The 121,896-nt window shown below is 41.1% G+C and overlaps 7 protein-coding genes and 1 long non-coding RNA gene across 13 annotated transcripts; 2 read left to right on the top strand and 6 right to left on the bottom strand.

The window, feature by feature from the left end:
• Positions 1-5,360: 5,360 nt before the first annotated feature.
• Positions 5,361-21,617, bottom strand: eefsec (eukaryotic elongation factor, selenocysteine-tRNA-specific). Its single transcript, XM_061688655.1, has 8 exons — positions 21,546-21,617; positions 20,935-21,300; positions 19,098-19,305; positions 17,414-17,510; positions 16,311-16,475; positions 13,507-14,121; positions 10,961-11,117; positions 5,361-6,018 (listed from the first exon to the last, which is right to left on the bottom strand). The coding sequence occupies exons 2-8, from the start codon at positions 21,230-21,232 to the stop codon at positions 5,831-5,833; spliced, it is 1,728 nt and encodes a 575-aa protein (XP_061544639.1). The 5' UTR covers positions 21,233-21,300; positions 21,546-21,617; the 3' UTR covers positions 5,361-5,830.
• LOC133409091 (uncharacterized) lies at positions 8,245-13,845 on the top strand. Its single transcript, XR_009769365.1, has 2 exons — positions 8,245-8,338; positions 13,544-13,845. It is a non-coding gene; the product is annotated as an uncharacterized LOC133409091 (long non-coding RNA).
• Positions 21,618-21,752: 135 nt separating the features above from the next.
• Positions 21,753-30,671, top strand: ruvbl1 (RuvB-like AAA ATPase 1). Its single transcript, XM_061687983.1, has 11 exons — positions 21,753-22,035; positions 22,511-22,597; positions 22,694-22,826; positions 24,649-24,800; positions 27,741-27,830; positions 28,266-28,415; positions 28,691-28,754; positions 28,847-29,045; positions 29,413-29,515; positions 29,606-29,697; positions 30,173-30,671. Exons 1-11 carry the CDS (start codon positions 21,895-21,897, stop codon positions 30,330-30,332), a joined length of 1,371 nt encoding a protein of 456 aa, XP_061543967.1. The 5' UTR covers positions 21,753-21,894; the 3' UTR covers positions 30,333-30,671.
• Positions 30,672-34,094: 3,423 nt separating this feature from the next.
• Positions 34,095-41,127, bottom strand: rft1 (RFT1 homolog). 2 transcript variants are annotated; one of them, XM_061687981.1, is made up of 10 exons: positions 40,911-41,127; positions 40,755-40,840; positions 40,228-40,350; positions 39,849-40,140; positions 39,638-39,772; positions 38,411-38,671; positions 38,194-38,338; positions 37,197-37,302; positions 35,681-35,930; positions 34,095-35,595 (listed from the first exon to the last, which is right to left on the bottom strand). In XM_061687981.1, exons 1-10 carry the CDS (start codon positions 40,971-40,973, stop codon positions 35,431-35,433), a joined length of 1,626 nt encoding a protein of 541 aa, XP_061543965.1. In that variant the 5' UTR covers positions 40,974-41,127; the 3' UTR covers positions 34,095-35,430. The 2 variants fall into 2 exon arrangements, with proteins under 2 accessions (XP_061543965.1, XP_061543966.1); XM_061687982.1 differs by lacking the exon at positions 40,755-40,840 and having other exon boundaries at positions 40,228-40,324; positions 40,911-40,950.
• Positions 41,128-41,401: 274 nt separating this feature from the next.
• On the bottom strand, positions 41,402-64,016 carry prkcda (protein kinase C, delta a). The gene is made up of 18 exons (XM_061687710.1): positions 63,892-64,016; positions 54,903-55,023; positions 54,585-54,784; positions 54,443-54,509; positions 52,687-52,846; positions 52,353-52,384; positions 51,638-51,723; positions 51,051-51,180; positions 50,871-50,971; positions 48,911-49,010; positions 48,658-48,788; positions 48,299-48,472; positions 48,119-48,210; positions 45,116-45,178; positions 44,699-44,837; positions 42,775-42,963; positions 42,474-42,602; positions 41,402-42,346 (listed from the first exon to the last, which is right to left on the bottom strand). Exons 2-18 carry the CDS (start codon positions 55,009-55,011, stop codon positions 42,188-42,190), a joined length of 2,061 nt encoding a protein of 686 aa, XP_061543694.1. The 5' UTR covers positions 55,012-55,023; positions 63,892-64,016; the 3' UTR covers positions 41,402-42,187.
• A 5,873-nt stretch (positions 64,017-69,889) lies between these two features.
• On the bottom strand, positions 69,890-97,595 carry LOC133408614 (FYVE, RhoGEF and PH domain-containing protein 5-like). Of its 5 annotated transcripts, none has more exons than XM_061687694.1 (21): positions 97,532-97,595; positions 89,782-91,984; positions 84,834-84,987; positions 82,984-83,042; positions 82,883-82,913; positions 82,358-82,509; positions 82,052-82,208; positions 79,792-79,882; positions 79,666-79,716; positions 78,864-78,922; positions 77,602-77,673; positions 77,350-77,418; positions 75,126-75,209; positions 74,184-74,263; positions 73,984-74,080; positions 73,763-73,900; positions 73,514-73,616; positions 71,428-71,564; positions 71,200-71,325; positions 70,941-71,098; positions 69,890-70,594 (listed from the first exon to the last, which is right to left on the bottom strand). In XM_061687694.1, the coding sequence occupies exons 2-21, from the start codon at positions 91,917-91,919 to the stop codon at positions 70,558-70,560; spliced, it is 3,993 nt and encodes a 1,330-aa protein (XP_061543678.1). In that variant the 5' UTR covers positions 91,920-91,984; positions 97,532-97,595; the 3' UTR covers positions 69,890-70,557. The 5 variants fall into 5 exon arrangements, with proteins under 5 accessions (XP_061543678.1, XP_061543675.1, XP_061543677.1 ...); XM_061687691.1 differs by lacking the exon at positions 97,532-97,595 and adding an exon at positions 92,626-92,728; XM_061687693.1 differs by lacking the exon at positions 97,532-97,595 and adding an exon at positions 92,626-92,728 and having other exon boundaries at positions 71,227-71,325.
• A 10,283-nt stretch (positions 97,596-107,878) lies between these two features.
• Positions 107,879-111,965, bottom strand: ccdc174 (coiled-coil domain containing 174). Its single transcript, XM_061687989.1, has 11 exons — positions 111,855-111,965; positions 111,580-111,687; positions 111,401-111,501; positions 111,273-111,331; positions 111,041-111,194; positions 110,844-110,939; positions 110,644-110,774; positions 110,471-110,565; positions 109,826-109,970; positions 109,600-109,740; positions 107,879-108,767 (listed from the first exon to the last, which is right to left on the bottom strand). Exons 1-11 carry the CDS (start codon positions 111,891-111,893, stop codon positions 108,142-108,144), a joined length of 1,695 nt encoding a protein of 564 aa, XP_061543973.1. The 5' UTR covers positions 111,894-111,965; the 3' UTR covers positions 107,879-108,141.
• Positions 111,966-113,191: 1,226 nt separating this feature from the next.
• On the bottom strand, positions 113,192-121,867 carry tatdn2 (TatD DNase domain containing 2). The gene is given in 7 exon segments (XM_061687467.1): positions 113,192-113,685; positions 116,241-116,424; positions 118,151-118,278; positions 118,348-119,298; positions 121,025-121,121; positions 121,124-121,430; positions 121,582-121,867. Coding segments are annotated over 7 exon segments (2,094 nt in total). The 3' UTR covers positions 113,192-113,544.
• Positions 121,868-121,896: the final 29 nt, after the last annotated feature.

Raw genomic sequence — 121,896 nt, 5'->3', positions numbered from 1 at the left:
GCTACATGCTGCGTCTGTCATTGATTAAGCAGCTGGAGGTCACAATAGCAATATTGTATCATAAGGTGCAGTTGCGCCATTAAAAATAAAAGATTCACGCAGCTGCTGAATTATACTGCAGTACCTATAGCCTATATAGACATTGTAGACATTGAATTAGCACATTCATAACTTTAGTCATTTTTTAATGAATTCATCCCGTTATATTTATTACAATTTTAGTACAATATGAATTTGTATATTCCTATATTTGAGTACATTATTTAATGCTACACAAATTGTTGCGTCGGCTTAAGTCAGTCACTTCAAGAATACGGTAGCTTCAGCGCACCCCCCCCCCATGTAATGTGTTGTGATGTCAGTCATTGCTAATAGTTATTCTACGAGAGGATAAGTATATCCGGAAACGGTAACAGTCGGGGCTGCTCCGTTTCGGTCAATTGAAGGCTTGTAATAACTAACAACGTGTGCATTAAAATAGCAGACTATCATTGTTTCTTTTTTCTCAGTTTTACTGTAAACCTCAACTGTGAATGACAAATATAAACAAGCCTGTGTTGCCTTTTTTTAGAGAGGTGTTCGCTATAATTTTTAATATTCTTCTTCTTTTGTGTGTGTGTGTGGGGGGGGGGGGGGGGGGGGGAGCGTGACCCCCTTTTCTTCTGGAAAACACTATATCCCTGCTTATTCAAGATTTTTGGGGGGTTAAAAAAAAAACAATCAATGCAATTATGATGGGTATCAATTATTGACAGATTTTCGCTATTCGCAATCGGGCCAAGTTCCTATCCCCCGCAAATAGCGGAAGTCTACTGTCCAGCCTGTTTTATTAAATGAACATGATTGTGAATGGATGTTGAATTTTACATTTTACTTTTGCTCCTGAAAGTGGACTTGTCAACTTTTCATTGCTCTTTATATTAAGAAGACTTTGGAGAAAATCGCGTAGCATTGGTTCAGCAATTCCTTTCTCCCTCTGATTATTGACAAAGTAGTTAAACCCCAGATTCATGTGAATAAAGTTTTATTGTTTTGAAGTGGCAACTAAAACCTTAAAAGAATGTAATTCAGGGCGAGACTTTAATACAAGGAGAACATGTTTGGAGGCTCCCCAGTGGTTAAATAGCTAATTAATGTTGCAGCCATTTATCAGTCAAATGGCGGCTAATTAGTCTTTTCAATCTCCTCTGCCTTGAGACACATTTGAAACTGGTTCTGTCGTCCTCCTCAGCCTTGTCAATTGCCCCCTCCTCTGTGCTCCTTTGTCTTGGGAGAAGCATGCCTGTTATCTGTGCACATCGACGCTCATTTCCCATCTGTAAACATTGGGCTGCTCAGAGGTTGACCCGCAGCTACTGTCGTGACCTCGAGGTTACCCGGTTACACGCGTACGGAGGGAAAATCATCACGTCTGTGTGTTATCACGAAAGGGAGCTGTAAAAGTGGAGCTGAATGGGGAAACTGTGACGAGGGAACGGTGCAACTTGGGCTGGATTTACACTCAGGGTGGAAAGAATAACGCATGAGGATGATGATAATATCACGATAAACATACATATAAGATTGGGGGAAAAGAAGATATATCTATATAACTGAAGGTAAAACTCGTATAGACAGGCTTTGTGACGTGAACATAGATACTCTTTTTTTCACTTTTCCACTTTCGAGCTTTTTTCAGGAGCAGTGATTCACTCCTATTGGATATGATTTATCGTAAATAGAATTATATTTCTTAGTAAAAAAAGGAATTCTACCCATTTAATATGTACATGTAGTTTTTGTTCAAATCAGGCCTATGGCCGTCCTGTGTGGAGTGGAGTGCATGTTCCCCCAGTGCCTGCGTGGGTTTTCTCCGAGTAAAGGAGGAAAACAGTACAGAGAAGGGATGGATGCATGTAGTTTTAGTGTGTACGTTTTTAAAGCGGACATGTTATGGAAAATTGACTTGCTTGTATACAAATAGTTGGCTTGCCCACCCATCAAATGTGAAATTAGACATTTTTGAGCTACCTATGTTTGAAAATCTGTCTGAATTTCTGAATTTTCTGAAAAATTCTGAATTCTGACGGCTTGTGTTTACGGATGTGTCCACTCCACTTCATTTTCCACATGCAAATATCTGCACACTAATTATTAAATTATTAATTATTACAAAATTACAAGAAGGCAAATGAAATAATTTGATAACGCAAAATAAAACTATTCAATTAAAACCAAGGAGAGCAGGAAAAAATACAGTTGCTAAACTCAAAGCGAAATAACTAAGAACTGTTTGTTGTAAAAGTCTATTTCAGCAGCCTCGTGACGAAGTGAAAATACGATGGATGCTTTTTCTACCTTTATGGGCACTTGCTTTTTTGGGCCCCACTTCCGCAAGCCTTGTTGCAACCCCCTTGCTCCACCCCTGGTCATCATGGTAACGAAAGCCGTACTCGCTTTAGTTTGCATGAGACAGGACCGCCTCCCTCAAGCTGGTTAATTAAGCATACTAAAATGTTTTCAATGATCCTTCATCTGTGCCATATTGGCACTACATTGAGGAGAATAATGATATTCATATCAAATTAAAAAGCTAAACTTATAATTACTGTAACTGCAGAAACTGAACTTAGTACTGTATTATGAGACAATATCATACATGACGATATATTGATTTTTTTTGACTCACCACTAATTTACACCACTTTTTTTTTACTCCTAAATAGTCTAATTCAAAATATGCCACATAGAAGGATTTAAAATATCCATCCATTTTCTGAGCCGCTTATCCTCACAAGGGTCGCGGGAGTGCTGGAGCCTATCCCAGTTATCATCGGGCAGGAGGCGGGGTACACCCTGAACTGGTTGCCAGCCAATCGCAGGGCACAAAATAATTACAATAAATTATACACCGTAATCAGTTATAATCATATCAAAATTAAGCCTCTTTCAAATTTGCCTTTGAAATTGGTTATGAATCAAATAACCCAAAACAATGGGTTATGGGCATAACGCCGCAAAGTCATATCAGTTGCAACCGATTAAACATAATATAATTGTTGCATTAGAGGAGAATGCAGACATCGGTCAGTAGAGTAATGTGGAGGTTGCCTGCATTGGAACCAAAAGGAGGGAGAGTCAATCCATTGCCAACCAAACATTTATATTTGTATGATTTATTATTGTTTACTTCTGTGATGTTACTGCCTGATGTTGACATTGTGTAGTTCTACATGTATATAAACAAAACTATCTGTGACTTGAAAATAAATGTAAATACTGTATAGTCCTCAAAGTGGAATTGGTCATTAGAGTGTAAAGGCAGCCAAAATATTCATGACATCAAGGGTCCGCCTTTTGTGCTCGTGTGTATAATGTACAGGTGAGCCCACAGTCCCACAGCCTCCCTGTGTGTCAGGCCCCTGCCAAAGTCTCGTCAGTCTTTAAACGCAGATTACACAAGCGTCCTCAACGAAGCTCAGAAGGCTTCGCTCGCATACAAACACAACCGGATTAGCATGCACGTTAAGATTGACGAGGGGGGAGTGAAGCGAGCCTCCGCTCCCATGTCCGCTTTAATGAGAAAAGAGGATGTTCTTTATCAAGGAAGCCACGTAATCATCTTGGCTAAGAAATACTGACAAATGGTGCATATTAAGCGTTATCTTTTTATTTCAATTATGTGGTTCTCAATGTTAAATAGCTTTTGGTTCATTCATTTTTTTAGTATGTGTGCTATGATTGTTTATATACGAATCACATAAAATAAACATTTGGTTGAAAATGTCAAAACACCGTTTTTCACGGAAGACAAAAGCTGTACCAAAAATTCGGCTTTTACAAAGATAATGATCACTCTATTGACTGGCACCGTTCAAGAGGTATGAGTTTAACGAGAATACAATTCATAATTGGAGTTGTAGTTAGCGTTAAAGTTTTCTTTGTTTTGATTTTTACATTCTGGTGCCCTTTTTTCAGCATTTATTAAAAATAGCTGTCTGCATGATTCACTAGTAATAAACATTAACACCGCTATGACTGTGTCCCTGTAAATTGAGCATTACTGGAGACTTTTTGATTCAGCTTTTTTATTAGATCGTGTACCTGCTATTGTGGCTGGTTAGTGCATGTCAGATCGATTTTGGGACCAACTAGGTTTTTTTTTTTTTTTTTTTTTTTTTTTAAAGTTGCATAAATTAGACGATAGTTATATCAAATAAATTGACTGTGAAAGTATGTTTAATTGACTATGCTGAAGATTATTAGGGTGTGCAATGAGGGATTCATTTTGGAACGCATGAAGGACAGAAGTAAAAATGAGAATGGCTGACGAATGACTGCTGCTTAGAAAGCGAACCTGTAGAGACACAAGAGTAAAACGAATATGTTTTACTCTCTCTGCCTCTCCTTTTCTATAAGAGGAACGCGAGGAGATAAGACTAAAAGGACTGTCACTCAGGGGAACAAACCTTCCAGTGTCCCCTCTTACTCCCGCTCTCTCCAATTTCCTCAGATTCCTGCTAAGATAGAAGCACCGTTCACAGCGGTCGTTTGCTGACATCATCCGCTACATAGTAAGGATCCACCGCCCCTCCCCTGAAAGCTCACAGCCAATACATTACACACATCATCTTTAGGGTTTTCAGCCAGACTGATGTATGGCTCCATTTCTGAAGACATTTTGCAACAATTTCCTGGAAAGCAGCATGGGAATGTATTCATTTACGTAGACCAGGCACCCCCAATGAAATGCAATACTGTACAAGCAACTGCATGGGTGGAAAAATAGAAATAAAAAAATCAATAATCATGTAAAAATGTTGAACATTGTTTTCCAAAGAAGACGTTTGCAAGTTTCCTATTTTGATTAAACACAAATATAATCAGTCTGCATTCATGCAGGATTACAGAAATATACATTTTTTTATTGTGGCTGAAATTCCAAGGATTCACACAATTTTCATTTAAGGACTTTTAACGACAAATCGATCATCAAAATAGTAGTCAATTTGACAATCGATTAGTTGTCGCTTAATCATTAGACGTCTACCGTCATGATTGTTTAAAGAGGTAAAGGTTAGGGTATTGCTCACTCAGTATTGCCTTGTGTTTGTAAATCCACTGAGGCTTAAGCTCTACAGTAAGTATGAGTCAGTGTGACTATACAACAATCTAGGTTATAATGGGTTTGAACATCCCCTTGGTACTGCTACACAAATTCATTTTGTAATGGCATTTTTTTTTCCCTCCCCTGCTAATTAATTCACCTCATTTTGGAGCAGTGCTGATTGCATTCGTGACAATGATTAACAAATCACATCACAAGTGAAGATGCCAAAAAAAAAAAAAAAAAAAAGGCAAATGAAGTTTCTGATAGGGTTTGTTTTATTTGTGTGATTTTTCCATTTAATCTGACATAATTGCAGATCAAAACCCTTCCACTGTTGTCATTTCAAGAAATGGTGTTGAAAAGAAAATAACTGCATGATTAATCATTGACCCCAGTGACAGAGAAATAGACAGATGATAAAAACATGATTGCTTTATAACACCATTTTTTTCCCAACTCAAGCGGTTTAAAAATCTACCGTTATTGGATGTCTACAGAAAGAAATTATTATTTGCAAATCAGATTTCAAGAGCTATAAAAAATCTAATGCATTATTGTCAGGAGAGTGAATCGAGTTCATCTTTGTAAGGTGAGATGATACTTTCTCCCCAGCAGTTTCAGCTACTTTATATCATTTTACATCATTTAATTGAAGCATTTTCCACCACCATAAAATAAAGTCAGTGCAGCGCTGCTCCAAGGACAAAGAGTCTTGTTGAATGTTCAAATGGGCGCCGGGGGTCACAACTGAACCATCTTCTTGTGGGGGTCAAAGACGTAGCGTTTGAAATCCAAGTGAATGCTAACGTGCCGAGTGTCCGTCTTAGGCTCGTCTTCATTTGCAGTGCCTCCATCTTTGCCGCCCCCCTTCCCCTTTTTCTTGGAAGCGGTCGAGGACAGCAACTGCTTGGTTTCTGCGAGAAGACCCTCTGAAGAAAAGATCCGAAGACACGTTTATGTTTTTTAATTCTCTATTTACTAAAAAAAAAAAACATTGACCTTCATGCCATATGAAGATCTCTAAAGGGGAGAGACTATTCTATATCCTATACTCATTGGACACTTTATTTGAGAGCCAGTGGCGGGCCATGCATTTTGTACCTGGGCCTTCAGTACCTGCCTTAATCTACCTCTTAATACCACAACAATCATGCTGCAATGTACTATAACAACAAAAAACTCACCAGAGACAGTGATTATTAAATATATTCATGTGTGCAGATTGCTACAAACGTGTTTTGTTAGTCGAAAGAGAGGCAAAATGGTGACATTATGTGGGCTGGCTAGCTGGCCCTCTGAGGCGAATTTGAAATCTGATTGTTTCAAGTAACACGCCCATTGCTAATATAGTTTAAGTTACATCGGCCAGCACTATGACTGACTCCGAACGTCATGGGCGTAATGATTCATTCATTTTATCGATGTATCAATTTACTTATATCCTTATGATCAAACTGCATCGATCTGGGCTGAGCAAGTTGGCCTCTCAGATGACATAAATCAATTTTGAATCGTTTTAAAACATAATCAATCGATTAGATCGATACTAGGAAATAAAGCATTGGATTTAAACACGGCAGACATATGGATGCGTGAGAAGTGTTAGTTTATTAAGTTGATCTGTTTGTGACGTGGCAAGGGATCTTGGGAGACTCAAACAGTGTAGTTTTTTTTCTGGCGCTACTGAGTGGGCCGATCTGAGAAGGAAACCACATCTCCCATGATCCCCTACGAAGTGCGCATGCATAATGCAGGAGAGATGCCCGAGCACTGAGCAGAGCGGTAAACTTAACCACTGGAACATCTTGCAAAGCTAAAATCAGAAGTATGGCCTCATTTTGGTTTTGCAGTAATCAAAAACGATCAGGGAATACAGTTAATATCACCAGCCACCTGATAAAACGTCATTCGGAAATTATTCTTAATGTTAAACCAAGAAACAAAGGAAAGAAAGAATCAACACAATTTCATGTGCATTATCCAGTAACCAGGTATTTATTTCACACTCACACTGGTTAGATTTTTGACTAAAAAGTTATTTCAATCGTTTTCAGCCACTGACTCATTTCGGATTGAATCATTCTAAATGAACCAATATTGTCTTTGAATCAGATCAGCAACCATAAATCGTGATTTGAATCAAATCGAATTGTTACATCCCTGAGCAGATTAGATTGACATGACAACATATGGAGGCTGAAATCTGATTGGCCCAAAAATAAACAAAAAAACAAAAATCTAACATCTACATACAGTAGATGGACTGGAAGAAGTGCAGCCAAGACAAAAAATATGAACAATTATAATAATAATTTGGGTTGTGACTGCATGTCAGTTCAGGCCAACAGAGAAGCCAACACTGATGAGATCCGATTGACAAGCGTATTATCAAATTCTTAATACTACTCATCTGTGATTACACCGCAAGTGTGGTTTGCAGTGGTGTTGAAGTGCCACTGTTCTTTTGGGGAGGTACAGCAGCACAATGCATATTATTATATATATATATATATATATATATATATATATATATATATATATATATATATATATATATATACACACACACACACACACACACACACACACACACACACCGGCTGAAATAAGTCTTCCGCCCCATTCATAATAACGAGAAGGCACTCTTTCTTCAGAAAGGACAGCGTGCAGGTGGAGATTGACTAAAGCAGTGAAAAGAATGGTGACTTTCAACCATATCTTATAAAGAGACTGTGTTAAGGGATAATCAAAACATGCACTAGCGAATGCGACCACATGACATTTTTACTCGCTTACATTGAAAAGAAGGATTGCAGATGCAACCATTTTGATCGTAGTCTCGAGCTTTATATACTACAACTACAAAAACAAATGTAAGGCTTTTTGATACAACTTTTGAATCTCACACTGCGCTGGCAAGCGTGTATTTTTGTGAAGTTCATCACCAGATTCACAGAAGCACATGTGCTTTCCTCCACATGACCTGCAGCCCTCATTCTTCAGATTTAACAGCTGAAAATGTTCAGAAAAACAGGTCTCTGTTCGTCAAGGAGACATCTGGAGGATCCCGACATTCACTCCAACTGTGTGCCCCCCGTCTACTGTCTGCCTTGACCTTAATTCCCTGAGAACTATGAGCGAGTGCGTCACGCTCCTCATGCTGAGTCACATTTCTGCCCCTCTGTCTTTCTATTTGTGCCCTCTTTTCAAACTGGCTGCTAATTTGGTCTGCGGTTTTGGACACGGAAGGTAAGCGATGTTCTGGTTTCATCGCTTAACACACTGTCTGTCTGGCCTCATGCATAATGGCGCCAGCATTCTTGTTGTTATCATTATGCCAATGTAAGGGTCGTTATGCTTGTAGCCAGCCCTGTGAGATATCTCTGCTAGCTGTGGCTACACCAGCGTGCACAGACTTGAATGAACTTGTGTTCACATGCAAACACAAAGTAGAGTCCTCTTCTCTCTAAATTAAACATATCATGGGGTAGGCACTCTTTTTTTCAAATTTTTTTAAACCAACACATGGGCCAAGTCATTCGTAGATGAGCTAAATAGATAGATAAATAAAATCTCCATGTAAAATAGTTTCATGCTCTTAGTGTTTGCTGTTTTTTTTGTCAATATTATATTTTGTCATCTAAATTTTAGTTTGGTGAGACATTGCTGTGTTACAGAATGCAGCACCTCCTCTCACGAGTGAGCGACACTGAGCAGCACATCGCTACGTTCATCAGAAGCATTTTGATGTTTTCTTTGCTTATTTATTGATCGTGACTATTTAATAAGCCACCATGGGGCCAAAGAAAGTTCTCAGTGCCGGTCCTTTATAACGAAGACCAGAAACACAAGAGAATTCAAGAGAGAACTCGTAGCGAAGTACAAAAATGGTGGATTCCCCTTCCAAACAATAACCTCTGACCTTCCCTCGTTCCTTCTCGCTGTCAACACCATCAAGAGTCTTTGATTTCACATATAAATACTGCTCTAGTTTTTGTACGATTTGGCTTCAGTCAGACCTTTTGGAATGAATTAATCAAAAACCGAGGTTCCACTGTAAATACATTTTATTTAACCAGTTTTGGGGAAAAATGGTAACATTGCAACAAATATTACAGAATTTTTGAAAATATACATGTTCGGTGGGCCAGATTAAAGAACAGCCTTGTGTGGACCCCGGGCCACATTTTGCCCACTATTCTAGCTGTGCCCCCATCACAAAATGGGCAGTAACTGTAATTATGTCACTTCACAGATGTTGTCGTTAGACATGATGTCGTGACACAGTTGAGCCCATTTTGAATGCTGTTGCTGACCAAAACAACAGTACCTACCGATGTAAAAAGATGTGGTAGAGACTTACTGCATGTTGTTAATGAGCTCACTGCGCAGTACTAAAGATGATCTTATTTTATGTGGAGACCATGAGCGTTCGAGTAGACACTGATGTGATCGCTCCACAGTATTGTCTTTGCCGTTTCGCGGTATTTCTTTTTTATTAAATTTTTAAAGTCCAGTTTTACTTGACATAAATTGAAATATAATCGTAACATTTTTAAATAATTCACCAAAAATACGTTGGCACAAATAAAGGCCTCCTAAAATGTCGTTTTGGTGTACAGACAACACAAGTTCATCATCTACCTTGTATAGAGGGAATAAAAATGTCTCTCTCATGACAGAGGAATGATAATATTGCTATGAAACATTCCACTGAAAAGCTTGCTTCCTCATTAGTGATGCACTATTAGCAAAAGCCCGTGACAGATTCACACTCACACACTATACATCTTACCGCATTTCCGCAAATAGTGGCCAGAATAAATAAACTGTTATTTAATCAACTGCAGATGGGGGAGGAATATTTTGAGCACGTGGTTGGTTGTCTATTATAAAGGCATGATGCATTTGTTTTATTATCATTGTAGCAACCAAAGTTACCAGTAGATTATAAAGACTGTCCTGTGAAAAAGCAATTTTAAACCAAATAAATAAAGGACTACAATGGGAAAATAAAGGAAAAAAAACAACAAAACCAAGCAGACTGAGTAGAATAAATAAGTTGTGTAGTTCCCCACAACATAAGCATGCAACACAACATTGTAGATGCCGAATGTCGACTTCAACGCTGATTGTTTGAAAGACGCCATCTATAAATCAGTATTTCTTCATACTAATGTGTCAGTTACATTTACACTTTGCAGTTCACATTCACTTTTCTGGACTAAGGGCTCAACATGCAGCCTCATTTTCACCCACTGTCGTTTAAAGTAATGAAATTCGGCGTTGGCATTGGCCCCGCAGTAGGGCAGGGTTATAATAGTTCATTCTAGTTTCGTTTTTATTAGTTTGAGGATTTTTGGGTATTTTTTTTTTTATTTGGGGTATTTGTCAAGTGTGAGATGGAAAAAAAAGATCACAATAAGTATTGTGTAATAAATACTCAACAAAAAGTACTGTTCCTTGAAACACAGTAACCAGCACTATGATTTCCTAAGACTGTGTGTGTGTGTGTGTGTGTGTGTCTGCGTGTGCGAGTGTGTGGGCGTGTCAGTGAAGAGGATGTAGGTGAGGCGCTCTTTTTTATATGTTTTTGTTTTCTCTCCCCTCCCGGTGTGGAGCACTGGGTTTGGAGCAACAGAAGGTAAAATAAATACAGAACAGATTTCCCCCGGAACACAGGCAATCCTCAGAGGAATCCTGAGAATGTGACTAGAGATGTCAGCCCTACCACTCTTACCACATCCTGAAAACAATCTGCCGAGCCCCAAAAGTCTGAAAAAAAGGGTTTGGGGCGTGTACTGAAGGAGAAGACAACTTGTGTCTAACTAAGCCAACTGGCTGAGCCACTCGAAAACGTCTGGTCCTTACCTTGTACTCGAATTTTGAACTTTCCGCTCTGTCCAAACCCGCCCTCGATGACGCCCGTTTCGCCCGTTGACAGAGTGACCTTCAGCCCCACAAAGATCTGCAAGTTCGTTTCCTTCTTGAACAGGTTGCGGCCAATCACAGTGTAGTCGTCCGTCACCTGCCCGTGACACAAAGAGGAAGAACGTGAACAGCTGAACCGCAGCGCAGGACGTGTTTGGAAGTGCTTGATTAATGGCGCACAAACTAATCTTATTACAGCGGGGAAAATGTCAGCCATGATGGCAGTGTGAGGACAACTATGTCACGTGCACTAATCAGGCCCACCACTGGCACATTCTTCTAGTCTTGCCGCCTGGCTGTCTCTGGTTCCTCGTTCCTTCGCATTTTATGCCGTTTGTTTGTATTCCTTGCTTATCATCCATCACTAATCTGATAACAGGAGGGCAGCGCTCTGTCTCTGAGCATCCTCCAGCACCGCCACGAGCTCGTCCTCTCTTTTGCCTACCCTCATTCACTCTTGAATGTTTGACCCTCAAGCGTGACTGATGCGCTGATAAAAAGAAGCATACAGTGGCTATAGACGTCTGTCAGACAGTACAAATAGTCATATCTCAACAATGACAGCAAAGTGTCCAGCACAAAAAAAAAAAAAAAAAAAAAATTATAACTTGCTAGCTGATAACCAGAGAATGCCACATGACGACCCGTCTGACTCTGACCTCCTGCACGCATCGTTTCACTTGAGAATTGAGGATTGAAGCCATCAACACCTTGAGGTGCAAACTACTTTGCACACTTGACCCACGACCTGAATTTCACCCCGGCACGAGGGCCAACACGCAAATGGAAGCTAAATACATGTGTAGCTTCTTACTCATGTTGTGTGAAGATGGCGGTCACACTATGTACAAAATATTTTTGTACTATGGTGGGGAGAAGGAAAAAAAAGAGAGCACTTATATTTGTACTAAATATATAATACTTTACTTTAATTCAACATTGTGACTGTTAATTTAAGTCAGCTGTAGCAATTATTAAATAATAATTTTGTTTAGCCTTTATGTATGTATGTATGGATGGATTTGTTGATTTAGCAATGTCATAATAACCATATATAAGTAGCATGTCACTCTGTAGCTTGAATGCCTCTGCCAAGGCCGAACTGTTAACAAAAATGAAAATATAATTGTCGAAAGTCATTTTTGTGTTGTTAGTCAGTAGGCTATTTCCTACAGGTGCTGCCATTATAGTTGTGACTCACTGTGACTCAAACTGTGAAAATAAATTCCTTGCCCATGAAGCACCCTTCTACAAAGTTGTGTTATTGTTTCTTCTTTCTATTATAGTTTTACAATGTCCAAATGATACTATGAAAAAGTCATTAAAATGCAAGACTTCTGCGTAGAAGTGTGTACTTTGAAAGTGAACGCGTTCACATGACTTACCCCACGTTCGAAGAGAACGTGGGGTAAGTCATGTGAACAGTGAGCGGTGTGGGTATTTCTGTGCCACTCAGGTGTATCCAAACAGCGCCAGTCTCTGACAGCTAGACGAGGCAAGTGGCGTCAGGCGGCCACCCGCACGCACCTCTGTGTCGCAGGCATGTGCACCCACATGCCTCGAATGCCGCTCACCGCGACTGTCGATGCACGCTTGTTTGTGTGTACGTGTCTGTTTGTGAACACACAATATGGGCTTTGTCTGCGAATCACGCTCCAGTGCCACCAGCAATGAGAAACATTCAAAGTACTGGGAGCAGCAGGAGGACTGCAGGGTGAGCGAGAGGGCACAGAGGCAAACGCAAAGTACAGTCATTCCCCTGAAAATTCGCGATTCACTACTTGCAAAGTCACAATATTTCTGTGGACCCTATCCCCAGCATGTCAGTACAAAATTCACCAATCCACGTATTTTTATACTCTTTCTGAAACACCCAGAGATGCCACCAAATCCCAGTCTAAATAGGAAAGTAGTAGATTGATTGGTGTCAAGAAAGCATAATGAAGGATGAAGGATTCATCTCGACTGAAAGACAAGCTTTTTATGTGGGTGAGCAGCTAAATTTAGCCTGGATGGTTAGCAAGCACACAGAAGCTGTTGTCTTCCACGGCTCACGACCAGACACTCACACGCCACCCCACTAGGCCCTGCCTCTTCATAAAGGCACATGCATGTATCTAACACCGACACTATAATATGTGCAATATTTTCTATATATCTGGTTATTTTTTCATTCAAATATGTTTACAATGTGTTTAAAAAGTGTGTTTTACTAAGTTTAAAAGTGTTTAAAGTGTGTGGGAGAGGTAGAACAAAAAAATAATAATCTGGTCTCTCTATATTGCAAATTTTCCCCTATTGCGCCTGGGCCTGGAACATATGATGAACAGGGGTTCACCGTATAAGCAATTACAAACAATTGGGGGGAATCAATTATTTGTGGGGTTTTTTTTGCTATTCCTAGAAGGGCTCTCTGTTCTTATCCAGCAATGAATACCATTTTAAAGCAAAAAAAAACAAAAAAAACCTTTTTAACGACCACTCACCCTCTCCACTTGCCCTTCCCTGTGTTTGGTCTTGTAGATGAGCAGGCGAGGGAGGCCCGTCTCAGCGTAGCTTTTATCTTCAAACCCGTGCAGCAGACGCCCTTGGAAGGCCAAGCGGCATGCATTAGCGTGGATGTCCGCGTCTAGCTTGGAGCCAATCACCAGGCAGAGTAAGGGGCACGTGACAGGCCGCTCAAACTCCAACAGTGCCCACTGCTCTGGCTCGGGTCCTGAACTGGACTCTCGCTGGCCGGTGACGTAGCCTTCCTGGTAGAGGTACTCCCTGTCGAAGGTGAAGGCCGTTTCCAGCGAGCAGGGCTCTTGATGTGGCGTGTTTGGCAGCAGGCCAAAAAAGGTCACCCTCGCCATGACAGTCTCGTGTCCCACCGTAATGTGGAACTTGGCCCGTGTGCTGAGGGAGCCCTTGAAGTAGCCGATCTTCCTGGCGGAGATGACAGCAGCAAAGACGGTGCGCAGGGAGCCCGGGGTGCACACGAGCCCGCGCTCCAACAACTTTGGGTCAAACTGTGTCACGCACACACCCACACGTTCCCCCTGCATGGCCCCCGACACTGGCTTCCGAAACATCTGTATCGACTTTACCTTCTTAGTCACCTGGTGGGAGAGACGTGAGAGAATAACATATCTTAAGTCTAAACACAAGTTAATGCAATCTAAATAATTCTCACGAAGGGACATTTCAATAGAGTTTCCTGTATTCTCAACTCAACTTTATTTTTTGAGTACTTTAAAAAAAACACGTAGCTGAAACAAAGTGCTATACATAGATAAAAATCTAACTTAAAGCAAAATAATAAAGCAAAATAATAGAACTAATAAAAATAAATAGAAAAATAAATATATATATATTATATTTTCATTAAAAATATAACTCTTTACTGCTATGCCTTATATTATAGTATAACCCTTTAAATCCGGGGTGAGAGAAGCATAGTCCTCTCTTTTCTTTAATCAAGGCCACCTAACATTTACATTATCAAGTGCTTATCAAAGCAAGTGTACTGTACTAGTCACATTAATTTAGCCTTTTTTTTTTTTTTTTTAAGTGGTTGATTAAAATGTATTTATCATTTTTTATTTCCTTCATTAAACAATTGATTAATTGCTTTGTTATAAATAATGAAATAGTAGTGAAGTAAACAATTACACAAACATTTAACATTCCATTCATTCCATTTTCCGTACCGCTTGTCCTCACTAGGGTCGTGGGCATGCTGGAGCCTATCCCAGCTATCTTCGGGCTAAAGGCGGGGTACACCCTGAACTGGTCGCCAGCCAATCGCAGGGCACATAGAAACAAACAACCATTCGCACTCACATTCACACCTACGGGCAATTTATAGTCTTCAATCAACCTACCATACATGGTTTTGGGATGTGGGAGGAAACCGGAGTAGCCGAAAAAAAAACACACAGGGACGGGGAGAACATGCAAACTCCACACAGGCGGGCCCGGGATTTGAACCCTGGTCCTCAGAAATGTGAGGTAGATGCGCTAACCAGTCGGAACACCGTGCCGCCAACATTTCACATATTTTATTGAATTAAATAATTACTTCAGTAATTGGAATTATAATTAATAACAACAGAAATAAATTTAATTACTGTATTATTAAAATTAACTATTTTACATACACATCATACATGTTTTAAGTTTTTTATATCATCTAAAAATGTATTTTAAAAATAAAATGAAATCCTTGAGCAGAAAAGTTTGCTCACTCCTTATTTAAATCAATGTTTATTTAATAAACTGGCAAACTTACATTAGAATAAAATAATATAGGATAAAGCGGTACAGAAAATGGATGGATGGATGGATGGATGATCAAATCTGATGCAGAAAAAACTCTATACTGTATTTTTGTCAACTTTTTTATTTTATATTACATTTGTACAGCCTAGACACTGTATTATAATTAGAATTAGAATAATTTTTTATTGTCATGAACATGCATGCGTGTACACGAAATTTGTTCTCTGCATTTAACCCATCACAGTGAACACATACACGTTAGTGGAACATACTGGATCAGGGGGCAGCTGAATAATGGGTATTATTACCCATTCATCCAGTTACTGTACCACTAAACCTTCCTATCATTTACATTTTATGTCACTTAATTCAAACATCTACCACCTTCAACTTCAACAAACACTACTTTGGATCTGATTTGGGTGAAAAAGGTAAACTGTTTTAATAAAAACAAACAAAACTCACATGAAATGATATTTGACAAACTACCAATGAATTAATCAGTCATTACACATTGCTCTGGGTCTTGGTCAAAGTGAGTGGCAACAGGAGATGGAGAAATGAATCTACAACAGTTTGCCTACAAATGACTTTTAATTTAAATAATTTATCGCCACTATGAGGTAAAAAAAAAAAAAAAAAAAAAAAAAGGGAACTGCAGCCAAAACTCCTAGGTTCACTTTTGAGATTGTACTTCTATACAATAAATACTGTTTAGGAGGGTTGCCAGTTTGCGACAGTTCTATTCCGATGGTATTGTATGCAAGTCAGAGCGTGCAAACAATTTGTATGAAGAGCACTTATAAATAATTATTACTAACAGTAAGTATGGCAGTGACTGAGCATGCCTTCTTGTGCTGCATGATGATGTACACCAACTAGTTCAATGTGCACTGTTTAAAATGGCGATATCCTCGCAAACTGATGACATTCAAGTGACCCACACGGCCCCCCATTCCTCCCTATGTTTGCCCAATTTAAGGCTACTTTTGAAGGCTACTTCACTATTTCACAAAGTGTAATGTACCTTCAAGGCTGGAATTTCTATGGTGTCATTGATGGCCAGTGACCCCCGCAGGATGGTCCCAGTCATGACTGTTCCCTGGCCACGGATGGAGAAGCAGTGGTCCACAGCCATGAGTAGGTCGCCTCCTGGGTCTCTCCGTGGGAGGTAAGTCTGCTTTTTTAATAGCTGAAACAAGAGAAGATAACATAAATACATACACACAAACATGATTATCCTCATACTATTGTACCCATTTGAGACTTAAATATTAACTTGGATAGCAATGTAGGACATATGGACACTCTAGAACAGGGGTGGGCAAACCTTTGCACTAATGGGCCACATTTGATTTTAAAATAGAGAGATGGCCCATGTCATTCATAGATGATGTTAAAAAAAAAGATAAAATGTGACTGTAAAATATGTAACAGTTTATTTTAATTAACAAAATAATATTTCACTCATTTTTAATTGTACAATTCAAAATTAAATAATTATTTTTAAAAAGTTCAATGTATATTAAATGTTCTTAAAATGTATTTAACTTTTTTTCAATGGAGTTACTGCACTATACAATAAACCCATCCATTTTCTATACCACTTATCCTCTATAGGGTCATGGGTGAGCTGCAGCCTATCCCCGCTGACTTTGGGCGAAGAGGCGGTCTACACCCGGGACTGGTCGCCAGTCGATCACAGATGCAATTAATCAAATCAACAATTACTGAATGAGATCAATTTAAAGGAAAAAAAATTGATTTAAATTCACCAACGGCTAAATTAATGTAACAAATATTACAGGGCTCTGACAATACAAATGCTCAGTGGCACAGATTAAAGAAGCACGATCTGATCAAATGCAATACCAATTGAAAAAGAAAGACTAATATCGTCAGAAAGAAATTTTTTAACAATACGATTATTATTGTGATTGGTGTTAGTTCGACACCACGACAAACTACAACCACAATGAGAAAGTTACATTAATTCTATCAATATCGCTTTAAAGTGTCAATACAAATTGAGCGTCAAATGTAGGTTGTGTCATTTTCATTGATAAGAGTCTTTATACAAATTTTTTTTTTTTTTTTAAAAGTCAGATCTATCAGTGTGCTGGTTTTCACCTCAATTAATTCAGACACCCCCTGTGGTTCCTCTGTGTCGGCAGCCTCGGGGCCCCCGGGCTTGGCTGCCACTGCAATCACTGGACAGTCTTTAAATCTAGAATAGTTGAAAACAGACACGTTAACATTTCATAATGTTTTATTGACTGATGAAAGTTGGTCTCCTCTCGTATACAGAATAATGCCAGTTAAGGAATTTATTAGAGTATGTAGAGCCAGGGGTGCTAATATTTTTGAGCTACGATTTGGGAAAATACTTTAATTGCAAGGTTGTTGGTTTTTGTAAACAAATATTACTATTTTGATTTAGCATGCAATTTTTGTGGTAAGTTTATCTTCAGCATGATTCACTAAACACATGAAATGAATTATTCTTTAGTATGACCAACACGACATTGGATACAGCCAACAAATGAACAACTCTTTTCTGTCCAGCCCTACATGTTATGAATTGATATGAATAACAAATATTTTTCGTATGGAATTGTAAAAAGAAAAACCTTCCATCAAATTGACTTACTGATTTAACTTCATGCCTTGTAAAAATGTAATACTGCATAATGATGCTCTTGCCAGTCGCAGTAGCACTGCTGTCAGCCGAGGAGAGATAAAGAAAAAACTTTCCATCACTAAAAAAGTGGTTGAAATGGTAAACTATAATAAATGTTGATTAATGTTCTTATTAATTACAGTAGGTGTTGAGATGATTCACTTGTTATTCAATAATCCTCAAGAAGGATTTTAAGGACTTTATCTAGCTCAGGAAATAGGAGAATTGTCTCAATTTCAAACTTTTTAATTGAAGATAGGAATATTTAAAATCTTTGGTGGTAGATATTAGTAGGCTAATTTAATCTGTCAGATAATCGTAAAAGATTTTCAAAAGCAGGACTACTTGGTCTAAATTACATACCTCACCTTTTGTTGAAATTGAACTAAAGATAGTGTTGATTTTGGGGGGGGGGCGTGCATTGATGAAGAAGGAAGCTAACCAGCTGTGAGAACTCATGTGAATGAATTGCAGGACACATTAACCAACAACATTTCAAACGTACGTTGCGATAATATGCTTCAATTAGGCGCCAAGCGGCATCGGGTCTTATCTTCCCCGACGCACCGCTCCCCGCAGCTGGGAAAGCCTGTGAGCCTGTTTGCGACGTGAGCAGCAGCTGGACGGCGCCCCTCCCAGGGCCACAACCGGTGATGAATTGAAGCATTTTGCGAAGCGGGGTAAAAACTAAACCACTAACACTGTTAACACACAGCAGAATGAAAGCGTTCAACTTAACTTTTATCAGGAAGGGCTTTTGAAGCAGGCAATTTTGATTCACCAGCATGGCTAACGTGGGCAATATTGACTTTGGTACATCCTCTTTCAATTAGCAATTGGCGAGGTGGCAAACGGCAGCGTGAACACTGACTGTATTGTCTATTATATATATATATATATATATATATATATGTCTAAAACAATCCTCTCACCATTCTGGCATTTACCAAATAGAAAAAAAAAATGGTAATCTTAATTGACCTAATCTGGAAAAGTTTAGTCGTGATTTCATGTCATATAGTCAAGAAAAAAAGCATATCTTTTTATAGTCGTACTCAAAAATATTGGCACCAGTGGGATGCCAATAGTTTTTAGCACGACTGTATTTTTCCTCTACTGTGCTCTGATGCAGACCTGGTGTTCTCCAGCGTTTTGTGCAGTCTCTTGGTCATTTTCTCGATGGCGCTCTGTCTCTTGTTGGCTGGCAGAAGGTCCGTCTTGTTCAGCACAACGACCATACGAGGACAGGTCAGCTCTCCAATGAGCAGACACTCAGCTGTTTGAGTCTGGACCCCTTTCACCACGTCCACCACCAGCATCATCAGGTCAATGATTTGCGCCCCTATGAGAGGCACAAACATACAAAAGCTGTGTAATGTTTATCTGAAATGAGCTGTAAGTAAGTAAAGGATAGGCGTTTGACTATTTGTTTATATATAAATGTGCGACGGTGACGGATGAAGTTGACGACACCAAAACAAACAGGAAAAGACAAGGAGACAAACATCAGTTGCAGGGGTGCACAGGCGAGTAAGGGGCTGGAGGGTTGAAACTAGAGCTCCTGCACGCTTGCTTGTCTTTCCTTTACTGACTTTGCTTTCCTGTGCTCAACTCTTTTCTCTGCTTCCACTTGGCTCCATGTATTTCCTGTGATTTCCCCACTTGGGACAAGGGAGGTGGGATCTTAAAATATATTCCCCTATTTCTACTTTCTCCTTCCAACTCTAATCTCTAACATGTGCCCCCCCACTGCGTCAGGGATGAAGTTATATTGTATAAAGTGTACAGATGAGAAGTGATCTCCTTTTTTATAGCATATTTACATACAATTACAATTTAGACTACAAATAAGAGCAAGTGAATGCCTATTCAATTCATCCATTTTCTACAGCTCTTGTTCTATAATAGCGTGGCAGGTGAGCTGGTTGGAGCCTATACCACCGGGGTACACCAGCCAGATAATCGCAGGGCACATATAGACAATCATTCACACTCACATTCATATCTATGGGTAATTTAGTGTATTCAATAAAGCTAACATTTTAATGAAATATAACGTTTTTTGGAATGTCAGAGGAAGGCGGGGTAACCAAAGAAAACCCACGCAAGCACGGGGTGAAAATAAAACTCCAGATTCAAGTTTCAAACCCCAAACTTGAGAACTGTAAGGCAGATGTGCCAACCACTAGTCTACAGCGCTGCTCCTTCCACCGTGCTGCTCCTCCCCAATAATTAATCAAGAAATAATCTCACTTCCGCGGAGATGGCGCCTCCTGCTGGAATTATGAAATATGAGCAGGACAATAGGATTCAGGACATGAATGTGTCCTTTTGACTACTTTTCATCATAAATTCAAACTGAAGTCTGACTAAATGTAGTCACATAATACAGCATACAACAGTTTCTCCCTTTAAAACAAAAACAAACCAAAGTGTCATTAGGAGAGGCTGAAATAATCTGATTGAACAAAAAAAGAAATCAAACATCCCCCTATACACGTGTTTACTGAAGCAGTGCATCCAAAAGCAATGCAATGAAATAAGGACAAGAGCCTGTTGGAAATACATTCATACAATTTTATGGCGCAAATACAATTTGGGTTGAAAATATAGGTCTGTGCTTGTGACAGGAGGGAGAGAGAGAGAGAGAAAGAGAGAAGAGAGAGAGAGAGAAAGAGAGTATAGCACGCCCTGACGTGTCACAAAATATATACCTTAAATCCAAACTACAAACCACACATTTTCCCCTTCGAGTTAATCCCCCTAGAGTCTTCGGGATCCCCGCAGCTCTGTCATCACGACCACAAGTCTCATCTTTTCTCGCGCACTGAACGAATGATCTCTTGTTAATGAGCTGGCCCACATTGATGAGGAAACCCCATAGTTTGGGTTTGAAATATACCTTTTGGGCCACCATTCCTGGAACGTTTCTGACACACCTCATATTCCAACTACAACGCTGGCATCTCACCTCCAATGATGGTCCGAATGAGAGAGGCATGTCCCGGACAGTCCACCAGGGTGAACTGCAGGTTGTCATACCGCCGCCGGTGGTCACCGCTCTCCCGCAGCTGATCGGGGAGGTCCACGGTGAAGGAGGAGAAGCCGAGGTCCAGGGTGATGCCTCTCTCGCGGGACTGAGGGTTCTTGTCGAAGGCAGCCGTGGACGCCGTGCTGCTCAACGCCCGAGCCAGCGACGTCTTGCCGCTGTCCACATGTCCGAGCACCCCGATGTTGAAATTCAAAGTTGGAGTCCGATTGTCAGCCATGTTGAAGAGCTGTCACGTGAAACGCTCTGGTTGCTTCGGACCATGGATTTAGGCAACTTGACGTGGCGCTGTAATTAAAACCAAAATTCACCTACACCCTTGCCATTACACTACATTCAATTAAATTCATCTCTAAACATGACGTTCATGTGTCGGTAAATCGTCCCTTGTGCAAACGACTCGTTCGCAGTAGCTACTGAAGTAGCTGTAATGGCTTCGTGATTGAAGCGAGCACACAAATATATCCATAGAATGATTGAAAACTGTCTTTATGATATTTTCCCCACACTTATTTGGCAACTGTTTAACTCACGTATGTTCCTGGCAGTTCCCACTTAGACGGACAACTTCAAATACAACCGGAAATGAAAACCTTTGGGGTGGGATTTCCTGAATGCGATACTAATGATTGACATAAGTCGCAGCCAATTGTTGTCTTGCTTGTACTTTTGCTCTCCAGTTGTCTTGCGTTCAACACAAAACAGGGCGGGGCTTCAAGGTAACACTTCCGCCAAATTTCCATAGTAACCCCACATGGAAACCCTTCTTCCTGTGTTTTGAGTTTCGGCGGCGTCGCTCAGGCAAGCTAATCGAAGACCAAGTGGCTGTTTCTTCGCCTTTAAAGCGCGTTACGGTTTCGCGGCACAACTGCAAAAGCCACCATGAAGATCGAGGAGGTGAAGAGCACCACGAAAACTCAACGGATCGCCTCGCACAGTCACGTCAAAGGACTGGGCTTGGACGAGGCCGGTAACGCCAAACAGACAGCGTGCGGGTTGGTCGGCCAGGAAGCCGCCAGGGAGGTAATGTTGACGATATGATATTCTTCTATTGTGCGGAGTAATCACTTTGAGGACTTAACATTCATACAAGGACAAACTTGTGCGTTTGAACGTCCAGTGTGCACTTTTAACGTAAGCCCCGCTAGCTCGAGGAGTCGCTGTTTCGCACTATCTTCATTTAGATAGAATGTCTATGAAGTGCATTATTTCATTATTACAAGGCTCCTATTTTCCATTAGAAGAATCTCACGGCACATTACCTCACAAAAAGTATACATACACTGAATAAATTACTTAGTGTGACATCTCAGCCTGTAAAGTTGAGCACAAAGCTATTATTCTGTTGTATGAATGGCAAGAAGGGGATACATAGGTTGATTGTACTTTGTCTGCCATCTTATGGAAGAGCATGCAAGTCCTCTGCTTGTCAACTCTGATGTTGCTGGCGTAGAGAGATGAATGAAAATACATTGTTGTTAAAACGGTTACTTTCCAGGCGTGTGGCATCATTGTGGATCTCATCCGCTCCAAGAAGATGGCAGGAAGGGCAGTTTTACTGGCCGGGCCACCTGGTACTGGAAAGGTATTGTCCATATTTTAATATTTTATTAGGTAGCTGTGACAGTCTTTTACATGGTTGTTATTCCTCACTTACACTTGTGGGTGTTTGTCCTCGCAGACGGCCCTCGCCTTAGCCATAGCGCAGGAGCTGGGCAACAAGGTCCCTTTCTGCCCCATGGTTGGCAGCGAAGTTTATTCGTCAGAGATTAAAAAGACAGAAGTGCTGATGGAGAACTTCAGGAGGGCCATCGGTGAGAGTAGCTCTTCATTTGTTTTATATCCATGACTGACAAATAACGCATGTAAGGCAACCACAAAAGAAAGAAAATGTGTAATGATAGGACCATTCCTTCATTTTCCATACTGCTTCTCCACACTAGAGTCACAGGCGTGCTGGAGCCCATCCCAGCTATCTTCAGGCGAGAGGCTGGGTACACCCTGAACTGGTCGCCGGCCAATTGCAGGGCACATAGAAACAAACAACCATTCGCACTCACATTCACACCTACGGGCAATTTAGAGTCTTCAATTAACCTACCGTGCATGTTTTGGGGATGTGGGAGGAAACCGGAGTACCCGGAGAAACCCCACGCATGCACAGGGAAAACAGGCCAACTCCACGCAGACGACACCGGATTTGAACCCAGCTCCTCAGAACTGTGAGGCAGACGTGCTAACCAGTCGTCCGCCATAAACGTGCCTTAAACGTATGTATATTGAGGCATAGTGAGGTCTTTTATGGACAGGACTGTGGTAAAGTGTTCAACGAGCTTTGTTGTTTTAATGAACCCTTTCACAGTAGTTATTTTGACATCATAAAACATTAAATAGACAATATAATAAGCAAAATTATGCAAAAAAAAAACATTTCCACAAACATTTGATAAAAGGTGTGAAATTTAGAAATGTCGATTGAGTCACTATGCCAATAATGGCATAGTGTCCACTCGGTCATAAAGGTGCTGCCTGTTTTGTTCATCATACAGTAGAACCTCTAAACTGAACATCCCAAAAGTTTGCGATTTCAGAGTCCAACCAAGGAAATACCGCAAGAGTGTGTGACTTTCTTTTGTTTGCCTTTTTTTTTTTTTTTTTTTGGGTGCCACCACAGAACACAGTGAGGAAAATGTGATGAAACGTATTGTGACATTGGAAAGGCTGTGGCTGTTCAGTATAATGTGTGCAATATAATTAAATATCACACACAATTCAAATTTTACCAAGCAGGTCCTAAAATAAAGTAAAGTAAATAGCATGTACCAGAGAAAATAACCAGAGAAAAGCTTGCCAAAGCAAGGTGTATTCAAAGCGTGAAGAAGAATGAATGGGTATGATTAAGAATGTTTAAAATGTTACTTCAAACATTACGTGTACAGTTAATAAATGTTTTATTATGGGAACTGTTTGGCCCTGGAGCAGATTAATTCACTTATATCCCATACGATGTTTTTTTTTTTTTTTTTTAATTAGAAAGATTTGGTAGTCAACTAGAATGTACACAGAATGTATCATCTTTACTTTGGCGGTTCGCCTTTAACTAACTTGAATTAACAGTTTGCCTAGTTACATGGTTGTGACTTAATTGTTAAAACAATACAGACGAAAGGTTTTTGCGCAGTACTTTTTGTATCCTGTTGACTTCTGAGTGTCATGTTGCGATGAGGAAATGGGCTGGAAAGTTTCCCCTGCTGATGGCACCTGTCGTATGGAAGGAAATAGACCTTTTGTAGATGGAGAACACCGCTGCTCCTCCCCGAGAACCTGATCTCCAGTTGGAGGTGGAGAGTACCCCAAGCTTGTCACCACCGTGCCAATTAGAGCGCCAAGATGCACAGTCCATGCCTCACGCACACTGATCTAAACCACAGCACGTCAGCCACCTGCGAGCACCTCCTCATGCCGCATTAATGCGGAACAGGGGTCACTCAGGAATGATGGTCAGGAATGTTCACGGCCACGTGCACATAGCAATATCTGAGGGGATGCTACAGCATAGTTTGCACGAGAATACAAAGAGCCGATTCAGTCCCCTGCGGTCAACGTTTGCGATTGTTGTGTCAACCCGTCTTTCAGGGCTGCGCATCAAAGAGACAAAGGAGGTATATGAGGGCGAGGTGACTGAGCTGACCCCCTGTGAGACGGAGAACCCGATGGGGGGCTACGGAAAGACCATCAGCCACGTCATCATTGGTCTGAGGACGGGCAAGGGCACCAAGCAGCTCAAGGTCAGAGTGGATCCTGTCGCCATTATAGACAGACTTTTTTTTTTTTTTAATGCAGAATACAACTCACCATTTTAGTACTTTCAGTATGTAAGATCTCAAATTGGACTAAAATAGTAGTAATAACAAGTAAGTAATTCATTTTTCTTACTCATTGATTTACTGTCATTCAAAAGTCGGGTAACACTTTCGTTTAAGCTGACCGTATTAATGTAACTGACTGTTTTAGTGTCTTTTATTGTTGTTTGCTTCTCCAGATTTATGTACACCATATTTTAAAGTACATCTAGATTTGATTGGAAATCAGCATCTCTCGACACTAAGACTGTCAAACTAATTTTTATCTTGGGCCACATCGTAGTTATGCCTTCCCTCAGAGAGCCGTGATGACTGGACCCATATAAATGAATTATCACCTCATAATTACATATAAACAACAAATTGGATAACTAGTTTTGAAATCAGAAATCTTCAAAATCAGAAGCCTTTACAAAGATGTTTTTCCAATTATTAAAAAGATTTTAAAAGGGGGGTACAAAAAGTATTCAGACCCCCTATTTTCTTTTGGTGTCCCAATACTTGTGTCCAGATAGTGTGCTAAGTGGTGGGCAAAGTATGGCTCACGAGTTACATTCTTTAATCTGGCCCCCTTAGCATTTATATTATCAATAGTAATATTTCTTACATTAATTTAGCTGGGTTTTTTTTCGCTCTTAAAATTTGTTCAGTTAATTAAAATGTATGTATTCATTTTCTATGTATTTTCTATTAAATGAGTTAATGATTTATGGTAAATAATAATGGATTCATTTGACATATTCTGTACAGTTTGTTTTTATTAGTTATTGTATTATATTAAATTTGGCTAATCAGAATCATCTTTATTTGCCAAGTATGTCCAAAAAACGCACAAGGAATTTGTCTCCGGTAGTTGGAGCCGCTCAAGTATGACAAGACAGTCAATTGACAGAGAACACTTTTGAGACATAAAGACATAGACAAAAAACAGTCACTGATCAATAAAGGGTTGCTGGTTATCTGGTAATTCCGGTACTTTTTTTTTTTTTGGGGACAATTGTGCAAAAAGATGCAGTCCTCTAGCACTTAGAGCAGTTCGAAATACTAATGCAATAGTCCGGTGCAATGACCATTGTGCAAAGGGCGCCGAGACTTCAAGCGAGTAGTGCAATAATCTGGGACAATGTTGCAGATACTCCTCAGTCAGTGTGCAAATGGAGCAGATGCTACTCTGGCTTGAGTGGCCAGTATTGGCCAACAACAGATATGCAAATAGTGCAGCATGGCGAGACTAACTACAGTGAGTGCACAAGTAATTTATAATTGGCCCCACAAATGTGACAACAAACTCAAGTCAAAAAATTGCCAGCATGTTGTAATGGAATTGTAGGTTAGGTGTTTAAGAAGTTGATTGCAAGAGGGAAGAAGCTGTTGGAATGTCCGCTAGTTCTAGTTTGCATTGATCGGTAGCGCCTACCTGAGGGAAGGAGCCGGAAGAGCTGGTGACCGGGATGTGGAGGGCCCGAGAGGATTTTGCACGCTCTTGTCTTAGTTCTGGCAGCGTGCAAGTCCTCAAAGGTGGGTAGGGGGGTACCGACAATCCTTTCAGCAGTTTTGATTGTCTGTTGCAGTCGGAGTTTGTCCTTTTTTGTAGCAGCACCAAACCAGACTGTGATGGAAGAACACAGGACTGATTCGATGACCGCTGTGAAGAACTGCCTCAGCAGCTCCGGTGGCAGGCCGTGCTTTCTCAGAAGCCGCAGGAAGTACATCCTCTGCTGGGTCTTTTTGAGAATGGAGTTGATGTTGGTTGTCCACTTCAGGTCCTGAGAGACTGTAATTCCCAGGAACTTGAAGGTCTTGACGGTTGACACAAGACAGCTGGACAACGTGAGGGGCAGCTGTGGCGAAGGATGCCTCCTGAAGTCCACGATCATCTCTACCGTCTTGAGCGTGTTCAGCTCCAGCTTGTGTCGGCCGCACCACAGCTCCAGCCGCTCCGCTTCCTGTCGATATGCAGACTCGTCACCGTCCTTGATGAGGCCGATGACAGTGGTGTCATCTGCAAACTTCAGGCGTTTGACAGCCGGGTGCGTTGAGGTGCAGTCGTTCGTGTAGAGAGAGAAGAGCAGGGGAGAGAGGACACAACCTTTGGGTTCCCCAGTGCTGATGCTGCGTGTGGATGAGGTGGCCTCCCCCAGCCTCACTTGCTATGTCCTGCCTGTCAGGAAGCTGTAAATCCACTGGGAGTTGGCAGGTGAGACGCTGAGCTGGAGAAGCTTGGTTGAAAGGACTTCAGGGATGATGGTGTTGAACGCTGAGCTGAAGTCCACGAACAGGATCCTCGCGTAGGTCCCTGCACTGTCGAGGTGTTCTAGGATGAAGTGCGGTCCCATGTTGACTGCATCATCCGCAGACCCGTTCGCTCGGTAGGCAAACTGCAGGGGGTGCAGCAGGGGACCTGTGACACTCTTGAGGTGGTCCAGCACGAGACGTTCAAAGGACTTCATGACCACAGATGTCAAGGCGACAGGCCTGTAGTCATTTAGACCTGAGATTGTAGGTTTCTTGGGGACTGGAATGATGGTGGAGCGTTTGAAACAGGATGGTACTTCGCACAGTTCCAGAGATCTATTGAAGATCTGTGAAGACTGGAGTGAGCTGGTCCGCGCAGACTTTGAGGCAGGATGGGAACACATGGTCTGGGCCTGCCGTTAATTATGAAAAATGTGTGAAATATTTTATAATTACGCAAAACTACAGTATTTTGCAAACATATTTTTTTCTTAACCTCGACTAAAAATGACCTTGCCCATCTTTCAATTCATAAACATATTAACAATGGCCTTTCAGAACAAAGGTTTGCCCACCCTTGGTGTAACTCTCATTGAGTTAATCCATAGTATTATTCCTTGTGTTCCAAAGTTGGATCCCAGCATTTATGAGAGTCTGCAGAAGGAGCGCGTGGAGGTGGGAGACGTCATCTACATTGAAGCCAACAGTGGAGCTGTTAAGGTATTACCGCGCACTTCTACTTGTTCTTTGTTGGGTCATAAAATACAACACATTCATCTTTTTCATTGACAAGTTTTTCGTCTGGCCTTTCATCTCTCTGCACTCACCATGACAATCTATGCTATGCTTCCTTTCCGAGTTTTCAGTCAAGCTTCTTTTTCTTCCTGCTATCTCTCCATCTCCCCAAATGCCTCCTTTCCTGCAGTGAGGCTTGCGGCTTCTGTTGACAGGTCGCAGTGACAGTTCCTTTAATCGGTGCAGGTGGGCTTGTGAGCAAATAAGGGGGGCGGAGGTCCCACACATGACACTTGTTGACAGGCCTCTCGCAAAGCGCCGCATCTGTCTGCCAATCATCTGGCCCACCTGCTCTACCATAGAATTATTATTTTTTTTTTTTAATACACAGGTATCCTTATGCTACTTGTGTCTTTGCAGAGACAAGGTCGCTGTGACACCTTCGCCACAGAATTTGACCTGGAGGCTGAGGAGTACGTGCCACTGCCAAAGGGAGACGTGCACAAAAAGAAGGAGATTGTCCAAGATGTCACGCTACATGACCTTGACGTGGCAAATGCGAAACCACAGGTTTAAAAAAAAATAAAAAAAATACTGTCTTAATTTACTCTTTGAAAAGTCTTCATTTGGGTCAGGGCAGTGAAAGAGTGGTTAGCTCATATGCCTGAGTCGAGAGGTCCTGGCATCTTAGCTCCTGCCCTCCTGTGTCGAGTTTGCTTGGAGAACTACATTGTCATTCCAGTCACCCAGCCGTGACCCTAATGAGGACGAGCGAGCTATAGAAAATGTTATAACGTCAGAAGATTGTTTTTGCAGTCCTTGAGTGTTCTTGCTGATTGTCACAGGGTGGCCAGGACATTCTCTCCATGATGGGACAGCTGATGAAGCCCAAAAAGACAGAAATCACAGGTTGGCAACAGTGCCATTAAATCCCTACCTGCTTCTACACTTTCGCTCGTGTTGCTCAGCTGTCCTTTTATGTTGTTGTTGTTTTTTTACAGATAAGCTCCGGGCAGAGATCAACAAGGTGGTGAACCGCTACATCGACCAGGGCGTAGCCGAGCTGGTGCCTGGCGTGCTGTTTGTAGACGAGGTCCACATGCTGGACATAGAGTGCTTCACATACCTCCATCGAGCGCTGGAGAGCACCATCGCCCCCATCGTTGTGTTCGCCTCCAACAGGGGAAACTGTCTCATCAGGTTGACCATCCTGACATAAACCGTATTTGGCTTGGTTTGGGGCAGTCGCTTTTCTACTTTTAAACAGGAAACTTAAAAATCTACCCAGCATTGAATGCATTAGTCATGATACTACATGTTAGCAAACTGCAACATCCATCCATGTTTTTTTTATATTGCTTATGCCATTCTGTGGACTGCTTAGGGTGTTTCAGAAAGGACATAAAATTGTATCTAGGTGAGTTTTAGTGAATAGCCCAGGATAGAATCCACAGAAAAGAAATATGAAGAGGTGAATTTGTTAGTACCGTACTGCGAATACTCAGACGTTCACTGTGAAAAGTGGCATAATCATTGCTTTCCCTCTTTTTTTGCGTTTGCTCTTTAGGGGAACCGAGGACATCAGCTCACCACATGGGATTCCACTGGACCTACTAGACAGAGTGATGATCATCCGCACTATGCTGTACACGCCACAGGAGATGAAACAGGTCAGTGGCAACCGCAGAAATCCTGATTACAGTCATGTTTTTTTGTCACTAATAAGAATTCCTTTTTTTTTTTTCTCTCTTCTCCCCCAGATCATCAAGATCCGTGCTCAGACCGAGGGTCTCAGTATCAGTGAGGAAGCACTTGCACACCTGGCAGATATTGGCGCCAAGACCACCCTCAGGTACTAAAATACACTATGTGAATAAAATTATTGGGTTGCTTTCACTCTTCTGGAAAGACTTTCTACAATATTTGGTCAGGTCAGAGGTTAGATCCAAAAGTGTTTTTTTTATTTTTTTTTTTTATATTGGTTAAATGAATGTATAATCAATTTGACCAAGACAATAAATACAAATTGTTAAATGTATATATAAAATGTATTTTGTTGTTAGTGTTATTCCATTATTTACAATAGTTCAATTAAACAATCATTTCATCAGAAAAATGATTAAAAATTAATACTTTTTAAGTAAACAAATTTTAGGGGGCAACGACTAAATTAATGGAATAAATGTTACAGGACTTATGGTAAATGTAAATGCTCGGCGCTCACGGGCCACACTTTGCCCACTCCCGATATGTCTCAATACTGCACCATAAGTGTTCATCAGTACAGTTGCGGTCTCCAAAAATGACTCGTATCCGTTTGTGGCCAGGTACGCCGTTCAACTGCTGACGCCGGCCAGCCTGCTTGGTCGCGTTCAGGGCAAAGAGACGGTAGAGCGGGAGCAGGTGGAGGAGATCAATGAACTCTTTTACGACGCCAAGTCCTCTGCCAAAATCCTCCAGGATCAGCATCACAAATTTATGAAATGAAAAGTGTCATTGCATCCTGCTTTCTGTTGATCTCCAACATGTCTCTATTAATGGCATATTTCAATGGGCCCTTATTGATTCTGCTTGACATAAAACAATTGAATGAAAGAGACCTGACTGTTTTTTCCCAGTAATTTGGCTGTGGTTTAAAAAAATTTTAGAGTTAATTTTCTTGCCATTCCTCTCAGAAGTAGTCCTGCAACTAAGTGTCATAGCAGGAATAATGACAACTTTGCTGTGTCAGTATTTTTAAAGAAAGTTTATATTTCTTTTCGATATATGGGGGAAAACAAGCATTTTCAAACTTAAGATTAAAATCAAATTGATGCAAAAGCCATACTTTCAATGTTAACCCTTTTGGCATAGGGTTTTGCGGATTTTAGAGAACCAATTCAAAGTACATGTGGTATTATGAATGGCAAATACATGTAAGATCAGTGACAGACAAAAAGTAAACTCAACGTAAGCCAATCTAATGAGCTGTATCAAAACTTTCACTTTTATAAAGATTTTTGCTGAAAGAGGTTAATTTAGCAATATGTGTATTATTGTGGTTGTAGTTTGCGGTTTACAAATGTACTTCATCATCCCAACAGCCCTTTCAAATGAATTAATTTCCTCGTCCAGCTACATGAGGAGTATAGGAAATGCACACTTCACTACAACATATTGATTACAAGAAGTCCTCGATTTACGTACGGGGTTCCATTCCTACGCTGGCGACGTAACACGATTTTCCGCGTAAGTCGGATTTCACCATTAGTCGAAATTTACGGCGAAATACTTCTGTTACGGTGTGAGATGGGACTGCGAAGGAGGAAGGAGTGCGCGCCGGTGCGAGTGTGTACAGTGGCAAGTGAAAAAAATTAGATGCTGTACTTACCATTACTGCTGAGAGTGTGAAAAAAAGGAGGGCGAAAAAGGCAAAGATACTCCCGCCAGACAAACACAGACAAGCACTATGCACGAGCTAAGCAGAAACACTATGGTGCTGGGGACAAAATGGCAGACGAGGCACGGGCGTCGTAAAGTCGAAACGTCGTAGGTCGAATGCGTCGTAACCCGAGGACTTCCTGTAATACCTTTCTGAACACTATCTTTAATACAGCTCGAATTGGATCTCATTAGCTGGTGCAGGTGTACCCAATGATGTTATTACAGTCAATGTAAGAAAAGGTGTAAAAACATGCCCAACAAACACGGAGCCGCAGGTGCTAAGGTGGTCTCGGTCTACTTCCTGGCAGGTCGAGCTGAGCGTGTGTTCAGAGCCGTCTCGCCTCCTGACCTCACACCACTGAACACGGATGGAGCAGTTTTACCCATTTTCTCTGTGGACAATTGAACAATCAGGATAATCAGATCTTAGCAGTGATGTGCGCTTCAGAACTTTATAGGGCAAGGAACCATACGTATTTGATGTTTCAAATGGGCATCACACCTTACTAAAAGGCAATGACTTGTCAAAAGTTAATCCATTTTGAGACACGAATTCTTCATTACAAATAATTGTAACTATCCCTGATATGCATACATTTTGTTTATGTATTATGTATTAGAATATCTATATATATAATATATATATAATATAGAATATAAGTTCATTTCTGAGTTCCATTAAAATACAGTTCAGAAAGGCAATTTTGAGATGAAAAATAATTATGCTAATTTCTCGAGATGGTGAATTTTGAGTTTCCTTAGCTATAATCTATCATCAAAATTATAAAAATGTCATAAAATAGTTCACTGTGTAGTTTCCACACAATGTATGAGTTTCACTTTTGAAACTGAACTACTGAAATAAATTACGTATCCATCCATCCATTTTCAACACCGCTTATCCTAGTTAGGGTCGCGCGACACTGGAGCCTATCCCAGCTGACTTCGGGCGAAAGGCGGACTACACCCTGAACTGGTCGCCAGTCAGTCGCAGGGCACAAATTACGTATTCCACAATAATCTAATATGTTATGATGAACCTATACTCTGGGCTGTATAGTATAAATAGGTATACTGCTCTATGGTATACTCTATGTGATTGGCTGGCAACCAGTTCAGGGTGTACCCCGCCTCCTGCCCGATGATAGCTGGGATTGGCTCCAGCACTCCCGCGACCCTTGTGAGGATAAGCAGCTCAGAAAATGGATGGATGGAAGGACAGTAAACTGTATCAATTGAGCTATACTATACCGATCGATCTGTTGTGTATACAAGTTCCAAAAACATGAGAAAGAAGAATGAATACTAATGATTGAACATTTGAAAAATTCAAACAAATTCCTTGTTACATTTACAAAAATAATGGTATGTGGTTTCATGTAAAATGTTGCAAGCATTTTAATGATTTAAAAGAATAACTAAACACACTTTGTTCCACTGGGAAAACTGCGAGTCTCCCATCATTACAGCATTCCTTCCCAGTCGCCCTACATAGAGTGGAAACCTTCGACATCATACGCCAACTTACTGCTAATGTCAACTTAAACCAATATGTTCAACTGCTTCATTTCAGCCCAGCCAACAACACATGCATATACTGCACGTGTGTGTCTCTTTGTGGACTCACCACACTCCTCCATGACTTCAAAAGTCTTGCTCTTCACTGGTCCACTGCCACCAAGTCTATTCTTTGTCTCAGCCAGCTCCTCCTGGCTCACCGCAGGACGCTGGACTTCTTCTTGTGGCTGACAAAATAAACAACAGTGACTAACATTCAAGCATTTGTACAAAAGATGTTCAGTAAAAAGTGCTCTTACTTGAGACATAGTCAGCGATGTCAGCTGTTTTCTTCTCCCTGCAGCCCGTTTATACTGTATATAGTCGGAGTCTCAAGTGGACAATAAATCTGTTTCTCAACAATAACAAATTATGTCATGAGTGAAAAAGCTCCTCCTACAGTTTGTGTGTAAATGAATCCCAGTTTAAAACGAGAAGAACTCTCCAAAATGAGATAAACTCTGTTTTGGGATTAAAATCTCATTGCACATACAAGGGGAGGGGCGGGGGGGGACCAAAAGGAATGTTGCTTCCTATCCTTCCTGTTCATTCCCCATAATGACCTCATTATCCAGCCCTGGTGGGTGCTTCATTCAGTTGTGGCGAGTTCAGAGGAATAACAACTGTAGCTTAGTAGTTTGTGGTTCTGCAAAAACTAACACTGACTGCTTCTTTGCCTGTTGAAAAGTCAAAAAAGAAAAACACTGTAGCAGACTTGTCTGACAAAAAAAAATGAGAATGTACATTACTACACATTGATTTAAGATTAGAATTATTAGTATAGAATGTAGGCAAGTCCTTTGGTCCACAGTCCCACTATTCCATTCAATATGTGCATCTCAATATAGAAAAACAATGAAACAAAAAGAGAAAGAATCAGTATAAAGAGCAGCTTCATCCAGTGGACCAACACAGATGAGGAGCAGGTCCAGTATCCCACATTGGTATTTGTCACAATCCATTGCTTCAAACCAGTTGTGAACAATATACTTGTAGATTGTCAGTCATGCAGGTTATGGTCATCTGCAAAGGTTCAGTGAAGTCAACTGGACAGTTCTAAATGGAAGACAAGAAGCCTTTGGGTGACAACTAAGAATAAATCCAGTTGCCTTCATTTGAACCTCTGTACAAAAGTATCATTTCTCAATGTATGAACATTTTTATGAGCAAATCATTATTTAAATAGACTGTCCAAGATAAACGTGCAAAAATAAACAACTGAATGTGACATTACAAGATTTCCGAAACATAAGGGAAAATGCATTATGCTTCTTTTTTTTTTTTTTTTTTTTTTTGCCAAAATCCCAAAAGGTTTGTTTGGTGCAAGCACATAACTCTTCATTACCAAAATAATACCATACCACACAGTGAAGCATGGTGGTTGCCGCATCATGCTTTGGGGTTGAGCATCTTTAGCTGGAACTGGGGCCGAAGTCAAGGTAGAGGGAATTATGAGCAGTTCCAATGCAAATACAAATCAGTGTTAGAACAAAACCTTCAGGCTTCTGCTAGAAATTTAAAAAGAAAATGTCACAAAATGCCTACTAGGAAATCAGAAGTTTATTGGGGATTAATCAGAGGTACTTTAAATGGTGGCAGGTGTGTGCTAACTCCTATTTAACATGAGTTTGAATAGGATTGGGTAATTCCGAATACAAGCATATCTCAGTTATATGAGGGTGTGTCCACCACATTATTTCATGTGATTCATCTTTACTACTACCCCTCTCGACAATATTTTAAAAATCATTTTAAAAGATTGAATTGTAGAGGTTATAGGTCACACTAATGGTGGAAAAAAGTTTTTAAATTGTTTATCTTGGTCAAATTCTTTTTTTTTTATTATTTACCAGTCCATCAAGGAAATGATATAGTCATATAGGGAAGCTTGAAACTAAGAGACTAATTAGGAGTAGCATATAGTATACTGTAATAAGTCGGTAAGGTTTCGAAACACTTTTCAGTGGTTGACTATGGCAAACTGGATACTTAGAAAAATGTTGGACATTGCCTTGTTTGGAGTAGTTAGATACATTATTACAAACACTTCTCAGTGTAAGGTCTTAGGCTGTATGAATAAAAAACGGAACATACTGTATTTAATGTGTCCTTAAAATTATTTTAATTCATTACATTTAGATCAGGAAGGTGTACCTAATGATGTGTCCAAAGAGGATAGATTTCTTCACATGTACAAACAAGGGAATTATCCAGTAACATTATCATATACAGAAGCACACATTCACATTCAGTTGCATCTTAATACGTTTGAATATCGTGGAAAACTTGATTTGTTTCAATAGTTTAATTGAAAAAGGACATTTTATATATTAGATAGATTCACTTTACACTGAGTGAAATATTTAATGATTTCTTGTACGAATGATGATTTTATCTTAGTTAAAGGAAATCCAAAACTCACCATCTTAGAATGCTAGATAAGAAACAATCAAAATTATTTTAATATATAAATTACATCGGACTTTTTGAATTAAACTACTGAAATAAATGAACTCTTCTACAATATTCTAAGTTTTTGAGATGCACCTGCTCTTGCAGCTGATGTTCATTAAAAAAATTAATTCACTTGTTGCTGTCCTTCAAGTTATGCATGTTTTTTCCTGTACTGTGGCAAAAGCTGAGTCCTCACAAACACAATGAGTTGAGTTTCTGTGAGCAGAACGGCTCCGAGAACAAAAAGAAGACACACCGCTCCCACGCTGATGTGGACCGATCTGAGGAGCCAGCCGCCGTCGCAGCAGAAAACACTCTACCAACAATAAAAACAGGCACTTGCAATACAAAACGAGACAGTAAAGTAATGTCAATATTAGAAGTGCAGTGTGTGAAGATACCTCACTGACGACCGTGACCGCCGCACTGACAGCGAGCGCCAGGCACAGCAACGGCGAGGGCAGCAGGCCTCGCAGGGGCTTCCACGGACTGGACAGGAAGTAGCGGCGAATGTACACCACGCTGTGCGTGATGCGGAGGGCCATATTAAGGCAGTTGGCCAGGATGAAGCCCACACTGCCCGCCCACCACGTCAGCATGTAGGACAGGAAGAGGAACGAAGCAGACAGAGCCAACATCACCAAGTTGTACCTAGAAATGAAAAATGCAGTCACATTATATATATTTTTTTTTCCTTTGTTTAACCAGGTCAGGAAATTGAGAACAGTTTCTCATTTACAATGGTACCTTGATTTAAGAGTTTAATTCATTCTGTGACCACACTCATCGTTTCTCTCATCATCTTTCTCCATTGAAATGAATGGAAGTGCCATTAAGCAATTCCTCCCACCCCACCCCCCCAAAAAAACACATCAAAAATATTTGTAATGTGTTTTTTTAATAAAAATATTGCACCTGATAATAATTTACTTCGTAAAAAAAAAACACATTAATGACATAATAAACTAGAACTTCAAGGTTTACACAGCTATTGTCAGTGGACTTTGTGCTGCTTCTCTGTTGTGCATGCATGCCGTGGCCACCTGGAGGCTGTTTAATGCAGACATACAGGATATATGGAGACGTCATAACTCCTCAACAGCAATATGCGTCGTTCTTTGCAGAGGATAAAGAATATTTACCGGTGAGAATTACTCTATTATCTGTTTACATGTGTTTCTCCACTGTTTGTGTTCAAATATTTGATGCTTAAAGGGTTGCAAGACCGCAACAGATGCGATTCGTTAGGTTGTTTATAGCGATTTGAAAAGGTATGTTAACATTTGTTAGCTTTCTGAAGGCAAAGCTATGTCATTGTTTTAACTACACAACATGTATTTTTTTATGTGTAGTTTGACAGTAAACTTGAACTGGGCGTGACAAAGAAGAATTCTTCACTATCTGACAAACTGCTGCTTGTTGTGAAATGAGTTGAGTTGAGCTCACTGTCACCATCCAGCGTTCTTACCTCAAATTTTAGCTCGCAAGTCAAAGTAAAGAAAATCAACCAAATGATGTCTCGTATCTCAAAAAACTTTCAAGTCGGGTCACTCGGATCTCAAGGCACCACTGTATGTTTACAACGGACCCCTGCTATTCGCGGAGAATAGGGACTGGGTCGGACCGCGAATGGCGAAAATCCGGATATAAGTGACATCCCTTATAATTGTATTAAAAATAAATAGATAATAAAAAATACATTTAAACCCAAGAAATAATTGAAATAGCGGGGATAAACTGCCAGTAAGCTTTTTGGGGTTAATGCCTCCAAATAAAAGAAAAAAAACAAAGGATAAACAGAAAAAACATTTTAATTGAAAAAAAAAATAATTAATAAATGCACTTAGGTGAGTATCTGCGGATCCACTGTATTTTGTTGTGTTAAAAGTGATTTGGTGAACGTTAATTTGTACCTACTTGTCAACCTCCTCCTGGCTCATGGCAGCAAACACAAAACACTCGGTCACACCGTTTACAGCCAGCAGGAGGACGTAGCAGCTGTAGCATTGCAGCAAAGATGGGCCTTGAACAAAACACAAAAAGGAAGCAGTGAATTGAAAATTCTTGTATATCCTCATCATATCTTGCGGGCACTAAATGTATTAATAGTATTACTATTCATACTATACTAATAATACTATTGCTTACATTTACAACATCCAATCTTTCTCACCCTCCTTGTTACAAAACTTTTTTCAGTATCTAAGTAAACTTTCTATAATGATATAACAGTGTAATACACTTTCTCTAGCACTTGTCCTCATTAGGGTCACGGGTGAGTTGGAACCTATCCCAACTAACTTTGGTCGAGAGGCGGGGTGCAACCTGGACTGGTCGCCAGCCAATCGCCGGGCACATAAAGGCAAACAAGCATTTACACTCACATTCACACACATGAATAATTTAGTCTTCTCATCACGAATCATGCATGTTTTTAGGGTGTGGGAGGAAGCTGGAGTACCCGGAGAAAACCCAAGTAAGCGCGAAGGAGAACAAGCTACCTTCACATAGAAAGGCCGGAGCCAAGAATCGAACCCCGCCCAGACCTCAGAACTCTGAGGCAGACAATGCCAAACCACATTCTGCATGTGTTACAACAGCGTGGCTTTGTAGAAAAGAGTGCGGGTATTAGACTGGCCTGCCTGCAGTCCAGACCCGTCTCCCATTGAAAATGTGTGGCGCATTATGAAGCGTAAAATAGGACAACGGAGACCCGGGACTGTTGAACAGGTGAAGCTGTACATCAAGCAAGAATGGGAAAGAATTCCAGCTACAAAGCTTCAACAATTAGTGTCCTCAGTTCCCCAAACATTTATTGAATGAATTCATTGAATTCTGTTTTTATTTATGTTTAACACAACGTCCCAACTTCATTGGAATTGGGGTTGTAAGTTATTGTCATTATCATTGTTACCTGCCCCACTGCTCAGCAGAGAACCCCCGTAAATATCCAGAGCCAGTCCCGAGTAGGCGTACCCAAAGACTGCAATAATGAGTCCAATCACCAGCACCAGTTTGAGCAGGCATTGTAGTACATCTGCTGCAACACCAACATCTTCCTGAAGACAATGGTCACAGCATGAACTTAAACTCATGAATATTTATCCACAATAAAACATGCCTGTGCATACCTGTTTCTGGCTTTTGACATCGCGGCCTCGCTCCAGCACTTTAGCGAAGAAGATGTAGAAGCTCTCCTCGATTGGCAAGAAGATGAAGCGTGCCACCATGGAGCCCAGGTTGTTGACGATGTCATAAACGCCCTGGTCGCCGAAGCTGAGGACGTTCAGGAAGGTCATGACGTAGCGCTCGCCTTCAGTCAGGATCTGCTTGAGGAATGACTGCTTGAAGAAGCTCCAGGTGAGCCGGGCCATGGTCCAGTCCAACAGAGGCTAGAAACAGATAGACGCGCTGTAGGGTTTTGCCAGCATATACAATTTGGAGGGGGGGGGGGGGGGGGGGGGGGGGCAGCTGTCTGTTCCTAATGTCTGGTATTATTTGACCAGCGTTGCAAAAAGTTGGGTGTCATTATCAACTGCAACTGCAGTACTAGGCCATGGTGAAAGGGGGATGCTGTATCGCAAAAAGTTGGAAGTCGCTCTTGAAAACATAGGAGAAGAGCCTCCATAACGCAAATGTGTCGGAAGATAGTGTATTTTCAAACAAGTAAATTTTGTTTCTTAATGCAACGAAGCACATCCAATTTCCTGGGGAAAAAATTCAAGCCAAAATTAGTAAAGTAAATAGTAAGCAAAGTTATAATAATAACATTCGTTTTTCTAAATCTTTCCAGATTTTCCCTGAGATCCAGCGGTTTTGATCCGAAATGGCTGGATACATTGACATGGCTCAGACACACCAAAGAATGTCAGGCTTTGTAATACTCTATATGCCAGATGGATTGTAGCCCCGGATGCATTGTGGCCTCACTTGCTGCAGCACTACAGGCTGGACAGCTTACAATTGAAAAAGAAAAAGTATCATATATCCAGCAAACAAAAACAATTTGTTCTAAAAGTTTTTTTTATTTTATTTTTTTATAAATGCTTCATTGAGTTTTTATTTACTTTTTCGAGAGAACATTGGACTGGACTACTTGGTCTGGATGAGGACATTATACCTACTGGAAAATAGAAGGCTTAAATGCTCGACCTCTGGCTGTGAAATGTGTCAATGAAATGGCTTGAGCCAAGGGTCTACAAGGGTCTAGCATTGAACAGGGCCACATTTTGCCAAGTTAAAGTTGATTGACCCACTACTCATGAACACTTTTATTATATTCAATATCAAGGGTTCCTGTATTTATAGTCAACAGTTTAGCTTGTTAACAAATGAGGAATAATAAACAATCACACTACCTCTCCATTAACTGTGTGAGGCATCAGATCTCCAATGTTGCGCAGAGGAAAATTGCGCTCAGTCGCTTCTTTGGAAGGCAAGAAACGAAGAAAGTAAACTGCATAGCACAGCACCAGGACTCCTGTGTACACCAACTAAAACATACCAAGAAATTAAAGTAATGCATCTTTCCTTGACAAATAACACCTAGTATTTGAAGCAGATTCTTACATGAGCAGCAGAGAAGATGTAAAGGCCCCATTCACGGGCAGACACCACCAGCACCACCGTCATGCTGCACTTAGCCAGCATGGCCAAGCTCTCAGCGACCACTTTTAGCCTCACAAACATGTGAGCCTGGGCCAGCACCCACAGGGGCTCGGCCAAGAGCTCCTGCACCCCCGCTAGGGCGAACAGCACTACGCCGGGGCCGTAGAACGGAACCGCTTGAGGGTCCGGTGCTTCAAGGAGCCAGAGCCACACAGCGGCCAACATGGCTCCCAATAGCGCACCTAGAGGCAAACTGAGAGGACAAGGCTGCATTAGAGAGAGCTTTAGAGAGACAGGCAACCGTAACACAGTGAACAAAATGGTGGTCGGTGATGCTTACGTCAGCCATAGCAGATTGATAAGCTGCCTCCAGTTGTGCTTCCCCCCATCAGAGCCACTCAGACACGCTTTTCGAAAGGCCTCTCTGGATAAAAATACTAAAGTGGAGTAGAGCAGTGTAAGCCTGCAAATATGAAGACAATGACACATATTACTATTAGAAAGAAACTGCTTATTAGTGATTCCCAACCACTGTGAGCTCTGAGGTCATCAGATGTGTCACGGGAAATAATAAAATTTCCCTCAAGTGGTACGAAAAATATACATTTAATACATATATGTTGTTAAATCTATATATGCCAGTGAGGTATAGGGACAGGCAGAACAATTAAAAGGCTCTTCCACTAGATGGCAGAGCTGTCGAAGATTACAGTTGTCGTCCTTCAATTCTACAAGTATATCAGCTTTGAGTTTAGCTAAACAGGCCCATATTTCAACTTGACTTAAGTGATTTTGTGAGTAAATTAAGAGGAAATGTAACATATGTGCCTTAACGGCTCAATAAAGGTTGGGAAACTCTTGGCTTACCTGACATTCACCACCCCAATCAGCTCTTTGGACACAAAGCGGAGGGTGAACGCGTTCAATAAGAAGGTGAGCACACGGAACATTACCTGACATGAAACTTCAGCATTAGGAGGAAGCATTTCACACGCAAATGAGCTCACGTTAGCATTTACTCACCTGAAGCAGCACATTGTACGAAGCGAGAGTGGACGCGTTCTTCAATACGTCCTGCGAGCTCATTGTGGATTTTTCTCTTGACCGGCTTGAAAGTCCCTGTTTAACTTAGGTTTTCTACATTAAATTCATACTTAATTTCTTTCCACCGCGTTCAGACAAAGAACCAGTTTGAGCACACCATACGGGAATTCAGCGGAGTTTCCACTTCCGTACACATTGTAAGGACGCAGGTTACGTGATGACGTTGTGCGTTCGGGGCGTAACAGTTTATTTAACGAGACAGTAACACGTACATACAATGTATGGAAACTATCCATCTTTTCAACCAAAATAAATACATGTATAGAGCGAAGGCAACATATATACATAACTTTTAATAAATTATTACTGTATATTAAAAAGACAGAAACAAGTGTAGTTTGGAGGCATTGATTTTTTCTTTTTTATTAGACGTAAAAGATGGAGACAGTTTTTAAAAAAAAAACATCCACAACGTACCATATACGTTACATCAATATACGCTGTCTATATACAAAATTTCAGCTACTTCCATCCATTCATGTCGTTAAATTGAGCAACATTCATTAACTTTGTGCTCGTGTGAATACAAAGTACCAGTGAGATTAAACAATCATTTAGTATCATATATTTTGAACATTATTGGTTCAATTATTTTTTTACAACAGTTCCTCTGAGGTTTTATTTGTTTTTAGAATATGGCATGAAAGGCCAGAACAAATGCTCTTGAATATGACCCACAGGCCAAAAAGGCTCCTCACCCCTGCTTTGGAAAATTGGTGGGTCACTTACAGTACATGTTCATTAGAAAGACGGCTATCCAGTACAGGTTAGTAACAACAATAATTAAAATCCACAATTCAAGGTGCATACACAGAGGTTGGCTTGAGATCTATGTACTGTAATCATTTGCTGGTTTGAACTGATTACTACAATAAAAAACACAAAAGATGGCAATAGTGATATAAAATGGAATGTATGAGTTTTCAATCTACCACCTATTATTATTATTATTATTTCTTATAGGCTACACGATAGCTAGACGCATGTACACAAACACAATAGGCTTATATTATAAAGTACCTCCAAATGATCTAAAAATATCTACTTTTACCCAAGGAGAGTAATGTGTGCTTAAACTAAGGTAACGCAAATACTGCTGGTTGACCAGCGCCTTGGCAGGTTTAACCATGTGATATAATAAGTGAACTGTACCTAAACCGGGGTTTGTAAACCTCGTCTCACTGTTCATTTAAGACCTATTTTTCTAAGAGGAGTTCCATCTTGGGGTTCATGAAAGAAAAGCCAGCAAATGCCGACTGGTCCATGGAGTCTATGAAGTTCTTGTCACTGTGGGACAGACGAGGCTTCTCGCTCAGGAACTCCCGGTCAAAGTTGCTGCAATCATTCGGTGCTCTCTGAAATCAACAGCAAATATTTCCATTGAACAAAAAACATCTGCAGTCATTAAAAAAACTTGACACAGTGAGCAGTGTTCCTCAAACTGTGTGCGCGTGTGTTTGTGTGTGTGCATGTGTGCCATACCACTTTGGGCTTGAAGGGCGGCTCCACCTCCCTGTTCTCCAAGGCTTGCCAGTCAATGGACTTAAAGAAGGAGTGTAATCGGATATTACCCATGATCCCTAGCCTACGTGTGGGATCTCTTTCAAACAACTGGAGGGAGACAAATGAGAAAAAGAAGACTGTGTCTACAATTAAATTACAAAAACATCTTTTAATTGCAACTATTGATATTGAATACAGGATCATCACTTAATCTTTTCTCAGGAGGAGAGGCCACTCAGGGAGGCACTGTAGTAGTAGTAGTAGTGGTTGTGGTACAGACCCGCTCCAGCAGCTCCTTGGCCTCCTTGTTGATCCAGCGAGGATAGTGGGGGGTGTCCATCCGAATGGACTCAAACAGCTCGTCCTCATCATCTCCGTGGAACGGCGATTGACCCACAAGCATTTCGTACAGCAACACGCCAAACGACCACCAGTCCACTGAGAAAGAGTATTTCTGGCCCAGCAAAATCTATGAGTAAAAAAAACATGCTTACATTTCAATACAACAACAATACAGTGTGAAAATTAAGGCAGTTTTTTTTCTTTTTTAAATAAGAAAAATATAGTGTGCATTGGCCAGTAATCAAATCCGCGGCCTCCTGTAGTGGACTATTCAGGGTATGATTCTGATCTGCAGGCTTAAAAGAAGTTCAATTTAAGATTTTTCAGGACCTGTTTTAAGGACTTTTAGGTCACTTCAATCCAATTTACATTACCAAATGTGACCACATTACAAATAGCTAGGTAAGCCCATAAGGTGTACACCATACCTGAAATTAATTCCCTGTGCATATTCCTACGCAAACAAATCATGATTATTCATGGTTCCCCCTATACTGACTCAACTGACACAAAGCATTAATTGCAAAAAATTAAAAGTTTTTTTTTTGTCTGGGGCTTCTGAGACCTTTAAAAGATGAATTTAACCATTTAGTGACATTTCTGAAGGCTTATTGATGCTTTAAGGTAGCCAGGTGAGCTAGTGGGTAGCACATCTGTCTCACAGTTCTGAAGTTTAGGGTTCGAATCTCAGCAACACCCTTCTGTGTGGAGTTTGCAGGTTCTCCCATGGGTTTTCTCCAGATACTCAGACTTCCTCCCACATTCCAAAAACATTTTTGTTTAAAGACTAAGACTCTATTTAAATCTTTGAAAAGTCAAATCTCCTAACCTCTATGCCCACTTTCCTTAACCTTGGTTGAAATACGTCATCGGGTCAAAGAGAGATGAAAAGGTACTTTCTTTTGAACACAGGAAAGGACAGCCCTGTTTCAAATGAATTCGACTCCACTTTTCCTTACCAACATCGCGCGACAGCGAGTATTTATGACTTAAGTCTTTAGCTTGTTTTCTTTACTTTTTTCTGTCCTTCTCTTTTTTTGCTCCATATTTCATCCCTCACACATCTTTCTGTATTTTATGTTTTGTCCTTACAGCTTTTATTTTCTGTATAGATAGTATTGTTAGTCCTATTTGAGACTATTTTTTTATGGTACACATGGTTACTGTTCCGTAGGACTGTATTCTTGATGCATGTTTGTTTATATATACTGGTCTATTTCTGCCGTAAAGGATTGCAGGTACTATATGTCCTTTCCTTTCGTAAAGGTAGGTCAGGGGTAACCTATGCTAAAAATGGCTTAAAGGTGCATCGAGGCACCTTTCCTAAGCATTTTTAGAATTTGAAGGACCTACCCTCCAAATACATCTGAGCCATCCTTCTCAGATAGGAAACTTCCTAAGCAAAAACAAGAATTGGAAAAGGCCCCTAAGACGATAGTCACACAGAGAAACTTGTTCTTTTTCTATATGTGCCCTGCGATTGCCTGGCGACCAGTCCACCACAGCATCTCGTCCAAAGTCAGCTAGAATAGGCTGCAGCTCACCCGCAACCCCAATGAGTCCAAGTGTTATAGAAAAACGATGGCTTGGCGCCTTAATTTAGATACTTTTTAATGATCCGCACATATGCTTATTATGCTATATGTGCCTGTGCTTCTTGCATTGGTGTGGTGATTTGATGTAATACAGTATGTACAATTTTAAGTCTTTTGGAAAATTATCAATATCTTTGCAGTTCCTATATCTGGCTTCCTGCCTTGCGCAATTGGTGCAGCATAAAACTCTCTTTTCTTTACTTAAACACACACTGGTTCCATATACTGCCATTTTGCAGTCACAGTAAAGCAACAAAAGCAAAGTACCTCAGGAGCTATATAGTCAGGTGTACCACAGAAAGTTGTAGCCCGGTTCTCTCCAAAAACGTTCTCCTTGCACATGCCAAAGTCTGCTATTTTAATGTGTCCCTCATGAGTCAGCATCACATTGTCTAACTTCAGATCTCTGTGAGAACATAAAGAAGCAGCATTAGAAACACAAATAAGTGGTTTTGGAGATTGTGCATTTAGATGCAAACCTAAATTTTGTCCTAAAATGACTCTTGAATGTCCTTATTTAACACATAAGACTTTCGCTTACAGCACAGTGAACATCCAGCAAATCATTTGATGGTTTATCAGGAAGTGTTTAGATGTTAATTTTCCCTTTACACTTGCAAGTTGTTTATCATTACAAAATCATGCCATGTACTTAACATTGAAACACAGGACAAGCTATCTGACCTGTAGATGATCCCTTTGGAATGCAAGAACTGAAGGCCGCAAATGATCTCAGAAGAGTAGAACCTGTAACCACAAAGATGGCGGGGACAGACAGATGTCAATGTGCCACCCGCAGGCCAAACGTTAGCATCGCCTAGGGGCTCCTTTCAGCGTGAATGTGAATTATTGAGGAGGATATTTGTATGGAGTAGTAGGCAGGCGAATAATGCTGCTATTAGTTGAAAGCCAAGCGTGGCAGTGAACTGAAAAGCGTTGAGTGTCTCAAGTGCCCGCTTCGCTTGTCATCTGTGTCAGGCTGAACAAGTGCGCAGAGAAGAAAAAACTACCACATACTGTGAAACAAGTCAAAGCGCCCAAAAACATTTTTTAGTTTTGAGTTCAGCCAAATGTTACAGTACAAATATGCCTTAAGAGTCTTAACATGTAAGCAAATTTCATGAGACTCTCATGTAAGGATGAAGGTTTGAGTTTATTTTATTTTATTTACACCACTACAGAAGACTAACTGTGACGCCTTAGAGGAAAAGTGTGATAACCATGGAAGTGGATGGAATTTATTGTGACGTAGGAAATGGTTTGGCTTCTCTGATATGAGCAATACAATTAAAGTTTAAATTAGTTGCCTTGAGCTTGCCTGAACTAAATCAAGTGCTTAAGCTTAAAGTGAAAGTGCACTTGTTTAGAAAGGGGGTTTTATGTGCACATAGTTGAGAACACCCTGAAGTGAAGTCCAACTGTTTTATGTTTTGTTTTTTGCAATGCCACTATTGATGGCAAAGGGGAAAAGTCTGATAATTACAGAGCCAGAAATGTAAAGTGTGATGAAGGGAAGTGTCTGGCTGTTAAGTACAATATGAGCAACACAAGTTAAATATCAATTGCAAACACAGTTAATTTCAATGAGCAGATGCTAATGTAATTAACTGCATGTAGCTGAAAGCATATGGCTAGTATTTAGCATTAAAATGACCAGTGAGATCCAAAACATTTTCCTGTTCCCTGTCAAGCATCTACAAAGGGTGATGTGTTTTACTTATTACTTTACTTATTATTATTACTTTATTTTACAGTGATTAACTTTTCTTTATACTTGCATTACAGTTAGGAATGTTAAAATGGGGGATGCCCTGATACCACTTCTTTCAGACAGAGTACAACTACAAGTCCTTATATTTGAGTACTCGCCAAGTACCAAGTGGCATTGTCTTACAGTTGTGATACTAATGATTTATTTTAATCCACTATTGTTCAGAATGACAAACTTTTCTTAAACATGGAAAGTTTAATTCACATAACACTCTTCAAGAGTAACAACTTGTCATTACTGAAATTTTACCATCCAACTGCATTTTTTTGTCAGTCTTGACACACAATTCACTTAAATGTAGCCTGTAACACAAGGTATTTCAGTTATGTGATGTCTCAGTCTGAACTCTAGGGGGCACTATGAAAAAGGAATACATAAAATGCATAAGAGATGAAAAATAAATAAGAGACTGTACGTGACAGGACAACTGAAGTGATACTTTATAACACCATCACTTCTCTTTAGTTTGTGTCACCTGCCTGGCTCCGCCGCGCCTTTGTGACGGGAGCACAGCTGGCTCGGCCGGAGCCGAGCAGTGCGGAGCCAAAACAACTTGGTGCTTCGGGCGGCCTCCGTCACCACCCGAGCAGAGTTCATCATTCATGTTGCAGCGCATATTTTGCAGTTGGCAGTATCGGATCTTTTTTTTTTTGCTCGAGAGATTTTGTACAGATATACAGTATTGGTATCGTGCATCCCTAGTTTAGATGTTACTTAAAACATTAACTGCACAGTTAATACAATTTTAATGACAGCAACAGTTAATTCACTTGACATTATTTCCAACATCACAACACTGATGGTCTTCAACTTCTGAGGAGTCACTGTAGATAGTCCACAAACCACTTTACGTGGAATGCCACGTGGCCAACGCAGACCACGGGATAGCTGACTTCCTGTTATGCTATACTAAGGAGCATTAATATGATTAATGACATGAGTCTTTGAACCCAAACTTGCTAAAAAAATTGTTTTATTTATGGCTGGTGTCTTCAGACAAAGATACATGTATGTCATTTATTTATACAAATATGAAATGATACGTGTAAACATGAACAAAGCCTAAACACCATCTATTGTCATGTTTGGCGGCTCGGTGGTGACATCTTGTGTTTAAAAAAAAAAAAGGCATTGTAGATGTTAAAAGTTCCTACGGGTGCTTTGAGATGGTCCCTCCCCTATTCACCCGAGTGAGGAGAAAGTGCTTTTACCCATGTTGCCGAACGCGGAAGTAGCTTGCGCATATACCAGATGACGTCTTTAATCTCTTGCTAGCAGGATATGGTCAACATTTAAATTCCATGAGCTGCTGTTGGTAATATATGTTATTATAGTATTCTTTACTGTTTATCCTTACAAGCGAACATACACAAACACTGGGCAAACTTACTCTGCCAGGTTAGATGTGTGCATTTTTTCCATGTGACGTACTGCAAGTGGGGAGAGAGAGTAATTTACTGTGCCACCGTTGTGTGTGTGCTTGCGTGTTAAAGACCTACTTAACTTAAACTCTGTGTTTGTCAATGTGACTTTTAGAAAGTTCAGTTGGCTGATTCAGTTTTGGACTTTTCCCAATTTGTCGCCATTGTAATTTTAGTGGAGGGAGGAGAAAGGTGGGTGGTAGTAACTGATAGCCCCTTCTACAAACAATACACAAGCACTCAAGCAAGCTCAGTCCTTACAAGGTCATCGTGTTCATGAGCACCAACAGATGGACGCCAGCCGAGCCTAGGCCCATCAGGATACAGTAAAGTCCAAGTTTTAAAAAAATAAAGCAAATCCCATAAAGGGAGCGAGACATAGAGAGGTACGTATACAGAATAAACACCGGCTGTATTTGACTTGTGCCTGTTTTCCATTAGATCTTTCTTTTGTGTGTATGTGCTGACTAATGAATAAGGAGTTTGGTTTCTTACGTGGCTCTGGTGAGATCAAATCGTCCTTTTTCCTGAATATGAAACATTAGGTCTCCTCCATTCAAATACTCCATCACAAAGAACAGATGTTCCTGCAGTCAAAAATCTCTTTTAGTAATCATTTAGTAATGATGACATGTTTAGAACTGGGACTGAAGACAGTACAGAAGTAAGTCTTACCTTAGTCTGGAAGGTTGAGTAAAGATGTGTGAGGAAAGGGTTATCCCAGGCTAAAGCCAAGACTCTCTTCTCCACCATAGTGCACTCGACATCATCATCCATCAGCACCACATCTTTCTTCAGGGCCTTCACTGCAAAGTACTCCTCCCGACCTTTCAGTTCTGCCAATAGAACCTGACAAACAGACAATGCTTATCTGTTGAAGTCCATTTTTACTAAGTAAATGAAAATGTTACAACCCCACAGTCGAATTGTAAAAACATGGCATTTAATTTTTACTTTTATTTAATTTATTTCTCTATTAGGTCTGCAGTCCAAGACAAGCCCTGCATGGCTTTAAAGACGCTGTTGTTGTTTACCTTGCCAAAGCTGCCTTTCCCCAGGACCTTGTGGAAGACAAAGTCGTCCACGTTGATGCGGGTAAGGTGTGTAAGACGAGTCTGAGGCAGCGGACTTGGGCCTTCCCATATTCTGTTATAATGGGTTGAGTCTAATAAACAAACAATAGCCCCACAAAGCGAATTTATATTATAACCATTGAAGCATCACCATGAACAGAATATTATTTAGAAAGTACAAGTAAAGTTTTAGGACATGCAAACACTCACTGACCACTGATATCCAGCTCAGACAGCTTATTAACCTCATCATAGATTCCAATATCAGGTAGGTTTGGATCAAGGTGTGGATCAGAGCGGTGAGTGAAGGATTTCTGATTTTTGCAATATAAACATAAAACAAAGCTACACTCAATTGCTGGGACAAACACTGATTTCTTGCCCTCAAAGAATTTAGCACACTGAGCTCGGGACAACTCTGAACAATCCATGTGCCTATGCACGCATGCACACACATACGATAATTTCTCGTGTATAATGCGCAACCATGTATAATACGTACCCCCAAAGGTGCCCTCAAAATTCTGGAAAACCCTTATACCTATGTATAATGCATTTTTGCAATGCATGATTTTGCATTTACGCACATGATCAAAACGAAGTATTATCTGTATTTTGTTAGTTTTTTCAAATAATTATTCTGAAGTTAAGCACTTCATTTGAACACCTAATATTTTAAAAATATTAAAATAAAAAATTAAATGAAACATATTTAATTTTATTTTAATGGGATTCAAATTAAACGGTTAAGCATTTCAGAAAAGCATTATAATTAAACAAAACATAACCATAAATAAATTAATGATGGTTGTTGTTCATTCATCAGTCATATTTAAAAAATAAAATACAATTCTGCCAGGGTATGTAAACCTATGAGCACAACTGTACATACTGTGGGTAAGGAAAGTTTTCACACCCCTGAAATATTTCACTCTCAGCTATATTGCAGCCATTTGTTAAAATCATTTAAGTTAATTTTTGTCCTCATTAATGGACACACAGCAAGCCATATTGACAGAAAAAAACTAAATTATTTACATTTTTGCTGATTTATTAAAAAAGAAAAACTGAAATATCACACAGCCATAAGTATTCAGACCCTTTGCTGTGACACTCATATTTAACTCGGGTGCTGTCCATTTCTTCTGATCATCCTTAAAATGGTTCGAGACCTTCATTGGAGTCCAGCTGTGTTTAATAATACTGATTGGACTTGATTAGGAAAGCCACACCCTTGTCTATATAAGACCTTACAGCTCACAGTGCATGTCAGAGCAAATGAGAATCATGAGGTCAAAGGAACTGCCTGAAGAGCTCAGAGACATAATTGTGGCAAGGCACAGATCTGGCCAAGGTTACAAAAAAAATTTCTGTAGCACTTAAGGTTCCTAAGAACACAATGGACTCATATCGGAATGAAAGTGTAGGCTACACATTTTTATAACCACTAGGTGGCGGTGGCATATTAGAATGAAAGTGTACACCTTCCTCATAACCTCTAGGTGGCGGTGGCATTTTGGAATGAAAGTGTACAGCTTTTTTATAACCACTAGATGGCAGCATACAATTATAAAATGTGAACGTTTGTTCCACTTTCCCCCATACCTATGTATAATCCGCACTATTGACTTTTGACAATTTTTTAGAGAAAAAAATGTGCATTATACACGGGAAATTACGGTACACGCATACACATACACGCACACACAACATACAATTGAAGGTAAGTTTGTACGACACAAATTTAATTTTGGGGCACAATAAAAACAAAGTAGATTGAATGTTGTGAGTTTGGTGAGCTATACCAGAAATTCAGATACCTAAGATGTCTTGAACATAGTAAGCTTCAGTGCTTGTGTTGGATTTACAGCTAGTCGTTTGTCACATTTGGAAAGACTACCAAAAGTTTGCGCGCTGTATTGGCTGTGGCTCTCTATTTATATTTTTTTTGCCATGTCAACTGACTGTCTGTTGTACTAGAGCGGCTCCAACTACCGGAGACAAATTCCTTGTGTGTTTTGGACATACTTGGCAAATAAAGATGATTCTGATTCTGATATCTTTAATGTACAAGATTATATCCGGAACGTGTCCTCAAAGTGTGTTACGATATTGGCGATTGACTTGTAACACTTACACATAGAAGCATTAGATGTAGCTCTGCAGGAACTCACCTGGCTGACTTGTGTAAGTGCTTCAGCTAAAAGTTTCTGGTTGATACCACAAAGGTTGGCCACTTTATCCTGACACTTGTGGTGAACGTTCATGGAACAATCTTTAACACAACAAAGTGGCTTACAAAAACAATTCCTGTTCAAAAATGGAAAAATACCATGATCATGTCTGTGTTCTACCTTCACATTTCAGGCCCTGTTTGACAAGACCCCACAGCATACTTCCGCAGTGGTCACAGAAGGTGGGACTCATGTAGTTGTGGCTCTTGAAACGATGTGGCATGTCGATGTTGAAGCGCTCCTTCTGGAACTGCAGGGATAAACGGGATTCATGCTCTCCATTAGTGAGCCGTAACAAAGGCATCCTTAGGAGCGGTCTCACAGCTTTGCAAATCTGCCTCATCATTTGAGCTCCTTTCTGAACTCCCTTGTAAATCCCAAATTCTTGTTGCTTCCCCATACTGCTGTGCCTGTTGTCTGTCATAGACCCTAAAACCATCTTGCATTTGCCACTGTGTGGATGTGTGTGCTTGATCTTTTCCATCAAGCTTCTTATCTATCTCAGTTGGTCTTTGAACATCTTTATCCTTCAGTATTGACGACCTTACAAGTCGTGGACCCTGCCTTTGTCCTAAACTCTGACCTGACAACCCACATACTTCAATATTACCACACTTGTTCATTCTCTTGAAGATATTTACACACCCAACAAAAGAATGAGAAAATGCTGATTCAGCTATATTATGTACTGCAGATGTCTTACGTACCACCGTATCCCGACTGTTCGCAGCTGTGCCTGTGCATCTTCCAATGATTTTGTCTCTGCATTTCTTGTGGATGGCTGCATTGCATTCTAATAATCATAATAATAAATAAAGTTAAAGTCTGAGTCATCAGGGTCACAAAGCAGAGTGAAAAAGTGCACATTAATAAATTAAATAATCGTCATCAATTCTGTGAATGTTAAACTGTGTAGAAATGCCGTGACGTGTCGTAATTAATGTGATTGTTCCACTTTCCAGTTGTTAATGGTAACCGCCACCTTGCATAATAGAAATAATACATAACCCAAGACAATCCACACAGTTGGGAAAGTTGCAGTCGCACATCATTTTATGATGAAGTGATGGCACATGTAAAACGGGTCAAAGCCAAAAACGTTGAAGAACAGTGTGAGTTTAGGCCAGCAGGGGACAGGAGGGAGGGGGGAATCGAGGCCATGTCTGGCATGATGAACGTGGCCCACGACACATTTAAAAAAAAATAGTATTTTTCTTAATTTGCACCTTTGCATTGGAAACTAAACCCAATATTCATAATCTTGTTCCTTTAAGTAAAGGTGTATTTTTTGTTTTTTGGCTTGTGTTTGGGATGTGGGGGTAAACAGTTTTCTTTCTCCAAAGGAAGACGTCAAAAAGTTTGAGAACCACATTTTTAAGACACTGCAAACACTGAGGGACATTAAAATGACAGTTCACTTACGTCTGCATTTGTAGCCTTGCTTGTTGAGCCCCCTGTGAGAAGAAAAGAAACACAAATGGGTCAATTACGGTCTATTTTTTTTAACCACACCAATTTGACGGTTTGGTGATTGAGCCTTTGTTTGTTATAATGAGTAGCTTCATTACGCCCCAGATCATTTATGTAACCGCATTTCCTTTTTGCCTCAACTTCCTGCCAAGTGAGACCAAAAAGAGTTTCAAAACAGTTTAGTGCGTCGCTGCTATCAATGGGCTGAGAACCGATTTAGTGGGTAGTTTAGAAATTAATTCCCCTGAAGGTTTGTTTATAGCACCAGAAAGTAGGCTGTACTAACCAGACAAAATCTCGACATACAGAGCAGAATGTGGGCTGCCTGAAGAAGATGGCGATAAACTCATGGTTCTTGATGAAGTGAATCTTTGCCTGCTTGATGGCACCTCGTCTGCGATTGAGGGTTGGGGCTTCTTCTTCTTCTTTTGCAGCCTGCTTGCGCTCTGTCAGATACACAGGCAGAAAAAGGTCATTTTATAGAGATGATGTGTCGATCATAATCCACTTTGATTTATTTAATCTCTTAATTTCTTTGAAATGTTTGTTTATGTCATTGTTTTCCTCTGAGCTGGACTACAGATAAAAGATTTGTCAACATGGTATTTGATGAATGCTCAAATTAAGAGACAGATGAAAAAAAATCATTCACCCACCTTCCTCTCTTGCTCTGAAAACCCATTTTCTCAATCAGCTACTTGCAAAGTCCAGAGGGGTCTCTCATGAACAGATGCAAGTCTCAATGTATTATTTGAGAGATTTCTAGTCTTTTGTTTGTAACACTCTGTATTCCTCACCACTGAGTAACTACATTTGACCCAAGTAAGTGGTCAAGCAGAGAAAATAAAACTGACATAATGCTTTGAAATAGGAAAAGATCACTTAACAATGTAAAGTCAAGTAGTGTACATCATATGTAGCAAAAATGCAGTAAATAAATGTAAATGCACTGGTAATGTTATATGACTTAAGCAGTTCTTTAGAGGGAGATGGCCTCCTTCAAGTAAATAAAAGTCTAGTTCTAAGACAATAAATAGAGGCACAGTAATCCCTCTTTTATCGCAGGGGTTAGGTTCTGAACCACCGCCGCAATAGGTAAAATCCGTGAAGTCGCCCCCACATATTTTTGGGATTATTTATACATATTTTAAAGTTGTATGAATCTGCCCAGACTCATATTAATCTTCCCCACACTCCTATTAACCTACCATACTCTTATAAACACGTTCTATACTCTTAAACACCTTTTAAACACTTAACTATATAGTAATACACTGTAGTACTGTACACTACGTACATTTTAATCCTTGTAATGTGTATTTTAATACATTTTCATTTGTATGTTTTGCTTTTTTAATAGTTTTCATGTTTTAGGCTAGGAAGAGTTTATTTTACCACCCAAAAAATAACAGCATACACTCAAAATCCATCGATTTGGCGAATTATGCACAACATGAATATGAAAACAAATCTGCAATGAACTAAATCCGCAATAGGTGAACCACAATATAGTAAGGAACACTGTATACAATTAATTTACATTATTAAGTTAGCCTGCAACTTACATATCAATTAAATACACAAGAGTGGGGTCACTGACGGTGTAGTGCAGTGTGGATTCAATTCCCACTCAGTGACAGTGTAAATGTGAGAGTGAATGGCTATATGTCTCAATTTGTCTTGCGACTGACGAGCAACTAGTCCGGGGTGTAGTTTGCCTTTCACCCAAAGTCAGCTGGGATAGGCTCCAGCTCCCTGCGTCCCTGAACTGGATATGTTCTCCCCATCCTTTCCTGGGTTTTCTCCGGGTACTCGAGGTTCCTCCCACATTCCAATAACATTCATGTTAGGTTTAACTGGATACTAAATTCTCCTTAGGTGTGAATATTTGTTTGGCTGTATGTGCCCTGCGATTGCCTGGCAACCAGTCCAGGGTGCCCCACGCCCAAAGTCAGGTAGGGTAGGGTCCAGCTCACCTGCTGCTACCTTTATGAATGGTATAGAAAATAGATGGATATTAGGACTGTTATTTTCTTTTTCACCTGACTCCACTCCCTCCAGAAAGTACTGCACTGCCATCATTACTTTCCCAGAAGGCTGGAGGTCCACCTGAAGACACAAACACACACTTAGAAATAAAGCGTTTCTGCAGCATAGTACACAGAACCAACTGAGGTGTCCTACCCAGAATTCAGCACGACCGTTGGCTTTCTTGCAGCGTTCAGCAAGCACAGACACGCCAACCGTAACCTCAGCCAGCGGCTCCTCTGCCGTCTTCATCAGTAACAACTCAAGTACACGGCCCTCGTAGATATGTGCATCAAAACTGGCCTTCCAGGCAGGATACATAGTGGGTTTCCGCTGAACTAGAGTCTTACCTCGTTCTAGGAAAAAGGAGAATATACGCTAAAAATAGCTATGATGGTTTGAAGGCGGGTAACAGAAGTGACACTCACCACTTAGCGTAAAGCAATGACAACTTCAAGTTAATGATTTTCTCACCAGTGGTCAAAGCCTCCTTCATCTTGATTGCACAGAAAGGGGGGTCAGTCAGAGGGGGCAGAGCACCCAGGTCGAAAGAGTTGAAGGCAATCCTCAAGAAAGGAGGCATGGTGACACTCAGCTGTAGCCACAGACAGACAAACCAAAGAGTGTTACCAGAGGGGACATCTCAGGTGACACGTTAGTTATACATGCACCAAATACTAACCACTTTCTAGAGCAGTGAGTCCCAACCAAGGGGAGTCGTGTGATTGAGACGCAATCATCATTATTTCAGTAGTCATACTTTTTGTTACATTTTCTGTTTGGTGGTGTGTTGTTAGACTTTTCAAATGTAATAAATTGGCTTGGCTCAATAAAGGTTGAGTAACATTGATCTTTCCACCAGAGGAACCTTTTCAGGAACTTTCCAATTTACTCTGGTATTATCATTGACCTCAGTTTTTTTTTTTAACAAAATCTACCAGGGTAAAAAGAAAAAGTTTCCCATGCGTCCGCTTTAGTTCCTAATCACTTGAGTTTAAGAGTCTGTCCATTATGGCCATAGACAGTTACAGTCAGTAGGTCTCTGCGGCTGGGACAGACCAATATTTGCATTTGGTTTGTGTGTAAATGGATGTGCAATGCCACAAACAAAAATACACTACTGAAATTGTTCATTATAGAACACCAGCGAGAACTATGGTGGCCTTAAAGGTTTTTATGTAACATTTTAATACTCTTAACTGTCATTCAAGATATACAGTACGTATACAAGGGCTACACGATATTTAGTTTGAGCATCATCACGATGTACGTGTGCGCAGGGTCTGCGACAATGTTGGTGTACTGTAATATACAGTGAATCAACTGTAATATTAAAGTTGACCAGCAGAGGTACCTGTTTGGAATTGCTCAAAAGAATAAAAGAATGCACACCTTCTGTGTTTCCTATTTCGCTCTACAGAATGAAACTAGGCAGGCACACCGCAGCTGGATTTAGGGACACTGCGTAAATGGGAGAGAATGTGTTCTTTTGTAATACCGTACATAATTTTCCTCGTAATCAATTTTTACAATTATTATTTGAATCAGAATGCTTTAGTTTAAACACTGTATAATCACACTGTGATAATATGGAATTTATTTTGTTTTGTAACATAAGAGTAGATCAATTATTTCGTTAATATAGTCAGCCAGGGCGGCACGGTGGCCGACTGGTTAGAGCGTCAGCCTCACAGTTGTGAGGTTCAATCCCCGGCCCCACCTGTGTGGAGTTTGCATGTTCTCCCCGTGCCTGCGTGGGTTTTCTCCGGGCACTCCGGTTTCCTCCCACATCCCAAAAACATGCATTAATTGGAGACTCTAAATTGCCCGTAGGTGTGACTGTGAGTGCGAATGGTTGTTTGTTTGTATGTGCCCTGCGATTGGCTGGCAACCAGTTCAGGGTGTACCCCGCCTCCTGCCCGATGATGGCTGGGATGGGCTCCAGCACGCCCGCGACCCTAGTGAGGAGAAGCGGTTCAGAAAATGGATGGATGGATAGTCAGCCAGAGCTGCGAAGAATGCAGTTATCAATGTCCTTCTAACATCATTCCTGTCATACTGTGTTGCCTGTTTTGGTTTACACATTAAGGACAAAAGTCCTGTTTTTGTTTTAATTTTTCATTTTAAAAAACACCATTCATGCAACAAGTTTTTCCTCATGTTTTTGAGACTGTAAGGGTGACAGCTGCAGCTGGCAACTAGTGTGAACTGAATGGGTGGCAACAATGGTAAAATTAAATGCTGATGATGAACTGAACTTTGAACTCGTTCGCATAGAAAATGAACTTTCCTAACACTGATCCTGTATTTTTTTCACATCGCGATATATATCGCAGGTTTAAAAAAATAAATCGCAGTGTCATTTTTTTTCCAATATCGTGCAGCCCTAATGTATACATACATTGAACAGAAGAGGAAAAGAGGAAAACCACTCGTCCTTTGAAAACACCTGACAGACGTAATGGCGAGAGAAAAGGAAAGTGTTTGTCAAGTGTCATCTTGTGACAATTTATTGATATTGTTGGAATTATTACATGTACAGAGCTAAACATACTTGAGTACACCCCCTTTTTTTAATCAATTTCTCAGTAAACAAAAATGATTTTCAGAACTTTGATTAGAGACCTGTGGTTGAATTCTTTTGAATTATGTTATAATCCTATAAATCTAGCTTTGTAAATTGCTTACATTGTTGTGCACTCATTGCAACATTGAATGAACTTGAATTTGTTTGAAAAATTCAATGTGTGTGTGCGTGTGTGCGCGCGTGTGTGTGCGCGTGTTTGTGACAACAAATCTCTATCATTTCCAATCAATGGCCCTCATTTGTGGGTTTATTTTATATATATATATATATATATATATATATATATATATACATACATACATACATGTATATATATACACACACACACACACATATATATATCTACATATATACACACACACATATATATATATATATATATATATATATATATATATATATATATATACACACACACACATATATATATTTATATATACACATATATACATACATGTGTGTGTGTATATATAGATATACACACACACACAAAGTGAGTACTGTATGTCTTGTATTCTTTCAGTTAGCTGAAGTCTCACAAAATTTGCTGACATCATGGATGCTGATGGTTGGAACTAAGTTTGGTTTGAATTTTGAGGCATATCCATCCATCCATCCATTTTCTTCTCCTCACTAGGGTCGCGGGCGTGCTGGAGCCTATCCCAGCTATCATCGGGCAGGAGGCGGGGTACACCCAGAACTGGTTGCCAGCAGGGCACATATAAAAAAACAACCATTCGCACTCACATTCACACCTACGGGGAATTTAGAGTTGTCAATCAACCTACCATGCATGCTTTTGGGATGTGGGAGAAAACCTACGCAGGCACGGGGAGAACATGCAAACTCCACACAGACGGGGCCAGGGATTGAACCCCGGTACTCAGAACTGTGAGGCAGACGCTCTAACCAGTAGCTCACCGTGCCGCCCTTTTGAGGCATATTTGTCTTCCAAATTCTAACAGATTTGAAGTGTTTGTCTTTGGAAGCTCCAGGTATAAAGCAGGCGCTACAAATGACAGTACTGTAATGACTTTTGATTTATTGTAATAATAATAATAATCATAATAAAGTAAACAACATGATGAAAATCAGATGCATCCCTTACAGAGGAAATATATGCTGACAGTGGAAAAAAAATCTGTCAGCCAGCACGCAGTCAGTCAACGTATACACGCATGGTTCATCACTGATTGTGCGTACAGTACGAGTTGATCGATGTACAATGCAACATGGCTTTTGTGTACCACTCTAACGTTAAATGCACCGTCATTTTTTACTTCGGCTTAGTTCACAGTCATACTCATGTTTTCTGTGAAAGGGAGCAGAATCAAAAGACGGAGGACATGCCTGGCGCGACAAAGCGAGCTTCAACATGTCCCGACTCCAACACAAGCACTCAGCGCTCCACAGGAAGCTCTGCAATTCCTAAACCCGAAACCGCCCACACTGAGACCAGCAAAGTCAAGAACAGAAAAGAGCACTGGGAAGAAAATCAGCAGTAAGAAAGACAAGTGGGAGGGGGGGGGGGGGCAAAGTGACATGACTGTGGGTACAGTGTTTTGGAGTATAATCTATACACACACTGTGCTATGAGATTGAGGGCAGTCCAGATTGATTTGTCGAGCATGCACAGTTTTGATTTGTTCTCTCTGGTGAATTTAGAAGTTGTGTACCTTTCTCTGAAAATAAATGCCCTCACCAATTTATCCCCATTCAGTGGCTCATTCCACTGAATGACACAAAAGTGTGGTTGCTGGCAAGGACTGTTTCTTCATCATTGCACAGACAATCTTAGCTAACAGGTTTTGCGATTACAGCAAAAGAACAGTTCTGAACATTAAGAGAACATTGCGTGCATGACTCGACCACAGTATAAGGCAATGGTTCTCAAATGTTTTATACCTAGTACCTCCTATAAAATACTTACTTCTCCAAGTACCACCATCATGACCAACAAGCGCTACTCAAAAACAAGAGGTTACATGCAAATGTACTGTATATAATTTAAGTTAAATACAGCTGAACTGTGCTTAGGCAGTGATTCATTCCCATAGCAATAGTGGTAACCAAACTACACTTTTTGATCAAAATCATGGTTGCGGCAAATGTGCTAAACAATCATGCTGCAGAAACTCAACGTTAAAGCTATAATCTGCAATTTCTGGCACCCCCTAACACTGGAATTCAGCATTACAACAAAGCCTTCATCGCATCAATATGACATAGGCTAAATGCTTGTCCGGCTTCCTCCTTCTCCTTCCAACCCCGCATGCTTTCTCTATGGCTCAGTTGACCTGCGCGCTATCCATATACAGTATGGGCCTTCCTGTTCGAAGGTAAAATATGTCATTTCCGCGACGTCATTTTAGAGCGCCACCAAGTGATGCAGCATGGGAATGTATAGGATAGTCACTAAATATAAAAAATGTGTCAGAAGCTAACAGGCTTAATCAGCATTCTGTCATCTATTCTTGTAGTGGCTTGGGTGAAAATTATTAGGATATGTATGTAAAATATGGAAAAGAAAATATTTTAATGAATAAAATACTTTGCAATTCTTATTTTGACATTCATAATTTCATTATGACTAATTAACCAATTATTTAGTAACAAATAAAACATTGTTCAGCAAATATGCAACATTTTATAATTTTTTTAATTGTACAATTTACAATAAATACCTTTAGCAATTATTGAATGAAAGAAATGAATAAAAATAAATTCAACTACATTTTATTTATTTAGCACCAAATGAAACTTATTTTAACCCACCAACCCCACCATTTGCACACCGGAATGGGTGGACAATTTGATTCTGACTCGAGTGGCAAAATGTTTTAAAAATTTTTAGTCATCTGCAATTTAATACAGATTTGCTCCGAAATGGACTGGGTTCTTACTACCCCACAGCAAAGATGAATAAAAATCAGTTATTTTTAATGTAATCCTACTAACGAACTAAGTACGTAAGTAAATAAATAAATAGCTTAAAGTGTGCCGAAAAGACAGCTAAAAATTGATCGAGAGGAAAAAACAAAAACTACATCTGCTATGTATAGCATCTTTTAACACACCTTTGTTGTGTTAATCCCGCTCACTGGTGAGGTGTCACGGTGTGGGAGATATTTTCTCGGCACACTTTGAGAGTACACTCAAGTGAACAGCATCATCATCTAGAAGGTGACCGGACTACAGCTGCTCACTCTTTCAGAACACAAATACTGTATACTCTGAAGGAGATTTGCTGTCACACAACTCATAATATTACAGCCGACCTTATAACCAGCTGATTTTACTCAAATAGCATCTTCAGTTACATGTGTGACTTGGAAGATAAAGGCAGGTCAGTAAATCTCCAGCAAATATCATGCAACCTCCAAGTCGAAGGCACCAACAGCCGTACGGTTTGGAGTGGGGCCGCACAATTAATCGAATTTTAATCATGATTGCGATTTCAGCTGCCACGATTAAATGAGCCTGATCGTCGGCAATTTTTTACATTTAAAATGCAGCACTGATGCATATGAAAAGTGTTTCAATTGCAGCAGTGCCCGCATCTTAGTCAACCAGCCACCAGGGGGCAAACGTATGTTTAAGGCTATTAAAAATCGTTGTCGCGACTGCCTTGACTTCAACTTTTCAGCTGGCCTGACCGCAATGAAAAATAACGTCGGAAGTAAATAGAGGGAAATCACAACTGTCCAGTTCTTTGCAGTTTGTGACCGAGCACGACTGACTAATCAAGCAGAACAAGGGAGACGTACCTTTTCTTGACAATTAACTATATTGACAGGGATTTTCAAATGAAAAGTCGATCCTTACAGCCTAATGTTTTTGCGTTTTATGGCTTAACTGTATTGCTTCCATTAAGTTGCAATTCCTGATTGCACTTTGTAATAGCCCATTTATTCAGTTAGCCCTTGGTAGAGCGGCACGGTGGACAACTGGTTAGAGCATCTGCCTCACAGTTCTGAAGACTGGGGTTCAATCCCCAGCCCCGCCTGTGTGGAGTTTGCATGTTCTCCCCGTGCCTGCGCGGGTTTTTTCCGGGCACTCCGGTTTCCTCCCACATACCAAAAACATGCATGAATTGGAGACTCTAAATTGCCCGTAGGTGTGAATGTGAGTGCGAATGGTTGTTTGTTTGTATGTGCCCTGCGATTGGCTGGCAACCAGTTCAGGGTGTCCTGCCCGATGATAGCTGAGATAGGCTCCAGCGCGCCCGTGACCCCAGTGAGGAGAAGCGGCTCAGAAAATGGACGGATGGATGGATAGCCCTTGGTAGAGTATAATTTTTTCAGGTACATTTATTTTATATTATTATCTATCATTTAATTCTTATTTAAAGATTAATTAGCGATACGAAAAAAATACAAAACCTTATGTAGCCTAGCAAGCTTGTGCTAGCACTAATGGTTGTACGTAAACATGTTGCCGTTCTGTCGAATCATGCTCTAAGGTTTCTGTGTGGGTGAAGTAATTTAATTACAATAAAGTAATTTAATTACAGTAAGTTATCACCCATTATGGCGGTTAGAGCATCTGCCTCACAGTTCTGTGGACCAGGGTTCAATCCCCGGTCCAGTCTGTGTGGAGTTTGCTTGTTCTCCCCGTGCCTGCGTAGGTTTTCTCCGGGCATTCCGGTTTCCTCCCAGATCCCAAAAAACATGCATGGTAGGTTAATTGACGACTCTAAATTGCCCGTAGGCGTGAATGTGAGTGCGAATGTTTTTTTGTTTGTATGTGCCCTCCGATTGGCTGGCAACCAGTTCAGGGTGTGTGAATGGATGGATGGATGAATAGCACCCATTATTTCTGTCATGTTGTAATGTTGGCTTGACCTTACTGATTAGAATACACGATCTGACTAGAGCAGTGATTGCCAACCTTTATGGAGCCAAGGAACAGATTTTACAATTGAAAAATCTCACGGCACACCAACAAACAAAAATGTCCCAAAAAGTGGATACATTAATTACTGCATGTACTTCCTGCCATCTAATAGAAGACCACTCATTTGTTCTGTCTGTCACAATGCCTCACTGACAGATAGAACAATTGAGGAACAAAGATACATTATTTATTGTGAATATAATTTTTTGAGCAATTAAGGACACACGTATATACAGTAAATGAACAGGTCATGTAAATAAGACACAACTACTCACGAGTGTACTGTAGAGTGGTACCCTGACTTTTGCGAGTTTAATTTCTTCTGTGGTCCTAACGGTAAAATCAATTTCTCCTACTGAAATAAATTGAAATGCGATTAATCTGTCCAGAACCCCAAAAAACACCACATTTTTTGTTTTAAATAAAGAAAATAAGAGAATGTAAACAAAGAAACTGGTTTATTAAATTACTTTACGTACTGTAATATTTCATCCATCCATCCACCCATCCATTTTCTGAGCCGCTTATCCTCACCAGGGTCACGGGAGTGCTGGAGCCTATCCCAGCTATCATCAGGCAGGATCTATCTAGCCAGGCGGGGTACACCCTGAACTGGCTCCCAGCCAATCGCAGGGCACATATAAACAAATAACCATTCCCACTCACATTCACACCTACGGGCAATTTAGAGTCTTCAATTAACCTACCATGCATGTTTTCGGGATGTGGGAGGAAACCGGAGTGCCCGGAGAAACCCCCCGCAGGCACGGGGAGAACATGCAAACTCCACGCAGGCGGGGTCGGGGATTGAACCCCGGACCTCAGAACTGTGAGGCAGACGCGCTAACCAGTCGTCCACCGTGCCGCCTACTGTAATATTTGTGTGTTGAATTGGAGTCGCTCCTTGCGAGTGTTTGACTTTGTCCCATTCAATTGATGGCTAAAAGTACATAGCCGACTGTGGCTCTCCTTGCCCACCTGCGAGGGTATAAAAGTACCTTAACAAGTCTATTTTTTTCCACTTCACTCGAGTGGCACCGTATCTGGAGCCCGCTCAAAATGTTAACGTGAAAAAATCATCACGGTACCACTGTACTTTGAGTGCAGCGTTTCCCCACCTTTATTGAACCAAGGGACATATTTTATGAAACACGTCACGGCACAATACCAAACCAAAATGTCACAAATGTTAATTACGTACCTTCTAATAATGGAAGAGCATTCAATTGTTCTGCCTGTCACTAAACGTCATCGACGTCATCGGCATAGCAAATGAGCAAAAATAAATAAGCAATGCATACATTTTGGACCAATTAAGCGAAATTGGATCATTTCCCATGGAACCAGTGGTTGGGAATCACTGTCCTATTGTATTTTGAAGCATATGCATCAGTCTGGACTGCTACTTCTGTTGAACCCCTCACACACCTCTCCCTCATACACAAATACGGTGTGTGTGCGTGTGTTACAAGCCTGTTATTTCAACTGCTTGTAAATAAAGTGTAGCGAGCGGGATGAAAAGCAACTCAAATGCATCTGACTGAGTTGGCCAATAAAAGCAGTACACCGTAATTAGATAGATAAGGCGCCAATGGCAAAAGTTGGCGGCCGGTTTGTTCGGTGGAGCACTTTTTCTTTTTTTTTTTTTTTCCGTAGTCGACCGGGTAGAGGCAAAGGCGATGTGACAGCTCACATATTCCACCGCATCCAGGCAGCATACTGACTTTGCAAACACTTATCAGAATAAAGCAACGTCAGGACAACTTTCGCGTTATCTAAATAAGCAGCCCATGCGTCGTCGCCCACAAACACGTTCGTATGTGAAGCTAGCTTAGAGCGCATAGGCTTCAATGAGTGACAATTGAAGGGGTGCCATTAAAGTCTCCACGAGGGATGTTTTCCACACACACACACGCACACGTACAAGCCCCAACTCGGCGAAAAAACTCGGAAAATTAAGGCAGTGAAGGACATGCTCACCTCGCCCAGCAAACTGTCTGTTATTCCTTCACCGCCGCACGGACCAAAGTTGTTCTTTCTTTCTTTCTCGTCGCCTTCTTTTTTTCACTGTGATTCTCTTTGAGGAAGTGTGGTGCGGCGCGGGCGCGCTCCCGACGCCCTAGTGACGTCTACCTGACACACGCACGTGAGCGCGGACGCACGCGCCACTGTGTTGGTGCATGCACGGTTGACGCTTTATAAAACATAAGTCATGTTTTCGCCCTTTTACGATTAAAAAAATTAATATGGAGACATACTTTTCTATGTGGATCTTTAAACAAACAAACAAACAAAAAGAATATTATAGGATATTCGTCAAATAATTATTACGTCATCTTTTCTTATCAAGTTTTTATTTTGTATAGTATTATCTGTTGTTTTTTATCCACTGTAATGTATTGGTGAAGGAAATTATTATTATTAGTAGTAGTAGTAGTAGTAGTCGTGGCATCGGCATTATAGTATTAGTATTGGAAATAGTATAACTATTAGAATTAGTATTGGTATTTTATTTAATATGTACTGTATGTGTGTTTTGTTACACATACACTGCTCAGCTGCAAGGGCAATATTAGGTACACCTGCACAATTTGATGCCGCAATGCTCACTTTTGTTTGATATTGACACAGAGGGGTTAACTAAATTACAATATGGTATTTATTATTACATTTGAAGTGTCAAACAATTTAGTTGCCTTATTTAGCGAAATGAGAGGTATTCTGCATGTTTCTGTCCCACTGCATCAGTCTCAATCAACAGTGAGCACTGTTTTCAAATATAGAATATTGATAGCGCCCTTGTATTGGAACTCATTAGATTTGGTAGGTGTGTACATACTATATGCTGTAGCCAAATAGTGTATACTTTAAAAGAAAATAGATACAGCCCCTATGGGGGCGGTGGATGAGGTGTTGGCAGTAAACAAGGCCGCACCACGTACACACAAATGGACATAACACATCACACATTTGCTTCACCCTAATGAGGAGGTGGCAGATTTGGTTCCTGTTGCCAGGGGATCTTTTTTTGTCCATAAACAAAATGTCCTCCCACTAAAATCTATTTCATGCCTGGATGGCACATGCCAACAATCATGTAATTTCCCAAGGCAAAAACTGTTTTTGTGGTCTGAACATATTGGCAGACCAACAGATTGTGTTCAACCCAACCCTTTGGCTAATACCAACAATCCCGGGTTAAGGGCAGGCATTTACACTGTCACATGGGTTCAGTGTGGTGCATTGCAGGCAAAAGGCAGGTGGACCCAAATACATGAAAGCAGGCTTTCAGATCATAACATACACTTACCTTGAATACAATCCCATCAGTCTACGATGAAAAAAAGATAAATAAATGAACATAGAGATGTAGCTGACAGAAGTGAGTTTATGTTCATGATAGAGCGTTGAGTGCAACTTGACCTTGTGGTATAACAATGGACTCATACTCAGCTATCTTGCTCTCTTGCAGGGGTATCCTTCACCAATTAACACGTGTGGTTAAATATTCATAAAAGTTGAATGTGAAAAAAGTATCATGTGTCTGTGGTTTATTTGTTTACTTACTTGTGTGGCCTCATGATAACAATTTGTGCTAGTCAGGGGTGGGTAGGGTAGCCAAAAATTGTCCTCAAATAAGAGAACTGTTATTTTAGAATTATACTACTTAAGTAAAAGTTAAAAGTAGTTTTCCAAATAATTACTTGAGTAAGAGTAAGTATTCGGTGAAAAAGTACATAAGTATTGAGTACCTAACTCGTAAGTACTCCACTTTTTAAATAGTGCATGAATGTCAAATAGAAGAAAAAAAAAATAATATATATATATATATATATATATAAAATGGGAAATTCAAATATTGCCCCAAAAATCCCTTTATGAAAATATTTGTTTGTCATACAATAGCAAACTAAAGAAAATTCTGCCACAATAAACGGTCTTAACCTTTTTGTTTGTTTACATGTAAAACAGCACAATAGGCTCACCAGGCAGAGAATATTAATTATATATTAATTTGATTATATGGAACTTCACCCACATTTACCTACAATGCTAACATCTATTTCATTATTTAAAAAAACAATTATTTTGCCAACTTACAACTTTATCTTCAGTGGAGTGTATACATTGCAGATTGCTTTTTCTCCCTGCTCCTTTTGAATGTGCACAACTGCAGTTTGCATTTCCGTGCTACGGTTTTATTCCACAGAGCATTACATTTTGAAAATGCAGGCTGAGACAGCCACTTGTTTTCGTCTCAAGTTCCAAGAAGAGTTCTTGTAGGCTGAAATGCTAATATGTTGGATTGGTGAAATAGAGCTATGGGACACAAGTCTCTTTGACTAACTAAAATAGATTGCGCAAGCAACCATAAATACCTGTCAATAAAGATACAAGTAGTGATCAGACTGTAGCTCAATGTAACTGAGTAAAAGTACAGTGTTTCTTCTTAACAAGAAGCTCTCCTTGGTTTTGTTTTATATTGTTTTTAGCAAAGCATGAGAAATAGTGGTACTGTACATGCATAGTTTGTTGCATATGCATCAAACACCCCCCTCATATATGCTATAATTAGCCAGTCCTTAAAATGTGTTGATTTCAGCCTACGTAGTTGAATGTCTTGCTGGTGTGTGTTTATACTTTTCTTTGCCAATGTACTTGTAGATGACAGAATGGTCACATCACAACAGATAGTATCTAGCTGGAGAGCAGAAGGCTGTGTAGCTTCGTGTCCTGTGGATGGAAGGAAAGCTATATTTAAAGATGTAACATCCCCTTAGTAGCATGGGCTGCAAAGAGTTTGCAAAGTGGGACATGAGAGTGTAATGCGTTCCTCTTTGAGCTTCACTGCATCCTATTTACTATTTCTGGAAGGTGAAGAGCAGCACAAGACAAGGCGCAAACCCAGAAATGTCAAGACAACATCAACTGGACACAGTTGTTTCTTTCAATCACCTCAGCCATTATGTAACATAATCTTTCAATTCCCCCCTGAGGCCGTGCTACCCACACACCCCAGTGAAAGATGAAAAGCAATGTGGTTGAAGCGTCTTCTCAGGCAAGAACAGAGTAAGTCTAACTAAAGGTCCAGTGGTGGGAAGTATAAAAAAAAATAAAAATAAAATAATAAAATAAAATACTTCACTCTCAGTAGATTTATCAGGTATCTGTGCTATACATGAGTATTTATTTTTCTCATTTTCTAATGACTTTTTGTTAGTCCTTATGTTTATCTAATTTCTACTCCTTACTTTCTCAAAATAGGCTGGTTACAATAATTTAATTTAAGTAATTTAATTACAATAAAGTAATTTAATTACAGCAAGTTATCACCCATTATGGCGGTTAGAGCGTCAGCCTCACAGTTCTGAGGACCCGGGTTCAATCCCCGGCCCCGACTGTGTGGAGTTTGCATGTTCTCCCCGTGCCTGCGTGGGTTTTCTCCGGGCACTCCGGTTTCCTCCTACATCCCAAAAACATGCATTAATTGGAGACTATATAGGTATGACTGTTAGTGCGAATGGTTGTCTGTTTGTATGTGCCCTGCGATTGGCTGGCAACCAGTTCAGGGTGTACCCCGCCTCCTGCCCGATGACAGCTGGGATAAGCTCCAGAACGCCCGCGACCCTAGTGAGGTTAAGCGGCTCAGAAAATGGATGGATGGATGGACATATTCTCCATCCATGGCCTTATTTGGGAGATTTGTTTGATGTTGTTGGCTACAATAATGATTTGATTATCAGCTTCTATGTTCCAAAAATTCTGCACGACAAATAATGGACACCTCGTCAGTCATGCCTGCTGTTTCTGATTGGTTGTTTTTTCTCAGGTACGGTAGTTTCTTGCAAATCGAACTAGAGGCACAATATGGTGCCAAAGATCACTTTAATCATGTACTACCGTCATGTCATACTGACAGTTTTAACAAATATGACAAATAGTGATTTGTTTTTAAATTCCAAACTTAACCTTTTCGTAAAGTTTAATCAGTAGTTACACTTTTAGTCTTTTTTGACACAAGTATCTGTACTTCTACTTAAGCACAGAGTGTGAGTACATTTGCCACCTTTGCAAATGTGATGTGAGACATCCATGTCCCAAAACTCATAAGAATCCCAGTAAAGTTTAAATTTTTGTGGTTGTGTCAGTTGTTCATGATTTCTGAGTTGAGCGCATTACAGAGGAATGTGTCCAATGTGATCGTAGGCAGTGTGGAAGTGGGATTGATTATTTGTTCCTCTCTGCATTGCTTCTCCCTGCGGCAACATGTAAATGGGCTTGGATGATCACGCATGCTGCTGCAGCACTGGAAAAAAAAAACATCCTCTGTCCACACATCGCTTTACTAGCCCAAAGAGAGCCAATTAAACCAAAGGATTATAATTTCACAATGGATTTTGGCAACTAGTTATGAGCAAACCTGGAAGGTCTGCTTTTAGTTGAAGAAGCTGGTTTCACTTTGAGATTGCACAGTATGCATCTTGACACCTTAACACCATCTCTGCTTTATTGTTGAGAAAACTAAACTCATTACTCTCCTAAGAGGTTCAGAAAGTGCAAGATACGTTTCTTCACACTCATTACTCACAGATGTCATTATGAAGACTACACTACTAAAATACACTTAGTGATATACTGTGTTGTCCTGACAACGGAAACTCATCCTTCTAAACATTGCCAATGTGGTTTTCATTTCCATTTTCTCCACCGCTTATCCTCACTAGGGTCCGCGGGCATGCTGGAGTCTGTCCCAGCTAACTGCGGGCAGGAGACAGGGTACAGCCTGAACTGGTTGCCAGCCAATCGCAGGGCACATATAAACAAACAACCATTCACACTCACATTCATACCTACAGACAATTTAGAGTCTTCAATTAACCTACCATGCATGTTTTTGGGATGTGGGAGGAAAGCGGAGTATCCGGAGTAAACCCACGCAGGCAAGGGGACAACATGCAAACTCCACACAGGCTAGGCCGGATTTCAACCCGGGTCCTCAGAACTGTGAGGCAGATGCGCTATCCAGTCACCCACCGTGCTGCCATGAGGTTTTCAAAACTATTATTATATTTTCAAAACTAGCTATAAAAATTGTCAGACTTGATAACGTAAAATCTCGGTAGGCCAGATAAAAAAACGGAGCATCCCTATTTGGCCCACGGGCCATATTTTGCCCACCCCTACATTACAACATGCCGGTGTACCTAATTAAGTGTCCAGTAACCTTGCGTGATGAGTTTACTGCAGCAGCAAGGTCAAACAAAACCTGCTTGAGATATCCAAATAAAAAGCAACAGAATGGGGTTTAAAAATGGAGAGCAGAGTGATGAATGATCCATCCTCTATGTAGGACGACCCTGTCTGCAACTTCCCAGGCGCCACAGAAAGAAGTAATCCCGATTGACGATATTCTGGGTCAGCGAGCCTCAGGGAGAACAAAGAAGCAGAGCAGACATGGCCTTTTCGCTGGCCATGCTGTACACTGTTGACATCAGTAAGGGCTTCTGAAAGCACATCGAGCAGATGTTTCCATAATGTACACATACTGTTTGTGTTCTGTCATTAAGTCAATAACAGCCTTCGGAATGTCAATATTAAGACCAACAGAAATCAAAAGGGTGCAGATGGTTTCCATTGTTATGCTCTTCTTTGCTTTAATGTAATGTTTTGGAAATAGGCTCGATAATTCAACAAATACAGTACAAAGTACAAAACGCTGGTTATGCCGATCAGTAATTATTGGCTGTCATTTATGTTTACTACTGACTCGACTAGACCAGTGATTTCCAACCAAATGCTGTGGGAAATTCCCAAATTTCACTTAATAGGTCTCAAAATTACTTTTTTTTTTTTACTACAAATAATGTATTTTTGTTCATCTATCAATGCCACCGATGTATAATGACAGACAGAATAATTCAATGCTTTGTGTTCAACTAAACAGGTTCACATTTGACACCATGTCATTTTGTGAGAAGAGATCATCATTATTTTAGTATATGTAGTTTTTCTGACATTTTCGTTAGGTGGTGTGCCGAGAGATTTTTCTACTGTAAAATACTGTATGTGCCTTGGCTCAAGCAATGATATGTTCCACATCAAAATGGATAAGGAGTTTGACTTCTTTTATGAAAGTACAGCTTTTCTGATGGAGTCATTTTTCCAACAGTGCAAAAAAGTGAAACAAATATTACAGTACAAGACAATACTTCAGATGCTAAATTGTATATAAATGAAACAAGTTGTTATGTTAATACAGTCATAAAGAATATAAACATCAAGGGGAAGACTACATTTTCTAAAAAAAGCCTTATTAGGAGGGCTCTGCATTCGTCAGTATTTTTTCTCACCCAGTTAAACAGTGACAATAACCCACCATGCCATGCCCTGGAGTCAGTTAGTGTGCCGATCGGCTGGCAGGTATTTGGGTCAGAGCTTCATGTGGTGCACAGCATCACACCTGCTGCAAGGTTGCAACAGAAAGCAAAAGTGTCTCCCAGATCGCAAAGAACATGGTGTCTTTTTCAATACTTTCCTGCAGTATTGGCCACGGACGTTCCAGTTTGCAGCCATAATCAAGTTTTCTTTCCCCTTTTTGGCCCCACAGTTTGTTGTTGTTTTATGGAAGGGTGGCATGATCTGCTCCTATAAAACTGTGGCTTCTTCCATGGCGTTGACCCACCTGTGCGAGGAGCAGGTTTTACATGAGGAAAGACTTCTTATAAAATTAGAAAATGCTACTCCCTGACAAATGTGTGCTAATACTGAAGCTGAAATGCCAAATAAAGACATGAATTGAGAATTACAAATTAGCATACAGCAGTGCCTTAAGATACAAGTGATGTGACTTACAGGTTTTTCGAGATGCAAGCCATCATTCGGCTGTTTTTTTTGCTTTGACTTGCTAGCAAAAACCTATGATGCGAGTGGTGTATGGTGGAATTTCAGTAAAGTGAGTACCAACTCCTTGCCAGAAGGCTGATGGCCATTGTCATCATTTGAAGTGAAGAAGTGCGAATGTTTCTCACCTCTGGGCTGTGTAGTTGTCCTCTGCTTTAAACGTGTAGTACAAAGTGTTTTTGTGATAAAGTTGGAACACATTGGAGGCGTCATCATCTCCTTGGTGGTTGTCTGGTAGCTTCACCGTGAAGCCCAACAAAGGCAAACTCTCTGAGGCCACCTTCTCCTGCAAATGCAACATCACAATGTACATAACAGTTCATATTCCATTGAATGCGTTTTAAAATGTTCTATTCAGGTTGAAGGGGAGTGCATGTGTCCCCTCACCTCTTGGCCCCTGTAGGTGTAAAGCACCTTGTCTTTTAGGAGGAACCACAGTCTCTTCCAGTTCCTCTTGCTCTTCTTGCTGCGATGGAGACTGCCACTGATGGAGCCCTCATCGGACACAGTCATCTGCGGAAGGAGTTTCAGCGTAGCTGTCATTCTGTTTATTATCACTGTGTCTGTGTCTCTTGTGCACAGACAACAATCCAAATCTAGGTGGGCAATGTGTACCTGGTCGAAGGTGAGCATGCCTTTGCGATGCCTCCAAATGTTTGGAGGGTGGATGCTTTGGAACACAGAGGAGAGCGGACGAGTGGAGCGGCTCACACGAGGGCTGCTCTTTGCTGGGACGGTGCACGTGTCTTCTCCTGCAGTGTAGAAGACACTTTTTAAACAACTGCGTGTCAAAGTGAAATGGATAATTCACTTCTTTAGAATGAATAAGAGTACAGTTGTGCTCATAAGTTTACGTACCCTGGCAGAAATTGTGAAATATGGGGAAAATATAACTGATGAGTAAACGGGGACAATCTCCTTTTCTTCTTTTTTGGTATGTTTTGTTTAATGACCGTGCTATTCTGAAATGCCTTACAGTTTAATTTGAATCCCATTAAAAAAAAAAAAAAAAAAAGTGTTTTGTCTGAGCGTTCATGTTTTCTTTAAAGAATGGTGCACATCTTACAAGTTCAGCCAGGTATGTAAACATAAGCACAACGGTATGTACACCATATCACCAATAATTTACTTAACTAACTTAAAATTGAACTTAAAATCATATGTATTTGCAAATGTTAATCACAGTACTTACAAGCTTCTGGTAATATTACATGTAAATGTTTTTTTTTTTGTGTGCGTGTATTTAAGATTGGATGCACAAATTTCCATATGCATTCACCAGCCATAATATTAGGGACACCGGCACACAATTTACAAATATAATAATGAAAAATGTGGACATAATTAATACATAATGCCTTAACTAATGTGAAAGTTGTAGTAGCACTGCATCTAAGAGGGGTTTCCATCCATCCATTCGCAACACTGCTTATCCTGTTCATGGTCGCGGGGTGCTGGAGCCTATCCTGACTTCGGGCGAAAGGCGGACTACACTCTGAACTGGTCGCCAGTCAGTTGCCGGGCATACATAGACACAGACAAGCATTCACATTCACACCAACATTAAGTGGGAACTGAACCTACGCTGCCTGCATCATCCATCCATCCATTTTCTGAGCCCCTTATCCTCACTAGGGTCGCGGGCGTGCTGGAGCCTATCCCAGCTGTCATCGGGCAGGAGGCGGGGTACACCCTGAACTGGTTGCCAGCCAATCGCAGGGCACATACAAACAGACAACCATTCGCACTCACAGTCACGCCTACGGGCAATTTAGAGTCTCCAATTAATGCATGTTTTTGGGATGTGGGAGGAAACCGGAGTGCCCGGAGAAAACCCAAGCAGGCACGGGGAGAACATGCAAACTCCACACAGTCGGGGCCGGGGATTGAATCCGGGTCCTCAGAACTGTGAGGCTGACGCTCTAACCAGTCGGCCACCGTGCCGCCCTGCCTGCATCAAAGTCAGGCAAATGTACCACTAGACCATCAGTGACTAATAGGGGTTTCGAATATTGTACAGTATTTTCCATACAGTATTTAGCTTCATGAGTAGGGAAATAATATTATTAGAATATAGAAATGATATTATTTACAGTAGAAGATGGCTATATGAGAAGATAATAATGTCCAGTTTTTGTGTGACACTGTAAATTTTGATTTCACAATATGCTTATTAAATACTCTTTTAGACCTGCACTGCTCCTCATATAATCAGCAATTTTTTTGGCACATCTTGTCCTTTACTTTGGACATTATTTTAGAATTTACATTTTTAAAAACCTTATCACTTGTATTATCAAATAATTCTTGCACCTATGCATAATACCTTGTTTTTACTGTGATTTTAATAGTATATTGTAACCATTTTTAATGGGTGCCAGACTTCTGTTTAGGATAAATAAAGTAACTCCCTAACAGCTCTCAGCACAATGTGCACTCCATTGCAAATTACAACCACAATAATGAACATTAATTAATACGTTAAGCACAACAAGTCATTATTATTTGTAAGGGCACCATTTTTCATACAACTCTTTTATTGGATCTCATTAATTAATGAGGTGAAAAACACCCTAGCAACGTTATGTATCTTTACAGCTCCTTCTAGTGTTCACAAGAATAATAGCAGTTTTCGCCTCAAGTCACCAGTGAGAAAAAGGCGTGGTAGTGCTCCTAATTGTAATAGCGAGTAATTTCACACCTCTCTTCTTGAGCTCGTTGTAGCAGTGGTCACACACTTTGGTCAAGCGCTCCTTCATGTACTTGAGTGGATATCTGTTCTTGGAGCAGCTCCTGCAAACAATCTGTGCCACCAGGAGGAGGATACCCACCATAGGGAGTATATTATATATATATATATATATATATATATATATATATATATATAAACAAACATGGACATATAATATGCACTATTATTACTAGGCTTATTATGTGCATTGCCACTCACCCTCCCACAGCTGTGGCAGTGATGTCTACGGAGAGTCAGGCTGAAGTCTGACGTGCAGTTCATACACATCATCACTTGGGACACTGGAACAAGCGTGGGGGGCTTTTCTCCTAAGGTGACACGCAGACGATCTCTGGCCTGGACACACAGATTTGTACGTTCATCCCAGTATATGGCGTAGTATAGTATTGTGACATAGTGAAGGAGTAATTCTTGTTTACCTCCCCTGAGCAGTCGTTGAATAGCACAGACCCTCGGTTGTGTTCACTCACAGCGCGACTCAAAGTGTAAAACCAGTCCTCCCTTTCAATGAAGGAGCTGTCAAATAGTACACAAAACTCTCACTACATAAAGTATTTAAAATAACACAAAGTTTCATTTATTTTCACTGATGATCATCCAATGATCATTCATCACCTACCTTGCAGACAAAGTGATGGAGATGTCAGTTCCCTCCATCCGCAGTGCATGTTGGACATTTTCTATAATGGGTTTACTAACCTGGGCAATCGACCCATGACATCAATGAATGGGGATAAAAACATCAGATAAGCACACAATGTGAGTGAGAAATACTCATTGTAAAATAAAGTAACATTTGCATTAAAAAACTAGAGAGAACCTTGGGATTAGTTTTCTGGAAATATTTGAACTTTTCATGAGGATTACTGATATCCATCCATCCATCCATTTTCTGAGCCGCTTATCCTCACAAGGGTCGCGGGAGCGCTGGAGCCTATCGCAGCTATCTTCCGGCAGGAGGCGGGGTACAGCCTGAACTCGTTGCCAGCCAATCGCAGGGCACACATAAACAAACAACCATTCGCACTCACATTCGCACTCACCATTCGCACTCACATGCACACCTACGGGCAATTTAGAGTCTCCAATTGATGCATGTTTTTGGGATGTGGGAGGAAACCGGAGTGCCCGGAGAAAACCCACGCAGGCAAGGGGACAACATGCAAACTCCACACAGACGGGGCCGGATTTAAACCCCGGTCCTCAGAACTGTGAGGCAGGACCTGTGTTCAATCCTCGGTCCCGCCTGTGTAGAGTTTAGATGTTCTCCTCGTGCCTGCGTGGGTTTTCTCCGGGCACTCCGGTTTCTTCCCACAACCCACAAACATGCATGGTAGGTTAATTGAAGACTCTAAATTGCCCAGTGTGAATGTGAGTGTGGATCGTTGTTTGTTTGTATGTGCCCTGCGATTGGCTGGCAACGAGATCAGGGTGTACCCCGCCTCCTGCCCGAAGATAGCTGGGATAGGCTCCAGCACTCCCGCGACCCTTCTGAGGATAAGCGGCTCAGAAAATGGATGGATGGACAGATGTAAAAAACATACAGCATATTTTTTTTTACCTTCAACCCAGTGAGTGACAGAGTGTTCTTCAGTCTGTATTTGCCATCCTGTTGTGGGTAAGTGTAAAGTAACATATCATTCATCTAAAAACACAAAGAGAAAAAATAACAAATCAATAGATTGGCAGTAGAAACACTCTGTTTCATGCAGAACAGTGAATATCACTATTTATTTATAGCCCAAGGAATGCAAATGTAAAACCACTGTATATTTCAGAAACTGCAAGGGAAGCTATCCTCCATTAGGTGGGAGTGTAAACTCTTGTATTGGATCTCAGTAGCTTGTGACTTTGTACCTTATGTCTTGGCTGGTGTGTACACTCAAGGCTCTTTTTCCTAATCTAGCACGTAGAAATTTAGCACACACTTTAATCATCTGCCACACATCATTGTGATCTTTTGATATGTATAAAAATGTATACACTTCGCTGTTAACCTTTGTATTATATCAAGTCGGTGTGAGTTTTAGTGTTATGAAATTCGAGCTCCAGCAGGCATGTTTTATTATGCTGTTAATAATAAGAGCTGATAAAACTTGATCACCGTCAAGGTAGAAATACTAGCACGGTAGAAGACAGACACAACAAACCTTTCTGAGCATTCTTTAAGTGTTTTTGAGTCCTGACAACATATTAAAAACAACTTGGAAGAAGGAAAAGTACTGAATTTTAATGTTGGTATCATTTCTCCGAAATAAGAACATATGGAAATTCGACCATAGTTCTTTGTTTTGCTTTCACTGAAAGAGTGACTCGTACACTAATGAATATATCAGCAGACACCATTAGAGCTCTATAGGTAGCTGTAATTTTGGTCTCAGTGACTAAGTATCTAGTTTTGCTCTTCCCTGTGCTGTCAGTAAATAAATAAATAAATAAAGTGTGTCAGGAAGTCAGCATCCAGAAACATCCTGTCAGGAAACTCTGCTCTTAATAGAGCAGTCTGCACAAAGAAGTAGGCCAGAGGGAAAAAGGTCTGGCTACTTAAGTCTTTGTATGTACATGACCACGGTTTCTTCATAAAGCAAACAGTGGTGCCTTGACTTACGAGTTCAATTCGCTCTGTGACCACGCTCGTAATGCAAAGCACTTGTATTTCGAATCATCTTTCCTCATTGAAATGAATGGAAATCCCATTAATCCTTTAAAGCCCACAATAAAATGCCAACCAAAATATTGTAATGGGTTTACGAATAAGAAATATAGCAGTTTACATTATTGTACTTAATAATAGCATACAGTAATAACATAATTTAACACAATGCACAGAATTAAAAGTTTGTTTATCATGATTAAGTCATTGTGCAGCTCCTTCTAGTCTTTCAGATGTTTTTCGGATATAATAAAGAATATATGCATATGAATAGTTACATTGTCTGCCTACATGTGTTGCTGTACAATTTGTGTATACTTGTTCAAGTATACGTTGCTGAAAGAGATATAACACTCCCACTATCGATGATATCCGTTAGCCCATCTATGGTGTTTTGCATTGTGTGTTCGTATTAGCTAGCGGACTTTCCGAAGACAAAATCCATCCATCCATCCATTTTCTGAGCCGCTTCTCCTCACGAGGGTCGCGGGCGTGCTGGAGCCTATTCCAGCTATCATCGGGCAGGAGGCGGGGTACACTCTGAACTGGTTGCCAGCCAATCCCAGGGCACATACAAACAAACAACCATTCACACTCACATTCACACCTACGGACAATTTAGAGTCTTCAATACCCCGCATGTTTTTGGGATGTGGGAGGAAACCGGAGTACCCGGAGAAAACCCATGCAGGCACGGGGAGAACATGCAAACTCCACACAGGCGTGGCCAGGATTTGAACCCCGATCCTCAGAACTGTGAGGCGGATGTACTAACCAGTCGGCCACCGTGCCGCCTGGTTAAATACACATTGTGTATTTCTCTTTGCTTTGTTTAGTTTGACAGTAAACCCTCAATTGGGGATTGGAACAAACAGCTTGCAGCAAGCACTGGGCCTCTTTTTTGACAAAATGTCACTATCTCACAAACAGCTGCTTGTTGTGATGTGAGTTGAGCCTCAATTTTTGCTCACAGGTGAACACAAATAAATCTTACGAGCAACGGCTCGTATCTTGAAAAACTCCCAAGTTGGGTCGGTCAAAAGTCAAGGTACCACAGAACAATGGAATGTAAATGTTAGTATTTGCTTGGCATGGGAAACTAAGCATGTCTGTTTAAAGTAGTAACATTCACCAAAAACAGGTGACGAGGTTGTCGACTCCTCTTGCTGACCTTCATCAGGGTGCCCTCCTTCACAAACACCTGGTACGAAGAAACACACCAAAAATGACACACACAATTATTAGTCACTTAGTGATTACTGTTATTAATATTGTTTCAACTCAGGCCAAAAGGGGATTCCCAGCTGAGTCATTGTGCAAAGGCCAAAAGGGGAGCGGCCCACCAAGTGTGGACTGAAACAATACAATGTTATGAGATTCATACCCGACCAGGCTGCAGCAGGTCCCGCTGGCCGTGAACACTGTACTCGATGTTGACCAGACGCAGTAAGTTCTCCTAACACACACAAATAGAAAATAAGACAAATACGAATGTGGAGCTTTTACCATTACCTTCACCGAGGAAGTTAATTTGCCATTTACTGTGTCATCAAAAACTTCTTACCAGTAATTATGTTTCTCAAAATTTACTGGACGGCGGCACATTTAATTGTGGTGCAGCATCAACTAAAGGTAATAAGGTATTGTAATAAGTAATAAGGCAGGGTATAAGTATGGGGTAAGGTATAGTAATAAGTAGTAATATTAATAAATGAGATGCATCTGCAACACAAATCAGGCTCTAATACATTGACAGACCATCAGTGGAGTCCAAAACAACTTCTCTCAGAACTGATGACTTCAGAGAAAGGCGTCCATGGGGTCTAGCTGAGTTCTGTTGTAGCAAATCATTTTATTTGTACTTTTAGGTTTATATTGCTTTCTTAAAACTTCCTTTGGCCTGCTCCCTTTTGGAGGTGAGGTCACATCCAAGAACTCAAAACAAGAGCAAGTTGTTTTTTGTAGCTGTGATTTTCCAAATGTGAGTCTTTGTTTGGCTTGCTCCTTGACTCAGAACAAAAGACCAGCTCATGGGAGAGTCAAGCAGAGAAAGGAGCTGTGCATGTGTCAGTTCCCAGCAGTAGAGTATTGTTGGAGGTAACATTGTGCTCAGCGTCCTACCCAGTCAGTGTGTTGAGCCATGAAGACACTCACATTCTTCATTTAGGAAATAAATCACTTTCTTGTTCTCCATTTTTTTTTTCTTTTTAGTATTTCTGCATAGAAACAGCCATGTTGTCTTGTCTTGGTGAAACTCTCCCATTTGATCATTTGCCAGCATGCAAATGAGCCAGCCACAATAAATGCAAAGTATTGAATATATTAATCAGCCACTTCAAAGCAACACCTCTCTTTTACTAAAATTCTAAGTGAATGATTATTTGCTTAAAAACAATAAAGTTTATCAGTTTGAACATTAAATATATTGTCTTTGTAGTGTATTCAATTAAATATAGGTTGAACATGATTTGCAAATCATTGTATTCTGTTTTTATTTATGTTTAATACAACGTCCCAACTTCATTGGAATTGGGGTTGTACATGAATGACAAAGGCCTTAGAATAATCCAGATTTGTCAGAGTCAGAACATGTGTAACCAGCATTCAGTCAAATCATCTTTAAAAAAAATATGACATGATACTCACCCCGTGTCTTAAACTGTCATTTGCCTGGTCTGCAATGTCTGCCACAATCACAACAGCAGCTGAATGAAGAATAGCAAAAGGAGGGAAAAAAGAATAGGAACATTACATGTCATGCCTGCATTAAACGTGTAAGCCACTGGGGAGTAAAGCTAAAGGTTAACTTTGATTGTCTAATGGGCCATTTAGGTTAGAAAGCACATGCTTCATTCTTATATACAGTATTCTATATATTCTCTCCTCTTTGCTCTGTGTTGGTCTCCGCCAGCTCTTACAGTACGGGACTGTTAAATCCTCTATGTTGTATGAAGGGAAGTCAGTAAGAGTGTTCACCTGCTATTTGGCAGACCTGACAGTGTCAGAGCCCTGCACTTGGTTTATTATTGTGGTGAAGAACTACTACTGTGGTGAAGAATTGCACCACCAAAATGACAAAAATAACCAAAATATTAGAAAAAGCACTCATTATGATGCAGTGCAATTCTAAACCACTGGGAAACTACGACCACAGTAACAAAGCAATTGCATGGCTCTTCATCACAGATTCTTTTATGCATGAAGCACCTTGTTTACTTGTTTGCTGCCACTGCGATGATTTCCAGTCATAGCAAAAATGACCACTGGTGGCTCACCTTCTTTCTAGTAAAGTCATCTAAATTGGCTCTCTCAAGGCCACCTCTCTATGCCAAATGAAATAAATTCTCCATAAAGTCACGGGCAACAACAATCATACACAGGCCAGTAAGACTCCCTTGTGAGCAACAGCTTGTGTCCATACTGTCTTTGTTCAGCATGTTTATTGTACCTTGGGTGTCCTCATATTCTTGCGAATCAGGGGAGAGGTTGTTCAAGTAATCTGAAAGCAAGAGTGAAGAATAAGTTTACTCATAGAATGAAAAAGAAAACTTTTTTTTCTTAATAAGTGCAGTACCTGTAAGGATCATGCGGTACTGAGCAACACGCACAATCACCTGCAGGAGTTGTTGCTTGAGAGAAACAGTTTGGCCAGATGGACTCTGCTGCTGTGAACACAAAACATCCTCTCTGTAGTGCTGCAGTTACACCAGAATTCTACATTAACTGTGGACAGTAAAAACAGTTTCAGCCTGTGTGCTGAATGTGCAAAAGAAATATTCTTCAAACAAACAGAAACATTTCAGACAGATTTTACAACGACACACTATTTCAGCTCAGACAAATGGCAGAATTAAACAAGAACTAGGACCGATGATATACAACTACAGTACTTCCATCCATCCATTTTCTTTAGTGCTTGTCCTCATTAGCCTATCCCTTGCACTGGTCACCAGTCAACTGCCGGATCATATAGAAAACAACCATTCAGACTTACAGTAAACCTATGTGCAACTTAAGAGTCTTCAATTAACCTAACATGTAACCTGTACAAAAATAATACACGTAAAGGCATCTACTTGTGAAGGGAAAAGCAGGCGTCCGTTCAAAGTTAATGACGCACCCTAGGAGCATGGTTTCTGTTAGCGCTCAGGCCACTATTTGAGGAAATGCAGGATTATCATGTTTGCAGTCGTGTAGAACTACACTGCAGTGCATTGAGAGTTGTTTCTAATGGTCTGCCCCCTCTTATAGAGCTCAGTAAGGTGACCAACATATTAGGAACACCACCCAGTATACTTCTACTCTACAGCAGACCTTAGAATCATTTGGGGACAAATACTGTTACTGACTTGACTCCAGCCTTTTACAATAGTACAACTACCCATCATCCAGACTTTAATGCTTTCCAAGTTCATATTTCATTTATATTTGCATTCACTTACTTACACATTTTTCACAAAATAAAAAAGACAAAACTACAGTTTATATTGTATGTCTTGGGGACTGCATTGTTTGCCACTGAATAAGGGCAGAGGGCTGGTGCAGAAGAAAGGCAGCAAGGAGTGACACACCATTCTTCAGGGTTGAAAGACCTTTACAACACAGGAAAGTCAGTAAGCACGTGTATGTTGAAATGTCAACTGCATTAAAAGCAAGCTGTTACTGAACTAAGCGAAAAAAGCACAGTTGAGTGCTACCCTCTGAGGTTCTGGGGGAAATTCAATTTTATTTTTTTTGCGTACCGAGGAAGGATGAACTTTGTATTGTTATGTAGGCAGTACACAAGTGGTGGGCAAAGGATGGCCTGGGGGCCACAAACAGTCAAAATCAAATGTGGCCCTTGAGCACAAATGTCTGCAACCCACCTCTGATCTTGACTAGTGTTTCCCAACTTTTATATGTCCCAAAAAAAGTATTTACTGTATACTGAAATATGTTATTAATATTTTACTCACAAATGTACTTATTCAGTGTGAAATCTTGGCCTGTTTTAGTGAACACAGAGCTGATTTAATTACAGGAAGGCAGCAACGACATTCATCTATGAATGGCAATATGAATACACAGGATATTATACTTTCTGCCATCTAATGGAAGAACATTTAATTGTTCTACCTGTCAGTTCACATCACTGAAATAAATAAAGAGATATTCTTTATGAATAAATAATCATTTTCTGACAAATAAAGTCAAATGTGATCATTTCCCCGCGGCACCTCTGATGACCTCTTACAGCACACTAGGGCCTGCTGGAGCCTATCCCAGCTATCTTTGGGCGAGAGGCGGGCTACACTCTGAACTGGTCCCCAGCCAATCGCAGGGCACATCTAAACAAACAACCATTCACACTCACATTCACACCTATGGGCAATTTAGTCTTCAATCAACCTGCCACGCATGTTTTTGGGAGGAAACCAGAGTGCCCGGTGAGAACCTTAACTCTAACCCTAACGCAGACACGAGGAGAATATTGAAACTCCACACAGGCGAGGCCTGGATTTGCACCCTGTTCCTCAGAAATGTGAGACAGATGTGCTAACCAGTCATCCACCGTACTGCTTTGTCGACATTCATTTTATATGAAAAAGTATTGGGACACCTGGCCATCACATTGAACCAATGTCCATTCATCCAGAATGTTCACAATCTATGTTCTAGTTCACCCCAAAGGTGTCTGATGGGTTTGAGATCTTCCACACAATCTCATCCAAGCATGACTTGGACACAGTCATCCTGGAAGAAAGGGGAAAAGGCCATTCCCCACACTGTTCCCACAAAGTTGGAAGCATGCTTAACTGAAGTACTCCTCAATTATGTGTCGGGCATGCACTGACCTCAAACTGGTGGACGATGGCCGCAAAGGCAGCTGAGGTTCGACAGCTCTCCTCCAGTAGGTTCATACTTCGGTCGTAGTGTCCAATGTAGGTGGTAAAGAGCAAGAACTCTGCCTTCCTGGAGAGGAAGATGTCTGCGATCCTCTGGCACTCATCCCTGCAGTGACAAACAGAGGATGAGGGGAACATACATCTCAAGCTCTCTGAGCACCATTAGTATGTGCAATGAAAGATGTGGAAATTCAATCAAGACGTGACATACTGCATAAAGTGTGTGAATGTAATTTGAACAGTCGCACGTCTCACCACTGCCGTGTTCGATTCTCCAGCTCGGTGAGGATTGTGCGGTGTAGGAGGTAAACATCAGGCAGCTCATTGAGAACCTCACAAAGTCTTTTTTCATCCAAAACAGGCTCTCCATCATCCCCAACTGCGGACCCCACTGCTTCCCGAAAGTCCTGTGGCACAGGGGGGTGGTTTATTTATTTAAAAAATTTTTTAAGAAATGTCGAATGAAGGCACACTTTTCTTTTGTGTATTTTCACTTCCTTTGTCTGCAGCAATATAGGTTGTCTGGGTCATTAAGCTAACTAGCAGAATTAAAAGGAAGTGAACCTAACTCGTTAAGCCCTCATTAAAAAAAAAATGCAGCTAACATCGGCAATGAGTCTCTTCTAGTGTTCCTAAATGACAATAAATTCAAAATAAAAGGAAAAAGTATATTTCCATTTGATGTTCCTAAATCGGAACTTTTGCTTTCTAAGCAGAGGGACATTTTTGAGGTGAGTAACGCCAGGAAAAAAAACCCAAATGAATTGATCAATCACTTACTTCCTGGAGAGACTTGAGTGCTTTTACATGTCTATGAACAGAAAAAAAGAAAGATTTGAGCAGGAACACAATTGAGTTTGAATGATGATGAGGTAACTTACAGTCTCTCAGTATCCAGTAGATCCATTGCGATGTAAAAAGCTCGGGATCGACCATCGATCTGTAAAGGTATGCATATGGATTGTAACATTTAATTGTTACCAGCCCAGCATAGAAGTAGGAAATGTATACTTTGGCTCCCATCCTAACATAATATGGTCCACAAGCGGACATAAAAAGGTAAATAATAACGGCCTTCGGATTGCAATCCTGTTGAAATTATTTAAGGCATTTTACAGGTCCTGTCCCAAACTCGGTCAGTAGTACCCATTATAACATTAGAAAAATCTTGCCCCCAACACCAGTTCTACCGAGCAGCACGAAATTGCGTGGACGTGTCTATTGTAACATGACACATAAAAACAAGGGCCGACATTTGCCCGAAATTGAACAGAAAGTCAGTCATTTTGTTTTGAATCCACCAGTTTAGGAAAATTCCATAGTTGGTGCTTGAGTGAACTCTGCCGAGGGATTTCGCCCAAATGAGCTCTGATCGGCAGCAGGTATACTAGACTGTTTGGCAACACTAAATTGCAAAGCTTTTTTTGTCTAGGCCAAGGATAGGCAAATTACGGCCCCCGGGCCACATCCTGCCCATTGATCATTTCAATGCGGCCTGCCAAAGATTGGTACAGAATTGCCCAAATCATATCAAATTCATGACTACATTCATTTGACCTTATCCTGTAATGCCCAGTGGGGCCACCCGGTTGTGCTGCAATGCCGAGTGGTTCCACCAGGTTGTCCTGTAATGCCCACTGGTTCCCCCAGGTAGCGCAGTAGGTACAGTGATACATTGACTTGACTTTGGCTGTTCTGTTTTTAGTCTGCTACTGCTCTGAACCCTTCTTCAACCATGAGTGGGCCAAAGAAAAGGAAAGTCGACAGTGAGTACCAAGTGTTTAATATAGAATGGACTACTAAATTATTTTTCACTGAAGTCCGGTCAAAGTCTGTATGTCTAATTTGTTAAGAAACCATTGCGGTTTTAGAGGAATATAACATCAGCCGTCACTTTTCTACCAACCATGCTGATTATGCTAACAGCCAATCAACACAGGAACTGATGGCTCCAGGTCAGCGGTTAAAATCAAGCTTGCAGGCTCAGCAAAAGACCTTTATCTGACAAACTGCTATCCAAGATTCAGTCACACAAGACCCTGAAACAGCGCCACGAGAGCTGCAAATGGACCTGATTGATTGCCAAGTGATACTGTCTTAAAAGAGAAGTTCAACTCTCAAACTCAGTGAGTTTTATTAAGCGCAGACAAATTTCCAAAAATCTGGAAGCCTTTTTTTTTGTAAGCATCGGGTCCTGGCTTGCCTCGCCTGTCAAATTTTAAACGTCAATGTGGCCCCTGGCCAAAATGTTTGCCCACCCCTGGTCTAGGCCCTTTAATGGTTTGTTTTTTAATTTAAGCATCAAACTTGGATTCTCCATAAAAAAGGACGTTGCAACCAAAGAAAAACAGCCGTGGATTCTTGCATTTGTAGCAAAGCATATCTAGCTGATGGTGCTGTGTTTTGGAATAATTTCAAGTGTGTGACTGATTTGGATTGTCTTCTCCACTTCTGTTCTCTGCTGTATGGTTCAGGGGAGCAATCCGTCCCAAGTTGCTGAAGAAATGTTTGTTGGGCTTGCCTAGCAACAACTCATCAACCAAACGTGACAAGACCAGGACATGACAGCAATTGTGTTGACCTGTACTGCTATGCTGCCATCTGGCATACATCTTATTGATATTACAATTCATAATAAATAACCTCAATTTAAATAGAACACATTCTTTTTATGGATTCGTTTAACTTAAGTGTAAATAAAAGACTGTTGTTGTTCTTTGCCCAAATGTACCTGTCTGTCATAGTTGGTTTCGCCACCTGCGTCTTCCTCCTCGGAGGTGCGTCCGCCATCTTCATTAGCTGCTGTGTGTCCATTGACAGCACTAATCGGTTTACTTTGTGGACCAGCAGGTATTGCACACACTTTGTAGGCTTCTGTATAGGCGCTGCAGAGACAGAGTGATGCATACAGTACTTTGTTTGTCGTCATAGGTGGATTGAGTTTGCAGCCTGGGATGGATGGCATTAATTTTACAAAGTGAAAATATTAATATGATGAAATTGTTTTAAGTTATGATTCGCCAATCACCCTTGCTTATCCCATTCTGATTAGATGCAATATGCATTTTGCTGCCCTGTACTTGTGACACGTCATATGTAATGACAATAAAGTTGAAGCAATCTAATCTAATCTAAAATTATTTTGAAAAAAATACTGATTTATCCTTTGGGACATTTCAATAATGCTTAAAGGCAAAAAATGTAGGTCTTTATATTCTTTATTCACGCTAAAAATTAAGCAACACGCCAAGCTTCATATTCTCTCTGCTGATTTAGGATCTGTAATGCAAAAATATGTCAAGTTACAAGAATAAAGTCTCAAGAAAAGATACAAAAATATAGTTTGAGTCCGCCTTGACAAGATTCAAGATGCGGGTATGATTTTAATACTATGACTTTATTTTTAAAAAAAGGACTACTATTGTATAATTTTTAGTTTTTCTTGTAATATTATAAATTTAGTCGATACCAAAATAATGACTTTATTATTGTATAATATTGAGTTTTTTCCTCATAATATTATGACTTCAGATTTAGTTTAGGTGGATTAAAAGGATAATTCCAGTATAAAAGCATTGACCCTCCCTCGGATTGTTTCGTTTTAATGATTCATAAACATAACCAAAATTAGGCTTGAGATGAAACCATAACATTAGGTATACCTACTGAAGCCAATGAAAACTGGTCCATTTGTACAGTTTAAAAGTCTTTATTCTTATTGGTTTTTACTATGTATAACTGCAATGCCTCATATTTATTTTTTCCTCTGTAAGCTAAACGAGATCACCACATGATTAGAAACAGTTGTGAAGTTCTACGCCTCAGCAAACTACACAACAATCTTGTATATACATTACTGTAATGCCAGAACTTTGCTATAATTTTGCAATAACTCTTATACTGATCTCATTATTTTGTCCAGGTGTGCAGGTGTGAAGTGTCCAGTGGGTTTACGTGATTAACGTGCAAATGATTAACAAATCAGATCATTTTTATTAGCCATCCAAGTCCTTCGTGATCCCTCATGTTGAAATATCACCACAATAAACATTTTGAGTGTTCGAAGCGAGTGTGAATAGTTGAAACGCTGCAACTTTACTGCGACCAATAAAGTGGCTTCAGCAAGGCCTGGAGTGACAACTGCACTCAAGAAGTAGAGTCTATTGGCCCTCCTCTACGGGGAGCCTTGGCCGTATGTGCTCATTGGCTGCAACTCGACAAGGAGTATACGCCATATGCAAATAAACTGCCTCTTTACATTACAGCGGTGATGCAATTGTGATCACGGCAACCATTAGTGGATTTCAACCCCACTGAGATGCAAATGAGCCACATATGAACAACATATGTGAGCATCATTACAGCGTCATGGCTCATTACTGACTGCCAGATCAATCTTTGGAAGAGGTACCCAAAGTTGCGCAATGCTCAAACGACATGTGGACACTTTCTATATTTATTTATGACTCTGGCACTTCCTAAATGTGGACACAGAGCAAAACATACTGCCATAAAACCCTTAAGGAGAGACAAACTATTCATTCTCCTTCTAAAGCAGCTGCTAATAGTATGCTTTCAGGCTATTGCACAGCTAAAGTAAACTAGACTAGCACAGAACTTTTTAAGAGACCTCATGTACTACACTATGCAAAAAGTAAAGTGGCTCCTTCATTTACGAGAAACCTGACATACAGTACAAGTTTTTCGATATACGAGCCAGTGCTCTGCCGATTTATTGCAAAACTTTGAGATATGAGCGCTAGTGTGTTATGTTGTGATGATATGTTGGCAGCAAACTCAACTCACACCACAACAAGCAGCAGTTTGGCAGATAGTGAATAATTGTTCAAAAAAGAGGCTTCAAAGCTATTTATTGTCACTCCAATGTCACTCCACATAACTTTGCCTTAGGGAAAGACCGTAGCTTAATGCTAACATACGATGCAAAATGTCATAGTAAGGTCGAATGAATAGCATCGATAGATGTGGTGTTATAACTCTTTGAGCAACAGATATTTGAACACAAACGGTGCAGCAACACATGAGGACAGACAATATAATTATACTCATGGGCATATATTCTTTATCCTCTGCAAAAAAAGAACTAATATTACTGCAGCTTACTGAGTAAGTTGTGACCATCTTCTTTGTGTTTTTCTTTGTCTGTATTATATTGGCCCCCGGTGGCCAAGTCATGCACACCAGGAGCCAAAATGTGAGTGTGTAATGGATTAATGGCATTTCTATTCATTTCTCACAGAACGAGTATGGTCACGGAACAAATTTAACTTGCAAGTCAAGGCACCACTGTATTTTATTGAATTAACATAATTTTCAAGATTCCAATGCCCATCAACACTCACTTTTGTCCATTCATCCAGGTACATAGGTTTGCCTTTAAGTTTGCAGAATATGAAGTGTTTCTTATTCTTCTTCCCTGATGAAGACACGGTGAAAGCGCTACTTAGGAATGCCTACCATCTAGTGGTGAATGGTGTTATTATAACTTAACACTGTTCAGGTATGGTAGATGAAACATTTTTGTAATTTGAAAAAAATTAATGGCGGGCCCAGTCCGAGTGTGGGTGTGTTTCCCATCCCTGCTCTCAATTGTTCACAGGTGTGAATGTGAGTGTCAATCGTTGAGGACAATGAGGACAGGCGCCATAAAAAGTAGATGGATGAATCATGGATGTAAAAAGAACAAAAGATAGCTTTTAATCATTTTTCATTTACTAGATGTATTGACCATGACCGAAGTAAAATACGTCTTGTATTCAACATTCAATCGATGTAGCTGCACTACTAATTTAAGAGCTTTTTCTAGTGCAGACAAATCACGCTAGCGAGAGAAGAAAGCAGCAGAATGCAGGGAAGATGCCGAAATACAATCTCGTGTTCCAGAGTGTACCACAAAGAGAAATGGCTCCAAAATGCTTTGACTATTAATCATCCCAAGTGGACTGTATGACTGAATGGGCATTGCTAACAGGAATGCAGGGGAGGTTGGTTTAATGTCTGCACAGCATTGCTGATCATACCAATAAATGCGCTTTAAGCTATTTGTCGAACACACGCTTTATGAATCAAAACATCTCCACAATAACCAAGGGTTTCCTCTCCAAACAGGTGAGGAGAGAATATGTGCATTGTGGTATCACAATATGCATGCAAACGATAACCCAATATTCATGCAATGTGATCGTACAAGAATTCATTAAAAAAAAACATTAATAATTGGTTGTTGTGATGTTACTGTTTTTTCCAGCAATAGCTTCATGAGGCTACATCCCAAAACATTTTTTGAACTCTAAATTAAAAAGTTTTGAACTCTAAATTTAGGGATACGTTTCATGGGATGTTTAGCTGTGGAATTTTGTAAATATGACCGAAATTATACAGTATTTTTTTCAAATGACATGAATGTTCATGTCATAAAAATCATGAATGTTCAATAAAATGAATATTCTGTATTCCCTATGATTAATTCAGGAATTTTCTAACCATTTTTCACTGACAAAAGAACAATTCTAGTTCTGCACTTTTAATCTCATATACTGTATGCATAGAAATGTGATAGGCTCTTGCTATTCTATTAAATACAGGCCATAACTTTTGTATCTTTTGTATGACAACTCAGGCTTAGTAAGTAGTATATAAAATAGAACACGAGACCTCAGTATTTTTTTGCTTATTCTTTGGCTTTTCAAGGAATTCTTGCAAAACATATTGCAAAAAAAGGAGCATTTTGTCCACTTGGAGTTGCCATCTTCACGTTCTGCTGTAGTATTCTATGACTGAGCTTGTATGACCTAAAAAGGCGGGGACTGGCCTGGTTGGTGACATGGTCATCAGTGAATGAGAGTGTAGAGTTGGCTGGCTGTTGATTGGCTAACCCGTTAGCTATTGGAGTCAGTATGTGTTTTGAGTGACTCGGCATGGGTTGTGGCCATTTGCAGATTGTGTATGAATGTGCTTATTTACCTGTTTTTTTCTTAACGTTTGTTCAATACGATTCAAAGTGCAGGAGCGGCTGTGTCTTTTCTTGACCACTTGCGGGGTAACTACAATACCTTCTAAATAGCGATGGTAGGCTACACTAAATTAGCTAACATTGATACGTTACCTTGTGTTGGTGATCGTTGATGTGCTGTTGGCACACGTTGCACTTTATCTTCCTTAAGTGTAAAATAATCCCAAACTTATCACCATCACGCCATTTTATTTCTACACGGACACGGTCTACAGTAACAGTTGCGTTGCCGGGGGAGTGGGAGGGGGGCGTGTGAGACCCTGAAGAACATGATTTGCCGTACTAGAACAAAGGGGCGCACATTTTCGTCTTCTTCCTGGGGGGTTCGTAACAGAAAACAATTGAGAAGCACTGAGTTAACCTAACATGCATGTGTATGGGATGTGGGAGGAAGACCCACAGGAAAACCCACACAAGCACATGGAGAACATGCAAACTACACACAGGAAGGCCGGAGAGCTTATACGCAGCACCTCATAGCTGTGCAACACATGTTCTAACCACTAGTCCACTTTTCTGAAATTTCCATTCGCTCTTATGGGAAAATTGTATTGAAATTTGAACAAATCAGAGCTTTACAAAAGGATCATGTTCAACCTCCCTCTCTAACTAACCTCTATAATTCCACAAAGACTCAACAACTCACCTCTCTGCTTCCTGTACAGAGGACTTGGTCTTGACATCAAAGCCAGGGAGGCTACTCATGTCCACATAACCATCCGTCTCATTGGCAGACGACAGCACCCGCGTGGGACGCTCAAAGAAGTCACCCAAAGGCCGCGGTCGCACCGGCCTCCACTGCGGGACCTGAATATTCTCATAGTCCGAGTTAACAGCAGGAACATTTTCATAGTCGGAGGTATCTGCATTGGGGAAGGAGATGGAGCGAGGCTTGGTTAGGGGCAGGGGCGAGAAAGGCACACGGGAGCGCTCCTCGAAAGACTCCACCCGCACCACGCTGCGATTGAGGAAGGCCACGGAATTTCCTGTTCTTGTGGCGTTCGGATAGAACAAGAAGGAGGGTGCCGTCTCAGGTGACGCTTGAGGTTGGCAAGCAGAGTGATGGAGGAGCCGCGGAGAACTAGCAACGCTATGTCTATCCAGTTCTAGCAGTCTGCTAGTTGTCAGGTGGCTGGACTCTGTTGAGGACTCAGACGAGGACAAGTTGGAGGGCTTGCTCTCCACTTTACGCCTAAACTTCAGCATCAGGAAGCGCTTGATAGAGGATTTCTTCTCTCTGTTCTTCTCTGGGGAGTCTACGTCAATGAGGAGCGAGGGCGAACTCTTGGCAATGGGTCTCTTGGTGATGTATGCCAGCTCAAAAGGCGGCGGGATGTCCACCACAGATGTAGGTGTAGACAGGCCACTGGATGACAGAGCTGAGAATCTAGAGAACCTTCCACAAGGAGAGCCTTCAGTGTCTCTGTGGGCACACACAGGTGTGGATGTAGAGGAGGTAGGGTACAGGGGCAAATAATGAGGTTTTGTGTAGACCTTCAACATGGGGCTGCTACTCAACACGGGTCCTTTCTGACTGAACCTGGGTCCATGGACGAGGTGCCCTCCTGCCTCGCTGTTCATGTGATGTGACATGGAGCGAGAGCGCATTTCCGATGTGGTCCTCCTCAAAGGGAACACATTTTCACCCTCGGAGCTATCATCTCCTGGATCCTCATAAAGGAGATCATCACTTATGTCTGTGTCAGTGGCGTCATCGCCCACACCGTGCCTGAAGAATTCAGACTTTCCTGGTACAATCAGTTGGTTTCCCGCAAAAGAGGCGGACAGTGAGGTATCAGAGTTGCAGAGCAGACGGAAATTGGGTTGACAATGCATACGATTCAACAAGGCATCCAGTTTGTGCTCTTCACTTGTAACAGACCTACTCCTCTGGTATCCTACAGGGCCTTTTTGGCCTTGACTCATGTGGTATTTCCCTGCTAAGACACCACATTGCCTCTGGGGTGAGAGTGGACTGCCTTGTACACCACAAGCTTTATTATGATTTGGGATCATCTCGCGCTTGATAATGTTCTCCGGAGACACATAATAGGGCTCGTGGCTTTGACAGTCCTCCAAAGCAATGTGCCTCTTAGCTTCATGACTGATCTGCTTCTGGTCACTAAAACAAATGTCATGGTCTTCCTCAATTGAACTGAGCTGCAGGTTTGCAGCATTTTTGTGGTGACCCTTAAGGGTTTTACAGGGGGTTACGTCATCAGAAGTGGGTGCTTGTTGGCTGGGTTCACTAAGGAGATCATCAGTGAGCGACTCGGCTGTGTCGCCCAACTCTTCTCGCCTCAGCGAGATCTTCTTTATCCCGGCCCCTTTTTCCTCATCCACGCTGTTAACGGAAATATCTCCCATTGAGAGGCCGTCCGTATCGGCCAGTGCCTCGCCCGCGTCCTCGTCCATGTCCTCCGTCACATCAGTGGTGTCGATCATCTCCACCGCCTCCTCAGAATCCATGGTGAGTCGGTCGCTGCTGGTCCACAGCGTGTCCAAGGAGTCCACTTCCTCTGTGAGGGCGGTGTCGGTTAGTCTCCAGTCCTCGTCCATCTTCGGAACCATCTCTTCTTCCTGGTCACGTTGGTTCTCTCTTGTGGTTGGTTTTGGTGACAACACTCCATCTTGGTCAGAAACCTCCTTGTTTAGACCTGTCACTCCATTGAGACCCCCATTACTGTATCCCTCTGGGAATCCTGATAGGAGAGGTTCCCTTGAATGGAGCTTCAGGATAGGTTTGGGGGCAACAGAAGGTTTGGGACCCCTGGCTGCGGACATTAGCGTCACACGGGCTTGACAAACAGGTGTTGGCTTTGGAGCGACACAGGCCTTGTGGGCGCAGTCTGAAGGAACAACAGGAAAAGGAAACGGTAAGATGATGTGCCTTAAAATAGAGTACGGCTCACTCGAGGGGTGTCCCTGAAACGTCAAAGTGTAATGCGTTTGTGCATATTAATTACAAGTTTCATGTCACTGTCAAGTTTGAAAGAATAGATTTGGTCCTTTAGGTATATTTTGAAAATGCTCCTGCACCCTTTGAGGAACAATAATAGAAAGGGATTTCCCTGAGTGGCTTCCTGTGATTCAAAGCTTCTTAAAGCAACTGCTCATGCATTGAGAATGCAACCACTGTACTGTATCGTATGTATTAGACAGTGACAAAGGAGGCACTGGAAATGTGATAAATGTGTTTCATTTAGGAAACTTCACCACTCTCTGGGGAGGACGCTAAGCATGGCTTTACTCGTAATTTCCATTGAAAAAGACAATTCAAGCGTCTATACAAAGAACTCATTCATATTGTTGTGAAATAAGCAAAGATAGCAATCGACTAAAACCAATGAGTTATTCAATGTTGCTAAACTCGCATTTTCTTCGAGGTTGACAAAACAAAAAAAACACCTGAAATACATAAACTTAAGAACTTCATACAGCAGTTGAGGAATTTATAATTACAAGAACGTCAATTAAAGCTTTAGCTTACCTGTGCTCATTTTGACGAAGCGAACGTCTCCCACATGTTGTCCAAAGAAGCAACTTTACACTAACCCAATGTGAAATATGACCACAAGAAGAAATAAAATGTTCCAATATCGTTTTTAAGGTGGGCAAAAAAAAAAACACCAAAAAAACCTCATCTTATGTTCGCTGTGTCCTCATCATTGAAGAGACGCCGCTGCTCTCCTCATGGTCACACACTAACTCCGGGTGTGCGCGCGCGTCCCGCGCGCGCGACTGCCTGTTTGTGTGTGCTAATGTTGAGCTCAACTACAATATTAAACTCACAGCAATTAACAAATCACACACATTTGACAACGACACAACATAATTATTTGAATAGTAATATAATTAATTAAGATTCAATTATAACCATTGATTTATTATTATTATTATTATTATATATATATATATATATATATATATATATATAAAACGCATGACTTATTTTACGTTGGTACCTTTCAATTATTTACTAACATACATTGATATGCAAGTATATATTCTGTACTTTCTAATCTTGTAATCATAATTATTAGCTTTTTTTCCCTGACTGGCTGGGAGAAATCACATGGCAGTAGCCAAATGTGGACCGTTGCCCTATTTACCACATATCACTTACTACAGTACATTCAAAACACAAATAATTCTACACATAACAGACACTCACAGATAAATAATGATAATGGTGCAGTGTTAAGAGAATGAATTTGTAATATTGAGAGGTAAAATGTATTTTTTTTAAATAAAGCATAGAAATATTTTTTAAAATGTTATCGTCTGTTATAGTTATTCGAATTCCTGCATGACTTTAAATGCAATATCCAGCAGCCACTGTCATGTATTCATCGTGCAATATCATCCACAGTTCTTATTTGTTGAAACTGTTTTGGAATATTACCACCTTATTCTCATAAACGTTTGTGTAATATAGTAAATGTATTGTTTATTTTTGTGGCATACACACAAATGTTGAGAATGTTCATACCACATTGTCATCGATATTTGGAAAACAACAACAAAAAGTTAAAATGAGTAATTGTGGCATATTTAATTAATAGGTGTAGTGCTTCAAATAAGCACCTTCAAATAATCTGCCTCCAAATACAGGAAGACATCAAATCAACATACATATGCATATGCTATGCTATCAGAGTCTACATTTTTGGATAATGTGCTTCCCTAATCCATTTCCATTTTCCCATAGAAATCTATACAAACACACACCTGATAGTCAGATTACCAAACAATCATCTTCATAACAGGAAGCTGCTCTCCCTGTTTCCTGTCCAAGCAAACCTCACATCCTTATAGACATGACATTCACATGTAAACAGCCCGAAAGGCAGTTGTGGCTCACCGGCAGTGAAGTCAGGCACATTGTTTTTTTTTTTTTTTTTTTTTAACTTACAGTATGTATTGTGGTTGAAACAAATGAAACCATTCCCAATGGCTCCCTAACAAATTACACAGTAGTCACATATGAATCAGCACAAGTCGGTTAAAACCCTGCAAATGCAATAATCCTTCACCGTGGCCTTAAACAGCAATGTCATGGGGGGGTTATTGACAGTCATAACGTGGCTCCACTTTTGACCCCCACTGGTTGGTGCAATCATTGTGTTTTTATACCAAGCCAGTAATTCTATCAGTATGTAATGACAGCTGAATTGAATTAAAGCGAATTCAAAGATTTGTTTCCAAATACATGTTTGAAAATCTGCGATTGGCTGGCGGGCAGTTCAGGATGTACCCCGCCTCTCGCCCAGAGCCAGCTGGGATAGGCTCCAGCAGGGCCGCGACCCTAGTGAGGATAAGCGGTACGGAAAATGGGATGGATGGATGTTTGACAAGAATTGCTGAAAATGTGCAAAGACTGAGAACTATATCGTACAGTACTCAGTTGTGGAGCTACTGCGTTAAACTGTTTTTCACCAGTTCACTTTTTTTTGACGCTGGTGTGAGTCCACCCTCTCTCACGATATGAGAACTTGAACGCCTTCATTCGTACCAGTGGTTATCATTTGCAGTTGGAAGTTACTTGACATTACTTTACTTTACTACTTTTTCTTTGGTATTTCCCCTTGGTATTTCTGAGAGAAATTGCCATTTCAATTCAACTCCTTTAAGCACAAACCCAAAGAGGAGGTTACGTTTTCATGCTTTCGTGCTTGCTTGTTTGTGTATGATCCTATTATATTCTAACAAGCTGCGAAGACATGGCAACGCGAAGCCTTGCACACAGTCCAGTTGGCTGTGATCCTTTAAACAGAACAGTGAGAATATAGCCTCTCTGGGAACAGTCTTCACTCCAAAGAGGAACAGGAAACAGAGGAAGTACTTCCTGCGGCAGCTTGAACAAGTGCAAACCCACCAGTGACGTTGTCATCTTTTTTTTGTAGATACTGTATTACCAGCTCCACCACCTCATTTGGCCTGCACACTGTGTGAATACTAGACTAACCTTCCCAATATCATGATGAAGCAGTTAACGTTTTGCCTTCAGTTTATGGAATCATCAACAAGGCTACATTAACAGACAAACCTTTGGAGGAAAAACATAAACTTTCTCTGATCATTCTCAACTGGCAAACTAGTATACATAGGAGTTAACCACTGTGTACTGAAACAAAACAAAAAAAGTGCATGCCATAGCAATAAATGGTGCTACGCCCTCTATGTCGTGTGAAAACCTCTAAAAGCCATTTTAGCCACTTGAGCCACTGAGAACTAAAATGCTCTAACACAAATTTTGTCGTTTTTCAGGAGCGTGAGTTGAAGTTTCGTGAGTTTCAATACAATTTGGAGCATTTATAGTATGGTGATTTATATGACAATGATTTATTCTTCTGGATGCTTCTTTTTACAGAAATTGTGGTTTTCCTTTAGTGTATTTTAAACATTGGTCAAATTTATCATTATTTGATGAATGGTTATAAATAACATTAAGGTAGAAAAGGTTCTTGAATTTTTTTTAATATCACAAAAACCTGGCATTTGAACAGGGGTGTGTAGACTTTTTATATTCTACTGTAAGTTGCGTGTCTGTCGAGTCGGCACGCAACCTTAAAGAATACATCTTGAGCTTTTTGGTCGTTTTACTATTGTTTAAGAAATTAAGAGTCAACATTGTTGGTTATGTATTCAGCACAGTAAAATGTATATCTTGTATGATCATGTTTATGCTGGTAATTAGTAACTATGCTTTCAGCTACATGCTATTTATGTTAGCATTTGCTTAATCAAAATTATTGTACGGTAGTACTGTTTGTAATTGATATATCCTTAATTATTGTACTGAGTGGTCAAACCACATTCATTTATTTAGTTTATGTTTATATTTTTCCAGATAATTTGAGTTAAACTTCAAATTGTTCCATTTCGGAAGAGTTCTACAGTAAGGTTTCCTCTGTGTTGTTTTATGAATAACTCTCTGATAGTGACAAACAAAAGAGAGGGTTACCATTTCTGTAAAGGCAGTACATTTTTTGCTATTTTTGCTATAGCTTTTGTTATGGCAGAAAGTATATAATTGACTTGTGACATTTGGTGTTGTGCCGTGAGATTTTGGGGAGGTAAAATATCTGCCTTGGCTAAATAAATGTTGGGAATCACTGACCTAAAGTGTGTCACACGTGTCAAACAATCAGGGTGGCTTTCAGACAATTAGTCGGTGGGCGGTCTCTCTCCGTGTCTCCTGTTTGCGTCAGGCGAGGAAGGAGCGTGTGTCCTCCTCTCTGCTGCTCGGAGGTTAAACAATAAGAGAGGCTTAAAAAAGGAACTCCATCTTGATATACTCCTTCCTGTCACTGTTTTGCTGTTTTTCACTCAAACTGGAGCAGGGAGGGTGGAAGTAGGATTGGTGCGCCACCTTAAAAGATCATAAGAATGAACCCCTGTGGGCTTACTTTAAAGGGAACATATGATTAAACTTGACTTTATAATGTTTAGTATAGAAATAATTAGGTCCCTATTGTATCTGTAGAAATTATTTTTATTATTAGGGCCCAAGCAGTGACCTGCGAGATTTCTTCCGATTGACCTCAAACTTGATCAGTACCATCTCAACAGCTGGGACATTAAAAGTTATCAAAAGCTTTTTTGTCCGACGTTCTTTATGCCGGTGGCAGCTCTTCAACCGTAGCTTTTCTGAGGTCGCCGAAAACAGAACATGGTGACAGTTCATCAAAGACCTATTTGCGCTACGTAGCACCTACGCCTACGAAACAAGGAAACAAAGAAATGAGGAAACAAGGAAATTGGGAAACGAGGAAACAAGGCAACAAGGAAACGAGGAAGCAAGGAAAGGAGGAAGCAAGGAAATGAAACACAGAAACAAGGAAACGAGGAAACAAGGAAACGAGGAAGGAATCAAGGAAACAAGGAAGGAAAGAAACAAGGAAACAAGGAATGAAGGAAACAAGAAAACAACGAATCATTGTTCCTCAAGGGCCTGATTATAGCTGCTCGAAGCTCGAGTTATTAATTATAATTACTTATCCTTTGTGTATTTTCATTGAAGAATGTTCAAGACACCTGGGGCCTCGTGTACAAAAGGTGCGTACGCACAAAAACGTGGCGTACGTTCTTTTTCATGGCAAAGGTCAGATGTATCAATGACCGTGGAAATGTGCGGTGCCTCACGCCAACTGCATGGCTGGCGTACGCACGTTTCTACAGCTTTTGGTGCTTTGGCGACACTTAGAGGTGATGCTGGGAAACTGTTATCATAAATCTGCACATCACATATGCTGATGTGCTTCTATTTGAATTCAAATGTTTTTTACAAATACCATACATACATTTACCCCTGAACCTTCCTCTCATAGGGCTGAGTGTAGGTTGCTGTATGAACACATTTGTTGTGAGTTATAAAAATAAATGGTATTTACCTTGGGGGTAATCAGAGTCAGCAACGTCCTCCCATCACCCCTGAGAGAGCAGTGTCACCCACGATTGCAGCGATTCTCTCCTCGAACAGGGTGAGGCCCTCCGTGCCGGTTGTTCCGGCTGTTTTGGCCAAACTTTGGCGGTGGCAGCTGTCCTCTGCTTCACATCCACCTTAGTGTCTGACCACTTCTTTTTTTGTGTGCGCTGTTCTGACTCAAGAGCGTTGGCATCCGCACACATGCTGTGCCACTCACTCCTCTTTCGCTTGTTGTTAACGCCGGAGGACAGCGTGCCAAAAGACGATTTTCCTGCGTGCAACCACTTCATTGAGCAACTTCACATTCAGGAAAGACAAAATGTCTTCATTAACTTGCTCATTTTCCTTTTTTCTGATCATGCAGAGATCGGGATCTCAGGTGCAGGGTTCATTTAAATATGATCTGCATATTTAAATGTAGGCGTGGACAGGGAGGAGTTCAGAATCGTCTTTATTTGCCAAGTATGTCCAAAAAACACACAAGGAAATTATCTCCGGTAGTTGGAGCCGCTCGAGTACGACAACAGACACCTTTGAGACATAAAGACATTGACAAAAAACAGTCACTGAGCAATAAAGGGTTGCTAGTTATCTGATAATGCCGGTACAATTATTTATTTATTTTTTGACAATTGTGCAAAAAGATGCTCTAGTCCTCTAGCACTTAGAGCAGTTTGAATGACTAATATAGCAATAGTCCAGTGCAATGACAATTGCGCATAGGGCGCCGATACTTCAAGGAGTGTATGCAGTTTAAAGTGACTAGTAGCGGGATAATCTGGGACAATGTCGATTGTGAAAATGTTGCAGATACTCCTCAGTCAGTGTGCAAGTGGGGCAGATGCTCGTCTGGCACGAGTGGCCAGTGTTGGTCAACAACAGATATGCCCAACGTATTGGCCCAACGTAAATGTGACAACAAACTCAAGACAAAACAAATTGGCAGCATGTTGCAATGGAATTGTAGGATTAGGTGTTTAAGAAGTTGATTGCAAGAGGGAAGAAGCTGTTGGAATATCTGCCAGTTCTAGTTTGCATTGATCGGTAGCGCCTACTGAGTACGGAAAGAGCTGGAAGAGCTGGTAACCGGAATGTGGAGGGTCCGAGAGGATTTTGTACGCTCTTGTCTTATTTCTGGCAGCGTGCAAGTCCTCAAGGGTGGGTAGAACGGTACCGACAATCTTTTCAGCAATTTTGATTGTCCGTTGCAGTCGGAGTTTGTCGTTTTTTGTAGCAGCACCAAACCAGACTGTGATGGAAGAACGCAGGACTGATTCGATGACCGCTGTGAAGAACTGCCTCAGCAGCTCCTGTGACAGGCCGTGCTTTCTCAGAAGTCGCAGGAAGTACATCCTCTGCTGGGCCTTTTTGAGGACGGAGTTGATGTTGATAACCAGGTTGTGTCGGCCGCACCACAGCTCCAGCCGCTCCGCTTTCTGTCGATATGCAGACTCGTCACCGTCTTTGATGAGGCCGATGACTGTGGTGTCATCTGCAAACTTCAGGAGTTTGACAGCCGGGTGCACTGAGGTGCAGTCGTTCGTGTAGAGAGAGAAGAGCAGCGGAGAGAGGACACAACCTTGGGGTGCCCCAGTGCTGATGCTGCGTGTGGATGAAGTGGCCTCCCCCAGCCTCACCTGCTGTGTCCTGCCCGTCAGGGAGCTGTAAATCCACTGGCAGATGGCAGGCGAGACGCTGAGTTGGAGAAGCTTGGAGGAAAGGAGTTCAGTGATGATGGTGTTGAACGCTGAGCTGTAGTCCACAAACAGAATCCTCGCGTAGGTCCCTGCACTGTCGAGGTGTTCTAGGATGAAGTGCGGTCCCATGTTGACTGCATCATCCGCAAACCTTTTCGCTCGGTAGGCAAACTGCAGGGGGTCCAGCAGGGGAGCTGTGATGCTCTTGAGGTGCTCCAGCACGAGACGTTCAAAGGACTTCATGACCACAGATGTCAAGGCGACAGGCCTGTAGTCATTTAGACCCGAGATTGTAGGTTTCTTGGGGACTGGGATGATGGTGGAGCGTGTGAAACAGGATGGTACTTCGCACAGTTCCAGAGATCTATTGAAGATCTGTGTGAAGACTGGAGCGAGCTGGTCCGCGCAGACTTTGAGGCAGGATGGGAACATGTTGTTAATCTTTTGTTGTTTGAAGTCGCAGGTTTGATTGTGGTCGGTGGTGTGGCTGTGTGGGTGTGGGGTGTGAAAGTGTCCTTTTCAAATCTGCAGTAGAAGGTATTCAAGTCGTTGGCTAGTGTGCTATTGTTCTCAGCTTGGGGTGATCGTCGCTTGTAATTGGTCAGCGATTGTAATGCATGCCAGAGTGATTTAGAGTCGTTAACGCTAAACTGTTTTTCCAACTTTGCTGCATAGTTTCTCTTTGCAATGTTAATTTTTTGAGTCAGCTGGTTTCTAGCTCGATTATACAGTTGTTGGCTACTCCAACGTGCGCTCATTTCCACGTTGAATGGGATGTACAAAGGAAATGTGCTTGGATTCATGCGTATGCATAGATTCATACATCTGGATATTTTTGTGCATACGACGTTTTCTGGATTTGAGCGTACGCCATGTTTCAGTAGGAAATCTACGCAAGTCTCTGTACACGAGGCCCCAGGGAACTGCTTTAAATTTCAGAAAAAATGCCATGTGTCTCCTTTGAGCTTAGCTGGAGAGAAGGAAGCGCCAAAAAAAACAACAACAAAAAACAGATGGACTGTTTAAGGTGTACTGTGTACGTACTGTTTACTGAAATACTGCGGACGTTAACTTACCAAACCAATATGAATAGGAACCTTAAAAACAACAGTGTAAATTTAGTTGGCCTTCACAGAAAGAAAACACAGCTGGGAGGTTGTTTGTGCTCTGTCAGGTCATGTTTACTATGGCAGTCTTACAAAGGAAAAATGTCAAAAAAATTTTAAAAAAATGCAGATTGACAGCATGACGTGCAAGAAAATACCCTTTGTTTTGTGGAAGAACTTGATGTGTAGTAGAAGTAATTGTGTTTTTCCTCTAACAGGCACCAAGCAGTTATGTATACACACACACCACGTTCCATAAACAAAGCACACAACGTTAATATGAGAATGTATTCATTAGCTTTGACGTTTGGCCAATTACGCATCACAACTGATTTAAGTGACAGTATTTAAGTGAACGTGGCACCGCAATTAATCTCTTGTAAACATGTAATGACAATATTTATTGGAATACAACACATCACACAAGAACAACATTATACTGTATAAAGTATATAATCCTTTAGATACTCACTGAGGAAGTTTGAATTTTGAAGTTCTATTAGGATTGCACAGTGGAGTGTGTTTCAAAGGTTTAGTTTGACAAAATGCAGTAAAACAGTTTCATCCATAACAAATCGGAACAGACCGTTTTAGAGGGAAGATGAATCTTGTAAGGACACAATGTGAAGCAAGCGGTCCATTTGGAGCACCAGCGTACCAATCAATAACGGCCATGCCAAAGTGGAACATGCAAGAGTGACATCAGAACTGCCAAGAGGCATCATTTTCTCCTTTACAACAGCTCAGTCTAATATTCTATCTGCTGTTTATAGTGTTTGTCCTCATTAGGGTCACGACTCACGAGTGAGCTGAAGCCGATCCTAGCTGACTTTGTGCGAGAGGCAAGTCACACCCCGAACTGGTAGTCAGCCAATCGCAGGGCACATATAAACAAACAACCATTCACACTAACAGACAATTTAGTCTTCATTTAGCCTAAGAAGCATGTTTTTGGAATGTCGGAGGAAGTTGAAGTACCCGAAGAAAACCCAAAGTAGCGCATTTTAGGTTCATCCGGAAATTTCACCCAATATCACTAACTTTTTGTGAGCAATGTATACCAGCTGAGAGTCTTATCAATGCACCAAAAAACACGTACTGTAGAATAGCAAGCAATCATCAACACCAAACCACTTTTGTTGCCATCCTCTCCAACTCATCATAACACTTCTCACCAACGCCCAGCACAGCAACTCGGACACCACTCGGCATACGGGGCTTTTTACGTCGCAGTAAATTTCTGAAAAAGTGACATTAAAATTCAAAGAAAAACCCAAAACATACACAGAGTTGACCGTTTGATACTGGCTGAAATGAAGTCTAGCGATGTGGAACCCCAGCACTATACTAGAAGTTCACTGACCCCCATGTGTCCAAAAAGTGTCGTTTCAAGACCAGTACTGTGTAAGTAATTAGTTCATATAAAAGAAAGGACCCCCGGAGGTCTGACGTGCAGAATCAGGCTTGATGTCAAAGAATACTTGGAGGACTCGTTGCTGCATCTGTTCACAGCAGGCAGCGAGCATGCTGGGCACTTTCCAGCAAACACAACCACATGTCACTTTAATTCCTTTTTTCTTCAGCTCCCCTTTGCACACGAGCGCAATTGACGAGGCCGTTAGGAGCGTCCATGCGGTGTCAACACTGACCGGCTAATGTCTTGGAAGAGGCAGGAAGGGGGGGGGCACCACTGCATACATACGTCACGCTGGAGACTTCACACACAGCTCCACACTTCTCAAATGGACATGAAACATGCTGTGGCATTTCTAACACTTTTTTTTTTCAAAGTTACTCTTCCGTTGCATTCATTCATATCTATTCTTTTAGGGTGGGAAGTGCAAGCAAGCCATGTTAAAGATGCACCAAAGAGGCCAAAAAATATCTCGTAAATTTCACACGCCACAGAGAAGAGCGTTTTTAATAAGCCTGCCAAAATTGAATGAATTAAAAAAAAAATTTAAAAAAAAAGAAATCAGCATGTATGTAAAATAAAACTGAAATCATGAAAAATAATAATTAACTTTCCCATGTTTCTGTTATGTGGGGAGACCCACATACACCAACTCAGAGGGAGGGGCTGACGTATTAAACAGAGACACTAGCCCAAATAATACAAAACGCTTCAGGGAAGATGACATTTTCGGTTTGCAGGCATAACTTGATGGCTAAAAGCAGGATCTAGTGGTGCTAGAAATAGGCCATGATATTATTACTGAGTAATTAAGCAATTCCGACGAATAGCCATACACGGCATTTGTTACTTGTATAGTGCTGTTCCCTGATGGTGATGTCAGAGTGACCCCGTTTTAGCCCCGCCCAAAAAAAATCCGACCAACTGCGATGGTGCAAAAGAGTTTTAAGATATAGCTCAACAATTCAGTACTAAATTGGTATCAGTCTTGCCACACATTTTCAGCACTTACCTTCAAACATATTTAATTTGATTGTATTAACTCAGGGCTGTTGAATTCAAATATCCATGTTAACATGGAGGGCGGCACGGTGGACGACTGGTTAGCACATCTGCCTCACAGTTCTGATGACTGGGGTTCAAATCCCGGCAACGCCTGTCTGGAGTTTGCATGTTCTCCCCGTGCCTGCACCGCAGTGCCCGGAGGAAAAAAAAAATAATGTAAAAACATCAGCTAGACATTTAATAAAGGTTTTAAAGTTTGACCTTGGAACAGTTTTATTTATTTTCCACCGTTTCTTATTGTACTACAAAATGCAGACTGTATTATTAATGGACTTGAAATGCACTGAGGATGAAGTAATTATAGAGTACGATCGAATTTTTTGCATTGTGTATCATGGTTTCAAGCGTGTTTGATCATTTGGACAACCTGATTTGTTGCATTAAATTGTGTTCACACATAATTCTAGTGAATGAATAGCTTTGATGAATCCTTCTTCAACTTTAGCTCTTCAATTCAGTTCAATAACCCATGAGACATGATCTATAAGTGGTCATAAATTGCTATATTTTAATGTAGAGCAATAATAGAAAGGATGTCACTGTAAATGTTAAATTTCACTATGGGACAATAACAGTAAACACATTACCTGTTAAAAATATGTTGTTTAACTGATTTTAAGGACACTTTGGTCATGGTTCACGCTCAAACAAGGCCCTCAACGGTGAGGGGTTTTTAATTGAGCCTGAGGGCATTTTTACGATGATGCACTTTAATGGCCCGAACAGGAAGTGAACTTAACAAACTGAAAGTGGAAATCAGAGCCGTCAATTGTTAACCTTAGGGAAGCAACCTGTATCAACCGAGAGAACAAAAGCAATTTGATAAAGCAGCCAATTGAAGACAAAAATACATTATGAGGGTTTTGGATTCCTCTTCGAATTGCATGCCATGAACATAAAAACAAGTGGAGGGTATACTGAGAGTGTCATTAGGGATAATAGGTCATTAAAACTCAACTGGTTAAATCAAGCATATTGAGGCAACAAACACATTTACAAAAGCGCCCCGGGATATTAAGAGATGGTCTCTTAAAGGAGGCCAATAGTTTTGATATCAGGTTTGAGTATGTTTGTAAGGGACTCAACAGTCATACGCAGTTTTCAAGATACTTCATTCAAGTCAGACGCCCCAAAAAGTCATACAATTTGGGGTTCTACCAAATTTTCTGGAAAAAATATGTTTCTGTAAAAGATTATCTCCACAAGTGTTTTTTGCTTTTTCTGTGTTATGGGATGCTGCCGCAGGATTTTGTGATGAGGTATGGTGCTCTTTTGGTGATCAGATGTGTTGTGTTTGCACCAAACATACCTTTTGGAATTATAGCCAAAAAGTTCAACCTTGTTTTTATTGTCCCATGACAAAATCTCCCAAACTGATGTGGGAAAATATGTGGTGGTGCCACTCATCCTCACGATATTAATATTTAATAGTCATCAGAACAGAGTCAATATGGCATGTGCCAACCTGCCTGGCGCTGCTAAAACATGATTAAATTAACAGTGTAAAAATGATCACGGTACATATACCAGTGGACATTGCGTCTCGAGAGGCTTCTGTATGCTGACAGTCTTTTTTTATTTATTTTTTCATTAAGAAAACAGCAGGAAGTCTTGGTTGGATTAAAGTGACATGTCCCTACGCTGACATCATTTCTCAGTGCGGTGGCGCTATGATAGGCAGGGTGGGGAGGGAATCTGTCACTATGACCCCCACCCCTACATAAAAGTTAATAGATGCACTAAAGTGGCCAGTCAGCAGGCCGCCTTTTGAGTGCATGGCAGACTGTCACGGTATCAGTTCGTTTATGGGTGAGAGTGTAGTGGCTGCAAAGTGCCATTTCTATTGTGTTGTATGATGAAGTTGAATAGCAGGCAATTCTTTTTTTGTTTTTTTGAGACAATCACACACACAAAAAAGTGAAAGGTGCACCATTTGTGATTCGAGCCACATCTAACATCACAGTCGCCATCTAAATTGTTCCTCTACTGGCAGTGTAAAACCATCAAAGCTAATGGACTCATCCATCCATCCATTTTCTGAGCCGCTTCTCCTCACAAGGGTCACGGGAGTGCTGGAGCATATCCCAGCTATCATCGGGCAGGAGGCGGGGTACACCCTGAACTGGTTGCCAGCCAATCGCAGGGCACATACAAACAAACAACCATTCAATTTACCATTCAATTTAGAGTCTTCAATTAACCTACCATGCATGTTTTTGGGATGTGGGATAGAACCGGAGTGCCCGGAGAAAACCCACTCAGGCACAGGGAGAACATGCTAACTCCACACAGGCGGGGCCGGGGATTGAACCCTGGTCCTCAGAACTGTGAGGCAAATGCTCTAACCAGTCGTCCACCGTGCCGCCGACCTTTCAATGGAAAATCTCAACTTTTTGGGGTAAATTGAGGAAGCCACAAAGGCACGTTATGATGATTTTGACTATCATTGTCATATCCTACTGAGTTTAATTCCATGTACTGTAAATGCTCCTGTTTTAAACCACTGCAGTACTGTAAACAACTTTTTGATAGCAGCAGCATCTAGTGGCTGTCGCTTTAATAGTCACACACTCACTGGCCTCATCAGGAACACTTACACCATCTCCACATCCATTTTCTCTAACACTTCTCTAACGCCATCATTTGGGTTGTGGATGCGCTGGAGCCGATCCGAGGATTGGCTCCAGGATTGGTCGCAAGTCAATCACAGGGCACATAGACAAATAACCATTCACACTTACATTGACTTGCTATACTGATAATTTAATGTTAATGTGAGAGGAAGCTGGAGTAGCCTGAGAAAGCATGGGGGAAACATGCAAATTCAGGATTTCAACCCAGAATCTCAGAAATCCACACTTGATCATCGTAACAACAAAAATCTTGCCTTTACAAAGATGGGAAAGCTAAGTTCTGATTGAAGTACTGATTTTATTTTTCACTATGTTCACTCTGATTATAATTCACCATGATGTGCAACTATTCTTTATTATTTGTCTTTCAAGGCACAGCTCTTGTATTGGAACTTACAGAGTGGATTTGAGGTCTTCCTCTCTTTGTGTTCTCCCAAATACCTTGAATACTTGAATACCTTCTATTGCAGATTTGAAAAGGACAGTTTCACTCCACACACCCACCCGGCCGCACCCGCGACCACAACCACACCTCTGACTTCTGCGTTAACCATCCATGAACAGGATGTGAGACGCATCTTCAAACAACAGAAGATTAACAAAGCAACAGGACCGGACCATGTGTCCCCATCCTGCCTCAAAGTCTGCGCGGACCAGCTCGCTCCAGTCTTCACTCAGATCTTTAACAGATCTTTGGAAATGTGCGAAGTTCCATCCTGCTTCAAACGCTCCACCATCATTCCAGTCCCCAAGAAACCTGCAATCTCTAGTCTGAATGACTACAGGCCTGTCGCTTTGACATCTGTGGTCATGAAGTCCTTTGAACGTCTCGTGCTGGACCACCTCAAGAGTGTCACAGGTCCCCTGCTGGACCCCCTGCAGTTTGCCTACCAAGCGAACAGGTCTGCGGATGATGCAGTCAACATGGGACTGCACTTCATCCTAGAACACCTCGACAGTGCAGGGACCTACGCGAGGATCCTGTTCGTGGACTTCAGCTCAGCGTTCAACACCATCATCCCTGAACTCCTTTCAACCAAGCTTCTCCAGCTCAGCGTCTCACCTGCCATCTGCCAGTGGATTTACAGCTTTCTGACGGGCAGGACACAGCAGGTCAGGCTGGGGGAGGCCACCTCATCCACACGCAGCATCAGCACTGGGGCGCCCCAAGGTTGTGTCCTCTCTCCGCTGCTCTTCTCTCTCTACACGAACGACTGCACCTCAGCGAACCCGACTGTCAAGCTCCTGAAGTTTGCAGATGACACCACTGTCATCGGCCTCATCAAGGACGGTGACGAGTCTGCATATCGACAGGACAGGAAGCGGAGCGGCTGGAGCTGTGGTGCGGGCGACACAACCTGGAGCTGAACACGCTCAAGACGGTAGAGATGATCGTGGACTTCAGGAGGCATCCTTCGCCACAGCTGCCCCTCACGTTGTCCAGCTGCCTTGTGTCAACCGTCGAGACCTTCAAGTTCCTGGGAATTACAATCTCTCAGGACCTGAAGTGGGCGAACAACATCAACTCCGTCCTCAAAAAGGCCCAGCAGAGGATGTACTTCCTGCGGCTTCTGAGAAAGCACGGCCTGCCACCGGAGCTGCTGAGACAGTTCTACACAGCGGTCATCGAATGTTCTTCCATCACAGTCTGGTTTGGTGCTGCTACAAAAAAGGACAAACTCCGACTGCAACGGACAATCAAAACTGCTGAAAGGATTGTCGGTACCCCCCTACCCACCATTGAGGACTTGCACGCTGCCAGAACTAAGACAAGGGCGTGCAAAATCCTCTCGGACCGTCTGCACCCCGGTCACCAGCTCTTCCAGCTCCTTCCCTCAGGTAGGCGCTACCGATCAACGCAAACTAGAACTAGTAGACATTCCAACAGCTTCTTCCCTCTTGCGATCAACTTCTTAAACACCTAACCTATAATTCCATTACAACAAGCTGGCAATTTTTTGACTTGAGTTCGTTGTCACATTTCTGTGGGGCCAATTATTTATTACTTGTGCACTCACTGTAGTTGTCTCGCCATGCTGCACTATTTGCATATACTGGCCACTCATGCCAGAGTAGCATCTGCTCCATTTGCACACTGATTGAGGAGTATCTGTAACATTTGCACAACCGACATTGTCCCAGATGATCGCACTACTCGTCACTTTAAACCGCATACACTCCTTGAAGTCTCAGCGCCCTTTGCACAATGGTCATTGCACCGGACTATTGCAATATTAGTCGTTCGAACTGCTCTAAGTGCTAGAGGACTCTGCATCTTTTTGCACAATTGTTTTTTGTCAATGTCTTTATGTCCCCAAAGTGTTCTGTAAATTGACTGTTTGTTGTACTAGAGCGGCTCCAACTACCGGAGACAAATTCCTTGTGTGTTTTGGACATACTTGGCAAATAAAGATGATTCTGATTCTGATTCTGAAATAAACCAAATCACAATCATGTCAAACCTGTCTATTTATTACATACTTAAATATATTGAAATATTACACAGATGTGTAATATTTCACAATAGCCCTGCAAGGCCTGAGGGGTAAAGTGTGCCAAATATCCTTGCGGGTGATACAGTTGCTTCCTCATGTATGTCCTTGTTGTGAATTTCCTATAAGAAATTTGCTTTTTTTCCCCCCTTTTCCTACACACAAGTATCAGGTGGCGTTCCTGTAGAAGGACAGCATGTCGTCCAGACTTTGGGAGGGACTCTGAGGTGGCTGCTGAGCCTGGTCAGACTCACTTGGTTGAGGAGGTGCCTCAGGCTGGCTGGGCTCTGTGGGTTTGGGTGGCAGGTGGGGCTGGTTAGGCACAGTGGGTTGGTGGGGCACCTGTGGCTGGAATTGGCTCGGCATTGGGGATGGAAACTGAGGGGGATACTGGTTTTGGTAGTGTAGGGGAAAGTGCGGAAATGGGTAAGGTGGGTGGATAAAGTGTGGAGGAGCGAATGGAGGGTAAAAAGGAGGAAGGGGGTACTGGAGGTTGGCGGGGGGAGCTGGAGGGCGATATGGGGGCGGAGGCTGTGGCTGGGTTGGAGGATTTTGTGGTGGCGAAGGATATGGGGGGGCAGCTGTGGGGGGAGGGCGTGGATCATCATCCTGGCTTTCAGTGCTCCCACTTGGGACTTGTGTCCACGTGAAAGACATTTGGGGATTTTTCTTCTCTGGTATTTGAGTCTTTGCGGGTCTTGGGCGCTTCTGGTCGGTAAAGTATGCAGAGGGAGGTGCAAACTCAGAATCTCGCTCTGACTGGCGCCGGCTTTTCCACTCACTAAACATGGACTCTTGAATACAAAAAAAAAAAAGTTGGAAGAACGTGAATTGAAATGTCAGGAGGCAAAATATCTAATAACTTTTATATGACTGTTTCTGATGGTCTTTTTTTTTTTTTTCAAACCAGCAGAATACTTTTCACAGCAGGGGCTCGAGAGTTGTTAATTATAAATAAATAGTAAGCCCTGGCCACAGAAAAAGGCAACTTTTTCTATGCGTTTTAGCTATTTGTTCACATGCAAAAGTTGTTTTTTTGTTTTGGAAAACTGTCTTCAATGTTCGTGTGTCAAGGGGAAAACTGACACTTTGTGGTTTATATAATTTGAAACTAGCAACATTTCCTCAGGTATCTAAACATTATTTGTAGAACATCTCAAATAATGTCATCACTTTACCCGTGTATAAATTCATTTTGAGCAATGATGCAAGCGCGACAAGCAAACACACACAGATGATTAAAGAAAATATATTCATTCATGTTGTCTCTCGAGCACTGACTTTAAATATGCATGAGAATGATGGCAACATAATGCACAATTAAGTCAGCTGACATTGATTATGATTAGCCAAAACGTGCTTGAGACAAAGGTTTCAATATGAATAAAGATTTTTTAAACCGTTGTGCGAGTGTGTGCACGTGGACCTTTTTTTTTTTTTTTTTTTTTTTTTTTATAAAAAGTATTTTGTTCTTAACCATAACTTGGTTTCCATGACTCCTTTACAGTTTTATTGTTCATGATAATCTACTTTCAGAACCAACTAAAAAGGACTTGATGCCTTCTGACAGCTCTAGGTGAGTGTCTTTGGACGCTGTAATGCAACAAGAGCAATACGCAAATGTACCTTTGCCTCTGTCCCACTCTCGGACATGAGGGACTCCAGGTTTGGTGTCCCTTCTTTCCTGAATCTCCACTTCCACCTTCTTCACTCTGCTGACCTCTGGTGGATCCCTGGGTTGAGGCGAGGGCACCAGCACGTCCTCGTCTACAAATTCACCATGATCACACAACCAGACGTTTTACCACATGAAACAACCAAATCGGAATTTGACATTGTGGTGGATTGTAACCTTTATTCTCCTCCTCAAGCTGCTCTTCCTCTACAATACCGCCCTTGGCCTTCAGCTTCCTCTGCTTTATTTTGGCCAGCCGTGCCTGCAGAATGTCCTTCTTCTTCTCTTTCAGTCGCTCTCTCTTGCTCCGCTGGTCAGTCGTCTGAAAGAAGGGACATCATGTTTTTCAATGGAGCATACTAGGTTTTTTTTCTTACTCAACTGGCATTTTGCAGGTGGGGTTAAGGCATTACAGGAGGGGGGGGGGTCAATGCATACTGTGAATATTTTATAAAAATGTAATGTCATTTTAGAAAATTGCATACTAATGTATCTGCAGGTCTAAAGTGGTCAAATGTATGACTAAGACAACACATTCATAATTGAGGCCTTTAATAATAACGTCACAAAATAACTATTTTGTATTACCCGCTCTGTTGCTCCCTTTCTCAGTTTTTGGGACATAATGTACAGTGCAAACTTCAGCTTTATAGATGCCAAGTCTGTTATGCAGGTCGTGCGTGTCTACCATGACACATGCTACGTTTTAGTAAAAATAATTACAGCCACAGTGTGGGTAGCCTACCACTTTTTTTTTTTTTTTTTACATTACACATTGATACATTAGTTATAAAATGCACACATCTATGATGAGCGGCTCACCTGATCCCTGAGCATGTCCAGAGTCTCCCTCTGCTTTCTGCGGTGCTCCTCGTCGTGAGAGAAGGCAAAGTAGCCCACGCCAAGCTCCCGAGCCTCTGCAAGATGACACAAAAGCACCGAAGTGAAGACAAAGACTTGCGCCCCCCACCAGAGGAGCCCCAACAAGAACTAACCTTGAGCCCTGATGTCCTCGTAGTGGATGGGTCCAACTGGCTTCTTCATGGCTTCCTCTTCTTCTCGTTCCCACTCTTGTCTTTGCAGCTCTCTGCGCATGTCCTCTGACAGCAAGTCAGCGGAGACTTTTCTACATGCAACAAACACATACTCAACTCACAATCCACTGCCTATTAAAATGTTTTACCTATTTGATTACCCATTTCCCTTGAATTCGTGGTCCATTTTCATAAAATCTGGCAAGTCTTTCTTCATACACCTTCGAGACCGTCCCAAAGCATCCACAAAGTCCACCCTTCATAAAAATAAAGTACAACATTTCGATTTGATGACTTACCTGATCGTCAGTATAATAATGGAAGCAAACTCATGGTCAAACACATAAATGAATATCACCATTCTTCATCTGGGTTCTGAGGAGGAGGAATAGGGGACAACCTGCCCGTTTCCTCCTCCTCACTGACAGTGTCCTTCTGTAAGTGCGTCTCTCTTCTTTTGTCAAGAATCTTCTGTGCAAAGTCCACTAGGAACAACCCCTCAGTTTCTTCATCTGACAACAAGTTAAATATCATTTTCAACAAAGCATCATTTTAAACCAGATATAGGTTGCGAGTCATTCATAATCGACCTGGAAAGTTTCCTTTTGTCATCTCTTCGTACAGTTTGGCTTTCTCCTCCAGCTTGCTCCTGATAAGAAAATAATTACATATATGATGGTTTCAGTGCTGTATCGGGACTTCAGTACTGACAACTTACTTTGCATTATCCAAGCTTCTCTGCTCCTCAGCCAGCTGCTCCGCATCTTTCTCAGCTCTTGCCGAAACTCCAGAGTTTTGCTTGACCCAGACATTTGGTTTCTAGACAGGGGATACGGCAGCAAATTCAGTAGACAGGCCGTTTTAACATGGCAAAGTTTAAATTTACATTTAACCAACCTTAACTTTGGGTTTTGGTTTGTGTCCAGTGCTAGCACTTTCTTGTCCAAGTCTCTGCTGTTTGAATTGTTCCTGCTTTCTGTACAGCTCAGCTTTAAGGTCCACCAGCTATGAGAAACCATACGTGTTCAATAATCAAAAGACTTTCTGACGCTACTTTAACTAATGCAATTTAATTGTTACCCAACTAGCATATTTGCTAACATGAGCTGGGTTTCTCGCGTCGTTAATCGTCGCGCGACATCGATAGTATGCATACTAAAAGCACAACTTACCGACGAGGCAGTCACGTCAAATGGTCTGTTTTTATCCATTTTAAAATCTTTTCACCATTAAATTTGGAGAGATTTGTCGTAACTAGTGTATAAAATTATCTTTGATCTTCTTCTACGGTTTTATTAGCTGGTAAATGTTATATTACCGCCAACTAGTGGTAATGCCGATCGACTGCACCAACCTTTTTGCTTGACATTGAGAACAGATTTTGTCAATTCAAAATTGGAAGTTACAAAATGACATGTAATAAAACGCTGTTAAGAGTAGTTAATGCATTCTATATTGTATTATTCAGAATTACAAATACCGATTTAAGAATGTAAAATTGTAGTTTATTTTTAGTAACAATTCTGTGTTTTATGTACTTATATTTTAGTAATAATTAATTTTTTTATAATAGTTGTAATCTACCAAAGCAAAAAAAAAAAAAAAAAAACGTGTTTCTCATTTACAAATCAATTGACCAATTACTGATTTAAATTAATTTTTAAAAATATTTTGAAAAACCGCAGAATGGTGAACGACTTGTTAGCGCGTCTGCCTCACAGTTCTGAAGACCGGGGTTCAATCCCCGGCCCCGCCTGTGTGGAGTTTTCATGTTCTGCCCTGTACCTTGGTGGGTTTTCTCCGGGCACTCCGGTTTCCTCCCACATCCCAAAAACATGAGTGGTAATTGACAACTCTAAATTGCCCGTAGGTGCGAATGGTTGTTTGTTTATATGTGCCCTGCGATTGGCTGGCAACCAGTTCAGGGTGTACCCCGCCTCCTGCCCGATGATAGTTGGGATAGGCTCCTGCACGCCCGCGACCATAGTGAGGAAAAGCGGCTCAGAAAATGGATGAATGGACTTTGAAAAAAATAGCTTAATTGCAATTATGAGTGGCCTGCAGGCCACCCTGGTTTCCCCACCTTTGCATTCGAATACTCAACACTCTTTTAACACATCGATTTCATCTAATTTGTTTTGAATCTTTGTGGCACATTCCCTTCAATTCCACTAACACAAAAAATGCATTACCCATGATGCTTCGAATGAAACAAAAAAAAAAGGTTAAACTAGCAGAGAAAAACTGCAAAACCTTCATTTCTGTACAAGAGGAAGAAGGTCAGACATCACAACAAGGTCAGACATCACAGCAGAGGTGGATGTGTTACCGCATGTATTGGGCAAGTGTGCTCTGACCTACATGTTGGAATTGTATTTATTTACAAACTGGGAACAGCACACCCCAAACCATTTTCAATGAGTCAGAGCCATCAATGTCAATTCTAGACCTTGCTTGCTCAAAATCACTCAAACTGAACATTTAAGTGGAAATGTGCTTGTCCCTCTGAGGTACTTCATTCCTGAAATCACTAATGCACTTTAAATACGTTTTGCTTGTCTACTTCACATCTTAATGTACCGCTGTGTCTTCTTGTGAGCACCGCTGCATCAAAAACAAAACTACATAAGTATTTAATTTATTTGACATGCTGTCAAACCAAATCAAAACAAACCAGATAAAACATGTTAAACCAAGTAAAACAACAACAATGTAAGATGCTAGTAATAACTGCTTATAATGCAACAGCACAATGTACACGTATAAAACTAGAGCTACTCAGAATGATTAGTACGGAGCCACAAACAAACCAGCTCCAAGCAAGTTGACTTTTCTAACATACAACACCATTCTCTCTCGCACTCAGATGCCGTAAAGTTGAGTGGTGTTGTTTCGGATGGTGGTGAGCACGGTGGGCATGTCCTCCCCCTTAAGCAGACTAAGCTCCTGCAGTGTGTGGATGCCCAGTCCTGGATGGGAAAATCTGCAGAGATCTTTGTTCACCTGTTAGAATGCAAGAAAAATAATGTGACCTCTGCTGCACAATAACAATAAAATTGTAGCCCATGTTTAGCGTGCTAGGATAAAATTACTTGTGAATCAATAGATTAAAAACAATTCCCTTCAACCTCTAATGTGACTACATTACGGAGATTTGTTCTTTCAAATTGGCATTTTCTAGTTAATACAGAGTAGTGATTCAAGTGTATAAATAAAGATAAGGTGGCTGCAAACTCAAAAAGTAAGTGATCCTGCTATATTACCTCATCAATTTAGCCTATCTTGGTTGATTGGTCATGCTTACGAAGTGTTAGTAAATTGATCAAGCTGCAGCACCACTAAATATGAAGTACTATACCTCATTTGAGAATGTTCTGTTTGTGAAAGTGTAGCGAAAGTAAAACAAGGTAACTCGTCTGGTGAGACTTGGGAGCGAATCAGCAGTTTACAAGAGAATACATTTTCTTCAATGCAGTAAAATTACAGTGAGTTCAATTTTAAGTTCATTTTTTTCCACATTAATGGACACACAGCACCCCATATTGACAAAATTATTATTATTTTTTTTTGCAGATTTATTAAAAAAGAAAAACTTAAATATCACACAGCCATGAGTATACAGACCCTTTGCTCAGTATTTAGTAGAAGCGCCCTTTTGAGCTAATACAGCCATGAGTCTTTTTGGGAATGATGCAACACTTTTTTCACACCTGGATTTGGGGATCATCTGCCATTCCTCCTTGCAGATCCTCTCCAGTTCTGTTAGGTTGGATGGTGAACGTTAGTTTGCAGCCATTTTCAGGTCTTTCCAGAGATGCTCAATTGGGTTTAAATCAGGGCTCTGGCTGGGCCATTCAAAAACAGTCACGGAGTTGTTCTGAAGCCACACCTTCGGTATTTTAGCTGTGTGCTTAGGGGTCATTGTCTTTTTTGAAGGTGAAACTTCAGCCCAGTCTGAGGTTCTGAGCACTCTGGAGAAGGTTTTCATCCAGGATATCCCTGTACTTGGACACATTAATCTTTTCTTCGATTGCAGCCAGTCTCCCTCTCGCTGCAGCTGAAAAACACACCTACAGCATGATGCTGCCACCGGACTTTATTGGACAGGTGATGTGGCCGCATTCATCTTTTCTTCGATTGGAACCAGTCTCTCCAGCTGAAAACCACACCCACAGCATGATGGTGCCACCACCATGCTTCACTGTTGGGACTGTATTGGAGAGGTGATGAGCAGTGTCTGGTTTTCTCCACACATGCCACTTAGAATTAAGGTCAACAATTTTTATCTTGGTCTCATCAGACCAGAGAATATTATTTCTCACCATCTTGGAGTCCTTCAGGTGATTTTTAGCAAACTCCATGCGGGCTTTCATGTGGCTTGCACTGAAGATAGGCTTCCGTCAGACCACTCTGCCATAAAGTCCAGAGTGGTGGAGGGCTGCAGTGATGGTTGACTTTCTAGAACTTTCTCCCATCTCCCGACTGCATCTCTGGAGCTCAACCACAGTGATCTTTGGGTTCTTCTTTACCTCTCTCACCAAGGCTCTTCTCCCCCAATTGCTTAGTTCTAGGAAGGGGTTTGATCGTCCCAAATGTCTTCCATTTAAGGATTATGGAGGCCACTGTGCTCTTAGGAACCTTAAGTGCAGCAGAATTGTTTTTGTACCCTTTGCCAGATCTGTGCTTTGCCATTGTCTCTGAGCTCTTCAGGCAGTTCCTTTGACCTCATGATTCTCATTTGCTCTGACATGCACTGTGAGCTGTAAGGTCTTATATAGACAGGGGTGTGGCTTTCTTAATCAAGTCCAATCAGTATAATCAAACACAGCTGGACTCCAATCAAGGTGTAGAACCATTTTAAGGATGATCAGAAGAAATGGACAGCATCAGTTAAAAATATGAGTGTCACAGGGTCTTTGTCACAGCAAAGGGTCTGAATACCTGTGATATTTCAGTTTTTCTTTAATTAATCAGCAAAGATTTCGACAATTATTTTTTTCCCCCTGTCAATATGGGGTGCTGTGTGTACATCAATGAGGAAAAAATGAACTGAAAGGATTTTAACAAATGGCTGCAATATAACAGAGTGAAAAATTTAAGGGTTTAAAATTTAACCCTCCGTACCCACTAAGTTTTTACTTCATTATATGTATTTTTGGATTTTTTTATTTTTGCAGCGTGTGATACAATAAGGTATTCTTCACTGCCAGGCGCAGGATTATAACTGAATGGATATCAAAGCCAAAACTCATCAAAAATATGTCTGATGCTGATGTTAGAAACTGCAGTACGGCCCGCCTAATTCCACAAACAGCATCGGTAGAGCCACAACTCAATTTTGTTTAACACATTTATTCATCGTTTGATACATGTATGAAGTTTAAGGCTGAAGGAGTCTATTAAATGAAGTTCCATATTTTGGTATACACTTGATCATTTTTGAGGATTAATAATATTTAATGTTATAATAAAATACATCAACATAATGTTGCTAATGCTCAGTTTGTCATTAAACACAGAACAACTGTTTACATTTTAACTCTTAAATGTACACATACCAGTCTTGGCAGGAAATACGGTGCGTCTGTCTCCAACACAATGCGGTCTAGAGGGATTTTGCGGACAGCATCTCGTGCCTCCATGGCACTGTTATAGGTGATCAAGGCTGTGAAGCCCACATACAGGTTGGGGAACTCTTCCAGGAAAGGCTCGATCACTCGATAGCTGTTTGTAAAACAGTGCCTACAATCAAAATTAAAAGCACAAAAAACACGGCGAAATTGTCAAGGAAAAGGATTGTCGCAAAGGAAATGGGCGAGAATAGGGAGAGACTCCGGATATTATGAGGGTGTTTGCAATGATCAATTATATACAGTATATAAGCTCAATCGCAGTTTGTTGCAGGGCTTAAGTGTGATATCTTGTATCATTCCATGTGTAACATCTTGTAACATGGAACTTCCATCCATCCATTTTCTGTACCGCTTATGCTCACTAGGGTCGCGGGCATGCTGGAGCCTATCCCAGGGACTGTATCTTCAGGCAAGAGGCGGGGTACACCCTGAACCGGTCGCCAGCCAATCGCAGGGCACATAGAAACAAACAAACGTTCGCAGTCACATTCACACTTACGGGCAAAGAGTCTTCAATAAACCCGCCATGCATGTTTTTGGGATGTGGGAGGAAACCGGGGTACCCGGAGAAAACCTACGCAGGCATGGAGAGAACAGCGAAACTCCACACAGGTGAGGCCGGGATTTGAACCCCGGTCCTCAGAACTGTGTGGCAGATGTGCTAACCAGTCGTCCACTGTTCCGCTGAACTTCCATCCACCAATCCTTTTTCCGTACCGCTTATCCTCACTAGAGTCGCGGGCATGCTGGAGCCTATTCCAGCTATTTTTGGGCGAGAGGCAGGGTACACCCTGAAGTGGTCGCCATCCAATCCCATGGAACATACTACTACATACAAACAACCATTCACACTCACATTCACACCTACAGGCAATTGAGAGTCTTGAATTAACCTACCATGCATGTTTTTGGAATGTGGGAGGGAACCAGAGTACCCGGAAAAACCCACGCAGCCACAGGGAGAACGAAAATTCCACATAGGCGAGGCCAGATTTGATCAGAACTGTGAGGCAGATTTGCTAACCACCACCAAGATAGAACTTTTAAATTTATTTTCATCCATCCATCCTTTTTCTGAGCCGCTTCTTCTCACTAGGGTCACGGGCGTGCTGGAGCCTATCCCAGCTATCATCGGGCAGGAGGCGGGGAACACCCTGAACTGGTTGCCAGCCAATCGCAGGGCACATACGAACAAACAACCATTTGCACTCACATTCACACCTACAGGGAAATTTAGAGTCTCCAATTCATGCATGTTTTTGTGGCGTGGGAGGAAACCAGAGTGCCCGGAGAAAACCCACGCAGGCACAGGGAGAACATGCAAACTCCACACAGGCGGGGCCGGGGATTGAACCCCGGTCCTCAGAACTGTGAGGCTGACGCTCTAACCAGTCGCTCAACCGTGCCGCCTCTATTTATTTTCATTTTAAAAATAAAAAGTCAATACCTCAAAAAATTCAACTTTAAAAATTTTAAAAAGCAGTGTAATATCCTGCAACACTTTTTTGTTTTAATTCCTAATAAAAAATAAAAATAAAAAAAATGGTGTCAAATGTTCATTAAATTTGTTTAATTTAAAATAAAAAGTGAGGTTATTTTTTAATGTGAAGCTTTCTTCACTATTTTAACTTAAAAATAGTGTAATAGCTTTCAACAGTTTATCATCACTTTCTGATGCGGGCAATGTATTTCACTGATGATGAGAATACGCAACAGGCCAATAATAAAGAAAGAAATAAAAACGTGTAGCGTTCTGAAAGTGGCCCCTACTTTGGACAGCCCTGAAAATCAGGTAGCAAAATGTCAAGAGCCAAAAAGACCAAGTCAATACAAACCTGTGAATTTTGTAATCTCTGGGGACACACTTCTTCAAGATTGTCATTAGGTCATCATCTGCATCCCTGCAGTGGATGACCAGAGGCTTGTTCATGGCCACAGCCCACTGCAGCTGCCGCTCAAACACCTTCACATCAAGAGAAGAAGCCATGATGACTTTATTAAATTCAATTCCGATTACAAATTCCGACCCTACCTCTTTTTGCTTGCGAGTGCACGTGGAGTTTTTGTGGGAGTAGTCCAAACCCATCTCGCCAAACGCCACGGCTTTTGGATGTCCCATGGCTGTCAGTATGCTGCGCTCATTGACATTGGAGTACTCGTGAGCAAAGTGTGGGTGGCACCCAAAAGCCCCCCAAACAATGTCTTCATCCAGGAGACCCTCCCACAGGGCTTCCTTGGACATGAGCCGTGGGTTGCAGAAGTCCGCAATACAGCCTTGAAACTCAGACGGAAAGCTGCTGCGGTAGAGACTTCGGAAGCGGCCAAAAGAACCACGGAAGCGCAGTTTTCCGTACAGCATGTCAAGATGGCAGTGTGTATCTATAAAGCCACCGGCACTGTGGGGGTAACTTGACCAAAGGTGTTGAGGATCCCCCATGGACAGTCTTGTATTAGGTGGCCTGTCATGTTCAAATGAGTAGCGCGGGGAATGGACGGAAGAGCCAGCGTATGACTCTCTGCGTGCGACTGCGGCGGTTCTCTGACTACTGTTCGAATATAGTGGCAGAGCAAAGGGGTCTGCCGAATCCACAATGCTTTTAAAGTCGAAAGTATTGGGGTTTAGATTCTTGGGATCCACTCTGGCCACTGCTGAAGGACTTCGGGCTTCTTGCTGAGTGCATGAGACAACAAATGCTCTCTGTGACATGGGGAAAGAACTCATTGCCCTCAAGTTTCCACTGCATTCTGTTGGGGATGAAGAGGGAGCTGTAGCACCAAAGCTATTATTCACTGGCGGACTCAGACATTTCCAGCCGTCAGCGGGCTCATCCTGAGGAGTTATACAGCAAGACAAGGAATCTGGAAGATACTCAAGAGGAGGGAATGAAGATTCAATGTCCCGAGTTTGAGGTTCAGTCTCTGAAGCAGATACGTTGTCTTGGGAGTAATGACGACCTATTACAACTTCATCCAGCACAACACCCTGAAAGACAACAAAAACATTGAAACTATTATGAAACATCACTTTAACATAAATATATGGAGCTCGACAGTAAATCACGTCAGCGAGAACTGAAGGATTCGAGATGCAGTTTTGAATTAAAAATAGTACTGGTAATACTGAAATCACAGAACCCATTGCTCAAATTTCTCAATGATATAAAGGCCTGGCTGGCTCTGAAACTTTTATTTAAGTTGCAATGCTTTGGTGGCTCTACTGGGAACACTGTTAGATCTGGGTTCCTTGACCACTAAAACCAAGCCAACCATTTCATTAGATTCATTGAAAATTGTTGTATTTGCTTTTAAATCATTAAATACTCTTGTCTCTGCCTACCTCTCTGAGGTTATTCACTCGTTAGAGCCTGCTTCCTCTTTCAGCTAAACTGGTCAGCTGATCCTGACTGGGAGAAAAACTAACCAGGGTGAGAGGGGAGCTAGTCTTTGCCGTTGCCAGTCCAAAATAGAACGAACATCCTCAGCACAAGACTCTTCTTCATCTGTTTTTAAATCACTACTTAAAATCTATGTCTACTACTTGGCCTTTGACAACTGCGATTTTGACTTATTTTAATGTATGTTTTTTATTCCATTGATTTTATTTCTCCTTTTAAGACTGGCATTGGTATATTTATTTATTTACCTTTGTTTTATGTGAACCTCTTTCGTCTAACGTGTTATTTATTGCTTTATATATCAATTTGGTGCAATGTGCTTGCTTCAAAAGTACTTATTAAAGTTGAATTTGATTCAATATTAACAGCGGTTACCTTATTCTTACACTTGTATAACGATTAAAACATTGCAAAAACATGTCTGTACAGTTAATAAAGGTTTTACCAGGGCAAAAGTAATTTATAATTCAGATTATCAGAGGCTTAACAGTAACAGATTGATTCAAACTTCCAATGTATTATATAGCTCAACTAATCAAAAGGCTCCAGGAATGATACCCTGACTGGCTTCAGCATATGGGCCTGTGGAGTAAAAAAGCCCCTGTATTCCCTTCCCGCCGTGGCAGAGGTGTCCTAGAGCAAACAATTTACTCAACTACTCCCAAAGCAGTACAACGCTGGGCAATGCACCACCATGCGTTGTTGTTTGTTTTCTCGAGCCACTTTTACACTGCCAGTGAAAGCCTGCATTTTCCACTTTTTGGACACTGTCATTTAATAAACATCAAAGAAATCCAAGACAGAAAGTGGGCCAGCAAATATATTACCTTTGAGGTAGAATCAGACCTGTAACACAGGCGGGAGGTACTGCGTGATGCTAGGACCAAGGCATATAGTTTAGCACCCGAGATTACAGTTCTGATCATAGGCAGAATTGCCAGGACCACTTTGTCTTCCCATTCTGTGGCAATACCTCTTATACAGAACAGTTATACGGAAACAAGGTGGAAAAATGCCAAAAATGCCGCCTTTTACATCTCCGCCCAGTCCAGAGTGAACCGGCCTCTCAAAAGACAGCTAGGATAGACTCAGCTTCCCTGTGACCCTGAACAGGATAATCAATATACCGTATGACATGACTGGGTTGATGGAAATTTGTATGTACAATACCCCTTTGAAAAGTAAGCTTTTAATCCATGACTCTGAAAGGGGACTCAAGGTTTTCTAACCAATTCGTTTGGGTGTCCTCTTTTATGACAAGCACTGTATAGAAGAATAAAAACAATCGGTTTCTATTGATTAATTGGGACTTACCCTTTCACCCCCTTGAGACACCGTGCCATCTTTTTGGTCAACTGAAATCACAACAGCCTGAGAAGTTGAGATCTGATCTTCACTGACATCACACTTTTTCCCAGCTGTGGTGACCAGCAGCGTGTGAGCGAAGTCTGACTGTGTTCCTCAGTCTTCATATAGGGGCTTGCAGGGCTCAAAGACAGGCAGCCAGTGTCAGTGCTGCATTTTGCAGGGGTGCTCTTCAATCCTCTGCTCCTCACGGCTCCAGATAATGCCATCTTGTAGATTGCCTTCAAGCCCTCCTCTGGCGCGCTGTCCTCCTTCTTGAAGAATGAGTGAGAGGGAAGCGGGGATACGTCGCTCTGTGTAGCCTCCAGCAAATCGGTGTCCTGTGAGATGCCCAAAGAACAAATATCAGATATTGCTAATTAAGTCACAGGATTCCCCCGTAACATCATACATGGCATTTCTACTTGGCTTCCATCTCATAATGTCTGTTCATGAGACATCTCATAATGTCTGTGAATTTAATTGTACAATAAAAATCATCAGGATGACTTACTGCACATAGTCACCTGGGATGTGAATGTTTCGAAAAGACTTCTTGGTGCGCTTCGTCAGCTCGGCTTTGCTTTGCGAGGCAACAGCATCAGGGAACGCCACGGCTTTCCTCTTTGGGGTGTCCAGACTTAGCTCGCCCAATCCGCCTGGTCCTGGAGAGTCTCTGAGGGACAACTCTGCTTTAGGGAACACTTTCGGAGGTGTGAGTGTCACATTTCTTTGACTGGCACAATGGGGTGTGGAGAAAACTCTTTGAAGCTTTGATATCTTAAAAGCCACCTTCTTCCTGCTGCTGTCCATCTTGGATGACCTAGATACAGATAGATAAT

Source organism: Phycodurus eques, chromosome 10, assembly GCF_024500275.1.
Source record: "Phycodurus eques isolate BA_2022a chromosome 10, UOR_Pequ_1.1, whole genome shotgun sequence".
Taxonomy (NCBI): domain Eukaryota; kingdom Metazoa; phylum Chordata; class Actinopteri; order Syngnathiformes; family Syngnathidae; genus Phycodurus; species Phycodurus eques.
This window is presented reverse-complemented; position numbering and strand designations above follow the sequence as displayed.

Bases quoted from the DNA above. Each gene is read 5' to 3' on its own strand.
- eefsec (XM_061688655.1), bottom strand. From the start codon at position 21,232: ATGGCTGACAATCGGACTCCAACTTTGAATTTCAACATCGGGGTGCTC. The intron at 16,476-17,413 runs GTGAAAACCAGC...CTCTTGTTTCAG, and splicing joins GGGTGTCTGAATTAATTGAG to CTATTAAAAAAGCAGACTTA. The intron at 14,122-16,310 runs GTACATTACACT...CTCTCCCACCAG, and splicing joins TAGAAATTCCAGCCTTGAAG to GTGACTAAGAAGGTAAAGTC.
- ruvbl1 (XM_061687983.1), top strand. From the start codon at position 21,895: ATGAAGATCGAGGAGGTGAAGAGCACCACGAAAACTCAACGGATCGCC. The intron at 22,598-22,693 runs GTATTGTCCATA...TTGTCCTCGCAG, and splicing joins GGCCACCTGGTACTGGAAAG to ACGGCCCTCGCCTTAGCCAT. The intron at 24,801-27,740 runs GTCAGAGTGGAT...TGTGTTCCAAAG, and splicing joins AGGGCACCAAGCAGCTCAAG to TTGGATCCCAGCATTTATGA.
- rft1 (XM_061687981.1), bottom strand. From the start codon at position 40,973: ATGAGCTCGCAGGACGTATTGAAGAACGCGTCCACTCTCGCTTCGTAC. The intron at 38,672-39,637 runs GTAGTGTGATTG...ATCTGTTTCTAG, and splicing joins CTCACACAGTTAATGGAGAG to CCTCTGTTGGACTGGACCAT. The intron at 35,596-35,680 runs GTATCTTCACAC...TATTGTTGGTAG, and splicing joins CGGTCACGGTCGTCAGTGAG to AGTGTTTTCTGCTGCGACGG.
- prkcda (XM_061687710.1), bottom strand. From the start codon at position 55,011: ATGCCTCCTTTCTTGAGGATTGCCTTCAACTCTTTCGACCTGGGTGCT. The intron at 54,510-54,584 runs GTAGGACACCTC...TTGTGTCTTCAG, and splicing joins ACGGTCGTGCTGAATTCTGG to GTGGACCTCCAGCCTTCTGG. The intron at 42,964-44,698 runs GTACTTTGCTTT...TTTTACTCATAG, and splicing joins CTGACTATATAGCTCCTGAG to ATTTTGCTGGGCCAGAAATA.
- LOC133408614 (XM_061687691.1), bottom strand. The intron at 77,419-77,601 runs GTATGAATCTCA...TCTTCGTACCAG, and splicing joins ACCTGCTGCAGCCTGGTCGG to GTGTTTGTGAAGGAGGGCAC. The intron at 71,099-71,199 runs GTGAGGGGACAC...TTGCATTTGCAG, and splicing joins ACACCTACAGGGGCCAAGAG to GAGAAGGTGGCCTCAGAGAG.
- ccdc174 (XM_061687989.1), bottom strand. From the start codon at position 111,893: ATGGATAAAAACAGACCATTTGACGTGACTGCCTCGTCG. The intron at 110,775-110,843 runs GTAATCAAATAG...TGTTGCATGTAG, and splicing joins CACGAATTCAAGGGAAATGG to AAAAGTCTCCGCTGACTTGC. The intron at 109,741-109,825 runs GTTACAATCCAC...GTGAATTTGTAG, and splicing joins GCTTGAGGAGGAGAATAAAG to ACGAGGACGTGCTGGTGCCC.